Here is a 111,959-nt window from a genome sequence, read left to right as displayed (position 1 = left end):
TGGCACACACCTTTAATCTCAGTACTTTAATCTCAGGCAGAGGCAGGCGAATCTCCATGAGTTTGAAGCCAGCCTGGTCTACAAGAGCAAGTTTCCAGGACAGGCACCAAAGCTACAGAGAGAAACCCTGTATTGAAAACAAACAAGGGCTCTCTCTCTCTCTCTTCTTCTCTCTCTTCCTCCCTTTGTCCGCCCTCCCGCACTGTGGAACACCCCCTTCCCTTAATAAACAACCCTCCCACGCAAAAAAAAAAAAAAAAAGAAAACAAACAAGGAAGCAAAAAATCCTCACAAACAAACTAGGGCTAAGGATGTAGCTTGATGGGTAGAGCAATAATGCTGGCTTGATTTTGAGCTCCAGGACTGCATTCAAATCCAGGTGTGGTAGCACTCACCTGTAATCCTGGAACTGCGGGAATGGAAGCAGACAGCAAGAGTCCTTTGCTGTATATCAGTTTCAAGGCTAGACTCTATACAGAAAGATTCTGTCTTGAAAAGATAGAAGAAAAAAGACCCTTCGTAACTTAACCCTTTGTATTGTTTGGGATCGCTGCTGTTCTGCACAAAGTCTTCAAGGTGGAGGTGTAGTTCAGCAGTAGAGAGCGAGCTGCTGTCTAGAGGCTCCCGACTCAGGCTTCTGTTGTGCCCAAATCCATGCTCCCAACAGAGGACCAACTCAAGTTTGGTCTTGCAGTGTCCCAAGAATACCCAGCTATTAAGGTTCTCCGATGTCATATCCATGTAGAAAGAGGGTCCCGCCTCTCCTGCCAAGTGCGGTTCACAGCTCTGTCCCCAGATCCCATCCCAGCTGGTAGGACATGCTGCATTCTCCTGTGGTCCTCTCAGCCACCCTCGAGTCTCAGGGCAAAGAGATTGTGGTAGACTGACTGGGCCTCTGAGCTGAGTTAGAACATGATGACAGATCTCTCTAGACTGGAATTTTCTGCAGGATTTAGCCTGATGGCCCAAATTTGACAATATTCCTAGAGTACGGTTTTAGTACGTCTTCTGCTACCAACAAAATTAGATCACACATTAAGTTATTTATGTATTTATTTAAAAATATTTTAGGCAGGGTCTCACTATGTGTAGCTCTGGCTATCCCATAACTCACTGTGTAGACCAGGCTGCCTCAGACTCACAGTGGTCCCTCTGCCTCTGCTGCCCGAGTGCTCGATTACAGGCTGCACACACAGTCATTTGTAGCTTGTTTTCGGCTTTTTCTTACAATAATATCCATTAAATAGTCAGCTGCTGGGGCTGTGGAGATAAAGATAAGGCCAAGCCTAATGACCTGAGCTTGAGTCTTAGCAACTACATGGCTGAAGGGGAGAACTGACTCCTGCAAGTTGTTCCCTGGCTTTACTTGGATCCCATGGCATGATGTTCACATGTACACGTGCACACACACGTGTACGCATGCATGCACGTATATACACATACAATAAATGTAATTTTAAAACTCTGTGTGTGTGTGTGTGTATGCGCGTGTGTACATGAATACACATAATTTTTCTTTTTGGAAACCAGGCATGATGGCTCATACTTCTACCAAGCACACAGGAGGCAGAGGAAGGGGGAATCTCTGTGAGTTCAAGGCCAGTCTGGCTTACGTAATGAGTTCCACTTCAGTCAGGGCTACATAGTGAGATCCTTTCCCAAAAGAAAAAGAATTCCACTTAGTTAATTGATGAAGGCTATTGAGATGATTTCGTCTTTATTAACTGGTAGTTTTTGTTTTTTTCAAGAAATGTATTGATACTGGGTGTCATTGCACACACCTTTACATTCTGACACTCGGGAGGCAGAGAGAGGTGGATCTCTGAATTCTTGGCTAGCCTGGTCTTCATGGCTAGCTAGTTCTAAGCCAGCCAAGGCCAAATAGTGAGACTCTGGCTCAAAAAAATAAATTTGTCAGGCCAGTCAGATGGCTCAGCTGCAAAGGCATTTGCTGCCGAGTCCTATGACCTGCCTTCAATCCCCAGGACGCACATGGTGGAGGATGGACCCTGTAGCTGGAATGGCAGGCTGTGTCCTGCCACCCGGCTAGCTTTACCCAAAATAATTACACGGAAACTATTTTTTTAAAAACTGCCTGGCCCATTAGTTTCAGCTTCTTATTGGCTAATTCTCACATCTTGCTTTAACCCATATTTAGTAATCTGTGTAGTACCATTAGGGGTGGCTTACCAAAAAGATTCTTTTTTTTTTTTTTTTGGTTTTTTGAGACAGGGTTTCCCTGTAGTTTCTGGAGCCTGTCCTAGAACTAGCTCTTGTAGACCAGGCTGGCCTCGAACTCAGAGATCTGCCTGCCTCTGCCTCCCGAGTGCTGGGATTAAAGGCGTGCTCCACCACCGCCCGGCACCAGAAAGATTCTTAACCTGTGTCCATCAAACACTTCCTGGCCCATTAGTTTCAGCCTCTTATTGGCTAATTCTCACATCTTGCTTTAACCCTTATTTAGTAATCTGTGTAGCACCATAAGGGGTGGCTTACCAGGATGATTCTTAACCTGCGTCCATCTTGGAGAGGAGAGGCATGGCGACTGCCTGAAGCATCTGCCTCACTCTGCTTTCTTTCTCCCACAATTCTGTTCTGTCTACTCCGCCTACCTAATTTTCTGTTCTATTAAAGGGCCAAGGCAGTTTCTTTATTAACCAATGAAAGTAACACATAGACAGATGACCCTCCTCCATTAGGACCCCATTCCCACAAGGTGTCCTTCGATGTGCACTTACCCACACCCCCACAATACACAAAATAGACAATATTATAAAAAGGTAAAAAGAAATCTGGCTTCCTCAACTAGACTGGGACTTTCCAGCATAGACTTGTTTCTCTACCGCGTTTCAGCGTGTGTAGGGTCTGCAGTTTCTTTTTTTTTAATATTTATTTATTTATTATGTATACAACATTCTGTCTTGATGTATGCCCGCACGCCAGAGAAGGGCGTCAGATCTCAGTACAGATGGTTGTGAGCCACCATGTGGTTGCTGGGCATTGAACTCAGGACCTTTGGAAGAGCAAGCAATGCTCTTAACCTCTGAGCCATCTCTCCAGCCCCGGGTCTGCAGTTTCTTGTTACCTTCATTCCTGACAGTAGCTCTTGTAGACCAGGCTGTTTTCTCTCTTTTTCCTGTCATTGTTATTAGAGGTTTAGTGTTGCCGTGGTTAATTTTACGTGGCAGCTTGCTTGGCCTAAGGGATGTCCAGATGGCTGGTACAATACTCTTTCTGAGGGGGTTTCTAAAGAGTTAGCATTTGAATCGGGAGACTCTCCCGTGTGGGTGTGCATCACCCAGTCCTTGGGGACACTTCCTGATCTGGAGCATCTTCATCTCCTGACTCCTGGTCGGAGGCCTTTGACCTCAGGCTGCGAGACACACCACCTGTTCCCATGCCCTTGAACCTAGACTGAATCACACAGCTGGCCTTCCTGGTGTTTTAAGTCACAGGTAAGGTATTACGGAATTCTTGGCCTTTGTACTTGTCAACCAGTTCCTGTAAGTTTCCTCCTGCAGCTGGACAGTGTCTTTCATGCACTCTGATCAATGCAGTTGTTTACCAAAAAACGGCCTTGTTTTCACTGTGTCTCTCTATTGCTTTGTGTTTATTGACTTATTTATTTGTTTGTTTACAGTGTTCTGCCTACATGTGTGCCTGCAGGCCAGAAGAGGGCACCAGATTTCATTACAGATGGTTGTGAGAGCACCATGTGGTTGATGAGGATGGCCCTCAGGACCACTGAGCCATTTCTCCAGCCCTGTGTTTATTGACTTCTGATATCACACTTAATTTGAAAGTCTGTGTTACCTTAAGATTGGAAACAAGGCTGGGTGGTGGTGGCGCACGCCTTTTATCCCAGCACTTGAGAGGCAGAGGCAGGTGGATCTCTGAGTTCTAGGCCAGCCTGGTCTACAGAGAGAGTTCCAGGACAGACAGGGCTACACAGAGAAACCCTGTCTTGGAAAAAAAAAAGGCAATCAGGACTACTTAAATATATCCAAGTTTTGTACAAAAACAAAACCAAGTCCAAGATCCCAAACTCCATCACTTTCTGGAAATACAATAATAAAATGGCTATTTTGAGAAGCAACAATGACAAACAGTGTGTGTGTTGAAAGACTGAATGGTCACTGAAGACTCAAACTGGTGGCTTGGATGAACAAGTGGAAAAAATATTTCAAAGCACACAGCAAATACAGAAGGATGGAAATAATTAGAAAAATACCAGTAGCTCTGATACCGAATTGTTCTGGCTCCAGAAGAAGAAAAGGAACAGATAGGGAAAGACAATAATTACAGAGTAGAAAAATACCTTGCTGACCCAGAGAAGGACCCAAGCTCACAGACTAGAAGGACACAGGGTAAAAGAAAGCAGAAACATGTAGACAGGAAATGCCAGGATTTCGAGGTCATGGAAAAAAATCACTGTCCAGTTCTAGACAGAACCAGTTATTGACAAAGGGAGATGGATCAGCTTGACAGAAATCACTATAAGTGGGAAACTGAAAAGGAAGGACACCCAGGCTCTCACGGAGAAAAGGCGTTTACCTATCAGGGCAAAACCCACAAAAACAGAGACCAGGGCCAAGCTTGACAGCCTGAGCAACAGCTCAGTCCCTGGAATCCACATGGTAGGAAAGAACGGACTCAGGTCTACATACACACGCATGAGCACATGTACCTCCACATCTGTGTACACACACTTACCTAACTCCACATCTGTGTAAATGCACTTACCTAACTCCACCACGTCTGTGTACACGCACTTACCTAACTCCACATCTGTGTACACACACTTATGCACATCTGTGTGCACGCAAATCTGCTCCTCTGCACACATGCGCACCTCCACATCTGTGGATGCGCATGCTCACCTCTATCTGTGTGCACGCACACATGCACCTCCACATCTGTGTGAGCACAGATGCGCACAGCCCTAGTTGTCTGGAACTCACTCTGTAGATCAAGCTAGCCTCAAACGCACAGAAATCACCTGCTCTGCCTCCAGAGTGCTGGGATTAAAGGTGTGCGCCATCACTGCCCGGCCGGCCCTCTACTTTTTCATTGTAATTTATTTTTTAAAGATTTAAAAATGTTTTTTTATCATGTTTGCTTGTGTGTGTGTGTGTGTGTGTGTGTGTGTGTGTGAATGTAGGTGTGTGCAGGTGAGTGGAGGCCAGAGGTGTCAGATCCTCTCGAGCTGGAGTGACAGGCAGTTGTGAGCAGCCCTGCGGCAGCACTGGGAACCAGATCAGGTCCTCTTCGAGAGCAGTGCAGTCTTAGCTGCTGAGCCCCTCTCCAGCCCTCATTTTGTTTTATTTCTGTGTGCATGGGTGTTTACCTGCATGTGTGTGTGCACCATGCATGTGTGTGCATGGGTGTTTACCTGCACGTGTGTCTGCACCACGCATTGTAGTGAGGAGCTGCGGGTTGCATTCCCACCCGGCTCCCAGCCGCCTGTCTAGCTTATGCCCCGAAATAACAATACACAAATTGTATTCTTTTAAACACTGCCTGGCCCATTATTTCTAGCCTCTTATTGTCTAATTCTCACATCTTGCTTTAACCCATTTCTAATAATCTGTAGCACCACAAAGTGGTGTCTTACGGGGAAAGATTCAGGACGTCTGACCTGGTGGCTGGCTTCATGGCATCTCTCCCTGAGGAGAGGCATGGCAGTCTCACTTAGGAGAGGCATGGCATCTGACTGAGCCATCTACCTCACTTCCTTCTTCCTGTTCTGTCTACTCCACCCACCTAAGGGCTGGCCTATTAAATGGGCCAAGGCAGTTTCTTTATTGAAATCAGCACAAACAGAAGACTCTCCCACATCAATTCATGTGTGTTCATGTGTGTTTACCTGCATGTGTCTGTGCACCATGTATTTGTATGCATGGGTGTTTACATGCATGTGTGTGCATGTGTGTTTACCTGCATGTGTGTCTGTGCCCCATGCATGTGTGTACATGTGTGTTTACCTGCATGAGTGTCTATGCACCATGCATGTGCCTTGTTTTTATTTTTAATCAAGTATTCGTATGTGTATGGGCGTGGGTGTGTACACTGGAGTATATTGCCCACAGAGGCCATAAGAGGGTGTAAGATCTCTTAGCACCTTAACCATAAGCGATTGCAAGTCTCTGAATATGGGAGCTGGGACCTGAACTCAGATCCTCTGCAAGAACAACACAAACCTTTAGCTTGTGACATGTCTCTCTAGCCCCTCCCTCAACAATGCTTTAACTTGTTTTTCTAGCAAATGCCCTTTCAGATGTGTGTGGCAGCAGAGATATACACTTGATGTGTGTGTGTGTGTGCGTGTGTGTGTGTGCTTGTGTTTGTGCATGCATGATTAGAAAGTACCCTCTCGGAGCCAGGCAGTGGAGGCACACGCCTTTAATCCCAGCACTCGGGAGGCAGAGGAAGGCGGATCTTTGTGAGTTCGAGGCCAGCCTGGTCTACAAGAGCTAGTTTCAGGACAGGCACCAAAGCTACAGAGAAACCCTGTCTCGAAAAAAAAAAAAAAAAAAGTGCCCTCTTGGAAGTGTACAGCAGTAGAGATGTATACTTGATATGTGTACATGTGTGTGTGCATGACTAGAAAATGCCCTTCCGAAAGTGTGCAGCGGCAGAGATATATATACACTTGGTTTGTGTGTGTGTGCATGAAAGGTATATGAGGCTGTTTGCTGTTTGTAAAGTCATTTGTTCACAGCGTCCATTTTCCCCAGGTGTGATGGAACACACACACCTTTGATCCCTGCACTTGAGAAAGAGACAGGTGAATCTCTGTGAGTTTGCAGCCAACCTGGTTGACAAAGCGAGTTTCAGGCCAGTTCTAGATCTAAATAGTAAGACCCTGCTAAAACAAAGTGAAATAAAACAAACCCCCCACAAAACCAAAGTCACACTAACAAAAAACTCACGAAAAAATACTAAGATGCATTTCCGGTAAACGATGAGAATGCACGAAAAGAGATTTTATTGTTGCATGGGGAGGGAGGAATAGAAAGAACCAGACACTCTCAGACTTCGGTGGCCTTTGTCCTTCCGGTCTCTTCACATCTGGAGAGCCCTGGGCAAGAAGCTGACCTGTGCCCACTCCACAGAGGGTGCTCGCATCACCCCACACCGCGTCTGTGGTCAGCTGCCCGGAGAGGTGTGTACCTAGAGCCTCCATGGTCCCCTGGCAGGTCTTGTGTGCAAGTTCCTGACTCCAAATGGGGTAGGGGAGTGCAGCGAGGAGTCCTGGCCCTGGGCTTGACGGGTAGAGAAGCGCTGATGTCATCATCTAAGTGTGGTGCATTGACTTCTAGGGATGGCAGGACCAAGATCGTGGTGTCACCAGCCCCCAGAATGTTGTCTGTGACATAGAAAGGTAGATTGTGAGTGAGGTCACTTCTGGCAACACACATTATGAATCTAAAATGTGAGTTCCCCTCCCCTAGCCATGCCCTGTCTCTGACCACAGCTATAGAATCAGAGCCCCAAAGGGCTGGCTGCTGGTTGCTCTCTCAGCTGAGGAACAGGAGAGGCCGTTGCCTTACCTGGGGCAAGGGACAGTGTCGCCGAGCATACCACTCCTGGCAGTACAGGCTGACCTGGATGCCCTGGCCCAGGAAGAGCAAGGTCCACATCAGGACGTTCCAGGCTGGACCCGTGTGCCTGTCATTCATGGTGAAGTTCAGAAGCCCTAGGCCAGGAGACGGCTTGTCATTTCAGCTCTACACCCCTGTCTTGTCTCCTTTTGCCTCCCATGCTAGGGGCTAGGAAGTGATGTACCAGAAAGGAAATCCGTGCTCCCCAGACAAGATCTTGGACCCAGCTGCAGAAACTCTTGAAGATCTCAAGGGACTGGGGGAAGCTCAGTTTGCCCTCACTTCTTGAATCTTATGCTGTATTTCCCAGACATACCAAGGTTTCCCCATTCCCTCCACATCCTTTGACCAAATGCTTCTCTGTAGCCAGAAATCTTTCCCCTAGTCCCTCCGGATATGCGTATTGCCTCCCAAGGTCACTCAGACCCGGCAGACCCCAGAAGACCTGAGAGTCTCAGGAGCAGCCAGGCCTCCGCCCACCCCCAACCAGCGGCCTCCTGGCTCTGTATCAGAGGTTAAGCTCACCTCCGAACACAAGGAAAAGCATCAACATGACTGGGTAGAAGAACCCCAGAACAAAGCAGAAGATGTACTCGTGCACAATCGCAGACATCAGGAACACTCCCAGCATGGCCGCCCTACGAGGCTGCCTGCCCAGAAGCTGGTGGGCAAGAAAGAGAATGAGTACATTTCTTGCGGTACCGTCTCTCCCTCTCCACGAAGCCGGGAAGGAGTGGAGTTAATGGAGAGAAGGTGGGGTTTGGGGTCAGAGGGTCCACACTAGTCTTATTGAAGGGCATCGTTCTAATCTATTGATCCTAAATTGTGATTTTATTGGTTTGGGGGTTTTTGTTTGTTTTTTGTATTTTGACAGGGTTGGAGACATTTGCCTTATACGTGCTAGGAAGGCACTCTATTATTAATATATGTCCCCAGCCTTATTATTAGTATTAATATTATTATTATTTGTTTTTGTTTGTTTTTTGAGATAGGGTCTCTCTTTATAGTCCTAACTGTCCTGGAACTCCACATGTAGCCCACGCTGGCCTTGAGTCACAGAGATCCTTCTGCCTCTGCCTCTGCCTCCTGAGTGCTGGGATTAAAGGCGTGCACCACCATACCTGGCCCCCAACTTTAATTTTTTTGTGCGTGCATGTTCATGTTTTGTGTACAAGTGCACATTGCCTGAGTGTGCAGGTCAGAGGATAATGTTGTTACTTGGGGTCCTTTTGTGGTTTTGTTGTTGTTGTTTATTTTGTTTTGTTTTTTTGAGACAGGGTTTCATTCGTCTGAAACTTTGCGGGAAGGCCAGGGTGGCCAGCCAGCCCCAGATATCTCTCCTTTTATCTGAACAATATTACTAGGGCAGAATAAAAGGAGAGGGCACCCAAAGAAGCCCATTTGCCGGGACTGTGAGAACTGAGAAGTGTGGCTAGCTCATACCCACAGCCCCAGGACTGTGAGAACTGAGAGGTGTGAATAGCTCCTACCAACAGTCCGTCTTGATACACGTAGCTGTACAGCCAGTCATGGACCACCACGTTCCAGGTACGGTAGTAGTTGGAGAAGGAAGTAGAGTTCCACCAGTCCTAGGGAGGATGTGGATTTGGGGAAGAATGGAGGTGAGCTCTCAGGTCCCAGGTACTGCTGCGCCCCACACCCACTCCACCTCTATCCTCTCAGAAGGGCTGGCTATTGGCCAAACAGAGACAGCAACACTCTTCCCATTCCCTCTTCCAATCTGGGGCCCCCCCCCCCAGCCACTCAGAGACAAGATCTTGACACTCCGCCCACACAAGAGCAGTCAGGCCTGCTGCTGAGAGGAGAAGCATCATCCCCACACCCTGAGGCCCACAGTGCTTATTGCAGGAGACCAAAACCACTGGAAGGTGACACCCACCCCAGCTACCCTCTTCCCTGGGCCCTTGGTCAACCTCCCCAACCACTGCTCTCCGTGGGCCCCCGTCCAGGCCGCACCCGGTAGAACATCCTGTCTCCAAATCGCAGCATCTCGGCGAAGGCGTTGAGCCAGCAGTGCAGGAAGGCGAAGAAGATGAGGAGCAGCATGAAGATGCCTGGCGGGCAGGACAAGAGGTGCAGCCCCGCAGCCCCGCAGCCCCCGGCTCTCTAGAGCCTTTGCCCAGCCATCAAGGGCCCCAACACTTAGCAAGCATTCATTTATCCATCATTCATGCATTCCTTAATTTACACATTTGCTAATGTGATTGATATCTACCTATGGCTGAAAACCAGAAATATAGGCTCACAATGTCCCTGGCCTTTGGAAATTCCTAATATTGAGGCAGACACACAAAGGTTGAAAGTCATGTATGGATCAAGGTCAGGTATAATGGGAACTAATGGTCACGACAACCAGGAATGTTCAAGAGGATACAGAACAAGGAGTGGACTGGAAAAGGAGTTTGGCTGTGGGGCAGGCAGTGCACCTATAGTCCTAACTACTGTGGCTGAGACAGGAGGATCGCCTGAGCCAAGGCCTAAGGGGAGCCTAAGCACATAGCAAGGCCCTATCTCAAAATAATAAAAATAAGTATATGCAATAAAATAAAACTTAGAAAAAAAAGAGTAGGAAGAGAAGCTTCCCAGAGAGAACCATCTTAGCTGTGGGCCTCCAGGAAGGAATCCGATTCCATAGCTGCAAAGTAGAGAAGAGGCATTCCAAGCCGAGCCCTACCGCTATGGCAAGCCTGCAATCCTAGCTACTTGGGATAAAAAGGCGGAAGGATTGAGTTTAAGGTCAGCCTGGGTAGAGATGTCTCAAAAACAAACATAAACATTTTAAAAAGAAAGGAAAAGAGAAAATCAAAAGGCTGGAGAGATTGCTCAGCAGTTAAGAGTACTAGCTACTTTTCCAGAGTACCCAGGTTCGATTCCCAGCACCCACACAGAGGCTTACAACCATCTTTAACTCTAGTCCCAGGGGATCCAGCACCCTCTTCTGGCCTCTGTATGCACCAGGCACACATGTGGTGCACAAACATGCATTCAGATGCAATATCCATACACATTAAAAACCGTCCTACGTGAGCAACCTAGTGAGACTCAGTCTCAAAGTAAGACTTGTAAAGAGGGTAAGGTTGGAGATCAGTGGTAAAGCCGGCATGTGTGAGGCCTTAGGTTCATTCCCCAGTGTAGATGGAAGGGAGGGAGAAGGAACACAGGCAAGCAGGAAGGCAGGAAGGGCTTTTGAAGCACAGCCATGGTGATTAATTCACAGGAGGGATTTCATCTGGGCAGCAAATCTAGGCCCAAGGGGGAAAGGGAAAAGTAGGTGGGAGCTAAGCCACCAGGCCACGTGAAGGTGGTGGGGAGCTAGGCCACCAGGCCACGTGAAGATGGTGGGGAGCTAGGCCACCAGGCCACGTGAAGGTGGTGGGGAGCTAAGTTACCAGGCCACGTGAAGGTGGTGGGGAGCTAGGTCACCAGGCCACGTGAAGATGGTGGAGAGCTAAGTTACCAGGCCACGTGAAGATGGTGGGGAGCTAGGCCACCAGGCTATGTGAAGGTGGTAGTGATAAGCATGGAAGGGAGACAGAGTGAAACTTGTCCTGACAAGTCTTCCCAGGGCAGGGCAGGGCCTTTCTTCACTGTGATGAAGCTCTTACCTGGGCCCGTGGCGTGCAGGACCGAGAGCAGCAGAGCGCGGGTGCTAAAGGGTTCCCGGCTCATATTGGCAAAGACAGGGACACAGAGGCGGCACAGGATGAAACAGGCATAGAGCACGCAGCCCAGGGCCTGCACACAGGAGGACACACGGCTTTGTCAGGTTGCTGCTTCCTTCCCAGCCTCCCCTACTTCTAAGCCACCCTGAGTCAAGAGCTGGCCATTTTCTACCCCACCTTCTGACCTGAGCAAAGTTCTTGGCCACATAATTCCACCTGATGCTGGGTGTCCTGCAGCAGCGATAGGAAAACATACTTTTCACCCTTTTATGTCATCCACTGTTAGACCCTCAGCCCTCTCCAGGCTCCCTCCAATGCCCGGACCTGAGAGGGTTCCCTGAGGTTGCAGGGGGCGGGGCCTATGCTCAGACCTGGGTTGTGGAGGACAGAACCAGGTTGATGGCTAGGGACAGTGGACCACGGGAAGGTGCGGGGCAGCGGAAGGGGCAGCCTGTTTTCTCTTTACTTCCTTCCAAACAAGTGGCCAGTGCCTGTGGGAGAAGGGTACCACCCTCACTAGGCCCAGGTATGAGGGGAGGGGCGGCAAGGTCTAACCTGGGGTATGTCTCTCTGTAGATAAGTGTAGGGCAGAAGAGGAAGTAGAGATAGCTGGAGAAACTAGGGGCACCGATACCCTTACCTGGGCAGGAATGAAAAGGCTGTGTTAGCATGGGGAGGGTGGGCTGGGGAGGGACCCAAGGTATGCATCCGAAGGGGTTGAACTCGCTCACATTGCAGACTGTGGCCAGAGTTTCCTTAGGCAGCCACAGTCCATTCTCCTCCGCTTTTACCCTGATCTCCTCTAAGAAGATTCTCTCTCATCCCTGCCTTTTCAGATTGGGCCTGGGAACTGGAAAGCACCAGAGGTCTGAGTAAACCGAGTGATTCTCTCAGAAGAGGTCTGAGAATGCTCATGAATAGGGCCACTTGGTCCAGCTCAGGCCAGATCTGTGTCTGCTGGACAGCAGGCTTGGGGCTGGCGAAGGCGGAGCTTTGCTTCTTCTGACTCTGCCCAAGAGGATCCAGTTCACAGTGGGTCAGCGGGACACCTCACCTCTGAGACAAAGGATCCCAGGGACAGTCTCTCTCAGGAAGGAGTAGCTTTTCATCAGGAACCTGACCTGTAGTGGAAGGGATCAAAACTGCTCTGAGGTTCTGAGAAAAACCACTTAACCTCTCTGTACTCAGATGCGAGCCAAGTCAAACCAGCCTGGCAGGAGCCCAGTTTACTTGTTTCTTTGTTCTTTGTTTCTTCTTTTTCCCTTCCTTCCTTCCTTCCTTCCTTCCTTCCTTCCTTCCTTCCTTCCTCCCTCCCTCCCTCCCTCCCTCCCTCCCTCCCTCCCTTCCTTTCTTCCTTTCTTTCTCTCTTTTGGAGACACGGTTTCTTTGTGTAACCCTGACTGTTCTGGAACTCACCAAGCTGACCTTGAACTCACAGATCCACTGGCCTCTGCCCCCCCTCTCGCCAAGTGCTGGGGATTAAAGGTGTGTGCCAACTGGGCAGTGGTGGTGCACACCTTTAATTCCAGCACTTGGGAAGCAGAGGCAGGCAGATCTGTGAGTTTGAGGCCAACCTGGTCTACAAGAGCTAGTTCCAGGATAGGTTCCAAAGCTACAGAGAAATCTTGTCTCGAAAAACCAAAAGTAAATAAAATAAAATAAAATAAAATAAAATAAAGGTGTGTGCCACCATGGCCCTGCTAACATTTTTTAGTTTTTGTCTCATGACTTTATAGCTTAACTAGATCATGCTGTGACAAGGGCTAAGGTGGACAGGGTGGTCCTCATCCCACCAACTCTCTCCAGAGTTAGTGTTACCTAGCAACATCATCTGTTGACTTTCCTCAGAGTCACAGGTTTACCAGACCCAACGCTATGTCAGTGCCCATTCTCTATATGGACCTGGTCCAGGGATCCCCATGTTCTCACCTGCTCAAAGACTAGCACGCAGCTCGAGGCGGGCGGAAGTTGATGCTTCACCGCCACGTGGACTGGAAGGATGCAGAGCATTGCCACGTGGGCCGCCAGCAGAACACAGCCCAGGCCAGCCCCCAGCATCCAGGAGCTCCCAGCCAGAGGCCTAGCCCACAGCCGCAGGGTCTGGTAGGGCACTAGCAGAGTGGACAGGAACATGGGAACCCACGTCATCAGCGCCAAGGGCAGCTGTCCAAAGCTGAAGATGAGTAGGTCAAACTCCAGCATCAGCCTAGGAGACAGGAAGGAAGACTTGGGCAAACTGAGGGGTTTGTGTTGTGGAATATTATTTTAACTGGGCAAAGATATGTTGCAGGGGCTGGAGAGATGGCTCAGCGGTTAAGAGTATTGCTTGCTCTTCCAAAGGTCCTGAGTTCAATTCCCAGCAACCACATGGTGGCTCACAACCATCTGTAATGAGGTCTGGTGTCCTCTTCTGGCCTTCAGGCATACATAGACAGAATATTGTATATATAGTAAATAAATAATTTTTTAAAAAGATATGTTTCATTTGTTTCTGTTGCATTTAGTTATGTAAAGAAGTGTTGCTGTTTTACCTTGCCTGCCTAATAAAAGGCCGAAAGGCCAATAGTTAGGCAGGAGAAAGTATGGTGGGGCTGGCGGGCAGAGAGAATAAATAGGAAGAAAAATCTAGGCCAGAGAGAAGAAAGAGGAGAGAGAAGGAGTGGATGGGGCAAGAAGCCAGGTAGATGCCAAGCAGCAGACATTGAGCACAGAAAGTAAGACATACAGGAGTTAGGAAGGTAAAAAGAAAGACAAACAGGCTAATTTAAGTTAAAAGAGCTAGCTAGAAATGTGTCTAAGCTCATAGTAAGCTTCTATGTCATGAATGAGAGCCGATTGGTGGCTCAAAAGAACAAACCTAGTATAGGTTTGTTTATGCTTTTTTTTCTAGACTGGTATCCCAGGCTGACCATGAGCTCACTTAAGTAGCTGAGGATGACCTTGGATGTCTAATCTTCTTGCTGTAGGGGTCACCAATGTCCAATTCATGCAGGGTTGGGCTAGACCCTTGATAGGCTGTGTTCTGAAAGTGTTCAAGTTTGCCCTGGTGTTGTGGGGACTCCCAGTGCAGACTGTTGCCTCAGAGACATAGTCTCGGGATAGGCTTGATCTAAGTGATCTTTGGAGCCCTAGGTCAATGGCTCAGTATGGCAAACATGAGGCTATGAACGGTTGAGATGAGCTTTGGTTTTATTTTTTTTTATTATTATTAATTTGGTTCCTCCATGCTCAGGGTTTTGCCTGGGAGGAGTGTATTGGCACTTGCTTGACTTATCAGCTACTTCAGAGGCAGAAGCAAAAGGATGGAAACCTTGTCTCAAAAATAAAGCAAAACAAACAACAACCAAACAGCTTTTTTTTTTTTTTTTTTTTTGAGACAGGGTTTCTCTGTGGCTTTGGAGCCTGTCCTGTAACTAGCTCTTGTAGAGCAGGCTGGTCTCGAACTCACAGAGATCCGCCTGCCTCTGCCTCCCGAGTGCTGGGACAAACAGCTTTTTAAAAGAATGTACTGTTTAGGACTGGAGAGGGGGCTCAGTGGTTAAGAGCACCGGCAGCTCTTCCAGACTCAATTCCCAGCACCCACAGGGTGGTTCACAACCATCTGTAGCTCCAGTTCCAAGGGATCCAATGTACACTCTCTTCTGACCTATGACCTGCGGACATATGAATGCACAGGAAACACTTGACAGCAAACTTGAACTATTAAAAACAAAAACCCAGTGCTCGGGAGGCAGACGCAGGTGGATCTCTGTGAATCCGAGGCCAGCCTTGTCTACAGAGGGAGTTTTTGTTTGAGACATCTCTGTCTCAAAAACAAAAACAAAAAACAAGCAAACTACCTTCAGCCTGACTTGACATTTTACTGAGCTGTAATCCCTTTAATAATGCTCTTATTCTTTTTATTTTTATTTTGTTTGTTTGTTTGGGATAACCTCTTATTATATAGCTCTGGCTGGCCTGGAACTTTCTACGTATACCAAGCTAGCCTTGAACTCATAGAGATCCCCCTGCCTCATCCTCCTGATGCTTGGGGCTTCAGCTGAACCGAGGTCCTCCATTCTTCCCCCACTTACAAGCCTGTCCCTGGGACAGGTCGGCAGCACCAAAATGCAGGCTTCTCAGGGAGGGTCTTCCTCTAAGGTCTGCATTTGACAGTCCTCTCCAACAGATGGAGGTGCTGCAAAGGTGAGGATGGCTTCACGCTCACCTCTCTGGACCCAGGACTTGTACTTGATAGAAAGTCAATGAGGAGGAGGGAGAGAGAAAGAGGTGTGGGAGGTAGGGCAGGGCATCTGATCAGGTCACCGTGTGTGTGTGTGTGTGTGTGTGTGTGTGTGTGTGTGTGTGTGGGGAGGGGAGGACGCCCTACCTTCCTTCATCAATGAAGTCGATCGCCAGGGTACTGATGATCAAGACACACAAACCCGCGATGAACATGTGGTAGATGGTTCGGAAATGCTGCACCTCCATCAGCTCACTGGAAGGAAGGAGCCCGAGGGTCAGGATGGATGGCTCTTCAGCAGCCTGCAGAGGAGCTCAATCCAAAGCTCCAGCGGAGGGCAAGCCGTGACTGGGGCATCTCCTTTTGCTGATTGGTCCGCCTCGCTAACACCAGGGAAGAGCCCTCCCGGATCCTCCCAGCAGAGCACGGAAGCCCACGTAGGAGAACCGTGACATCTGTGGGACCCCCAGCCAACCCTTCTCTTCCTATCCTTTGTCCTCCACACAACTTACTCAAGCAGTGACTTTCGGGTGATAAAAACCTTCCGTCTCACATGGGGTAACTCCCGGGTCCTAGATTGAGACAGTGTTCAGAACTAGACCCCAAAGAGCGAGGGTGGAGGGTGGAGGGCAGTGCCATGTGGAAGGTAAGAAGGAGCAGCAGTGGCAGCAGGTCTGGATGGGGCACAGCCAGACCTGAAAGATGGAGGCCAGGGCTCTGAAGACTGGGTAATCAGAAGAGCAGAGGTCACACCAAGGCTGCCAAGGAAGAACACCTGTGTGGGACCCTCAGACTCACTTGCGTGTAGTGTCTGGGGCAGTGGGGGGAAGAGGTTTGTCTTCCTGCGGGTAGGCTTGCACAGCCTCCCACATGGCCTGATCCAGCAGCTCTGCCAGCTGTATCTGTGCCTGCTCCAGAAATTGGGTCTTCACAGCCTGCAGGACAAAGACGGGCTAGGGCTCATTGTCCCTCTCGGCAGCCATTCCTTCCTTACCGTGCGTTTACTGAGCTCTCTGGACCACGCAGTGTTCAGTGCTGGAAACAGGAAGGTGTAAGAATGGCCCTAGAGCTTCCCCAACATCTCTGTCTTCTCAGGGCAGCCGGGAAGACAAAGAAACTCCGCAGAGGCTGAATGTGGTGGCATACGCCTGAAACCCAGCTACTTGGAGGCCGAGGCAGGAGGATGATAAGTTTTAGTACAGTTTGAGTGAGGGATTCATCTCAAAGATGAAAAAGAATAACGGCAGGAGGGAAGCTGTGAGACCACCGCCTCCAACCTCACCCTAACCTCTGAACCGTAGCCATGCTAGCAGGAAGACCTCGCCAGCCCAACCCTGCTCCTCCATCTTAGCCCAACTACCTCTCTCTCTCTCTCTCTTCAAGCCAGAGGTTTCACTGTGTAGCCCTGGCTATCCTAAAACTCACACTGTAGACCAGGCTGGCTTTGAACTCAGAGTTCTGCCTGCCGTGCCTCCTGAGTGCTGGGGTTAAACACGGGCACCACCACCACCTTGCTAGCCTGATTCTTTTTAATTTACAAGATGTAAACAAACCTATTTTAAATTGGGGGAGGCAGGATCTAGGTTGGCATTGTCTGAACAGTGCTACCAATTTACCTGAGGCTTTACAATATACAAAAACTGGGCTGGTGAGATGGCCCGGAAGATTTTAAAGCATTTACTGTGGAAGCCTCGTGACTCCCAAACCCACAGTGGAGAGAACTGAGTTCTGAAGATCTCACACACACACACACACACACACACACACACACACACCACTACTACCACTACTACTACTAATTTTAAAAGTGAGGTCTTATCTCTGATTATTGCTAAAGACTAATGAAAAAAAAGCTAAGCAGTAACTGGTGATTTAGGCTTCAACACTGCCTTCCAGTTAATCTTAATTCTAACTGTGAGCTTGAAAACACTTTTTTTTTGAGACAAGGTTTCTCTGTGTAGCCCTGACTGCCCTCAAACTCTTGAACTTGATCCGTAGACCAGGGTGGCCTTGACCTCTAACTCACAGAGATCTGTCTGCCTCTGCCTCCCAAGCGCTGGCATTGCAGTGTATGCCGTCCACGGGTTCATGTGGTGCACTCCACCAGATGAGCTACAACCCTGGTCCAGACATGTCCTCTGTGATCCTCACCTCCGTATGTTGGGTCCATTGCACCAAGTCTGGGGCTCTGTGCGTCTTACCGTCTCCTAGGAGGAAGAAGCAAAGGGGGCACCCAAGAGGGCAGAGTTAGGGCTCTAGTCAGAGCTGACCTTGATCTGGAAAATGCTTTCTGTGTGCTTACTAGCCTCTCTGTTCCCAGGCAATATTTAGAGTATTGAGTGGAGTCACTAGAAGGGGGAGTGACGTGTGCAGTGAATGAGGCCATTGGCAAGAAAGAGCCTGGTGCAGCTGCTGGAAACAGGAACGAAGTGCTCCATTCACCCTTAAAGATGGAAAGGCCACGCTCTGAACATCTTTCCTTCATGCCAATCCCAGTGGGAATAGTGCAGAAACCCCTGGCTTCCCAGGTACCAAGGAAGGGAGTTTCCAGCGGCACAGCTCACTCTGTAAGCAGGACTTCTCACCTCAGGTTGGCGGGGGTGGGGCGGGAGCTCACCTTCTCCACAGACTCCCTTCTCCTGCGTCTCTCCCAGCCCTTCTCTTCTCCGCAGTTGGGACCTCGTGGACTCCATGGTGGCAGTCTGGAATGGGCAGCGGGCAGCGCTGTCTGTCTTTTTCCTTTCCTTCTCAACCTACCTCATAGGTTGAGCTCTTACCCACTCGGAGATCTGACAGTTCCAGAGACTAAAGTCCTTTCTGGAGGGCGGGGGTCAGAGAGGTTATCTATCCGTACTCAGGGCCTCTCAGGTCCTGGCCTCTCTACCCACAACCACAATGGCCAGCTTCATGCTTGCTATCTCACTTTTAGGAGTGAATCTGTGCCTAAGGCTGGGAGGGGGACTTTGCCTCCTTGTGCTTATCACATAGCAGGGCACCTCCTGCTCTTTAGGGAGGCTGAAGGTCAGGGAGGGGCCAGAAACATCTTCTTGTACCTGGTATTCAGCTCTCTGAGGGCACTTGATGAGGTCTGTAGTACATGTGTGTGTGTAATGATGTTTTGTTGAGGGCTGTGTTTGTGACGTGTGATGTTGAGGTCCTTCGAGTTATTCTAGGCAGCAAGGCCCCTGAATGTCAGTTCTTCTCTACACCTTGGGTGACCACACAAGCAGAAAGGTCAGACTCACACTTATTAAACAACTGAATAGTGCCAGGGGTTGCGATGCTTCCCTTTGCTGTTCCTTGCCCATGGAACTGCAGGAAAGTGGCCCAAGGCCCAAACTTTTTAAGCTTCTTGGGAAAAAAAAAAAAAAGGACAAAAAGTCTCTACCTCATCAGGTGACTGCCAGCACAAACAATCTGGGGAAACCACATGGAACCTGAACACCGGTAGAACGGAGGGCAGGTAAGCACTTTGAGACTTCCCTTTTGGCAAATTCCTACTGGGGATTAACCATTAATCTTCCTCCTCCATCAGTCCAAAGATCAGCAATAGAAACAAGGTTGCAGTCACTAAACTTCACCAGTAGCCAGATGCTACAGCAGGCCATGATCTCAGCCAGTCCCCAAGCGGGAACCCAGGTGGGTATGGGGTGAGGCTAGAGGGTGTGAGGCCCACACCAGTGATAGTCTGCTGCTTTGCTAGAAGGATGAAAGGACTGACAGGGTCTATGAGTAATGGTAGACAGAGAGCCTGGGTCTCCAGAGTTGGAAGGGATGGACACACAGACATAAACCAGAGACCCCCAACACAGCTTTATTAGTGCCCCAAGTCAGCATTTTTTTCTAGCTAGATGTGTTAAGGGCGAGGGCAAGGGGAACAATGGGACAGGGCCTGAAGGTTGATCTTGGGGCACAAAGCCCCGGTGACCATCACTCCACACTCAGACGACAGCCCTGTGTTCTTGCCAGTGTCCTGCTTTAGCCACTGCCCCTGGCAGAGCACTGAGAACCTCCATGGCCATCCGGAGACCCTGGCAAGGGCCGGCCCATTGGATCCACACACCAGCAGGGACCGCGGCGATTCCCCTGAGAGGAACGGCACTGGGGAGAGAAGCACAGACCAGGGTGAGGTCCAAAGTTTCGAGCAGGAGAAACATCTCAGAGTTAAGAACTTTACCAAGTAACTAGGGCCCCATCCTGCTAGGGCAGAACAATAGTTTTCAAAATGTAGCTCCCAAATCAACTGCACCTGCATCACTTTTGGGTTAGAAATGGGTGTTCTCAGCCTAGAGGGCTAAGTCAGAAAGTGCGGCCTGGACTTCAGCAGCTCATATGCCCCCTGAGGGCTCCCAGGGCTCTCGCTTGACAGCCTTGGCAAGGCCTCTGTCGAGAGGTCACTTCTACTGAAATAGTTGACCTTTGACTTTTTTTCTTTCAAATCAGGCTTCTTTTTATTTTACTACTTATTTTGAGACAGAGGCCAAATAAGTTTGTAGGCCAGGCAGGCCTTGAAGTTACAAGCTTCCTGACTCTTTTCATGTCTATGTGGGTCTTCAAGTTGGAAGATCCCAAAAGGCAGGGGAAATAGCTTATGTGGACGTCCTAGTTTGTTGTCTGTTTTTGAAACAGGAATTCGCTCCTAACCTTTTATCATGTACCAGCACACCAAAGCATCCTTTCTGTATCTTTGTTTGCCACTTGGTAAGTATCCCTTCTCATTTCCTGCCAGGGAACTCGCACAGAGGAGAGGAGGCCTCTTTTTACCTGCTGCTTTCTGTAGAAGCCTCTGAGGTCACAATTTGGCACATAGAGCCCGTGTGAGCCCCCTCGGAAGACCTCAGTCTGGAGGTTCTGCAGTATGGAATCCAAGTGTCTGCGGCAAGGACCCTGGAGAGGAACAGGGGTGGGTGGGGACGGTGGTCAGAATCTCAGGATCCTGCCTGGTCCAGACTTCCTTAAGTCCGAGGAGCAGTCTCCAATGGAAATCTCCAGCCTTCTGCCTCCCTGCCAACCCTACACGTACCATCTCAGTGTCTTGAACAGCCCCTGGATTGGGCCTTACAGGGGTGGTGGAGGTCCCTGGATTCTTCTGCCGGTCTCTGTGGCTTGTGTCACGTTGGTGGGAGGCACCTCCATGGGGTTTCCTTTCCTTTATAGTCTCCTCTGTGGCCACAGGAAGAAGGGGAGAATAAATCAGAAGTCGGTCAAGGCCAAAGACTAGCTCTGCAATAGCCTTGGTCCATCTCTGCTGGTTAAAGTGAGACCAGCTGTTGGCTTTATGAACTAAAAGTAGCCAGATTTTCTCCTAGTTTTACCTGGCTGCTATTTCTTCCTCTAACAAATAATTATACTGTGGGTATGGGGTTGGGGAAGTTATTTTAAGGAGTTACTTGTTTTAATGTTGCATTTGTTTAATTCTGTGAGCTGTGATACTTTGCCTGTCTAGAACACCTGATGGTCTAGTAAAGACCTGAACAGCCAATAGCGAGGCAGGAGAAAAGGTCTACAAGAGCTAGGTCCAGGACAGGCTCCAAAGCCACAGAGAAACCCTGTCTCGAAAAACCAAAAAAAAAAAAAAAAAGATTTAAAGAAGTAAGAGAAAGGGAAAAGCCCAAAGACAAAAAGTAGACAGGATAATGTAAGTTTAAGGAAGGCTGGCAAGAAACAAGCCAAGCTAAGGCCATAAGATTACAACTAAGAATAAGCCTCTGTGTGTGATTCATTTGGGAGTTGGGTGGCTGGCCCTCCAAAAGTCCAAAGAGCTCAATATCATACGACTATAGCATGGTGGTTTAATCCCAGCCCTTGGGAGGCTTAGGCAAGAGGATTGCCACAAGCTCAAGGCCAGTCTGGTCTGCTCAGCAGGGGCTGAAGAGACTGTTCAGCAGTTAAGAGCACTGGCTACTCTTCCAGAGGACCAGAGTTCGATTCTTAGCATCCTCATGGTGTCTCACAGCAGCTGCTGTGACTCCAGTTGCAGAAGAAGGAACCCCACTTTTGGGGCCCATGTGATGCAGGCAAAACACCCACACATGTGAAATAAAGATAAAATCCTACAGATAATATTTCCCAGAGCAACTGCTCCCCCCCTCCACCACTCCCCCGGCCCCACAGGGTTCCTCTGTGTAGGCTTGCTTGGCTGTCCTGGAACTAACTAGCTCTGTAGTCCAGGCTGGCCTTGAACTCACAGAGATCCACCAGTCTCTGCCTCCTGAGTGCTTGGATTAAAGGCATAGGCTACCACCGCCTGGCCCTCCAGAGCCATTTTAAGTCTTATAAGGGAGAGCATTTTGGAAAGCAAAAGCTCAGAGCTAACACAAAGCACTATTAGTTGTTTCCATTTAGGCCTTCTGTGAAAAGACTTACCTATTCCACTGGAGGACAGAAGAGGGCACACCAAGCCAGGGAGATGGAGAGAAGAACTGTGTGTGTGTGTGTGTGGGGGGGGGGGTGTCCAAAGGAACCCAATGGAATGTGTGTCCCTGTTGTGACCCCTCCGGTGACTCAGTCCACCCTCCCAGGCCTGAGATATAGTTACTTTGAGGGCCTTTTCACCTCTATGGTAAAGGAGCATCTGGATTCAACCCCTAACCAGGATGCATTGAGGATGGCAAAGGGGCAGGAAATAAGAGGCTTCCAGACTTCCAGACTTCAGGTTGCACCTGGTCTTGGAGAGTCTCTGGGTACTCTCGGGAGAGCTTAGGACTGGGAAGGGGCGACAGAAGTAAGTAGGGGCTAGGAAAAGGCTGGGGGAAAACGGCAGCATGCCAAAGATAAACTCTCATATTTTTTCTTTTCTCCTCTCCCTCTGCAGTCTTCTCAGCCCTCATTCCCTGGGCACCACGTCTTCCTCAGACCTTGTACCTCATTCCATGCATTTAGTGCCAAACTACTGTGGTGATGCTTCAAATCGCCTTTTTTTTTAAAACCGAAATGCATCTTCTGAGAGGAGCCCTAGGAGCCTGATCTCTGCCACTAAAGAATGGGACTCCAACACCCGCACATATGTGACTGTGTGTGTGTGTGTGTGTGTGTGTGTAAGAGAGAGAGAGAGAGAGAGAGAGAGAGAGAGAGAGAGAGAGAGAGAGAGAGAGAGAGAATGTGTCCACGATTGAGATAGGGTCCCATGTAGTTTAGGCTGCCTGATACCTTGTAGCCAAAGACTATGCTGATTGACCTTCCTGCCCGAATTACATGCATGCAAAACCAGTGATCCGAATTCATTTATTATCCCTTTCTGTGGAAAACCCAAGGACTCTTCCTATCTTCCAGCTTCCAGTTGCCTCCTCACCCCCCATCTTTTGAGAGCTGACTCACTCTGGTCCCACCCGCCCAATGACTCAGTCTCTCGGGCTCATCCCTGGGGTAGGGTGGGGCAGAGGGGGGGCATTCAGTTCTGACCAGGTTTAAATAATAAGGCTGATTTGGCAGATTTCTTCTTTCCCGCCTCTTTGGCTCTTCCCAGGCCCTCCAGGGTCTGTCCACTTTCCCCAGTCTAGCCTGATACTACTCAGTGTCTTTTCTTCTAGACTTCAGGGATCAGATACTTCCAACACTGGCATTGAGCGAGGAGCAGGAGACATTTGCCAGTGTGTGGAACTGGAGTCTGAGGTTCCCTTTCCTCCTCCTCCATTTGGAATCTAGGTCCTATCTCTAGCGTGGGTCACTAGAGTGGTGGAGATGAACCTGCCGGGAACAAAAGATAGCTAAAACTGAAACTCTCCAGCCTTCTCCTACATATGCCCCTTTCCCTCAGGAGAAGAGAAATAGGGGAAAGGGAGAGTGGGGAGTCCCGTCTCCCTCATTCTCAGGTGTCCCTTGCCACACGCAGCCTCATAGTTGGTCCTTGATCTTTCCGCTTCGTGGTCCACGCAAGGCCTGGGAGGAAATCAATGGGCTGGTCCCACAGGCTCGAAGTTGCCCACCTGCATCGATCAGGTTCCTGCCAGGAGAGACTAACGTCTGTCTCAGGTGGGCAGGTGGAAGGTGGAGTGGGACGTGAACTCACCTGACGGGCCCCTGGAGCGTTGACAGCGGCCCTGGCCCATCAGCAGGGCCCGCAAAGGTGTCTCTTCGTTTTCTCGCGGTTGGCACTGCAGTCCTGGAGCGCACTTAGGGATGTAGACCCCGCACGGTTGCCCTTCTCTCCGGAGGCAACCCCCAGCTTCTGCACAGCCTTCTGCATGCGACCCTGCGTCTTCCTCCTCCACGCAGCCCCCGCGACAGCTGGTCTGCGCCCCGGACCCTGAGCCCGCAGCGAGTAACAGGGTTAGCAACAACAGCAGCGGTAGAGGCGGCAGCCTGTCCCGGGTCATGGTCAGCGTTTTTGCCCAGTGCACTCCTTCCAGAGTGTAATGTGGCTGCTGCGGGCCGTTGCTCCTCTGCTTTAAGAAGCAGCCCTTAAAAACCCCGCCCTTGAAAGCCAGGTGAAGCGGGAGGGAAAGAGGGCAGGGTCTCATTCCCTAAACTGGGTGGACTGGAGGGCCACCCACCTGGGTCCATCCGGCTTTTCCCTCAGCTGCTGTTTACTTCCAAAATTGTTCTGATTTTTTTTTCTTGCTTTGTTCCTGGGAATCTCGCCCAGAATTTGGGAGCTGTTCATCTGGCTGAAGGGGCTGTGGGATAGGGAGGAGTGAAGGGAAGGACAGTGAACCCTGAAATCCAGTTAGCATGCCTGTTTGCACAGGAAGATGAAGGACCGAGAGAAACCCCTCCAGAATGGAAGGCCGAGGGCTAAGTGTGAAGCCAAAAGGAATCATGGTGGGGGATAAACGCTAGAAGAGACCTAATTGGCCCCTGGGCAGAAGCTCCTACTAATGTCAAGAAGCCGACCTAGGGAGAAAGGGACGAAGTCTCCTGGCCTGTGTCTGTGGAAAAAAAAAATCCAGAGACTCCACCCCTAGTCTTTTGGGAAGATAAAAAGGCTGAGGAGCAGCAGGGAAATGAGGAAAGGATTATGAGGAATGCAGCGGCAGGAAAGGGGATCCTGAACTCCTGGAGGGTGTCAGTAAAAGCAGGGGATCATATTCTAGATGTGTTTAGGGACAGACATCTGGCCACAGACCAGCCCTCACCCCCTCTCTGTCCTCAGGTTAGCTTGTCCCTCTGTTACTCTCCTTTCTCTGGTGGGTCCTTGCGTCTTCTGGATTCCTCAGATTGTCCTGTGCCCACAGGGTTGGGGTAGGGACTGACTGGAGAATTTCAGTCCCTCTATGCTAGTTTGCCTGGCCATCACCAACGGGCCCATCCAAAAGCAGTGCCAATCATCCCTAGGCATGGTTCCACCCTAGGCATGGGTGAGCCAGTCCCCAGTACTCCCAGAAAGTCTCAAGGGAGAAGAGGGATTGCTCCATTCACACACATAGACACACACACACACACACACACACACACACGCACGCATGCACACACACACCCCCACTCACACATACACACACACACACACACACACAATTCTGAGTTACGCAACAGCAATCTCATTCTTTCCTAAAACAAGGGCTCTGGACAGTGACTAAGTGTAAATGCTGGGCCCCCAAGCAAGAACATTAGCAAAGGCTTCCTGAGCTTTTTAAGCAAATACAAAATAAAAAGAACTGCCCCTGGCTACTCGGAGATTTTAAGACTAGCAGTGTTTTTTTTTTTTTTTTTTTTGGAAAGTGACGATTTCCCGTTGCCATGAGATACGGATACAGATTGAACGAACAGGAAAAAGTGACAGCTATCTTCCACCAAGGTCCTGGAGCCTGCTTTCTGTGTTCTGACCCCAGATTAGAGAGCGTGGTTCCTATCCAGACTTTTATCCCTATTATTTATTTACTTCTTCCACTGCAAATGCTTCTGGCTAGGGCCTCTCTTAATGGACTCATGTTTGCTGCTTCTGAATATGATGAAAAAGTCTATGGAAGGAGGACCACGACTCCTTGCTGGGGTCTCAGTGAGTCTTTTGAAGGACCCCCCAACCCCGTGTTCCACTAATGCCTAGCACTCACCACTGCGTCCTGTCTCTTCCCAATTTTCTTTCCTGTGGTTCTCTGCTCCCAGGGCTGTCTTGGTCCCTCTCTGCACCACTGCACAGTGCAGGAATTCACTTATCTCGGCAGGAATGGGAGGAACGTCCCCTTTCTTCATCCTTCCGGTGTGAGTGTCCAGAGATGCAGGCCCGTTCGTGCCTGGGTACACGTCTCCCTGAAGACAGAAGTCCTTGAACTCTGATAGTTCTCCTTTTGGGATGAACTGCCTGAACTATTTTCAGCTCTAAGTTTGACAAGAAGGGCTGCATACCTGGGCAGGGAGAGAACATAGGTCTGACTGGAGCAGGCCTGTTGGGATAGCCGTAGCTGGTGTCCAGCCTGTTTCCTGCCATCGCCTGTCCTGCTGACAAGCCTGTCCTGGTTAAGTAATGGGCTCTTCTCAAAAGCCTTGGGGGTGCTCCACATGCATCCCCTCACCACAGAGCTCAGCTCTCACTCAGCATCTTAACCCTGAGGGTGGAGCTCTGTGAACACCAGTTCAGCCAGCTAGCTGGGTCACCTTCCCTGCAGCTTCTCATCTTGTATTTGAATTGAGATAAAGGGAAGTTAAGGGAGGCATAATTGGTTTTTCTTTTTCTTTTTTTTTCTTTCTTTCTTTCTTTCTTTCTTTCTTTCTTTCTTTCTTTCTTTTTTTTTTTCCCGAGAATGGGTTTCTCTCTAGTTTTGGAGCCATTCCTAGAACTAGCTCTCGTAGACCAGGTTGGCCTCGAACTCACAGAGATCTGCCTGCCTCTGCCTCCCGAGTGATGGGATTAAAGGTGTGCGCCACCACCGCCCATAATTGATTTTTCAGAGATAATTTCTTTCCCAAGTCTCCAAGCTTTAGGCTCAAGAGAACTAAACCCATTCTGGATTTTGCCACCTCTTGACCATCTGTGTGGCCATTTTGTATATTTATACCTTTTGTTTGTTTTGTTTTTTGAGACAGGGTTTCTCTGTGTAGTCTTGACTATCCCAGAACTCACTCTGTAGACCAGGCTGGCCTTGAATTTACAGAGATCCGTCTGCCTCTGTCTCCTGAGTGCTGGGATTAAAGGCGTGCACTACCATGCAGGCAGAACAGGCCTTTTTTATATGTCACTGGCTCTTGAATAATGATGTGCAGAGTTTTTATTAATTATGAAAGCTTGACCTTAGCTTAGGCTTATTCCCAACTAACTCTTAAAACTTAACTTGTTTGGGCTGGGCGGTGGTGGCGCATGCCTTTAATCCCAGCACTCGGGAGGCAGAGGCAGGCGGATCTCTGAGTTCGAGGCCAGCCTGGTCTACAAGAGCTAGTTCCAGGACAGGCTCTAGAAACTACAGGGAAACCCTGTCTCGAAAAACCAAAAAAAAAAAAAAAAAAAAAAAAACCTTAACTTGTTTATATTAATCCGAGTTTTACCACATTGTCTTTCTCCTCACAACTGTATGACTTCCTCCACATCTGGCTGGTGAATCTCTTGTGCCTCAGATTCTTTTCCGGAGTTCCTATTTCTTCCTGGAAGTCCCACTTATCCTCCCCTGCCTAGCTATTGGCCATTTAGCTCTTTATTAAACCAATGAGAAGGAGCCTTAGGCAGGTGAGGAAGGACAGAGACACATCATCACACTGTATAAAAAGATCATCTCCAGAAGGGCTGGGAGGGATGGTAGGGAACACAGGCGGAGAGCCCAAGGGAGAGGGCAGAAAGGTGGAGGAGCAGGGAGGTGCACGTGTGTATATGTGTGTACTTATGTGTCCTAGATCCCCAGTTTCTTGAGAACACCAGAGAGAGGAGAGCTGAGAATGGAGCAGTCATGCTCTGGGAGTTAGGAATGATCAGGGAACAAAAAGTAGCATGTGGGGATCTGCAAATTGCTTTGTGTAGTTAAATGAATAAGAACAGAATGTAGTTATTTTTTTACATGAATTATTAAATATATCTACAGTACACCTGCTTACGTGACTGCAACTGGAAGATGTGGACACAATGGAGATTTGTGCTCCCAAGGAATTTAGTGTTGCCGTTTGTTGATCCAGTGCATACTTAAAAAACAAATTGATCTAATTGATTAATATGCTACACATGTTAATGGAGTACCATGTGAGTTTATTTTTACATTTTTTATTGACATTTATTGAGCTCTACATTTTTCTCTGCTCCCCTCCCTGCCTCTCCCCTCCCCCCTTCAACCCTCCCCCAAGGTCCCCATACTCCCAATTTACTTAGGAGATCTTGTCTTTTTCTACTTTCTACTTCCCATGTAGATTAGATCTATGTAAGTCTCTCTTAGTGTCCTCATTGTTGTCTAAGTTCTCTGGGATTGTGGTTTGTAGGCTGGTTTTCTTTGCTTTATGTTTAAAAACCACCTATGAGTGAGTACATGTGATAATTGTCTTTCTGTGTCTGGGTTACCTCACTCAAAATAATGTTTTCTAGCTTGATCCATTTTCTTGCAAAATTCAAGCTGTTGTTATCTTTTCTGCTGTGTAGTACTCCATTGTGTAACTGTACCACATTTTCCTTATCCATTCTTTGGTCAAGGGACTTTTATGTTGTTTCCAGTTCTGGCTATGACAAACAATGCTGCTATGAACACAGTTGAGCACAGTCCTTGTGGCACTATTGAGCATCCTTTGGATATATACCCAAAAGTAGTATTACTGGGTCTTGAGGAAGGTTGTTTCCTAAATTTTCTGAGAAATCACCACACTGACATCCAACAGAGGAATCTAAAATGGCTGAAAGACACTCAAGGAAATGTTCAACATCCTTAGTCATCAGAGAAATGCAGATCAAAACAACTCTGAGATTCCATCTTACACCTGTAAGAATGGCCAAGATCAAAAACACTGATGACAACTTATGCTGGAGAGGTTGTGGGGTAAAGGGAACACTTCTGCATTGCTGGTGGGAGTGCAAGTTGGTGCAGCCCCTTTGGATGCTTATCAGGCATTCTAGGCTGTAGGCTCAAAGTGCATGCCCCAGTGTTGCAGGGGAACTTTGGGTGACTGTTCAGGCAGTCAGCTGTTTTTGTCATTTCTCACAATTTTTGGAAGTTGCTTGCTCACATTTTCTGTTTATTCAGTTAAAATTATTTCCTTCTTGGGCCTCTGAGGGAGCTGAAGACTAGATAGTTATAGTTGTAGTTTTCTTTGTTTACTAGATGCAGAAAGCAAGTTACGATAGAAAACAAATTAGGCCCAAGATTTTGGACTCAGCAAGATAAGATAATGGAGTATTTTCTCTGAATTTGTCAAATGCAAATGGACTAGACATTGTTGATGCATTTATTGACTGTATATATTATATGTAGTTATTGAACTTATTGTATATAGTTTTTCTTATATTAGTTCTAACCTTTTTTATTTTAGACAAAAAGGGGAAACGTAGTAATATATTTCATTTGTATTTTAATAAATAAAGCTTGCCTGAAGGTCAGTGCAAAGCAGTCACACTAGTCAATCATACAAGTCAGGCAGTGGTGGCACATGTGTTGAATCCCAGCAGCCACACTAGTCAGCCATAGAGGCCGGGTGGTGGTGGTGGTGGTGGTGCACGTCTTTAATCCCAGCACTAGAGAGGAATACAAGGCAGGATGAGACAGTAACTCGCTTTTTTTAAGTCTGAAAATTTCAAAGAAGAGCTCTCTAGTAGCTGGCTGCTTTTGCTTTTCTGATCCTCAGGTTGAGTCCCAATATCTGCCTCTGAGTTTTTATTATCCATGCTCAGGGATTATTCTGAGCTCTGAGGGAGACAAAACACTATGACACACACACACACACACACACACACACACACACACACACACACTGAGCTGAATAAATGAGGTGCTAGGTCTGGTGAGATCACTCAGAGGGGAAAGGCATTTGTTGCCAAACCTGAGGACCTCAGTTTAACCCCTGGCCCCACCTGGTGGAAGGAAAGAATCAAGTCCTGCAAGTTGTCCTCTGAGCTATACACATAGGCCATGCCAGGCATGCACCCACACCCATGTCCAATAAACGAATAAGTAAATGTGCATTTCACCACAGCTGACATTTGAAAAATACATAAATAAACGAGGTGCTGCAGAAGAGGGTATTGGGATTAGGCTGTGCTTACCTTTAAATTATTCTCTATTGTGTAAAGCAGTGGCTTCAGGCTTTGTCTGCCTTGGCTCTAGTGTGAGTGTACAGGAAGATGGCTCTACACACACACACACACACACACACACACACACACACACACCATCAGCACCACTCATGAGACCTAGCTTGATAATCAATTCCTCAGTGAAAGGTTGCACTGGGGAGATGGCTCAGCGGTTAAGAGCACTGACTACTCTTCCAGAGAACCAAGGTTCAATTCCTAGAATCCACCGGCAGCTCACAACTGTCTGTGGCTCTCATGTATGGTGCACGGATATATATATGCAGTCAAGGAACATAAAATAAATGACTTTTTAAAAAGTGAAAAGTCCCACCATCTAATTGTATCCAAGTATAATAGATGGAGAACATATGCTCAGTAGGTGTATTAAAATCACTTACGTATCACCAGGCTGAACTTATCAAATATACTCAGACCTAGAAAGGGTGCAATACCCTCAGCTGGACCCCATAATGAGGAGGACATCTAACACTGTGATGACAAGGTTCCCACCCTCTGTGTGTGCCTGGCCCCAGGGCTTCAGTTCCCTCAGCTCAGGTCCCTTGCTTCTGAAACCTACTCAGATTACTGTTTGTCCATCAGTTCACCCAAATCCAGCCCTGCATTTTGCCTCTGAGGCTGGACTCGGCTCTGTGACCTGCTGCTTGGCTCTAAAGCAGCAGCTGTGGCTGCCTTCCAGGCTGCATCTCCGGCAGCCCTCTAGCTGGGTCTGTCCTCTGGCTGCTGGGTAACTTTTCAGTAACCTATTAGCTCTCTCTGTCCCTAGCAAGGCCTCTGAACTCTTGAATTATGCTGTGGCTTCTTTAACCCTTTTGTCGCCACAGCATAACCTACATATGTATACACATGATGTGAAACTGTGACCTAAGAGTTAGTGATTAATACTGAAGTTAAAAAACCTGTGCATGCTAAAAGCCCATTATTCATGTAAATTGTGGCCAATGAAACCGACATAACTTGTTAATTTATTGATATTCAGAAGTGTAAATACACGAATATGTTTGTTCATGTTTCTGACACAGAGTACTAAAGACAGAGGGTGAGTCTTGGGAGCAAAATATGAAAGTCATCCAAGATTCCAAATTCCTCCCAAGGGCAACTACAGCTTTTATAGGAGATGCGAGATAAAGGTTAAGTGTCCTTTCCAGTATCTTCTGACCTGACCTAACTTTCCCACCAAGCCCTCTGTTCCCGAACAGCACTGGGTTCCATCTCAGTGTGCTTTCTGCATCTTAAGTTCTCTCCTGTTCTGGAACGTCCTTCCTGGAATGAACGAATTTGATGCAAAGTGGCGCTCTGGAGAGAAGAATACAAATCAGCCGAGCGCGGCCGCTGTGGAGCTCGGCCTCTGGTTGCTCACGCGTAAAAATGAGGTCATTTTAAGAACCCTGTCCCCCACCCCGAAGGCTGCTACCTGGACCAAAAGGACACACCAGTAAAGCATCACTTCTTGCTCTAATACTGCGACGCTTGCGCGGGCACAGTGGCCTGCTCCGCCCCAAGGGAGCCGCCCCTTGACCGCCTCCCGGAGCTCCTCACTGAGCACCGTGGGACCGCCCACGGTGGCCTCTGGGCCGCCACGTCGTTTCCCCCACCCTACCGACACCAGGGTTCCTCAGACGCTGCTGAGTGTAGGTACCCGGCTTACCGGGCCGCGCCCCATACAGTTTAAGCCTGCGATTGGTTGGTGTGAGTGTCCGTCTATAAAAACCATTGCAGATTGGTCAGACGGCGTGTGGGGCGGGTCTCGAGGAGCATAGGAAGGGCGGGGACCCGGATGTGTGTGGTGGCGGCGGCCGAAGAGCTACAGCGCGGAGCTGAGAGGCCTATGGATGAGGAGGACGCGGCGGCCCCGGTAGGCGGGGATCGGGGGCGGGGTCCCGGAGGCCTCGGTCTCTGCAGATCTCGAGGCGGGGGTCCTGGAAGATGGCTCCGGGCTCAGGGGCGGGGCCGGGGCGCTGGTCACTAGTGTTCCTCCCGCCGCGCACCCTCCCTCGGTGCGGGGCCTGTGGAGACCGGGCGGAGCCGCACTGACAGGTTAAGCCCGGGGGGGCCCCTGGGTCTCCTCTGAGTGACCGGCGGTGCCGATGCAGCGCCAGGACCCTGCGCGGCTGCTGCTGGTCCGGGTCGAGGCTACCGCGTTCTCAAAGATCCGAGTCTTCAAGTCTGGGGCTCTAGCCTCTGCCTGGGTTTAAGTCCTGACCCAGGGCCCAGAAGGGGAGTCCTAGTGCCGTGCCACAGGTGTCGCCTCGGCTGGAGCATGTGGTGGTCTGCAGCTCCTTCAGAACAGTCCTGATGTGCACACTGGTTTCGAACTGAGCTTAGCCTAGGTTTGCTAAGCACCTACTGTGTTGGGGGCACCGTGCCAGGTGTTTGGGGATGGGGAAGAAAAGATTTCTCCCTTCTTTTCCCACTTTTGACACTCTGGAAAATTTTATTCATTCATTCATTTATTGGCCTTGAAGGTTGTCTAAATACCAAGAGACTCCCATTCCTTTTCTCCTTCACTGTTTCCATTTTGGTGGCTGTCACCCCCTGAACTGCTGTCACACTGCAGTAGGGAATGAGGGTTAATATCAGATAAGTTTCTGTTTGTTTGTTTGTTTGTTTGTTTGTTTGGTTGGTTGGTTGGTTTTTCGAGACAGGGTTTCTCTGTAGCTTTGGGGCCTGTCCTGGAACTCACACTGTAGATCACGCTGGCCTTGAACTCACAGAGATCCTCCTTCCTCTGCCTCCTGAGTGCTGGGATTTAGGACACCACTGCCGGCTGATAGGTTCTTTTTTCTTTTGTTTGAGACAAGGCCTCACTATGTAGCCTTGGCTGGCCTGGCATACACTATGTAGACCAGACTGTTCTAGTACTCAGGGATCCATTTGCCTCCGTCTGGGATTAAAAGTGCTAGAATGATTGCCAGGCTGTAGTGGCGCATGACCTCAATCCCAGCCCTCTGGAGGCAGAAGCAGGCCAAGTTCGAGGCCGGCCTGGTCTACAGAGTGAGTGAGTTCCAGGACAGCCAAGACTAAATGAAGAAACTCTGTCTCAAAATAACAAAAAACCAACCGGGTGGTGGTGGCGCACTCCTTTAATCCCAACACTCAGGAGGCAGAGGCAGGCGGATCTCTGAGTTCGAGGCCAGCCTGGTCTACAAGAGCTAGTTCCAGGACAGGCTCTAGAAACTACAGGGAAACCCTGTCTTGAAAAACAAAAAAAAAAAAAAAAAAACAAAACCCAAAACAAAAGGTGCTGGGATTATGGGCAGGTGAGATGGCTTGGTGGTTAAGAGCACTGGCACACACCTTTCTAGCACTCGGGAGGCAGAGGTAGGCAGACCTCTGCTAGTTCGAGGCCAGCCTGGTCTACAGTGTGAGTTCCAGGACAGGGAGGACTACACAGAGAAACCCTGTCTTGACCTCCCACCCACCAGGAAAGAAAAAGCACTGGCTTCTCTCCCAGAGGTCCCAGGATTCAATTCCCAGCACCCACATGGCAGCTCACAACTGTCTGCAATTCCAGTTCCAGGGGATCTGATTCCCTCTTCTGGTCTCCGAAGGCACCAGGCATATACAGTATGCACAGACATACATGCAGGAAAACACCCATACACATAAAGATAATAAAAAAATTTTAAAAACTGCTCGGATTAAAGACAAGTACCATCATACCCAGCAAGATTTGATATGTTTTAAAATCATACTGTTTCTCGCTTAAAATGCCATAGAGGTTTCTCACTGTCCTTTTTTTTTTTTTTTTTTTTTTTTTTTTTGGTTTTTCGAGACAGGGTTTCCCTGTAGTTTCTAGCGCCTGTCCTGGAACTAGCTCTTGTAGACCAGGCTGGCCTCGAACTCACAGAGATCCGCCTGCCTCTGCCTCCCGAGTGCTGGGATTAAAGGCGTGCGCCACCACCGCCCGGCCTCACTGTCCTTGAAATAAAATTTAACTCCTGACTGGATAGTCCTTAGCCTTATTCACCTTAGTCTTATTTGCCTTCTGTCTTTCTCTACCACACACTTTTTTCTACTGCTTCTTCTTGTACTCTCATATTGCCTCCTTCCCTTCCAGCTTACATGCAGTACTTCTGAGACTGTCCCCATCCACTGTCTGTTACATCTCTGTGACTGCCACTGGCTAAAATGGCCATTTGTGCTTATTACCTGCTATGCTTCCTCATGCCCACGACATTGGAAACTCTGTGAAAACATGAATCCCATCTATTTTGCACATAGCTTTGTTCCTAGCTTCGATGACAGTGCACATGGTAAAGGTCCAATAAGTACCTGTTGACTGAGTGGCAAAGACTGGAGTTACTGAGCTGGGCGGTGGTGGCGCACGCCTTTAATCCCAGCACTCGGGAGGCAGAGGCAGGCGGATCTCTGAGTTTGAGGCCAGCCTGGTCTACAAGAGCTAGTTTCAGGACAGGCTTCAAAGCTACAGAGTAAATCCTGTCTCAAAAACAAAATAAAACAAATCAAAGACTGGAGTTACTGAGATTCAGTTAGATATCTCGTCTCAAGTTTGGGACACTGTACACATTCAAGATTGAACAGGCTGAGCTAGTCTATGCTGAGCCTACTTCCTTCTCGGTCTTTTCTGTTCTCTTAGGTTTGTTCTCATGAACAAGATGGATGACCTCAACTTGCACTACCGGTTTCTGAATTGGCGAAGGAGGATTCGGGAGATTCGAGAGGTCCGGGCCTTCCGATATCAGGAGAGGTTCAAGCATATCCTTGTGGATGGTGACACTCTGAGGTGAGTGTAGGGAAATGGTTCCACGTTGTCCTTGTCAGTCTTTTTCCAGATCTTAGCTGGGCACAGGTGTTTTAGAGAGAGCACCATGTGCTGCACTGAGGGGCATCCCAGTGGCCTCTGTGCCACTTTCTGCCTCTTGTCACTGGGTCCCTCAGGTTGTCTGGCTGTTTATTTAGTGTGTCTGTGGGATTGCTGTTGAAGGACAATGTGAGGAGGTGCTCTTGGATCAGGTGGGACCCACTGAGCCGTCTCACCAGTGGGTCTATGTTTTGTTTTGTTTTTGTGACAGGCAGGGTACCCTAAGACTAGGATCACAGGCACGTGCCACCTCAGCTATCTTGGCTCACTGTCTTCTGCTCTGTCAGGGACATGTTCTGATTGGGGAGTTCCCACGGCAGGTGTAGAAGGCTGTCAAGATCTGCCAAGACGGTGGATCTGTGTGGTCTGAGTCCCCTTCTGCCTACATTTCAAAGACTGGGGAGCGCCAGTTCTATAGGGACATAATCCCCCACTCTGTGACTCTCTAGCACTTTGGTTTGTATTTTTCTCTCTTTTGTCTTAAACATCCCCTGACTCCTTCCTGCCTGTTGGATAGTTGTCATCTAAAGGGAGAAGGAAGTAACATTATTTAGCCTGAGGGAAATAAAGCTGAAATATAAGGATGGAGAGACCCTTCCAGTCTGAAGTCCTTTGACAGAGGCAGGAAATAGTTGTTCTCTGGTTCCTCTGGGGACAGGGCTGAAGGCAAGGCTGAAGCTGCAACAAGAGAAAGGGATTGAGATTAGACAAGACTGTGGGACCCCCTAAAGTACAATTAAGGAAGGCTGTACATTTTTTTACCTCCTGAAAAGGAAGAAACTAGACTATATTGATCTACTGTGGGTTGAACCCTGGCTAGAAGTGGTGGGAAGGGTTAGGGACCTTAAGTACCTTGTGTATGTGCACACACAGAGTCCTTCCTCCCTCCCTCCCTCCTTCCCTCCCTCCCTCCGTCCTTCCTTCATTCCTACCCCCCTTCTTTCTTTTCCAAAACATGGTTTCTCTGTATAGTCCTGCTTCCCTAGACTTTACTCTATAGACCAGACTGGCCCCAAACTCAGAATTTCTCCTCCTGCAGCCTCCCAAGTGATGGGATTAAAGGTGTATACCACCATGCCTGGCTATGTGCCGATTTTCTAAAGTCTGCTGTGAGTTCTCTGTGTTTCACAAGGTTGGGCTTGCCTGCTCATAGAGTTTTTCTGTATTCCTTTAGTTACCATGGGAATTCTGGTGAAGTTGGCTGCTATGTGGCATCTCGACCCCTGACCAAGGACAGCAATTATTTTGAGGTGATGAAGCAGTGGATGGGCAAAGCTGGGGAGCTGGGGTGTGGTGATGGGGCTGCGGATGTGGGGTGAACACGTCTTGTTCCAAGGAGCTCTTCTCCTGGACTATGACCTGGCCTTTTAGATTTCCCATCAGTGTTCTTTTGGGAGAAGGGTGACGGACAGCCTGACTCGTGGTCTGAGAGACAGGTACCTTGGGTGTCACCTCCCTTGCCCTTGTGTTCTGCTGTCCCCTGGCCTACGTAGACTTTGACCCGTGTCTCACTTTCCTAGTACAGTGGTTCTCAATCATCCCAACGCTGCGACCCTTTATTACATTTCCTCATGACGTGGTGACCCCCAACCATAAAATTTCTTCATTGCTACTTTATAATTGTAATTTTGCTACTGTTATGAATTGTAATATGAATATCTGTGTTTTCCAATGCTCTTTGGTGACCCCTGTGAAAGAGTCACTTGACCTCTAAGAGGTCAGGACCCACAGGTTAAGAACTGCTGCCCTAATAGAAGCCCAGAATTGATCCTGTGCCTAACTTTATTGTTGTTGTTGTTGTTATAATTATTATAAATGCCCATGTGTGGGTGCGTGCATGTGAATGTAGTTGGTGCCCACAGAGGCTAGAAGTTAGAAGTGTCAGATTGGCAAAGAGCTGGGGTTACTGATGATTGTGAACTCCCTGATGTGGATCATGGGGGCCAAGCTCTGATCAGTATGGACTTTAAAACTTCTGAGCCAGCTCTCCAGCTCCACCCCTACTTTTTTTCCTTTTTTTTTTTGAGACAGGATCTCCCTATGTTGGCCTGAAACTCTCTGTCTCTCCATGTACACCAGACTGGTCTGGAACTATCACCTGTCTCTGCCTCTGGAGTGCTGGGATTAAGGGTGTAAGCCATCATGCCCAGCCAAGGCTCAAGAATAGTTGCCTAAATAATCACAGGAAGGAGGCCCTGCCCTTCCCTGCTCTCTCATGCAGGTCCTGTCCTCTCAGCCCCGGGTCTCTGAGCATAAACCTTTGATCCCCAGAAGTTCGCTCAGTTGTCTGTCACTGGGAACTGTGCCTGCTCTCTCCCCTTCAGGTATCCATTGTGGACAGCGGTGTTCGGGGCACCATTGCTGTGGGGCTGGTCCCTCAGTACTACAGCTTGGATCACCAGCCTGGCTGGTTGCCCGACTCCGTAGCCTACCATGCTGATGATGGCAAGTGAGTGGTTCTTTGCTGTGAAGTTGAAGTCTAGATGTGGAGGATAAGCTGCCCTGCCTCTGAGTGGTTTCTTCACTACTTCCTATCTTGGGTTTTTTTCATAATCTTAAGTACGTAAGGCACACTTGTGGGTGTGTGGGTGAGAGAGGGTGACGTGAATACCAGGACACAGGTGGATGCCACCAAGAGTGGAGAAGGTGTTGTGGAGTAGAAGCAGGTACCACAGTTCTGTCTTGTGCCTCTCTCTCCATAGGCTATACAATGGCCGAGCCAAGGGGCGCCAGTTTGGCTCAAAGTGCAATTCTGGGGACCGGATTGGCTGTGGCATTGAGCCTGTGTCCTTTGATGTGCAGACTGCCCAGATCTTCTTCACCAAAAATGGGAAACGGGTGAGTGGGAGACCCTGTCTGAGGGTTCGGTGGCTTGTTTCTGCCCGAGGATCTGTGAGAGCGACCATAGAGAGTCTGTGGCTTTGTTCCCTGTCGCCTCTTCCCTGCCCTGGGCAGCTGGAACATGATCCAGGTCCTTGGCTTAGAGGGGCAAGTAGCTACAACCAGCACGGGGAGAGATACAGGATTTGGAGGGAGGAAGAGTTTGTGAATGCAGCTAACATGGTAGTGTGTTTGCCTAGCATGCCTGAGGCTCTGAGTTCAGTTCCCAGCATTGCAGAAACAGGGTGCCTGGGGCACTCAGGAAATGGAGGCAGGAGAATCAGGAGTTCCAAGTAATTCTTGCCACGTAGTGAGTTCAAGGACAGTTTGGGTTACTTGAGGCACTATCTTTAAAAATGTTTTCTTTAGGGATGTGGCCCTGGAAAGCTACTCATATATTCCAGTAGACGACTCTACATCCTTGCACATATAGGCAACACTAAGTTGACTCAGTGGGATTAAAAAAAATAGTACAGGAAGTTAGGAGGGATACATGGTTGTGGGGGAGGTAGGGAAGAAATTGGAGGGGAGAGAATGGGGGGATGGATTTGATCAAACCTCATAATATGCATGTATGAAATTCTCAATAAAACTGTAAAAAGTGGGGTTGAAGAGCTGGCTGAGTGGTTAAGAGCACTGATTACTCTTCTAGAGGACCCAGGTTCAATTTTAAGTCCCCACATGGCAGCTCGCAGCTGTCTGTAACTCCAGTTCCAGGAAACCTATGCTGTGTCAGCTGTAGGGCCTGGTTTGAATATTTGGGGCAATATGTACTTTGGTTTTATTTTCTTTCGCTCCCTGAACCCTTTTCTCTTCAGAGGTGGTGGCTTTGGTAAGAGAGAGAAAGAAACACAACTCTTTCCCTCTCCTTCCCTACTCCCACACCGCTGGGGAAGATTGCTTCTCAAGCCAGACAAGAGGTTGCTTCCTTTGCAGCACTAGCAGGTGGGCATTGGTGCTGCTGTGGCACTCACACAGGTGTTTGCAGAGTTGCCAGTAAGTCCAGATACTGAGGCTTGACTTCTAGCTCCATGGAACTTGCTTGGCAAGGAGCACTTACCAAATGTTAAACTCTCCTAGGCCACTGTCCTTCAATCTGTGAGTGTGTGTGTGTGATAATTCTTAGTTGTATCATCTTGGAAGTGCCCTTTTGAGAACTGGATGAGCTGTGGGAAAGTGAACCACATGGCAACTTCCTCCCCTCTCCTTGTGCTGCAGGTGGGCTCCACCATCATGCCCATGTCCCCAGATGGGCTCTTCCCAGCAGTTGGTATGCATTCCCTGGGTGAGGAGGTGAGGCTGCACCTCAATGCTGAGCTGGGCCGTGAAGATGACAGCGTCATGATGGTGGACAGTTATGAAGATGAATGGGGCCGGCTGCATGACGTCAGAGTCTGTGGGACCGTAAGTAAAAGGCAGTGAGGGTAAATGGTCTGGGAAGAACACATGTGGGCATGGATACCATGCTTAGACATTGCTTAGAATGAGGAGGAAGAACAGTGTCATCTCCCAACCATTCTTTCTTTGAGACAAGGTCTCATTGTGTAGACCAGGCTGGCCTGGAAACTCACAGAGATCCACTTGCCTCTGCCTCCTGAGTGCTGGGATTAAAGGCAGGTCACTTTGCCTTGCTCTTTCTTTTCTTCTCCTTGAGGTATCTCAGGAATGTTACTTGGCCTTGAATTTGCTTTCCACTGGCTGTGGCCTCTTGAGCCTCAGTCCTGTGCTGCTGCACCTAGTAGAGAGTGCAACTTTGGAAAGTGGAAGTTTGGGTAAAATAACCTAAGGCCTTGGCAAGGCTCTTGGAGTCCAAACCTGTGTTCTGAGTGTCATTCCCTTCCTTATTTTCCCTTCATTTGGGAGCTCACATTGGTTGTTGATTCCCAGAATAAGTAGAAGCCCTGGTTTGCAGGTTTCTCTTTCTTCAGGGTTTGAGAACTGATTTGGAAGCCCACTTCTTATGCTTCCCTTTTGGCTTGATTCAACTCAGCCGGACTCTCTAGTCACAGAACTGATGAACAAATATGGAAGAAGAGTCTAGGAATTGGGTTTAGTCAGACTATCTCTCCTGAATAATGACACAGAAACTTATTAATATAGCTTAGGCTTGTTCCCAATGAGCTCTTAAAACTTAAATTTATATTAATCTATGTTCTGCCATGTGGCTCGTTACCTCTCCTTCCGTACTGTATGACTGCATCTTATTGGAGAATTTTTACTTCTCTTGATTCCTTCCTAGAGTTCTTATCTCTGCCTGGAAGTGCCCTGCCTGTCCTCCCCTGCCTAGCTGTTGACCGTTCAGCTCTTTACTAAACCAGTCAGAAGGTGCCTTGACAGAGACACATTTTCACAGTGTACAAAAAGATTGTCCCACAACAGTTGGGTTTTTGTTGTTGGTTGTGGTGGTGGTGCTGGGTATTGAACATAGAACACTGCATATGCTAAATAAGTTCTTTCCCAGTGAACTGTGTGTATCTCTAGGTCTTTATTTGTTTATTTATTTGTTATGTATACAATATTCTATCTGTGTGTATGCCTGCTGGCCAGAAGAGGGCACTAGACCTTATTACAGATGGTTGTGAGCCACCATGTGGTTGCTGGGAATTGAACTCAGGACCTTTGGAAGAGCGGGCAGTGCTCTTAACCACTGAGCCATCTCTCCAGCCCCTATCTCTAGGTCTTTTTTTTTTTTTTTTTTTTTTTTTTTGGTTTTTCGAGATAGGGTTTCCCTGTAGTTTCTAGAGCCTGTCCTGGAACTAGCTCTTGTAGACCAGGCTGGCCTCGAACTCAGAGATCCGCCTGCCTCTGCCTCCCGAGTGTTGGGATTAAAGGCGTGCGCCACCACCGCCCGGCTCTCTCTAGGTCTTTTATTATTTTGGGGGGTTAAGATCTTAACTAAGCTGCCCTGGCTGATATCTGAACTCAATCTTTAACCCAGGCAGATCTTGAACTTCGAATTTACATACCTCCACCTTCCAAGAAGTGGGGATTACAGGCTTGCATACAGGCCCAGTTTTGGGGATCTTGAATAAACTTAAGTGTTAATCTCTTCTTTGTTTTTTGTAGAAGATGACAAGACAGATGGAAGATGTCAGGGAGGACCCGAAGCCTCCCTGCTTTCAGCCCCTATCTTCAGACCTGCAGTTGCCTCTCTTTGGGGCTTGAGCTTTCCTGGGCCGTCTTGCGGCCTGCCCTCTGTGCCTCTTGCTGTGTTGGGAGTGAATGGATGCGAGTCAGGAGTCTAACTGACCTCTTGTGAGATGCTCAGTCCTTCCACTTAAAATTCCTCTCCCGCTGCCTTCCCGCCCCAGCCTGGCCTTTGGCCTTCTCACCTCAATGCAGGCTTTTTTCAAATTGTCCTGTGAGAGGAAAACAGAAGTAGTGGGGATGGAAGTGGGTTATGAGCAAGGCCTTTCCTGTGGAGCTCAAGGTAAACTGAGCTCAGAGAACATGGGAGACTGTGCACTCTCTTGCTGTTCTGATGCCCTGCTTCCCTCTGGCCCCGGGGTGTGAGGGCTGAGGTGGTTGTGAGCCAAGGCCTCAGATGCTCACCCTTGACTCATCGCTTCTTTGTTTCCCCTTTTGCTATCATTTTAACAACATCCACAGAGTTGAACTTGGGCCTGAGCCAGGGCCATGTTCCAGCTCTCATCTGTGACCTCTCCTCAGATGTTCCCTGGCATCCTTCCTCTGCCTGGACCTGTCTCCACTCCACTCCCAGCCCCTCCCAGGCATCTTTTCTAATTGAGGAGGAATCCTGTAGACATTATAAATAGTCTTTCTTCCGTCCTCCCCTCAGCGTTCTCAGTCCACTCAGGAACTTTTTTCTCTTAAGTGTAGCTTTAGAGTTTGTCTGTCTTTAAGCCCTCACACCACAGCTTAGGACTGCTGGCAGGGTAAGTTCACTGCACCATGAGTATAGGCTCCCCCACAGTGGACTCAGGCAGCTGTCTGTCTGTCTGTCTGTTTTTAGACAGTCTCATACTGTCAGTCTGCCCTGGAACTCAGGCTGGCCTTAAAATTTTGGTAATCTTCCTACCTCAGCCTCCTGAGTACTGAGGTTACTGACGCGAGCTGCCAGGTCTGGCTATGAGTCAGTCTCTTTCTCTCTCTAGTTCTTTGGTGTATCTTTTACTCATTTATTATTTAATTTATTGTGTGTGTGTGTATGTGTGCGCATGTGGAGGTCAGAAGACAAACGTGGATGGGTCTCTCCCTCTGTCATGTGGGTTCTAGGAGTTGAAGTTTGTTGGTCAGGCTTGGCAGTAAGTGCCTTTACCCCCTTAGCCGTCTCTTCAGCCCTAGGGATGAGTGAAGGACATGTCCTTTTAGGTTTGCCAACTGTCCCATCTTTCAAATGAGGATAACCTGCCCAGTTTCTTTCATCTTCTGTTCTTTTGTACCATCTACTGTATTTCTAATCAGAGCTGTGTTGTCCTGGAAGGAGAGTTCACTCCTTTAAAGATGACTAGACGACGTTTTCATTCTTTGCCCTTGTTTTTCACACTCCTTGCTGTTGGGGACCTGCCCTTGGCCCAGGCCTTCTTCAGGTATGGATGGTGGTCTCAGTAGGGTGCCCCAGAACCATGGAGGTTTGGGAAGGCCTCAAATCTGACCTAACCTAAAGTTTCTCTCAGAAGGACATAAGTGGTACTTCAGTTGGGACAGTTATTTTTTTTTTAACATTCAATTCATTCATTTGTGTGTGTGTGCACGTGTGCACATAACATGGCATGCATGTGGAGATCAAAGCTGAGTTTATAGGAATCATCTCCTTCTACCACCATGTGGGTCCTGGGGCCCAACTTGGTCATCAGGCTTGCCGGTTAGTGTCTTTCCCTGCTGAGCCGTCTTACCAGCCCAGTACACTTTCCTCATGTGCAGGACAGTTAGTGTCTACCATCCAGACACAAATTATTGGTAGGGTTATGGTAGCACAGCATGTTTCCCACAGTTTCAAACATCCTCTTGTTCTGTGAAGAGTGGTCCTAGTAAAAGTGAAGGGACTCTCTCAAATTGTCAACTAGCCAGTGAATAGGGAAAGTAGGCTCAGATAGTCATTCCTTGACCTATTCCTGTGTCCTTTTTGACAGTTTAATACTGATAGCTCCCGACTTAAGATTCTTCAATTGTGATGATGTGAGAACTGTGTACATTCAGTAGAAGCCATAGTTCAGATTATTATTATTATTATTATTATTTTTTTTTTTTGGTTTTTCGAGACAGGGTTTCTCTGTAGCTTTGGAGCCTGTCCTGGAACTAGCTCTTGTAGACCAGGCTGGCCTCGAACTCAAAGAGATCCGCCTGCCTCTGCCTCCCGAGTGCTGGGATTAAAGGTGTGCGCCACCACCACCCGGCTTATTATTATTATTTAGACAGGGCCTTACTTTGTAACCTTGTCTGGCCTGGAACTCTCTACGTATACCAGGATGGCTTTGAGTTCACAAGGATCTTCCAGCTTCAGTCTCCTGAATGCTGGGTTTAAAGGCATGTGTCACTGTACCAGGCTGTACTTCAGATTTTGAAGTTTTGAGGTAGGTCAGTGGTCAAACACTTTGTCTTGCGTGCATGAAGCCCTGAATTCATTTAATCCCTAGTACTACAAGGGAGAAAAAGATTTTGAATTTTGATCTTCTCCCAATTTATTGGGCATTGACAGCAAGCTATGGCTTCCAGTCAGTGTTCACAAGGGGACTCGCCGGCACTCTGCAGCACGCTGCATCTGTGCTCTGTTGGTCAGGTGATGGCAGTGCTCTTTCTTGTTTCTTCTTTTCCAGAGGCAGCATCTCATTAACCCAGTGTGGCCTTGAACTATATAGCTGAAGCTGACCTTGACCTAATCCTCCTGTCTCTACCTCCTGAGTGCTGGGGTTATCAGCACACCTGCTCTATATGATGGCTGGGGATTGACCCCAGGACTCCATGAATGCTAGGCAAATACTGCCACCTGAGCTACAGTTCCAGTCAACCTGCCTGCCTGCCTGCCTGCCTGCCTTTCTTGGTGTTTTGCCTGCATGTATATCTTTGTACCGTGTGTATGCCTGCTGCCTTTGGAGGTCACAAGAGGGCATGGATCCCCTGGAACTGTAGTTACAGATGGTTATGAATCAGCATGTAGTTGCTGGGAACCTAACTTTCGTCTTTTGGAGGAGCAGCAAGTGCTTTTAACCACTGAGCCCTCTCTTGAGCTCCTGTTGTAGCTCTTTTTGAGTGAGTTCTGCCAGGCAGTGGTGAGTTCTTTCCCTACTGTTTGTAGCCTCAGTTTTTCCTCCTTTTAAAGAAGTCCTAGGTTCCCTTGCCTAAGAGGGCTGAGATGTTGAAGGACTGCTGCTGCCCGGGGCCAGCAGAGTGAGGTCATGTTAGAGATGGCTGCAGGAGCCGGCTGTCTGTACATGAGACTAACCTTGTCTTCGTTCACTGTTCACGGTTCTTACATACTCCTTACAGTGGCAGTTTTGGTACAGAAAAGAAGAGGATCCTCCCTAGATCCAACTCCAGAGGAGGCTGTGTGGAGGCCTAGCTGGGAGCTTGTTCTTGATTCCCGTTTCAGCTACTTCTGGGCCCTTCATGCCTGCTCCTGTTCGGAAGAATTAGTCTCTTCTGGACAGAAGTGAGAGAGTGGGAATCAACAAGAGAAGAGAGTGTAGACAGAATTCTGATCTGCAGCTTCAGCTAAGCTCTCGGTGGGCTGCAGCCTCTGTAATGGGCATGAGTGGGGGTGGTGTGCTTGAGGCTCTCATGGAGAGGGTTCCCTCTCCCCCAGCTAAGGTGCACAGCAGGATAACTGAGGCTGGAGCTGTCTCAGGGTAGAACTCTTGACTATGGTACACAGTCCTGGGTTTGATACCCAGGACTACTAATATCCTCGTTGGCCTAAGGGTTGTTTTTTGCTCTAGTGGGAGGTATAGGCTAAAAGGTCATGTCCATTATGATTGGTAGTTAGACCATATCAGTCTCCGTTTCCTGACAGGATGTGTGTTTTCATTACCTGGCCGTGGCAGGCTCCATTGATGCCCTGATCACTTCATCTTATCTCTACTATTTTTGAAGCTACAAGTAATATTGTCCCCATTTTACTGATGAAGACATTAAGGCTTTTTTTCTTTTTTCTTTTTCTTCTTTTTGGTTTTGTTTCGCTTTTTTTTTTTTTTTTTTTTCAAGACAGGGTTTCTCTGTGTTGTAGCCCTGGCTGTCCTGGAACTCACTTTGTAGACCAGGCTGGCCTTGAACTCACTGAGATCTGCCTCCTGAGTGCTGGGATTAAAGGCATGCGCCACCACTGCCCGGCAAGGCTTTTTTTTTATTTGAGTGTACAATGAATATACGTTGTTCAAGCTTAGTAGCAACTAAGTAATACTAGGTAGGGTTTCAAACTAAGAGGCAATCAAGGCATAGACTGAAGGACCAAACCTACAGATCCTGACAACTGAGGCTCTAGAAGCCAAATCTCGAGTCCCAACATGGTACCCAGAAAAGATCTGCCAGGGAGATGACTCCCTGCTCTAAGCTGTCTATGCTGAAGGCTCAGGAGGACTTGCTGGGAGCAGGAGAAAACCTCTGATTTGGGGTGACCACCCTGAGATAGGATGGACGGTTCCACTCTTGCTCAGGGCTGGAATGTCAGTGACTGCCCCAGTGTTCTTCAGGAACCGTGGGTGTGGGTGAAGCTCCATGTCAGGGCAAGTCATCCTTATGGCCTCTTGCCCTTAGGAAGTATCCCCACCCTGTCAGTAGAACTGCAGCCACAGCCTCCTGTGGGCTTAGGCAGAGGGAATGGTTGGGCGGGTTTTTCCCAAGGATCAGGATCTGGATCAGTTGCCTTTTGGCCATGGAACTAGAGAACACCCTGTTTCCAACATAGAGGCCAATTGGATAGGATGGGTCAAAGGCAGCTGTGGGGTCCCTGATCCAGCTCTGCAGCGTTGGGTGGAGAGAGTGGATCCTAGGCTGCTTGATAGATGAGGCTAATAAACACCAAACGACCCTTCTGGCTAGGGAGAGATACTGAGCAGAGCCAGGCCAGGGAACACTCTAATGGCTACAGACAGAATACATGGTGGGTCTGGGTGTGGACCTGTGGCTCCCACGCACCTCTGGCTTTTCCCCATCTGTCCTCACTTGTCTTTAGAGTATAGGAGGGTAGACTTGGAGGATCTGGAGGTGTCCAATCTGAAGGGGGATGAGTAGACCTGGCTTCTGCAGGAGACACCCCTAGGCCTTCAAGGTGGTGTAGGATGTTAGTGTGGTGAGGCCATTTTCGTCAGGTTTGTTAGGGATTAGCGGATGAGGCCCAGGGAGTGTGCTTTCTAGAGAGTAGAAGAAAAGTCTTGAGGGGCAGTTAGGTTAGTTAAAAGGTAATTAAGGAATCCTAGGTGATGCTAGGTAGGTAAAAGAGGAGATGGGGTTGAGTCATAGCCCCATTGTTACCATGACATCTGGTAGGTAAAGCTTCCCAGATTGGGGTTGTTACCCTGTTTTATGCAGGCAAGACCATGTAGGACTGAAGGACCCCAGAACCTGTCTCTGCCTTTATACCAACTCCAGCCTGAGCACCTCTCTGACCCAGAAAGGAGTGTTCATTTCAGGGCCAAGTGGGACAGGTCTTGAGAAACCGCATCAGTCCCATCTGTGCAGAATTGGCTTCTGAGCCTGTCCCCTCCCCTCGTGTATCTGCGGTTGGCTCCTAACTCCTACATATCCCTTGCTCTCTTCCCTCTTCCAGGAAGGAAGACAGGCTTGGGTTGTCCGAGGAATGGATGTTCCAGCCTAAAGACCCCAGTGAGCTTCCCACATCCCAGTCTAACCACCTGTTTCTGCCATCCTTGGCCTCCACCTGTCTAGAATTCGGAGTCCACTTTGCCTTTAGAATCCCTTTTCATTTAGCCAGGGGCTTCTGTCAGACTCAGAAAACTGGTCCAGTATCCAGGAAAGTATCCACCTGACCTCTGCCCTCTGGCTCTTACTCCACAGCTGCTGGAATATTTGGGGAAGGGAAAGAGTATCGTGGATGTGGGACTGGCTCAGGCACGGCACCCACTCAGCACCCGTAGCCATTACTTCGAGGTGGAGATTGTGGACCCTGGAGAGAAATGCTACATCGCCCTGGGGCTGGCCAGGAAGGTGGGCTCAAATGCTGTCTTTCTCCCTGTGGGGTCAGTTTGGGGCTGTTGGGGTAGGGCCAGGAAGTGCTGGGAAACCTGGACAAGGGGTCTGTAGAGGAAAGTTGTGAGCTGAGGCAGAGCGTAGTTCTAAGGGTCTGTTTAGAGGACAGGCCTTGTGACAGAAGACAGTGTCCTAAGTGTGTCACCTTGTCTGGCCCTGAAACTGAGCCCCTTTCTATTCTCCTTGGACTGCCAGGCCATTTGAGTTGTTGCTGAGTCAGATGCCCTTTCTTCTGTTTCTGTCCCCGATCATCATGGGTGATGTCACAGACTTCCTTTTGTCTTCCTGCTGTAGGATTATCCCAAGAACAGGCACCCTGGCTGGAGCAGAGGGTCTGTGGCATACCATGCAGGTGAGCGGAAGCTACTGGTGTAGAGCTGGGGAGATGGGACACAGGGTCCCACATTCTGCAGACTCACATGTAGCTTCTCTTTTCTTTTTTCTAGGCTGCTCAGACTTTCCTTTCATCTTATTTTTTCTCTTAGTCCTGAAAGTCAAAGGCAGAGGACAGGGCAGGAGGACTGGGCCAGAGTGAACACTGCAGGCCTCTGACTTGGCTCCCTGTGCCCTTCCTGAAGATCGCTCAGATTTCCTGTAGTGTTTCCTGAGAATACTGAGCCTTGGCGCCTGGACTCCCCTCCCTCCCTTCCCAGCTTGCTCATCCACCCTAGGGACCCTGTCCTTTCTTCTGACCAGTTCAATCAAATGGACATTGTTTTCTTTTTTAAAACCTAGCGTCCTTCCTGCACCTGTCTCTGACCTTTCTGTCACCCTGAGGATTGTAGAGTCAACCCTTCAATGTGTCCTTTCCCCTCCCTCCAACAGATGATGGGAAGATCTTCCATGGCAGTGGTGTGGGGGACCCCTTTGGGCCACGCTGTTACAAAGGGGACATTATGGGCTGTGGAATCATGTTCCCCCGGGACTACATTCTGGACAGTGAGGGTGAGTGAGATTGGGCAGCAGCCAGACTGCTCAGGGCAGTGGGCGGTAGGTACCTCAGGAGCTCATGTTTCCTGTCTCCTAGGGGACAGTGATGACAGTTGTGACACAGTGATCTTGTCCCCGACTGCCCGGGCTGTCCGGAATGTCCGAAATGTCATGTACCTGCACCAGGAAGGTGAAGAGGAAGAGGAGGAAGAGGAGGAGGAAGAGGAGGAAGAGATAGAGCAGGAGCATGAGGGCAAGAAGGTGGTGGTGAGTAGGGGTTTGGGCTCACTCTGGGTCCTGGGGAGACCACTAGTGAAAACAGGACCGCCAGAGCGGGTGGGAGGGGGAGTCAAGGTCTGGAGCTGCCAGGGCTCACAGTAGCTCGAGTCCAGGCTCTATAGTTCCAGCCTATTTTCCAGGCTCAATCCGCCCTCTTGTGGTTGCTTCCCATATCAGCCCAAATGACTCCCAAAGTTGGGCTTCATGCCTGAGTATCCCCAGGGGAGATACCAGCATCCACCTTCTCCTCTCTGCCTTCACCACCAGGTTTTCTTCACCCGGAATGGCAAGATCATAGGGAAGAAGGATGCTGTTGTGCCTTCTGGAGGCTTCTTTCCAACCATTGGAATGCTCAGTTGTGGGGAGAAGGTGAAAGTTGACCTGCACCCCTTAAGTGGCTAGAGGCTTCACTGCACATCTGCCCCTTCTCCTTCTGCAGCCTCCCTCCAGTCTTCCCCAGGGTTTGCTCACCAGCAGGCCCTGAGAGGACATTACCCTGCCCCTACCAGCTCAGGGCCCAGTCAGGCTGGACCTTCTGTCCCTGGGCCTGAGCCTGAGCCTTTGGTGATAGGAATGGGCAGAGAACAGTGTTGATGTCCCCTTGCTTTAGTCAGTGGGCACCCAGATCTCCTTTTACTCACTGGACCCTGTGGAAACGGAGGTGTAAGCCTACCTGCTGTTTGGGCTGAGGGTGAAGTAGAGGCAGCCTGCCTGTCCCTATTTACCCATAGTTCCCCTGAAACCTCTTTTCATTCCGTGCCCTCATGTGAGCCAGTTGCTGCTGTCTCCCCCTGGCTGGGCTAGGGGGTCTGTCTTGGCCATCTCTCCTTTCACCGGCTGCTGTCCTAAGTCACATCTAGGGTCTCCATTGAGAGACAGCCCCGCCCCCACACTCAAGCACCACAGAAAGCCTGAGCCTGGCTCCCTACCTGCCCACACACAGACTACCCTTACTACATGTGTGAATGCGGGGCTGTGTGGTGGCATGGGACTGTAGCCCTTGCTTCTGTCTCCTTGTCTGAACTCTTCCTCAAGGCACCGCTAGCCCTGGCTCCCCAAGATGGGGCTAAGGCACTAGGCATGTATTATGTTGTGGCTGTTGCTCAGGGCCGCAGCTTGTCCCCTCCCCTCCCTTTCCTTGCCCACTTCCCGACCCTGTGCCCAGCTTGCTGCTTGTGCCAGTTGACTGTTTTTGCTTCAGTGTTTGATTCTAGAGTCTACATAGACCCCCCGCCCTGCAACCAACTCCCCCATCTTCTCCCCCCATTTCAGGGGCTCTTGGTCTCAGTTTGCACAGTGGGTAGAACTGGGGGGGGGTGCTGTTGTGCTGCTGGGGCTCCTTTGCCCCTCCTTCCAGGCCCTGCACTATGATGTATGAAATGTATGTACAGACCAGAAATGTTTATACACCCAATAAAGACGGAGTTTCCATATTTATCAGGACAGACAGAAAGGGACTCCTTTCTGGAAAGTCAGAGGGCCAGGGCGAGTCGGTAGAGACAGCTGAGGGTGGGTGGCCCCAGGGCAACTCTGGCACACAGGCCAGCAAGGGGATGTCTCTTGAAAATGTGCATTTTTTTTCTTCCTATGAAGAAGTAATCAATTCCTCAATAGTTTATAGAAATTCTTTATTATTACACAAAAATAGACTCTCTTTTTTCCTCTATTTATTTGATCCCACTCTGGTCTCTGTTCAGAGGGGGCGCAGAAAGTTCCCACGCTTCTCTCCCTCTCTCCATGATGGGACCTGCAGCTGGGTGGAGCTGGCAGGGTCATTCCCCACCAGGCCTCCACTACTGATACTTCTTCACCCCTCACACCTGCCTCTGCCATCTGCTCACGTGCCAGGTCATCTCATGGGCCCACTCAGTTAGCTCAGCAGGCAAGGGCAGAAAAGGAGAGTGGCCCAGGCTGGTGCCGCTTACACTTTCATAGGGTGGGCACCGGCTCCTAAGGCCTGAGTCCAGGCCAAGGCAGTGAGAGCTGTGGGTGCTGGGCGAGCGCAGTGTGGATGTGAGCTCCGAGCTTTCGGCTTTCCTTCATTTTCTCTGGCCCAGTAGAACTTTGGTGATGAAGGTGACTATGGCACTTGCTGGTTGGTCTGGGTCAAGCTCCGCAAAGAGGTGACACACATTTTCCCAGGGACTTCCTGGCTTCTTGGCCACAAAACCAAAGATCCTACAGGGACAAAGCCACGCATGGGCCCTTGCCTCCCTTTCACAAGAGAGTAATGCTGGCCGTGTGGGGGGCTTGTTACCAGGGCAGGGATGGGCTTGCAGGGAGACTCACTTGGAGGTGGTTCCATCGGGGTTGGTCCATCTGTAAAGAGAGAGCCCTGAAGGAGGACAGCCAGGGCACAGCTCCTAAAGGGCGAGCTGGGCCTGAGGCCGACAGGACCACAGTCTGGGGAGGGGCTCAGAGGAAGCCTCACCTGCGGTCCTGGGGGTCAGTGCTAGAGAAGGTGATGCTGTTCACGGGGTAATGGCGGCGAAAGAAGAGCCTGTGAGGAGTTGGGGAAGGGAAGTCACACTTAGAAATCCAGGGTTTGCCACTGGTGGTGGCGCACACCTTTAATCCCAGCACTCAGGAGGCAGAGGCAGGTGGAACTCTGAGTTTAAGGCCAGCCTGGCCTACATACACTAAGGGCTACACAGAGAAACTCTGTCTTGAAAAACCAAGGAGGAAAAAAAGAAAAAGAAATCTAGGTTTCAAAGATGTAGAGACAGCTCAGAGGTTAAGAGCACTGGCTGCTCTTCCAGGGGATCCAGGTTCAATTCCCAGTACCCACATGCAGCTCACAACTGTCTGTAACTCCAGTTCAGGGGATCTGACACCCTCACACAGACCATGCATGCAGGCAAAACACCAGTGCACATAAAATAAAAGTAAATAAATTAGTTTTTAGAAAGAAATAAATCCAGGTTTCTGGGCTGGGGTTAAAATCATGGAGTAGCCATACAAGCTAAAAGTTGAGTTTGGGTCCCCAGGACCCGCACGCAGTTCAGCCTCAGAAAGTGGAGGTGAAGTCCCAGCAGAGAGCTAGCTAGCAAGACTAGCTGTGTCTCTGATTTTTGGGTTTGAGAGACCTTGTTTCAATAAGGTAGACTAGACTGGCCTCGAATTCAGATCCACCTACCTCTGCCTCCTGAGTACAGGGATTAAAGTCATATGCGACCAAAACCAGGGACCAGAAAGATTCTTAATTATCAAAGTGGCTTCTTCATACATAATGCAGACATGTATGTACACATACACCACACACATACATGAAAAGAAGAAAAAAATCCAGTCCCCTCCTTGGGACTCTAGGCTCACTTTCTCTGGTTGTCTGTCAGTGTGATGCCTTGAGCTGAAACCTTGAAGTGGACAATGGCTGGTACTGGGTTGGGGCTGCAGCTCAGAGCTGCGGAGCTGGCCTTGGCCACAGCTTGCGGACCAGTCAGTGACTCTGTCTCCACGGAGGTCAGGTAGAGCACACTGCAGGCTAAAGAGACAGGAAGTAGGTTGATGAGCTAGCATGGCTTTGCCAGAACCAGGTTCTGTCACGCTTCAGCTTCTCATCCCATCGTCCTGTGCATTTCTCTGCCAAGTGCTGTTTGGATGCACAGAACCACACACTGACAAGTTAGAAAGGTGCCTCCCAGACACCAAGGGATCTGCAGCAGCTGTGACTCCTGTATTGTGAACCCCAAAAACTTAGCTTGTGAACCCCAAAAACTTAGCTTGTGACCCCTTTCCTGCTTCCTGACAACATGGGGCTTCTCCGCCTTTGTGGGTCTACCTCCCACCGTCCTATCAATGGAGCCTACAGTGTCCTCTTGAGCACCAGGGGGAGGGAGGGGAAGGAGGCCTCCTACCTGCTCCCTGCCGCAGGAGGTCTGCTGCTGTGCTCATGTTCGTAGGCACTGGGGCCTCTGGGGCTTTTTCCAGAGGATCTGAGGATATGAGGGCCACCAAGGAAGGTCAAGAGGGAGAGGTTTCCCTAGGTGCTGGAGGACTACTCCCTTAGCTACCCTAATGGAAGGGGTGGGAGGAGGCCTTTTGGATTTGGCTGTAGGGGTGATGAGAGCTGAGGAGACATTACACACCTTTACTGGGGATTCGCAGACAGCAGGGCAGGGAGATAGGGGAGATGGAGTGTTGAGAGACCAGGGCAGAGAGGCTGCCTGCAAGGGGAGGGAAACACATCCTGAAGGACACATGGATAGCCAGGCTTTCTCTACTGCCCTCTTGAGGCCTCTCCCTTCACTGACCCCTTAGAGCCCTCTCAGACTCACCAAAATAGGGCTCAGTAGGACAACCCTTGATCTTCACGCCTTTGGGCCCAGTCTCAATGAGGAAATGGCGAACCAGCTGCTCTGAGGGGTCCCCTGAGTGGAGGGAGGGGTGTAAAAGTGAAGCTTTACTGGATTCCAGGATCTCAGTTGCTCCCTGGTGGGCTTTCCTTGCCCCTTCCCTTCATGGAGCTGTCCTGTGCATCGCTCTACATTTGATTCTACTGCTTCTCCCCTCGCCACACCTGCTCCCTCAGCTAGAGCATCCTCTACCTTTCCAGGGCTGGGCGCTGGGTGGGGGTGTAGCCACCTTGAGGGCTAGTCCGTAGGCTCCTTGGAATGAATGGCTGTCCCTGATCAGGAAGGCCCCAGGGTCTTTGTCTTTGAGCAGGGCGATGGCTGCAGGGCAAAAGTTAAGAGTTGGTTGGCAGCCTCCACAGCCCCACTAGCAGGTTCCCAAATCTCCCACTCCGACAGCTGTGTGGATGGCGGAACTCTGGGACCTGGAGTCATAGGGCTTTGGACAGCTAGTCTGAGGCCAAAGCTGAGTCGCCGCTGCTGAGCAACTCCACTAAGAGCTTAGACAGAGGGAACCGTCAGGATGAGACTCACAGCCAAGACAGGCCTTGGAAGTGGGGTGGGATGGGCACACTACCTTTTCTGACTTCATACCTTGGTCACGGGACAAGTGCGGCTTGTACCAGAACTTGGACGTGTCCTGGACGAACTTGACATTGGTTTGGTTCTCCTGTAAATGGTGCTCTAGGAGAGGGAGGGGTTGAGTCCAAGCCCCAGGGGTCCCCACGGTCTCTCTGGGAGGTGAGGTTCTTTAAAGGACATCCAATTGTCCTACAACCCCCTTATACCTGGGGGTTGGGTGACATCTGGGAGAGGAGCTGCAAAGGTGACGTGCTGATTGGTGCCTCTGGCTGGTGGTGATGGCTGCTGCCCAGACCCAGGCAGGTGTCGTTTTTCAGGAAGTGGTGGCTGAGTGGGACCACTGGCATCATAGGAGGCAGCCAATGGGAAGGCAGGGGTGGGCGAGCTCTGGAGTGGCTCTGGGCTGGCCACAAGCCAGGGCATTTGGGTAGGCACGGGAGTAAGGGGGGAACCATCTGGGCTGTCTGGGGGGCCCCGCCAGGGAGCATGGTGGAGTCCAGGCAGGGTGGTTGGCACAGGGCCCCGAGGACTGGCACTGTTGGGCTGACTCCCTGGGCTCCTTTCCTGAGGCCAGCCATTGGGTGAGCTGGGTGGGGAGGTGTGGGAGAAAGGGCTAAGGTCTGGTGGCTCAGGCCTGCTGCTGGCCAGCCGCTCAGGAGCCTTTTCAGTGCCTCCCTGGACAACAGAGGGCGAGGCCTCGCCAGGACCCAGTCTCTGAGTTGGTGCCACGGAGGAAGACCTGGTGTCTTGCTGTCGGGTGCTGCAGGGGAAATGCAGATGGTCAGACAGTCCCTGCCTTGGGCTGCCGATACCAGACAAAGTGCCCAAGTAGCCTTGGCCCCCTGTGTACCTTTCTTTGCCCTGGACTGGGCTGCTGGTGTGCAGGGGCGTGGAGGGACCAGACAGCTCTGAAGAGGCAGTGCACTGGGGAGACCGAGGCAGCGTGCTGTGCCCAGTGGAGCCATCCCTCCAGGACAGCTCAGGTGACTCTGAGATAGGGAGAGGGGCTCTGTGAACAGGAGCTTGCTTTTCTGTCTGGCTCAGTTCCCTCCCACCCATGCACCCATAGCAGCATTTAGAACCCTCCTCTGCCCTGGACACTCCCACTCTACTGTCCTCACCTGTAGATGCCAAGGGTCCTCCTGTTGAGGCCGGGTGCCCAGGCAGTGGGTACTTGTCCCTTCCGTCCTCTGCAGGAATCTCATAACCCAGCTTCCTGGACTGCAAGAAGGGTGGACTCCCCGGGGACACAGAACCAGCCCGTGGCGAGTGAGCACCAGGGCTAGGGTACCCTCTGCTCTCACCTGGGGATCCACAACTGTGAGGTACCCGGCCATATGCTGGGCAGTAACTGGGAACTGCTCCTCCATAGCCATAGGTTACCAGGGCAGGGTACCCCGGATGCCCATACCTGCCTTCAGGGCATATGGCATAAGAGCAGCTCTCATGCCCTTCCTCGCCCACCTTGGGTGGCTTCAGGCAGCTGTAGTCAGGCATTGGGGCATGGTGATGCCCACAGGCAGGCACCAGCAGAGGCAATGGGTGTCCGGGCCTCACTGGATGCAGGAGAGGCTTGCCTGCTTCGCTGGCCCACCCCTCTCCAGCCTCCCTCTCTAGTCGCAGTCCATACAGGGCTGCTGTGGGCAGGGCCAGCTTCTCCTCACAGGCTGGGCATGAGCATAAGGCAGGTACTGCAGGGTCCTCCAGGATCACCACCTCCCGGTAACCTGCTGAGCGGTAGCCAAAGTCTCCATTGGCTGGTTTCCCGAGCTCAGATGCGTAGGGGTATGGCCCTTCTGACAGTGACCTGCAGAGGCGCCTCTTCTCCATAGAGCTTTCAGTGTAGCCCTGGGGGTGTCCCTCATAGCCTCCATAGGGCCGTCGTCTCTCCAGGGTTCCCTCTGGCCGGTAGTAACCCCCATTGGGGACTGCACAAGGCTCCCGGTAGCCCTGCCGGCAGGAGCAGTGGCGGCTGAGGCCAGGCCTGTGACCTGGATACATCCCAAGGTGCAGGCCCCCACCCACAGAGGGCTGCTCTTCATCATCTAGGATAGCTGTCTCACGCCCAGCTCCACGGCCCCCACTGGCCACTCCACAGCCTCCCAGCAGACGATCCAGCTCCTGACGTTCAGCAGCGGTTGGGGGTGGTCGGCCAGGGGATTCTGCTGTGGGTTCTGTGGTGAGTGTGGATGAGTGGCCAGAGTCGCTGCTGACAGAGAGCATGGGGGGCGGGGGAAGCTCTGGAGAAGGTGCTGGTGGAGTCTGACGGGGGACCCTCTGCACCTGGGCATAAGGACTGCCATCCAGGGGGCCCCTTGTGTGGGCCAAGGAGCCTGAGTGGAGAAGAATTTGAGTGGGGACATCACTAACACCTTAGTGTGCCTCTTCACACAAACCACAAAGCTATATCTCCGCCAGCCCACCATCCCACACCCCATCCCCACTGTCCTCCACCCCACACCATCCCCACTGTCCTCCACCCCACACCATCCCCACTGTCCTCCACCCACACCATCCCCACTGTCCTCCACCCACACCATCCCCACTGTCCTCCACCCCACACCATCCCCACTGTCCTCCACCCACACCATCCCCACTGTCCTCCACCCCACACACCATCCACACTGTCCTCATGGTGCTGGTTGAAGTTCTCGTAGGAGTCCCAGCGTACAGCAGGCTCCGTTGTGTTATAATCCACAGAGACAGAGGGATCATTCCGTGGGGTGTTGCCTGTAGAAAGCCGCCTGAGTACTGAAGATCAGGGGTCCCCCAATACCCTCAGCACTTTACCCTTCCTGCTCCCACTTACCTTTGATCTTCTCAGGACTGGAAGAGAAGACAAACTCTACTGAGGCTTGGAAGGGGAACCGCTCATCTGTGGAGGAGGTGGTGGTGAGGAGCCAGGCCCTGCTGGCACCCCGTCTCTGCCCACCTGCCACTTTATAAGCCTGACTCACCGGCCCAGGCCTCATCCAGCTGGTCCTTGGGGAAGGCGAGCCGTGACCCATGGATGGTACATGTGTGGAACTGAACTCGGAACACAAGGGTTCGGTCTGTCCCCTGGCCACCCTTGTGATAGCAGGTTACCTGAAGGAGGGCAGGAGTCTGGGGTCAGGCCTTCATATCCATCTTGCCTTATTTGTGCCTTTACCCCAAGGGCTGCCAGTTGACAGCTTCTGCCATGCCCTTGTTTCAAGGTGAACTCTCCTTCGGGATACCAGGTGGAGGGTTTCCTTTGGGCCCTCCAGTCCTGCTTGAACTGATACCTGGTCAGTTGACTATATGGCTAGAAGCCCCCACTCCATTACAGTCCCCAGCCTCAGGATCCCCCTCACCATGACATCGCCTTTGAGGAGGAGAGCTGGCTCTAGGCTGATGCAAAGCTGCTGGGGTCCGGGGCCTGCAATGTGACTTTGGGTAGAGAGAAGGCAGAACAGTCAGAAGCATCCAGGGAGGGCACAGAGGTGGCCATGTAGAGTCAGGCCCTAGAGAGTACTTCCTTGGCTGGAGCCAGAAGGCGGAGCCTGGGGAGGCTGGGGACAGACAGAGGGACGCAGGCACGGGCAGGTGTCAGGGCCAGGGAACAGAGCACTCACTAAACTCCAGATGTGTAGACTAGCTGCATAGACTGGTAGATCTTGAGGAAGGGCTGGAAGCCTGGAGGGGTAGAGGAAGACATGTGGGGTGAAGTGGGGGTGGGAAACGGCTGTTCCTGTGGAATACATCCCAGGTGGACTCACCTGTGTTGGGCTCAAAGGCTGGCAGCATGGGTACAAACACATAGTGCAAGAAGAGCGGACTGCTGTTCATCCTGATGGAGCCAGACAGCAGCCCGCTGAAGTAGCTGACATAGCTGGTGGAGAGTGTGCCAAGGAAAGAAAGCATCAGTGTCTTCCTCTAGAGGGCGCCTCATACTAACTACCAAACCTTGGGAGACCTAGAATGTTCTTTTAAACTTCAAGGAGGCAAGCTCGGCTCCTCCCGTAAAGCCTTTCTCACAAGCCTCTGATGTACTTTCTTCACGAACCACACCTTCAGCTAGAATGACCTAATCTGTTTGTGCGTGGCTTCTTGTCTTCCACTCTAGTGGAATGAATGCCACGAGAGCCTAACCTTGTTTGTTCTGAGTCCCCAGAACTTGGGACAGTGCCTGGATCCTTTGCATTGTAGGATTCAGGTGTGCTGCCTGAGCAAGAGGATCAGCCCTTCCCCACTGGGCTGCTCACCGGCGCTGGGAGGGCTGCAGTTCCGTGGCCACCTTGTCCTCGCAGAATTTTCTCATGGTGAGAGTTGCCAGCGCCTGATCTGCCCTGGGGAGAACAGGGCAGGCGGGGTTGCTTATGGATTAGTCTCATTTTGGCCTTCCATGCCTAAGCCCCAGGGAAGGAGGAACCATGAGATCTCCTCAGTGTAGAGCAGACCCCCAGTGGTAAAGAAAGCTAGAAGCCCTGTAGTACAGTTTCCCAGTTTTTGGGGGCCTCAGGCAATTGTCCCCTGAATTAGACTTTCCTCACCTGTAAAAGAGGGCAGTTAGCCCATCTGATGAGTTGAGATGTGTCCCTCCCCCAGAGAAATGCACCTCAAAAGTACCTCTGCAAATGTTAGATAGGCTAAGATGGGGTCATGCGGGAGCAAGGTGGGGTTGGCCCTTAGAAGAGGAAGAACAGAAACAGACGCACAAAGAGAACATTTGATGATGAAGGCAGAGGCTGGAGTGATGCCGCTGCAAGCCAAGGACTGCCAAGGACTGCCAGCCACCACCAGAAGCTGGAAAGAGGCAAGGAAGGAGTCTGCCTAGAGTCACAGAGAGAGCAAGGCCCCACTGATACCTTGACTTTGAATTTTTAGCATCTTAGAACTGTGAGACAATTGTGTTATCTTACGCCAGCTAATGGCATTTTGTTGACAGCCCTAGGAAACTAGCCCAGCCCATCTGTTGGAGAGTGCTAGGCACCACGTGGAGATAGGCGGTACCACACCAAGTTTACAGTATAGAACTCTGCTTACAGACTAAGATGAGGAAGGGCCCCTGGGCAGGGCAACTCACCCTGCCGAGATCTTGCTGTAATGCATATAGGCAGAGACGATGACCCCTAGCTTGCCCTTGCTCCCCTGGGAGGTAAAGAGATGGTTGTGGGGCCTGCGTGGTCGAGGCTGAGGTTGCCTCAGCTCTATAACCCCGAGGCCCCAGCCCACCTTGCAGTACAACACCACCACGTGCTGGGGGTCAGCACTGAGCCACGTCTCCATGGCCTTGCAGATGGAACACAGTTTGTCCAGAGGCGGAGCATGCAGTTCAGGCCAGCCAAAGTCCTGCACCTGGAAAAGTACAGGGGGTACAACTGTGTGTGAGGGGGAGCAGGAACAAGGAGGTGAGAGGGCACGATGGGAAAACAGCAGCCCTGGGGCGAGGTGGGGCTTGCTAGCACTCCACAGTAGCTGGGCACAGTTTTCAGCCAATCTGTACCACGTTTTCAGGCATCTTAAATGGTATGTAATATGGGAGAGTGTTTAAGAGTGGAGAAGAGGGAGAGGGGACTGAGGTCGGTATGTAAAATCTTTTTTAATTAAAAAAAAAGAAGAGTATGAAGTTATAACTTCAGGAAAAAAAAGAAGAGTAAAGTGGATGTCAACTGCTACTAATATCAAGGAGGCAGAGTTTTCTCCCAGGGTTGGCTCAGCTAAGGTCAGACAGACCATTATCCTCCTACCTTAGGGTTCAGGCGGGTCAGGTCATGTCGCTTCTCTGAAAGGTTGAAGAGCTGAAATAAAGAGAAGAGTTAGATGAAGGCACCCTCGGACAGAGGGGCTGGAGGTGGACCCTCAATGAGAATCTTCCTCTTAAGAAAGATTGCAATCCTCTGGACCTGGATTCTCTGCGAGCTGCTTCTCGCCCAACCGAGCTCAGGCCCCGCCCCGGCCTTGCACACCAACACCGCCCCCTGTCAGCCCCATCTCAGGGATTGATGGCAAACAGTAGCCTTGCCCATTTGGACTTCCCAGCTCTCTCATTGGTTGAATCAGGTCGACCCGCTCCTCACCAGGTACTTGTCCCGGTGCTTAGACTGCAGCACGTGGGCTAGCTCGCGCAGGTGGCCCCGGTGTCGCTGCTCATCCGGCCGGGCCGGGAAAGCCGCAGCCAATATCCGCTCGGTCACATAGGTGAGGTCCAAGTCCCAGCGACGCTCCATGAGCGGATCCAGGCTGAAGCTCCTGGCAGAGGTCGCAAAGCTGACTTAGGGAACAGAGGCCAGGTGCCCCACCCGGCTAGGATGATGAAAAGGGTAATGGGGAGCGCTGGGAGGTCTGCTAGATCCTGAGGGGGCGTGGTCCGGAGGAGGAGCACTGTCCTGGGGTGTTTTATTGGGGGTCACTGTCATGAGCTGAGTGGGGATCCGGTGGAAAGTGCCCACGTGGGCTCGCCGGGCGCCCTCACTCACCTGGGTAGGGTGCTGCGTTGCTTTGAGTGGTTCAGGGACTTGGTGGACCCCTAGTGGACGAGAAACCTTATGCAGACATCTCTTTGGATGCATCTCTTCTAAGCATCCTAGTCCAAACTTCCACAAGCTGTGGTCTCCCAAAAGCAACCCACGCGCCCCTTCCTGCCCAGGCCCCTAGCATCCCTTACCAGGTGTTCTATGCGCCGGACTGGGGCAGTGTTTCTCCGCTAGAGGGAGGAGGTGGGGGAGGAAATGGGAGTGGTTAGGGCAGGGGCAGTGACTAGTCTGGACCTGGAGTGGGGGGTGGGAGGACATGTCTGTGTCTATTCCCTGGGAGTTGGGGGGGTCTCCAGCCCCCCAGGAGGCCCTAGAAGACAATAACAGTGAAGAGCTAGAACAGTCAATACCCACAGCGCTCAGTTTTAGTAACTTCCTGGAGACCCTCTGAGACCACCAGACCTCTGAACACTAGTCAAGTTCCTGTCTTCCCTGCCCCATCCTAGAGCACACTCACCAGCTCCGCAGGGGGCAAGGCCTGACAGGATGAAGTCACCTGGAAGGAGATGGGAGTAAGGGCCTCAGCAGCAAGGTGGAGGGGCTGTCAACTGTTGAATACAGGCTCCAGTTGAGGTTCTTCTATTTAAGGGAGCCTTGCTTCTAGCCTCCTGGTCCCCCACCTCTCAGGCCCCCTGCTTGTTGCTCTTGGCTCTCAGCCCCCTGCCCAAACAGACCCCCATTCATCCAGCTGCAGGACAGCAGTTATATATAGAGGCAGGCAGGCAGGCAATGGCCAGGGGTGGACACTAGTCTCTTTCACCGTCGAGACCCCACCCATGGGGACATAGCTCCCCCAAGCTAGCTTGAGGCCCTGGGACTACCCCCCTGTACTGGAGGAGAACCAGGAATGTTCCTCAGAGATGGGACTGCCTTAGGTTCTCAGTGGACAGTGGGTACCACCTACAGTATGGGCTGAAGAGGCCCAGTCCTTCCAGCACCCAGGGTAAGATCAACTCAGGCACCCTGAGGACCCTTCCCAAAGGGAAAGCTCAGCCTATTCTGTTGCCTGGTCTCTGAAATCCTGCTCCCTCTCTATCCCACCCCCCCCCCTCCTCCCCCTCCTCCTTCCCCTACCCCCCCTCCACCCCCCCCCCCAGCCAGCTGCAGCCTGGGCACAGCACCAAGACAAATGCTGTCTCACTGACCACCCTCCTGGGCCAACCCTCCAGGGGTGGAGCAGGGTAGTTCTTAAAGGGCCCAGCACAACACCCCTGCCACCCAGGAGGGGTCTCTAGGAATGACCGGGACTGGGTGGAAGAACCATGCCAGCGTGGCTGAAGAAGCCTTGTCTGGGCAGTGGGAAGGCTCCATCCCCGTCAGCTAGGACCAGACACCCACCTTTGCTTCGCATTTTCTGTGTGTGGCCACCTTGCAGACTAGAGAGGAAAGGGAGGAAAAGGTTAGCAGGGACTTATGGGAGCACTGAAGTGGCCATCCTCCACTTCCCCAGGGCCTGAAAGCCAACCCTGGGACTGAACACTAGATTGCTGGAGTGGTGAGCAGGACAGGGTAACAGCAGGTTCTGCTCCTGAGTCAGGGGAAAGGGCCAGAGGTTCTATCTAGGATGAATGGAGGTGAGGAGGAAGGGAAGCCCCTATCACAGGTGGGGATGGGAAGGAAGCAGAGTCAGGTCTCCTGGCTGTGGCAAGGTGGATGTGAACGAGGGCATTTGTTTCTGTTCTGTGAGTCTGCCTGCTCCTGGAGTCGGCAGCACAGTGGCGCATGGAGCGGAGGGCTCAGAGTAGGAGGGAACAGCACCTCACCTCGGCAGGAGACACCTGTCCCGTCGATGGTGACTTTACACACTGCACACACTGGCACTTTCTTCCGGAAAACCTTCTCCCTGAAGCTGTGTGGTTCTGCTTTCCTAGGCTGCGGGCGTGATGGCAGACAAATAGAGGTGTGAGTTCCTAGTGGGCCCATCTCCAGGCTGGGCAGGAGCCGTGCCGTAGGACAGCGCCGCTCTCTCTGAACTCCAAGCACACTTGGCCACAGCTGTTTCAAGGGCAGTCATGGGGCCTGTCCTCTACAGGGCTTGGAATGTGACCCCTTGCGTCACCTTGGCTAGGTCAACTCCTCCCTAAGAGATCACTTAGGCCCCTCACGTGGCCCTGCTATGTGATGTCCTTGTCGTTGCCACTGCCCGAATCATGGCAGAGCAGGGGTCTGACTCTTGCTATCTTGCCCTCCGCTGATGAGGCTTGGATACTGTGAGCTGACGGCCCAGACACACATGCACGCTGTCACACAACACCCAGACTGGCTTCGGCCAGTCCTGAGCCCCTGGCTCTCAATGTCCCCACACTGCAGGCAGCTGACATGCTCCTCCCCCACGGTCAGAACAACAAGTTTAATATTCTTTGTGTACTGGGGCGGCAGGCAGCAGCTGGACGGAGGATGACGCAGTGGGCGGCACAGCAGCTGCCTGCTGCCTCTGTATGTGCCCTCCCCGTGCTGAGTTGTGAGGCCAGTAGCTGAGCTCCCTCTACTTGCCCAGGTCTACTCAGTCCCTCTCATCCCAGTCCACCCCTCCCAGCCGCGTCTGTGGACCATCCGCCAGACGCATTCTCTGTATCCAAACTCCCGTTCCCTCCTCTCCCACCACAGTGGTGACACCTTCAAAAGGCAAGGGGGAGGACAACGACAGCACCAATTCTGGTCTCCTGACTGTTCCAGAACTCCTCTGGACTGGAGGTGGACCCACTACGACACTTGGACATACTTGTTGATAACATCATGTGCGGATGACGTCAGTAGAAGGCAACCTCCCAGTTAGAGTGCCTGGAGACCTGGCTTCCTCCCTACCTTTCATTCCCTTCTTCCCATCCCTTTTCTCTCAAGCTTCCCTGGGAGGTCAGGGCTTAAGCTCATAACTGAACCCCCAGGGCTAATTCAAGCTCAAACCAGGAAATACACAGAGACGTCAAAACCGAGGCCAGAAGAATGAGGGGAATACTAAGGCAGCGTAAGGAGCAGAAGAGGCTGAAACTAGCAAGAGGGTCTGGCCTGAATCCTGACCGCCCCCCAACCTCCCCCCCCACCTCCACCCTGCCCCACCTTTGCCCTGCTGGTGGGGCACTCCTACCCTGCTGGTGGCCCGGCTGCTGTCCCTCCTCCCCAGGACTCTGAGCAACCTTTCCACAGGGCCGCTGGACTTCATGGTGTCTGGCTGGCTGGGCTCTTGGCTGCAAGGCCTGAACAATGCTGGGCCTGGCCTGGGGCTTCCTGGAAGCAGACTGGCCCAGGCAGCCTCTTCCCTTGGGTGGAGGGGAGGCTGTCTAGCTGGTGTGTGGAGAAGCCTGGCCCTGGAAGTGGAGGGAAGTGCAGGCGGGAAGGGGGCAGGTCGCTGCTCCAGGAAGTGGGGTGGGGGAGGATGTGGGGGAGGCCAGGAGATCAGATTCCCAGGATCTACCCTGCTGGGAGTGTCAGCCCAAGATCTTTGGCTCTCCCCATCTCCTCTGGAGCTGCCTCTCACCCAGAGGGCCACCTGTATAGGGGTCTGTGGTCCTGAGATTCATCCCCAGAATCAGTCAGTGAGGCGGGGTGGGAATTCAGGTCTCAGGGCAGGCCTGGAAGGCCAGAGAACACTGTGTCCCCAGCCAGTCTATGCTCCCTTGGGACTTCCTGTGGGAAGGGAGTGGAGCTGGGAACTAGTACCCATGGCAGCCAGGACTCAGAATCCTCAGGGTGAAACAAAGTAGGAACGAGGGCCAACTTTCTTGAAGTTAAATGGGAAAGGATCCTGCAGGGCCCTCCTCAAGGCCAAGTTCCAGCCCGAAAGCCCAGCTGCCCACAGTAGTGGTCCATCCTGCTGCAACCGAAGCCCTGGGAAGGCTCCACCTGAAGACCCCAGCTACTGCGGTCCAGATAAAATCACAGTTCTGGCTATGTGCCCTGCACCCAGCACCCCACGCAACCCCCCAAACCTGAGCACTACCTTCATGGCTCTTCTGGGCCTGGCTCTCCTTCCTCTGTGGCTGTCACTGGGCCTGAAGATTGGACAGGAGGCCCCCTCCCAACACATACTCCACCCCCTCTAGGGCCTCCTGCTTCCCTCCTGGGAATTGGGCCAACTTCCTGTCCCTGGAGTCAAGGGAAGGAGGTGGTTGGGGCCTTGGAAAGGATGGAACAATCTTCCTTAAACAAGGGTCAATGGCCTGGGGGTTCTCAGCCCAAGCCCTTGGAATGCTGTAGCTGTCACTTGAAAGAATGCACAACCTTGTCATCCTCATTTGCATGGTATTTACTGACCATCTCAGAGCAACTCCACCTCTAGCTACTCCTCCTCACCTCCCTGGGACACCTCAGCCTGAGCTCTCTCTCTGTATGCCCCAGGTCTTTATGAAACCTGTGGCCTGTGTACCCTGGCTAGAAGGTGGCACCTGAGTGGCAAGGTGTGGGCCCCCATACTGTAACTGGAGAGGCCCACCGGCTCTGTGATCCCTACCCGAGTCCTGGCTGTGTCCCAGGACATTCCAGGCTGAAGGCCAGGTGGGCAGCACCGGTCCTGCGGGGTAGATGGGTCACTGTAGTGCCTGGTGAGTGTGCCATCTCCTATCCAGTATCTTCCCTCTGTGCCAGTAAGGCCTAGTCCCACCTCTGCTGCCTCCGGTGGGGCTTGAAAGTCCCCTCCTCTGGGAAAGGCCTTGTTGATTTCACTACCCACTCTGACTAGAAAAGTGTCCACTAGGTGACTGCAATGGGGACTGTGGCCTAAGCAATGCGTTGGCTGGCCAAGAGCCCCACAGCTCTACGAGTGTCTCCCAGGGAGTGGAGTACTTCTGGAAGGAGACAGGACAACTTATGCCAGAGGGATGGCTGAGTTGGCATCACCAGATCCCGCGGATCCTCACTTCCCACCTCCTGCTTGGAATATTCCAGATCTGTTTTTGCTTCTCTTCAGCCAGGCCCCCCTCTTACTCTGAAGCCTTGGGTTTGTTTGGAGAAACCCCTCCACCCACCCCCACACCCCTCCTTCCTGGAAATAGCTGTGGTTGGATGAGAAGCTGGGAGCCGGGCCACAGAGGAGTGAGGCCCAGGAAAGAAGGGAGGGGAATGGAGGTAGGATTCAAGGGTGTATCCAAAGGGACCTAGGGGGTGTTTAGGCAGGACAGAAGTGGAAGACGGCTTATAGGAAGGATCGGCTTCATCTGTGCCTGCATTGTGCCTCAGCGTCACAGATAGGGTACAGGAGAAGAACACGCTTGGATGCCCTCTGCCAGGCCACGGCCGAAACACAGCTGCCAGCTGCCGCGGGCATCTTGTGTTCAAAGTGCGCTTGTCGTTGGAACTAGGGATGCATTCAGAGACTGGCCTGACCCTGCAGCAGTGCGCAGTGAGGCACTGGAAGGCGTGGCGTCCTGAACTAGGACCACAGCCGTGCCCCGCCCCCTGGTCACCTCTAGGATCTCTAACTGTCCCCTAGCTCCCTGCGACCACGGCGGTGCTGGCCGCAGTCCCAGCCTCGGGCTCCCGCCGCGAGGGCTCCCGCCGTGTTCCAGGACCCCTGGCGCCAGCCCCTGGCTCGGACCGCGCGCTGTGACGCAGAGGGCCGCCGCCCGCGTTCCCGCTCGGCGTGGCGCGGCCACTCACCTGTGGGGGGCGCCCGGAGGGCCGGGGGCGCGGCGGACCGGGGCAGCAGCAGGGGGCGCCCCCGGGCCAGCCCATCCCGGCCAGCCGCGCCGCGACACGCGGAGGCGGCGGCAAAGGTGGCGGGACGGGCTCTCAGCTGGCTCCCTCCCTCCGCGCCCTGCGCCCGCCGCCTCCTCCCGCCCTCCGGCTCCCTCCTTCTTCCCGGGCTCCAATCGCCACCTTCCACCCGCTCCCCGCCCGCGCCGCCTCCTTTCTCCCTCCTCTCCTCCTACTGCCCTTCCCGCGAACGGCTCAGCGAGACTTGCAGACGGAGCTGGCAGCCAGAGCCGGGGAGGGATTCATGTGGGAAGACAATCCTGGGAAGTCTCAGACCGAGAGACTGCAGAGGGACAAGGGCGGAGAGAAACGCGTAATCTGTACGGACTCCCAAAAGAAGGTGGACACAGATCCAGATGATACAGAGGACAGCTGTGAGGCCTTGGCTTCTCGGACGCCTCTTGGATACTGCAGGAGCCGAAGGCGGGATCTAGTCTGAACCAGGCCTGACCTGGAGTGGTCGCCGGACTTAGACACCTGTTACTGGTGTCCCAGGTTTTAGGACACCGCTTCCTAATGCTGTGCCCCACTGGAGCTCTCTGTGTCGTCTCTTCTCCCAAAGGACTCAGAGCTGAGGACCCAGAGAAGGGAGCGCAAAACTCCCGCCAATCAACGGCTTTAGCCATCGCCCAGGTGTTCTTGGGTCTTGCCAATGGAAGTTCTTCTGATGGTGTCATTTCATTCCCCCTTTTAAAATCTGATATTGGATAGGAACGTCTGGAATTAAACTAGTGGGCCATGGTGCTAGTTCGAGTTGTGACACTCCGGAGGGAGGTGGAGGGGAGGGATGTGGTCTTTGAACCTATTGCCTTTCCAGATCCTAAACAGTTTTGCTGCTACCCTCCCCGCTGAAATTTACATACTGGAAGTTGGTGGAGCCGGAGTATCTCCACAGTGAGAAGTGGGAAATGCCCAGAGTTCAAGGCTAGCATAGGTGCCCAAAGCAACCCAGCACTGGCCGCTCAAGCTTTCTGGGTCTGCCTGCCTGTCTGCCCCATCTCAGCAGAGTTCTGTGCTCATCCTGTCTCTAGCAAAGGCTGGGTTGCCGGTCTGGATCTGACTACTGGGGAATGGACACCTGATTCTAACCTGGCAGCTGGGAAGAAGCTGGATCTGACTGCCCAGTGGACACTTGACAGCAGGAGACTAGGGGAAGAGATGAAGAGGCTGCACTGGCTGTGAGGTGAGAGCAGAAGTTAGAAGACAGAGCAGGGATTGGAGGCTCATGGGAAAGGGCAAGGCTGAAGGTCATCTGTGGCAAGATTAATTATGTAATTAACCTGGAATATGAAAACATATTTAAGTCATGCCTGCAGCCAGTTCTTTTTAACATCCAGACCTTTCCAGAATGTCCAAGGCTTTGAATGGAACTTGCTCTGTACACCAAGCTGACCTTGAACTCTCAAAAGAGATTCACCTGACTGCTCTCCAGTGCTGGGATCAAGGGCATGGACTGAGGGCTGGACAAAGGTTTTAATCTCTAAACTAATGAGTGAGCACGACTGATTGGATCCTAAAGGTGGGTGGGACTAGATCTTCACACCAGGTTGGTATACTACCTACCCTGCCTAAACAGCCACTAAGAGGAACTTAAAGGCATTGAACTGGGAAGTCACAAGATGGGTAGCTGGACTCTCAGCTCAAGCTTGACCACTACTCTCCAGGTATCAACTGAGGGAAAGGAATCTAAAGCAGGATACTTGGTGGGGATAGGATAAAAGTGAGTGGCTTGGGGAGACAGCCATTGTGATTGCCATCTGAGAGCAGCAGGGGAGGAGAGCCAGGACAAAGGTGTTCACTCACTCACCTCCCTCCATGTAGCTATTCTTACCCTGACTATACAGAAAGAGGTCCATCTTGGTACTGAAGGAAGAACCCCAGTCTGCAGCTTGAGATCTCATGCCCATCAATTTCTTGTAGTCAGTCTTGAGGAGTGTGGGGCTGTCCTGGGCTCTAGGAGCCAGGAAGAACAGTGTGGTGCAAGGGGCAGAGCCAACTCCAGAGGCTGTCTACGGGGCAGACAGCACTGTCCAACCAGGAGGTCGCTGCAGGTGGGCGGAACAGCATTCTCTTCCAAACTTCTTTTTGTGGAGGTGGGAAAGCAAGTCCCCCTTCACTTGTAGCCCTGGGGTTGCTGAGAAACAAAGCTTACTTATCAGATGTTGCTTCCCAGAAGCAGATGTGAAGCAAGTACTCTCAGGAACTGTTGGGACTGGCGAAGCACTTGACAGCCTTGGATTCCAGAGCACAGTGCCCAGTTCCGATAGAAAACAAGCCTGTGTCTGGAGCGGTACCCTGCCGGCTGACACGGGATGACAGGCAGGAAGAACTGACTCTCAGGCCTTGGCTGCCCCCAGTTGGATGGTTATGAGGTCTGCTGTGACTAGCTTTTGGGGCGAATCCTGGGAAACCCTCTATCTAGCCACACTGAAACGCTCTCACAGCACAGCTACTCATGGATCCCTACCGATCTCAGTTTAGAAACGGGTTAGGTGGTGGTGGTGCACGCCTTTAACCCCAGCTCAGGAGGCCGAGACAGGCACATCTCTGTGAGTTCTGGTCTACAGTGTGTTCCAGGACAGGCTCCAAAGCTACAGAGAAACCGGTTTCAAAAAACCAAAAAGGAAAAACAAAACAAAACAGGTGGCGGCGGCACATACCTTTAGTCCTAGCACTTGAAAGGCAGAGGCAGGAGCTACAGGAGTTTGAGGCCAGCCTGATCTGCAAAGCAAGCTCCAGGACAGCCAAGGCTGCCACAAAATGGCCTCAGAAACAAAGACAACAAAACCACTAGAGGCAACTGGAACTAGAAAAGCAGCTAGCTGCCTTTAATGGCCACCAGCCAGTGCTACATCATCTTGAAGTCTCTCAAATGTGCTTCTTGTGACTCCAGAGGCTGTCTCTGTCCTAGCCCTTAATGCTGGGGCTTAAGTAATCAAGTCACCAAATCTACAGAGGCCTACACCTCCACTGCTATGTAAAACTCCAGAACCGGAGATGCGGAAAAGAGGCAAGAGCAATTAAAAAACACAGGGGGACCCAAAAACTGCAGCATTAACTTCAACTTTAAAGACTGGATTTATTGGAGAAAAACAAAAAACCCTCAACCCAAAGGATGGGATTTTACATCTCAAGACATCTCCCAAGTAATAATGTCTACAGATTACAAATCATTTTCATAGAAGATATTTTTGTACAAATTTTACATGTATTCAGGAGCGGGACATAAATCAACCCCTGTTTTTATTTTAACAGGAGCAGAGAGTGGGACCTGGAAGGGAAACAGACGTGAAGAGGGCAAACAACCTTCTCATTGTCCACAACCAACTGTTGAAAACCCACTCAGCGGTGGGTCTCTCTAAAGCCCACTTCCTTGCTACTAGCCAATCAAGTGAGCTGCTATGCCACTGCTGCAGCACACTGAACCAAAGCTCCCGCACAGCAGGCCTAGGGCTTGCACAGCAGGACCAGGTTCTCATTGTCTACAGGCATCCTGACATCCTACAACAGGGAAGCTTGGCCTCTTTGGAGCTGATCCTTACATAAAGGTGCAGAACAAAGCAGACATCAAGCCACTATGTTGCAAGAGAAGCAAGAACCTATTCAACAGTTCTTTGCATCATCCTTTATTCTTGAGGGAAGCCAAGAAACCAACCCCCATAAACAGAAAGCCACAGTCTAGGTCACATTAGAAACCCAAGCACCAGTATGGGGTTCCAGTGAAGGAAATGTACAGAAACCTCACACCCCATCAAGGCTAAAGACCTTTAACTCAACTCTCCCCATGCCACCACATCCATCAACTGAAACACTGACAGCAGCAGGAGCAGGCAGACGGGCACGGAACTGGTTTGCTTCAGAAAAGCAGTGAGTCCTCAGGCCACAGCTTCCGGTGGCCAACAAAATGCCTGTAGGAACAGGTGTGCGACTTACACAGATTGCTTTTGGAAGGCTAAGTGTCATCAAGAACACAAGATGACCAGAGTGATAAGGTTTTAAAAGAATGTGGATATATTTGAACCTCTAGAAAGGACAGATCTTAGAAGACTGGAATTTCCCACAACCGCTAAGTGCTTCCTCATCCAGGAAATGATCCGTTCTATTCATGCGTCTATTGGAGGTCACACCATTTCCCGCACTACCTGGTATAAAATAACTGATCACTCCCCCAACCAAAGCTTTTCAAACCACGATTGAGCTTCCCATTTATTTTGGTCCCCAAGCAATACTACTTGTTAGTGGCCTGTAGACTCATTCCCAACTACCCCCTTGGGGGGTAAACAAACAAACAAACAAAAAACAATTCCCTCTAGGCTGGCCCCAGTTAAGTCAGAATTAAAGTAGAAGGGCTGGCAGCCTCCTGGAGACTAAAATAACTTGAGAGACTAAATCTACCTTTCCAAGGATGGAAAATTTATTCAGATGATGTTTGGGGAATTCATAGGTGCCATCACAGGGTACGAATTAAAAGGTAGAAATCTTAAAAGGTAGAAATCGCACGCTTCCTTGTGCCTTTCTCTACTGCCTAACTTATGAGACTGAGTCTGTCACTACATTCCTGCTGAACGGAGCCCCAGGCACTAGCCACACAGGTAGTATCCTCACACACTTGGTATCCTCAGAACACATTACAACTTCCCCATTCAAAAGCAGTAGCCATATCTCTCAGGCTACGATGGTGATTGGTTCTCCAGTTACTTCAATACTTTAAAAGGCTGCAGCAGCATGCAAAACAATTTCATTTCATTAAAAAAAGTTAAGAAAGGTCTCCAGGAGATGGTGAGTTTTATTTTTTCTTGTCTGGATAGAGGTTTGATTTGCCCTTGAGTGTTCCGGGGTGGAGACTAGAAGAAAGCACAGCGTGTGGAGGTCTACTCAGTGTGGTCGTCTCCCTCAGTCTCATCGTCACCATCCACAGAGAGAGCAGCATACTTGCTTGCAGAGCTGAACTTCTGTAACAGACGAGGGGGACAAGGTGACGGGAGCCTGAGAGTCTCCTACCTAATACTGGAAGCAGAATGTCAATGCTTTGGCATGGCTGAGTCCCTCTAGCCACTGCAGCAGCCAGGGAGGGCCAGGGTCCCAAGGGAACTCCCAGCCACACACACACGGAGAGGATGAGAACTCAGGAATGCTGACTCATCAACAGCTTTTTTCCACTAATTTGAAAAAACACCACTGCCTCACTTCCAACTCCTCCAGCTCAAGAGAAAGGAGCCTGGTGCAGACCTGAGCTGGGAAGTGGGCACAAGCACACGACACTTACAGAGGCTGGGCTCTCCTCGGGTTTCTTTGGCTCAGGTGCAGATCTCGAGTCTTTATCGTTTTTGCCTTCTTTCCTGCAGACACGAGCACAGACCAACAGTGTCACTGGGACAAGTGCAGAAATTTTAGATGCCCCAACTGTAACAGTAATTTTAGTTTGTTCAGTGGTCGACATGGTAACACTTGGAAAAGCCAAGAATTTCTTCACAAAGCCCCCTGCATCTAACATCATAAGACTCCAAATGAGAAGAGAAAATACACATACCTATCCAACTCCTTCCAGTGGTCTCTGCTCCCTCCGTCTCCAGGACCGCGACTGCAGCTCCCAGTCTGGCCTCGTAAGACACTCACCCCATCTACTTTATTTTCATCTATTCAAGCAGAAACACAAAACCAAGTTCAAATGACATAAAGTGACCTATCTTCCTGTTGTAGCTTCCCTCTAAGAAAACATGTACTAAAGGAAATTAACCCCACTCCAATCCAGGCTGCCAAGACCTTTCTTCCCAAGTCCTTGCATACAAACCAAACAAGACCTATTAAAAAGTCCCAGTGTAGTGAATGCCAACTAGAAAAGCAAGAACTGAAGCCACGTGGTGATGGTGGTGCAGGCCTTTAATCCTAGGAGTGAGTTCAAGGACAGGCTCCAAAGCTACACAGAAAAACTGAAAAACTACTGTTGCATTTACCTAAAAAACAAAGCAAAACACTTGGCAGTGGTGGCTCACGCTTTTAGTACCAGCACTTGGAAGGCAGAGGCAGGTGGAGCTCTGCAAGTTCAAGGCCAGCCTGGGCTACAAAAGGAGTTCCAGGACAACCAAGGCTACATAGAGAAACCCTGTCTTGAAAAACAAGGTGCTTAACTCTGGAAATTTCTTTTAAGCTATTTTAATTTTATAACTATTGCCTGTATGTATGTGCACCACCAACATCTGGTGCTTGTGGAGGACAGAAGAGGACATTAAATTCCCCAGGAGAAACCGGAGATGCAAATGGTTGAGTACGGGTGCTGGAAACTGAACTTATAACTCCTGGAAGTGTTTGTATTCAGGCTTTAACCAGGTCAAAACCTACTTCCTTGCTGTGAGCTTACCTTTTCTTGATGGTCCGTCCTCAGAGGAATGAGCTGGAGCTACTTTCCCTCCACCACTAGAAGGAAACAGGAAAGCAACCATCAGTTTTTAAGGAAGACAACACAAGCCTATAACGTTTTCTGAACGTAGAGGGTTGCCTTTCCAGAAGTACACAAGAGCCTACATGTTTATTAACACTGCAATATTTCAGTATAGGAAAGACAACGAAAACAGTCATTGCCACACTCAAGTTCCATATGCTTTGGAATTTACATCCCAGCAACATTAGCAGTAGTCTTTGCAAAAACTGAGAAAATTTAAGAGTCACTTAAGAGACAAGACCCTCCAAGGTTGCATTAATAGCATGTCTCAGGGCAAAGCCCAACATATTGATCTATTTTGAGGAATAAATACTCCCATTATAGCTGATTTCAACCCATCAAAATGATGCCAACTGGCTAACCAAAATCAAGAAAACAGACACTGTTATGAGACATCGAGTATAAATTATACAGGAGGCAACCTCATCTGTAAAACTACAAAGGCCAGCCCCCCTGAGGGCACCTCCAGCTAAACAACTGCTGTCGCAGGCCTACTCACCTTGTAGGGGACTGCTGCTCTGTGTCTGAGCTCTGAGATCGAGCAGGAGGGTTAGAGCTTCGCTTCACCCACGCATTCTCCTTTGGTGGAGGGGCTGGCATTACCTTTAGAGGCTGATCAGGTTTAGGAGGTTTGGAGGTTGGAGAGTGACAGTCTTCTTCTTTATTGAGGGTTTCATTTTCTAGAGACTTCTCACTCTCTCTCCTTCGTGTGTCTGGGGGGAGGAGGGGAGAGACTCACTGTCTACACACTGTATAGCACTCACAGACTGCAACAGCATGAAATGGTCACCCAGTAATTCCTTCCCATCAGCAGAGACTGATTTGGCTAATAGTTTTAATTACACAAAAACCAGGTTTCCAAGTCATCTGGAGAAAAATGCTTTATGGATACAGAAAAGGGAAAAATCTGTGTAAAGGAGATAATTGCCTTTACACAGGGTAAAAACTAGATACACTTGTATTTGCATAAAAAGTTTTCTGGAACCGTGGAGGCAAATTTGCCAGGGCCTCCTACATTTGAAGTACAAATGCTACCAAAGTGGCTACACAAACCAACACCACACTTAACCTAGCCACGAGGGTCACTACATTATGTTACTGGGCTACTCCAAACATGAAACATTTCCAGAAAACTGTTACAACACTTGGCTCAATGCACAAACCACTTTGGCTTGAGCTCTTTTAAAATACTCAAGTTCAAGTAAACTTGGGCACAGGAGAGCTCAGGCAAGAGCGGGTCACAGCAGTGAAGGGAGCTGCGCGATCGACTAGTCTGGGAAGAATCAATGCTTCACCCTCCGTCACTGCTGTGAGGTTGCCTACAACATTCAATGTCACCCTAAAAAGAGCTTATGAAGCCAGTGCTACCGTGGCTTTGAAGAACACTCATGGTAGAGAATCAGCCTTCTGTAGGTTTTCCTCTGGCCTCAAGGCATGACATGAATCTCTACCCCCCAACAAAATAAACTTTAAGAACCAGACAAATATAACAGTCAAGTATTCTACTTAGTGACAGGTAACAGATTATTTAAGTCTATTTGGTGCCTGTTCCCTCAGGCTTTTTGAGGTGAGATGTGAAAACCCATCAGATCAGCCCTTGCTGACCACCATAGGGTTCAAGGCCAGTCTGGTCTACCCAACAAGTTTCAGGATATCCAAGGCTACAAAGAGAGAAGACCTAACCTACAAACACTGCAAAGTCCCTCCATACTCTGGTTATGGAAACAGCAATACTGATACCCACCCTGGCCTGACTTACTTCTGCCAGATGTGGCTGAGGCCCCAGTCTGCGATGACTCACTTCCTGTCCTTGACCGTTCCCTTTCCTGAGTTTCTTCACTTCGCCAACTTGGGTGTCTGCACACAAGAGATTAAATGGTGTTCGGTTCACTTAAGGCCACATGAACCCAACACAAACTGTTAATAGAAATTAACAGCTATAAGCTGGGTGGTATTGGTGTGCACCTTTAATTCAGCACTGGGGATACAGAGACAGGCAGATCTCTGTGAGGCCAGCCTGGTCTACAAAGCAAGTTCTAAGATAGTAGAGGTACACAGACCTTGTCTCAAACAAAGAAACACACACACACACACGAAACATTTTTGAACAATTCTTATTATGCTGAAACAAACAGGTAACACAATAAGCACAAAAAAAGAAAGGCAAAGTAACAAATAAATGTAGCTGGCTGAGGAGGATCATGCTGGCAACTGCCAACACCTGAGCAGCAGGGGCAGAAGCCCATGACCTGTCTGGACTCAAAAATGATCTCTGGAGTCGCCTGTGAGACTGTTCCAAAAACCAAGTGTGTAACTGGGTGGTGTACATCTTTAATCCCAGCACTTGGGAGGGAGAGGCAGGCGGATCTCGGGTGAGTTCCAGGACAGTCAGGGCTGATACAGGGAGAAACAACCACCCAAAAAGAAACCAAAACCAAATAAAAACATCAAAATAAACAACCTAACCCAACCAAATCTGAAACAAAAAAAAACCCAATGGCTTTGTGTTGCTGTTTTTTGTAGACAAGGAAGCTCATGGCAATTCACTTGCCCTAGCTTGAGTCTTGAGTGCTAAAATTATAGGCTTGAGTTAACATGATCTTCCATTTTCTGGTTTCTACTTATTACATTCTAGTGGGGGTTTTGACGTTGACACCTTTCCTAAAAGAAATTTTTGTCTTTTTTTTTTTTTTTTAAATCACATAGACCAGGTTGGTCTTGAGAGAATCAGCTTGCCTGTCTTTCAAAGGAGCACACCACCACTTAGCTGGTAATCTTTGTAAAGAATTATGAAGGGCTGATGAGGACTTGGTGGGTCAGGGCAAGCCTGCCAAGTTTGAGGATCTGATTTTGTGTCCCAGGATCCAAGTAAGTGCCCCCTGATCTCTCTATTTGCACCCCCACAAATAATTAAAAAAAAAACCGAGTAACTATTTGGATAAATGTTTTTACAAAAAACAGGCATGATTTATTTACTTCTGCACCAAAGTGGCACCAATTTCTGTTTATGGCACGTGGCACAGGTCTTTCTGAAAACGTCAAGGCAGAGCAAGTCTTTAGTGTGCACCGCAGTCTCAGTCTGCAGACTGCTTCACCTTGCCCAGTAAACTCTTCTCAGTGACACTAGCCATTCCTCCCATCCCTCCAATGCTCCCACTCATCAGCAGGGAGGAAGCTCCCAAATCGGAGACAACCTTACCTCTCCCGCGGCCGGCGATCTAGTTTTGGCTCATCCAGCTGCCGCTGCAACTTCTCCTGCTCCTTCTGCAGCCGCTCTTCTACTTCCCTTTCTCTAGCAGCTGTGTCAACAGGTTTTGCCCCTCCAAATATAGAAGCCGCTCGGCTGGACTGGGAGGTGCTAGCAGAGGAATCATCTTCCTTAGGAGTACTCCGAGGCTTTAGATTCAGTTTGGGTCTTTGGGGGGGACCTAAGTTAAATGAAACTCTAAGTAACAGTTTCCAAATAATCAGAAGGTGAATGCTCAAAGTCAGACACCAGACAACACAGCCCTAATGATCTTTTCAAGGATCTTGTCTGGAAGATGAGCATCTTCAACGGGTTAAAAACCTACTTGTAGAAGTATGACAGGGAAGATTTCAGAGGGAAATCTCATGCTCATGCACATGCGTGTGTGAGTGAGAACATCAATGTGAAGGCCAGAGAGCCCCAGGATCTACCTGTACCACCCCATCATAGATGCAGGTGAACATACACTGTTCACCATTTCGAAATGGCATGTGCTGGAGATCTAACTCAGGCATTTTACAGATAAGCTATTTCTAAGCCAAGGAGACTATTTAGTTTTTACAATTTTGTATGAAATTCTAGCTGGGCGGTGGTGGCACACGCCTTTAATCCCAACACTCGGGAGGCAGAGGCAGGCGGATCTCTGAGTTCGAGGCCAGCCTGGTCTACAAGAGCTAGTTCCAGGACAGGCTCTAGAAACTACAGGGAAACCCTGTCTCGAAAAAACAAACAAAACAAAAAAAGAAATTCTAAATAGTCCAATTTCTTAATCTTTCCATTTTATCAAAAAACACCTTTCAGGATAAACCTAAAACTGGTTACATCCTCAGTTCAGAAAACTAAGAAAGGTATAGTGGCTAGAGGGAGCCTATGAGTGCAACCACCGGGTTAACAAACACTACACGCCCACCTTCTCACAACAAAGCCTACATTTGGTCTTTATCATTACATTAAACCTCATTACATGTGTAGAAACAGTGTATACTTAGCTTTTGTGTGTGCGTTTGTTCATGTTCCTTTCCCGTGTGCAGAGAAGCCAGAGGTCAACCTTAGGACACTCATTTCTTAAGTATTGTCCACTTTCTTTTCTGAACATGGTCTCTGACCCAGAGCTCGCTGATTAGGGTAGAATGGCCATCCAATGAGCTCTAAGGAATTTGCCTGGCTTTTCTTTTTAAAATGTAATCTATGTGTAGTGTTTTGCCTGCATGTATGTGTAGCACATTTGTTCCTAGTGCCTTCAGAGGTCACAAAAATGCAACAGATCCCCCAGAACTGGAGTTTGGTGGTTGTGGGTGCTGAGAACTTTACACTGAATGTTCTTAACTGCTCAGCCAGCTCTTCTAGCCCTTGCCCTGCTTCCTATGTGGTGTTGGGATAGAACTCAGTTCCTCTTGCTTTTATAGCAACACTGTCCCAAACTTGTCAAGAACAATTATCTTTACATTCAAGATAAAACAGGCCTAGAAAATATACAGCCAATATTTGGCAGAATAGACATGGGACAAATATGATTTACCAACCTCTACTGCTCCTCTCATTATAGCACTTCCTTTTAAAATTTCCATATAGTCACAAACTCAAACAGCTCACTGAACACATATGTTTAGATATCATGCAAAAAAGCTACACAGAGGGCTGGAGAGATGGCTCAGCGGTTAAGAGCATTGCCTGCTCTTCCAAAGGTCCTGAGTTCCATTCCCAGCAACCACATGGTGGCTCTCAACCATCTGTAAATGAGGTCTGGTGCCCTCTTCTGGCCTGCAGACATACACACAGACAGAATACTGTATGCATAATAAATAAATAATTTTTTAAAAAAAAAAAGCTACATGGATAATCGGCTGTCTGCATAAATAAATCCAAATTGGTAGGACAACCAATTTGAAAAGCTGCATGGTTTCACAAAAATAAGTTCTTAGTAAAGATATGGCAGGTTGCTGAGGAAGCTGAGTAGTTAAAGATGCTTACTGCTAAGCTTGACAAGCTGAGTTTGATTTCCTGGAAACTCATGGTAGAGACTGGACTCCCACAAGCTGTCTTCAACCTCCATGCATGCAAGCACACACAAGTGAGTATGTGTGTGTGCGTGTATGACATAAACATAGAAAGCTAAGAGCCAGCCATTGCTGGCTTGAAATGCATACAGTGCTGGGACTGAATGTATGCAATACCAGTAGTATCCATTTTTAAAAGATACCATACTACTTTGTTCAGTAATAGTTAAGAGATGACTGAGCACGCACGTATCCAAGAGGACAGATATGGAGGTAACAAGGCAATGAAGAGACCAAGTTAAAGAAAATATCAGGAGTCAGACTACACACTTTATTCACTTACAAATTAGATTTACTTTTCTTTCTCAAATATGCCTTAAAGACCAAAACATTCAGAACCATTACAAGATGTTAAAAAATTATAGAACAATTTACTTTCAGGCCAGAAAAAACAGCCTTCAGACGGCATCACCACACTTAAGAACATAAGTGGTTGTTATTTATTAATAACATTTGTGACAGTGCTTTGTTTCAGCAATCAGGGGCATAATTTTTAGAATAAGCATACAAAAATCTCACCATTGATAAAAATCAGTGATATTTGTTTCCAACATTATCACTGACTGGGACTTTCATTTTCTTCACTTGAAAGATAGAATGTTTCCTTTTCTACATTTTCTATAAAGATTTTTCCTTTTTTTAAAGAAGATGGGTTTCTCTGTGTAGCCCTGGCTGGCCTTGAACTCACGGAGATCCACCTGCCTCTGCCTCCCCAGTGCTGGGTGTGGCACCACCATCCAGCTGAATCTATGTGAAGGCATTGAAGATGAAAAAATTCTGTTCATCTTCACTATCTGTCTACTGTGCTCCGCTACCCCCTTTACATCAAACTGTGTTTCAAAGCTCAGACAAAGGCAAACATATTTTACAGCTGCAATTTCCCAGCTCTCTGCTTCACAATGAAAGGGTAAGAAAGTGAGTACCTCTGTCATCACGCCTATAATCGTCCCGAGAGTAATCATCCCTGGAGCTCCATGACCGATCATCCCTTCTGTCGTATCGGTCTTCATAGCGATCTCCACCTCCTCTGTAGTCATCATCCCTGCGGTACCCACTGCCAAATGCTCTTCTGCCACTGCCTATCCTGGAGTCATAGCCTCGGTCATAGTCTCTGCTGCCTCGGTCGTCATAGCGATCCCGGCCCCCATAGCGATCCATATCTCGACGTGGGCCGTCCCTATACCCATCCCGGTATCCATCCCGATACCGGTCTGAATCATAACGATCTCGATACTCTAGAAAGAAAAGAATATAGGTAACACCACTCCCCCAGTTTATGGAATGTGGAACTCATTTGATCAACTTGGTTTAACTAGTTCTATTCACTATGACTCACTTTTTATAGAGTTCAATCACACCTCCAAATCAGAACCATTTGTACTGAATTAAAAATTCCTTAGTAGTTAACTATTACTAAAACAAACCAAAAAACACCCTTTGGGTGCTAATAAGGGAGCTCATGGAAGAATGTTTGCCCCAGGAAAGCCGCTTGAGGTCTAATCAGGAGGACTGAGTTCAAAGTTATCTGTCAAAAATAACCCCCCACAAACAAAACAAAAACCACACCCACAAAATGACAGCTCTAGGTAATGATTCCCTGATGAAATTTTGCTCAGTTAAAACGCTTTTTTTTCATGGATGGGTGGGGTGATTTAGATGACCCGAGGGAAAACCAAACAAATCCAGCAAACAAACCAAACGTGCTCTGGTGGCTGGAGATGACTCTGCTGTCCAAGTCCTCACTGCTCTTCCAGAGAACCCAAGTTTGGCCCCCACGACTCACACCAGGTAGGCGACAACTGCTTTCTAGCTCCAGCTCGACAGTGTCCAGTGCTCCACTAATGCTGCAAACACTGGAATCAGTGCTAACCCCATCGAAAAGTGTGCATAGCTCCCTCAATAAAAAAATATTTTTTAAGACAGTTTTTTTTCCTGTGTAGAGTGTAGACCAGACTACCCTTGAACTCAGAGATCCACCTGCCTTTGTCTCTCAAGTGCTGGGATTAAAGGTGTATGCCACCATATCTGACAAAAACCTTTTAAAAAAGATTTATTTATTTATGTATTATGAGTGTTCTATTTGCATGTACACCTTTATGCCAGAAGAGGGCAGCAGATCTCATTACAGATGGTTGTGAGCCACCATGTGATTGCCGGGAATTGAACTCAGCCAGCTCTTAACCTCTGAGCCATCTCTCCAGCCCCCAATAAAATCTTAAGCTGCCATAGTCTAAGCACACAGGAGGGCATGTAGTCCCAGGTCAGCTTCAAAAACAAAACTCAACACAATATAGGGCTACTTTCAAATGTTTTTTCCCTGAGTTCTAAATTTTATTCTTGTTATTATATTCATGTTATGATATACTATGATGAAGTCCATTTTCAAATCTTTATGAAGTACTGACCCTTTTTCATATATTTTAAGAAAGGTGAATCACTTTACCCATAAAGCAGTTCCCCCACTGGACTTAGGCTGCAAATATGGGGTCCTAGTTCATCTGCCCTCTCACACCACACTACCAAATCTCTTCTCCACTGTTAATGTCTGGTGAAGACAAGAGTCTTTGTACACTGCCTTCAACACAAACTACAGTCACCATAAAGTTCTCTGAAAGTCATCCTTAGAAATTAACCATGAGGGCTGGAGAGCAGGCTCAGGGGTTAAGAGCACTGCCCACTCTTCCAAAAGGTCCAATTCCCAGTAACAGCATGTAATGAGATCTGGTGCCCTCTTCTGGCTGCAGGAATACATGCAGACAGAACACTGCATACAAAAATTAATGATTGGTTACTAAGCAATCTTTGCTGTTTTTCACAGAGAAATTTGCCGATGAAGTTTAAATAAGCATCTAGCTTATTTTGTAGATTTCATGTTTATGAGTATGTAAGTCAGTGGTCAACCTTGGGCTTGTGCCTCAGACACCGCTCGTTTTGGTTTTGGAGATAGGGTCCCTCGCTAACCTGTAACACCTATTAAGAGGCTAGAAAGCAGCTTCTGCCTATTGTCACCTCCGACTTTAACAGGGACACTAAGCATCCAGTTTGGGCTCTCTGTGTGGTGATTTCTTTGGCACTGAACCACCAAGTTGCTGCTCTTGCCACAGTTATGCTTCTTTACAAACAGTCATGTCCAAATCTTAAATTTCTGCTAAGGTTTATTTAATAGGAGCTTAACAGATTCATTTTTCAAATTTGTCAACACTCTATATTATCAAAAACCAAACCAAACAAAACAAAAAAACCCTTACAAATAACCAGAAACTAAAGAAACTGTCTCTAAGTCATACCCCAACTTGTAACTGTTCATGTTCTATTACCAATAGAACCAAGAACACGAAAGGAATGAATCTGCAAACTGAACTTACTGTCTCCAAAGCTGTCATCACCTCTTCTAGGTGGGTAGTCATCAAAGTTGTCTGCAGCAGGACGGGCCCTCCAGTCTGTGTCTGTTTTGTCAGAATCCCGATTTCTGTCTCGACCAAAAGAACGATCATCCCGGTCTGCAGAGAAAAACAAGTTAGCTAACTTCTCGCATAGCCTCACACCACATCTCACCGACTTCTACTCTCTATTGCATTGGCCCAAGTCTTGCAGTTGCCCTAAGTAACTGATTGATTCTTCTTCAAATGTTTTCAATAGCCGGGCGGTGGTGGCACACACCTTTAATCCCAGCACTCGGGAGGCAGAGGCAGGCAGATCTCTGTGAGTTCGAGGCCAGCCTGGTCTACAAGAGATAGTTCCAGGACAGGCTCCAAAGCCACAGCGAAACCCTGTCTCGAAAAACAAAACCAAAAAACAAACAAAACAAAAAAACCCAAAAAATCCCCCAAAAAGTAAATGTTTTCAATAATGTAATATTTATCTATTTTACATATAGCTTAAGCTGTTATATAGCAAATCTAATTATTTAAGGCCCAATTAGGCTAGTTAGTGCTTTGAGATCTTTTAAAAATATATAATTTATATTTTTTTACATTCATTGGTATTTTGCCTGCGTGTATGTCTGTGTAAGGGGGAGAAGCCCTGGAACTGGACTTACAGGCAGGTGTGAGCTGCCATGGGGGTGCTGGAAATCAAACCTGGTCATCTGGAAGAACAACCAGAGCTCTTAACCACTAAGCCATCTCTCCACTCTCAGAGCTTTGAAATCTAAACCTAGTAACAGTTTGAGTTGGGAATTCTTTGAAGTAGAGACAGATGAATTAGATTATCAGTAATAATAGTTCCTTCATCGTAGCAAATCTCCTTTAACACTGCCTAAAGTCCCCATGGAGCTGGGTAAGAACCGTTACTACTTCCCTGGGCTACTTTGTAAACTCAGAATATTCTACCAGTTTCCTTACCTTTATCCTGCGCTTGATCAGCAACGTCCACTCGAATTCTCCGGTTACCTAGAGACTGAGAGCATAGGACCCTGTTCAATGACCTTGTTGACTTTTAAAAAAATCCTTATAAAAATTTGAAAACTGAAATAAATTAAAAAGAACTAACAGAGTTGGCTTTAAATGACTACAAAGCCCATCTCTCTGCTCCTCAAGCCTGATCTCATACAATGGAGTTCACTTTAGCAGCTTGTTGGGCACTGAAAGCAGCTATCAGCTAACTGCTTATAATCACAGCCTGCAGGAGGCAGAGGCAGGAGGGCAGGAGTCACTCTAGGTCCCAGCCTATAGTGTATAGAAAGAGACACCCAGTTTTTTTCTTGGGGGGGGGGGGTGGTGGCACGGGCGGACGGGAGTGGTGAGAGAAAGAAACTATAAAATGCAACCAATTGGAAGGTGGTGGTGACACACTTAATCCCAGTACTCGGAAGGTAGAGGCAGGTGGATCTCTGAGTTTGAGGCCAGACTGGTCTACAAGAGCTAGTTCCAGAACAGTTCCCAAAGCTACAGAGAAACCCTGTCTCAAAACAAAAACAAAACAAAGGAATCTGGTACATAATGTTTTCTTCCCTAAAATTCCACCAAAGTGTTCTCCCTAATTAATGGAAATTACTATTGTTCAATTAACATGAAGTCACTTAATTTGGTTGATAAGCAAAGAACACACCCTGCACCCCTGCCCTGACTGTTTGTTTACCTCTTCATTGAGACTCAGAGCACTGAGCAAAGAATCCAGGTCCTCAAATTCTGCATAGCCAAAGCCTTTTAACCTGTCTGGATTGCTGGGTTCACGTGGTAAGCGTACAGCGCTGATCTGAGAGGATAAAGGAACAAATAAGGGGAAAACAACAGCCAACCACAATGATCAGTTCATCTGTAACTAATTTCTTTGAGGGACAAACAAAAAGAACCTGAAAGTTGCGGGGAAAACTGGCATAAAAGGATAGAAGACAAACCACTCTATAGCCTATTATATCTTTCAAATCACATTAACTTAATCCTTAAAACAATTAATGCATTCTTTACATCTTGGACTCTGCTGCCTTCCACTGTTGGTTTACATTAGCTTACTGTCCTCGCCATCACGGAGTCTAACATTGTTAAGACACTCACATTTAGTCCTCTAAAGAACTCCTTAATGGAGTCTTCTGTCACATCATAGGGCAGGTTCCCTAGGAAAGCAGTGTAGGGTGGTGATTTGGGAAGACGGCTCCGGTCGATATTGGGTTCCCGAGCAGCCCGTGGAGCAGTGGGAAGGATGGAACGGTCAATTGGAGGTGCCCTATACACATCGTCATCGTTACTATGCCAGGTTGTTGACACTAGGATAGAAGAACAGACAAAAGGAATTAAGAAGCTGGGCATTGGAGAGCACTTGGGAGCTGGGACAGTAGGACTGACAAGAGTTCAAGGCCAGCCTGGGTTCCTGAATGAGACTGTCTCCAACAACCCTGACCTCAGCAGGCAGAGGGGCAGAGACTAGCTCCGACCAGCCTGGCATTCCAGTCGGCTATATGAAGAGATCATGTCTCAACAAACACCACCCATACAAGATTAAAACAAAAATTAAGAGTACTCCTTTAACAACTAGTGTCACAGAACCTAAAATTCATCCTAACACCAGCCCAAGCCATTGATGCAAAAGATAAAAATAGGTATGCTTCAGTAACATAAAAAAGTCAAAGAAAATGCTTCTAAGGTGTTATATCAAGAGTGAACAGAGTGGGGCTGGAGAGATAGCTCAGCAGTTAAGAGCACTTGTTCTTGCACGACCCAGGTTTAATTCCCAACACCCACATATGGTGGTCTACAACCATCTGTAAGCCCAGTTCTGGGGGATCCAACAAGTACACAGTCAAAGTAATGAGCACTTTTTTTGGGTTTTGAGACAGGGTTTCTCTGTAGCTTTGGAGCCTGTCCTGGAACTAGCTCTTGTAGACCAGACTGGCCTCGAATTCACAGAGATCTGCCTGCCTTTGCCTCCTGAGTGCTGGTATTAAAGGCATGCGCAGCCACCACCGCCTGGCCCTTTATGTCTGTTTTTATGTACACCAACATGACTGGCTGATAGTTCTTCCACTCCTACTACTGGGCTGGACCTTGTATTTTCTGCCCCCCTCCACCTTTGTTTTTTGGAGACACAGTGTTGTGTAGCCTAGGCTTGAGGTCCCCCTGTAGGGATTACAGGTGTGTACCACCTCACCAGGCTTTCTTTAGAGTTTATCATCCTCTCAAACCCAAACAAACAAAACCAACTATCCTAGTCCTGGTCCCTGAATTTGTATTTAGTTTCAACATTTAGAGAAGGTATAAACTGTATGAAATTTCCTATATTTATTATAAACATGGGTCACACAAACTAATCAGTTTGTAATAGTTTTAAGAGAAAAGGAAGAAACAAAGAAATGAAGTTAAACTGATGATGTCCTATTATAAAAACGCCCTGAGGTGGTGGTGCATACCCATAATTCTAGTACGGGGAGAAGGGGCTGGAGAGATGGCTCACTGGTTAAGAGCACTGACTGCTCTTCCAGGGGACCTGGGTTCAATTCCCAGCACCCACATGGCAGCTCATAACTGTTTGTAACTCCAGGATCCAACATCCTCACATAGACATACATACCAATAAAATAAAAATAAATAAAAAAAACTTTTCAGTACCGGGGGGAAGAGAGTCGTAAAGATGTAAGCAGATCTCTGAAAGCTTGAGGTCAGTCTCGTCAATATAGCAAGTTCCAGGTCAGACAGGGCTACATAGAGACCTAAACATATGTAACAGAAATACACATACCCCAACAAAACAAAGCCATGCATGGCAGTGCAAGCCTTTAATCCCAACACCCCAGAGGCAGATGGATCTCTATGGATTTCAGGTCAGTCAAGGCTGAATAGTGAGATGACAAGAACTCCCCACACCAATCAATCAAAACACCAAACACCGAACTAGCTTCAGGTTCCCTTTAGATTTAAGATTTTCTCCACTTAAATTACGCTGTGATGTAATCTGTTAAATTATGTGTACTTAGGAGTTACTGGCACCAAATTGAGGTGGAAACAGACTGAGGGGAAGAAATAACTAAGCCTGTGCAGAAACACAGAACAGCTTGCACATTAGTCAAAGAGTAGCCAGCAACAGACAAGACCTGGGACTAAAGGTGTGCACCACCACACCTAGCTACTTTTTTTTTTTTTGGGCTACAGGTTTTCTCTGTGTAGCCCTGGCTGTCCTCTCTGTCTCCTAAGTGCTGGGATTAAAGACATACACTACAACCACCCAGGCAGCTACAGAGTTTTAATGCAGCAGCCAGTAGCTGTTCTGGAAGTTCACTTCAGTTTGAGAGCCACCAGAGAGTAAACACAATACCCCCAAACAAACAATTTCAGGCTCTACAAAGAAAGAACCTTTCTAATCGTAAGTGCGGCAAATTATGAAATATGATTGTGAAACTGAAATTTAAGCACGATAGTTCTAAGGACAACTGACAAAGGACATTACCATCTCCTTCCAGGTCGTCTGTTTCATCAGCCCAGCTGACTGGTTTGGGGACAAAGGTGCTTCCTCCACCAGTACCCCCATCCTCAGCTAGAAAGTCTGTTAGGGAGATGGTCTTCCCCTTCTTATTCTTCTTTTTTGCTGAAAAGAAAGAAAGACAGATTATATATAGTCAATGACGTTCAAGTATTTAGATCTCCCCCCCCCCCCGCCAAAGACAGAATTTTTCTGTGTGGCTGTCCTGGAACTTGCTCCAACTTAGCCTCTGCTTCCCAAGTGTACCACCACAGTATTTAGACTTTTATCCTGAACCATTAAAGACTTCCTAAAGAAATCAACAAAGACGGTTAGAAGACTGAATTATAATATTCACATCAAAGAATATTATGCAGATATTAATGTAGACCAAGTACAACATAATAGTGATGGTTTGAAAGAAATGAACCCTAAAGGGAGTAGCACTATTAGGAAGTATGGCCTTGTTGGAAGAAGTGTGTCACTGTGGAGGGCAGGCTCCTTTCTCAAGCTTCACTCAAGTGTGATTGGTAGACATGCCACCAAGATGGAGCAGTCTCAGTTCTAGCACATCTGCCTGCCATGATCCTAACTGAGCCTCTGAAACTTTTCAGTAAGCAAGCCACCCTCAATTAAATGCTTTACAAGAGCTTGCCAAGGTCATGCTGTCTCTTCACAGCTATCCTATAATAAACCATAACTAAAACAGTAATAGTCAAGGAAGTTAAGTGTAATAGCTCTGTGGGAGGCTGAAGAGGAGGACAGTGTGCAAGACAGCAAAGGTGAAGGGAAAGGTAAATGGAACATGAAGTCCTGGCTTCAGTCCTTAGCACTATATAAACCGGATGTGGCAGGATACACTTGAAATGCTAGACTGAGCAGGTAGAGGCAGGAAGATCAGAAGTTAAAAGCTATCTTCAGATACATGGTGAGTCTGAAGCTAGCCTGAAATATATGACTCTGTCCCACAAAACTGATATAACACAGAGAGAAAATGCTTATGTATATACATATATTTAGGTACAGAAAGAGAAAAAGTATAGAAAATAACAACCCCCAGGAAATAAGGTTGTCTTCTACTGTATCATTCTCTTGCCCAGGGCCTAACATACAAGAAAGGTAAAGGCTTACTTACTATTGAGCCCCATTTGAAAGTTTTAGCTGGGCAGTGGTGGTGGAACCAACAAAAGGATCTGAGTTTGAGGCCAGATTGACAGAGAAACTTTGCTTAAAAAACCAAACAAAACTACCCATCCCGCAAAAAAAGGGGGGGGTTTAGTAATTTTTGTTTAGAAACTACTTAAACAAACTTGCTATGCAGACCATGAGTTCAGAGATCCACCACCTGCTCCTGCCTCACCATGCCTGCAATAAAGTACTTTCTAAAAAAACAAAACAGACTGGAGAGATGGTTCAGTCATTAAAAGTATTTGCTGCCCTTCCAGAAGACCTCAATTTAGTTCCTTGCACCCATATAGGTACCATAACCACCCATAACTCCAGGGAGTCTGGCACCTTCTGCATTCCTCAGAAACACAAACATGCAAGCAAAATAGTTATATAGACAAAACAAACCTAAACATTGAAAAGCCATGCTAGTACATGCATGGCTCCTTAAATAGATAAAAGGCAAAGCTCCCACCCCATATATAACATACTACATATGGCACTTTGTGTGTATTATTTACCTGCTAAATAACTATAAAGGAAGACACATAAAATCTATCTAGAGAGAAGGGCAGTAAATCTCAGGTGTTTTCCTAGCACACGCAGGGCTCTTTCCACACCACCAAATAGGGGATCCCATCTTCTATGGCAGCTTAGTATAGCCATGATAAATTTCCTGCTTCCTCAGTGGTATTTGAAAGCATTTGATTAGTTAAGAGACTTACAATACCCCAACTCTCTGTACCCTTAAGAACTAAGAAGCAGCTGGGCACTTAGGAGGCAGAGGCAGGCGAATCTCCATGAGTTCGAAGGCAGCCTGGTCTACAAGAGCAAGTTCCAGAACAGGCTCCAAAGCCAAACAGAGACCCTGTCCTGGAAATCCAAAACAAAACAAAACAAACACCCCAAAACAAAAACTTAAACCGTGACAACAGTTAACTCAGAAAAGGACCAAGAAACTGGCAAAGTCACCACCATGCCATTAAGGCGGGGAATCACCAAGCCAAACCAAACCAACGACAAAACACCACATGGCTGGGTTGGCACTGGCCTGTAATCTCAGCATGGAGGCTGATGCAGGATGATTACAAGTTTGAGGGCCTTGGTAAAAAGTGACTGTTCCCTCTCTCCAAAAGTTAAGCAGCTTTGCTGCATCAACATTGAGACAGGTTCTCACTATGCAGCCTCTAGAGCTCCCATATAGAGCTCTCCCTACCTTCTCCCAAGTGTGGGAACAAAGGGATGTGCCACCATGCCTAGTAGCTTCATGGTTTTTAGCAACCATGAATTCTTCTTCCACCTTCCAATTTTCAACTCAAGAGGAATAATTTAATTTGATACACCAATGCTTAATAGAAAGCTGCTTCCTCAAATTCAACAGTCAAAAAATTAAGGTGCCAGCCGGGCGGTGGTGGCGCACGCCTTTAATCCCAACACTCGGGAGGCAGAGGTAGGCGGATCTCTGAGTTCGAGGCCAGCCTGGTCTACAAGAGCTAGTTCCAGGACAGGCTCTAGAAACTACAGGGAAACCCTGTCTCGAAAAACCAAACAAACAAACAAACAAACAAAAAACACCAAAAAAGGGTGCCCTGCTTGCTATGAAAGCCAGACAGCATTATGGACATAATTAACAACAACCTCAAGTATTATGGGTTGAATGCTCAAACCAAATGAACATGCCACAAAAACAGAGAGGATGGCTATAAATCAATAGTTTAAAGTACTAATGTGACCCTAAAACTAACAGTTTATCAGCCAGACCACATGATTCTTTCAGTTCCTTCTGTTCCTGAATTAGCTATTGACTGTACCAAAACTCAAATTCTAAGGCCAGATTGTCAAGCTACAGTGGGAACTTTTCTGTTTGAAAAAGAGTTAAGCAGAAGGTTCTAAAGCACTCACCGCTCCCTCCAATTTACATGAAGACACCTTTAAGTTTGCCACCCCTTTCAATAAGACAAGAAGATTCATGCAGTCCTGGTTGGTCACTAACTGCACCAGGTAGCCAAGGATGAACCTAAACCTCTAGTTTTCTTGCCCCAACCTCCTCTTCCCTTAGTGTTGTGATCAAAGGCATGCAACACAACACCAGGCTGATATGGGGACCGAACACAGGGGCTTTGTGCATGCCAGACCTAACAATAAGATCACCTGAACGCACTACAAACACTTTAATTTACTTCATGTATTACAGATATTTACTTTGTATAAATTTGTATTTACTATATGTGCTCCATAAGGATACCCGAAGCTAGTAGAGCCTTGGGTTCCCTGCAAGGTATTAAGTACTCTTAAACTGTCATCTTGTTAGCTACATTATTTTAGTCTTGTTTTTATACTTTTTAATTAAAAAAGGAAGATACCTGAAGTTAGAATGATGCTTGACAGAGAGCCTAATTTGGCTACTAATATTATTAGCTATCTGTTCATTATCCTATTTCAGCAACTCAGAGAAAACAGTGGTGGTGGTCAAGGCTATCAAGTTCAACAGAATAGTAAGAATTTAAGTTATCTCCCTCCTTTCCCAGTTTTGTATACATTATCTTTTTTTAAAAAAAATTTATTTATTATGTATATAATATTCTGTATGTGTGTATGCCTGCAGGCCAGAAGAGGGCACCATACCCCATTACAGATGGTTGTGATCTACCATATGGTTGCTGGGAATTGAACTCAGGACCTTTGGAAGAGCAGGCAATGCTCTTAACCTCTGAGCCATCTCTCCAGCCCCTTGTATACATTATCTTATACCAAAATACAGCATAATTTGGAATTAATCTATCCTCTGAAATGATCTGGCTTAAATCAACTTTTTATGGATAGGGTTTTTCAACTCTTGATTTCAAGTTTAGACAAATAGTAGTCTCATTCTTCATTAATATTACTTGATATTTCAAAATAAGTTAGAGTATTAATAAAACATATTAAACTAGTTGTTTCTAAAATATTTTTGAATCATTTACTTCTTCCTTTATGATCCTTACTGCCCCCCCCCCCATCTGGTTGAGAAAATCACTGTTAGATGTGGTAAAGGTCTTCAAAGGACAGGCTAAAATTTTCTTAAAAGATCTCTTAAGTGAAGCTGCATCAATAACTCAGTCATAAAGCAGCAGTCTTTAAGAAAGTGGCCCCTGAAAGGGAAATAAATTGGGATAACAATGCGTGTCCCACTCCATTTTATCCCCCTGACAAGTTGTCAAAATCCTCCCATGCCCTTTGCTTCTCCAAAAATTGAGGGCCCTGTGTGCTTAAAATATTTCAACTTGTGAGGGGCTTGAGAGATGGGTCAGTGGTTAAAATTGTGGACTGCTCTTGCAGGGGACCCAAGTTTAGTCCCTAGCACCCAGATCAGGCAGCTCACAACAGCATGTAACTCCAGCTCCGGGGGAAAGTCTGATGCCTGGCTACCTCTACTCACGTGCATATACCCACATTTAGACACAGACACACAAACATAAAAAGTTTTTAAGGCTGGGTATGGTCGCACATCTTTATTTCCAGCACTCAGGAGGTAGAGGCAGGAAGATCTGAGTTTGAGGCCGGTTTTATCTATGTAGCTCCAGGACAGACAGAACTACAGAGAGAGAGACTCTTTCAAAAAACAAAGGCAGGTATTATTTCTGTGAGTTTGAGGCCAGTCTAGTCTATAGAGTGAGCTCCAGGTCAGTCAAGGTTACAGAGAAGCCCTGTCTTGAAAAACTAAAGCCTTTGACACGATGATTTAACTGGTCCAATTCTTTCATCTCCCTTCTATTCCTTTTTTCCCAATTCCCAAATCTTGCATGAATTAGTTAACAAATCAATCAACTCACAAAGCGAACTTATTTCAATTACTAAAGCTAAGCCCGATCCAACCAGATTATACATCTGAAGCTCTTTTTACCTACCTGTTAAACTTAAATCATCTCCCAAATTAGTTTTAAAGCATATAAGACTTATTAGAGACCGTATATTGGGGGAGGGGGCTAGTGGTTCACGCTAACCTGGAATTAAGATTCTCCTGGCTTTCCAGGTATAAAATAGGTGTGCACCACACCTTGCTGCATCTTGCTTTATTGGGCAGTACTGTGAATTGAATCTAGGGCTCTAAGCATACTAGGTAAGCACTCCTCTGCTGAGGTTCAATAAGAGTGTTACAAAAAGATACAACAGAAGAATAAACTTAAGGAGCTAAATAAATAGCTCAGAGGCTAAGAGTGCTTGGCTGCCCTTCCAGAGAATCCTGGTTTTATTCCCAGCACCCAGAAAGAAGCTAACACCCTCTAACTCAGTTCCAAGGCAATTGATGCCTCCTGGCCTCTCTAGGAACTGCAGGTACATGGCAGATCAACACAGAAAAACACCCATAAACACAAAATAAATCTTGACTTAATCCCAGCACTCGGGAGGCAGAGGCAATCAGATCTCAAGTTCGAGGTCAGCTTGGAGCGTTTCAGGACTGCCAAAGTTTTACACAGAGAATTCCTGTCTTAAATGAACAAACACCAAACCAACCCAAAATAAAAAAAATCACTCAATCTTGAAATGGGGTGGGGGGGAAATCAGCTTAATTTTTAAATCAGGATCTTTCTCAACCTTTTCTCTCCCCTGAGCACCCTCCCTAACCTTTTGAAGCAGTATCTCATTGTGTAGCTCTGGTTGTCCTGGATTTCACAGCAATCTTGCCTCTGACCCCCGGAGCACTGAGATAACAGGCATTTGCTATTGAGTAGTTCGAACTTTCTATTGGTTTTCTGGATTGTGCTACGAAGTCAAGCACATGGCTTCATGCATCCTAGATAAGCACACACCACTGAGCTCCATCTGTAGTCTGAGAAACACCGCTCAAGTGACATTTTCACCTCAATAAATACAAGGCCCAGGAAAGGAGCAGCAGGGAAGGGCTGCTGAAGGCCAGCCTGGGCCACAGAGAGACTCCACCTGGCTGTGTGCATAAAAAAAGTAAATTAAAACTTAGGAGGCTCAGGCAATATGATCAACAGTTGAATCTCATAGCTGAACCCCCCGTCCCCTCCCCCAAGTGTAAGCAAGTAGCTTATTTGTATATGGCAATCTTACTTCTGCACCTCTTGTTCCTGGGGTGAGGTAGGAGACAGAGACTCACTACGTAGTCCTTGGCTGGCCTGAAACTCATGAAAATCTGCCTGCCAAGTGCTAGATTTAAAGGCAAGCCTTAAAACACAGAAACAGTTCCCCTGTGATCTACATCCCAAGATAATATATATACACACACTTTTTTCAACCGAAACACTTTTCCTTCAACTGACAATACTTTGTAGAATTTGACTCCATACAGTTTTTAGTCTTCTTGGTCATCTAAATCTAAGTATCCTTGTACAGAATGGGATACACAAAAAGGTAATTTGTATACATGTAACTACAGTCTTTGATCAGCACTTTGTAAAAGCAACCATTAACAGGATCCTCTCACTACAAACCCAAAGAAATACCTCACACACACTAGCTACAACTTTAGTGTAACCAATTATCAAATCATAATATCAAAACATTCTGATTCCTATTGCCAAATGGTCTGCAAATAAACTGCATTTATAAATGAAAAAACTAGGTAAAGAGGTAGATCACTTTATTAACTCAAATAGCCACAACAAAAACTTTTTTTAAAAAAGCCTTTTTGTCTGAGGCAGGATATTACTGCACTCATTCTAGCCTGGAACTCATGGCAATCCACCAGTCTCAACTTCCTAAGTGCTGGAATGACAGAGGTAAGCCACCATGTTCAGCTAAAACCTTGTAGATGTAAGTATTCTTTAAAGACATATCTATCTACCTTGGATCCTCATTTGTCAGCTCAGACACTAAGATGCTGAGGGGGGTCACATGGGAACTGGTATTGCCTCAGAAAATTTTGGTCTTACTAAATAGTGACTAAGTTGTATCTGGTATTTTCACAGAGAACCCAGACCCATTTCCAACTTTGGGTACACTAGCTACTCAAAGCCAGTGTAACCAGAGAAATGTGGTCAACTCCAAAGGCCAACCAAGAGGTAAACTAGTGCTGAGAGAAGAGATCGCGCTATCGCCTGAGCTGAATCTAAAGAGGGAGCTTTCCTGGGAGGGTAACATGAGGGAGAAGGGGCGGAGACATTACTAAGCAAACTTTTTAAAAGTGTGAATTGCACAAGAGTAAAACCAAAGACAGAGCTCACTGTAAATGTCTTTTTCTTTCTTTCTCTTATTTTTAATTGTTGTTTGATAGCACACAAGTCAGAGGACAACTTGGAGGATTTGCTCTCACCATCACCATGTGGATTCTGGGAACTAAACTCAGTTCAGCTATGATGCCGCCCACCACTAAGGACTTCATAAAAGGGAAACCCATCCAGCCTCTCAGTTAAGACCCTAAAGTGACAAGAGCGCAAATCTAGGCCACTGAGATTTTTCACCAACTAAAACAGTTTTCTAAGTTTTAGATGTTTCTCAACAGCAACTCGCACTTAGCGTGACAATTTACTACTTCCCATCTTAATGGGCCCAAGAACCTGGAGTCTCCAGGATTTTGCCCTGTTACCTGTAAGCAATGAGACCTTAAAGAATTCTTGGAGCAAATTTTTCTTCAGCTGTGAGAAACTACCAGTTTTCTTTACATCTCACAGGCTTCTTCTATTAAGTGCTGTACTAACAAAAGCTGTTATATTCAGGGTTGGGGCTACAGCCTAAATGGGTGGTGGCGCATGCCTTTAATCTCAGCACTCAGGCAGATCTGAGTTTAAGCTCACCCTGCTGTACGACAACCAGGGCTACACAGTTAAACATTTATCTCCAAAAACCAAAATTTAACAACAACAAAAAAAAAAGGAGGGCAGGGGTAGTGCTTGCTTATCACGTCCAAAAATTCATTGTTCCACAATATAAGTGGGGGAAATAAAATTTTTATGCCCAAATGCATCTAAATTTGGCGACCCCCTCCCAAAGACAACCATAACTATAGTTCCCTTGTAAAAATAGAAAAGATGGGTTTTCTAATAAAGAAACCGAGTGTTTCCGGGCATGGGGTCGAACAGGTTTAATTCCAGCATTTGGAAGGCAGAGGTAGGAGCATCCGAGTTGGAGGCTAGCCTAGTCTATGAGAGTGGGTAGGATAGTCAAGGATACATAGAGAAACCCCAGTCCAGAAAAAAAAAAAAGGTCTTGGAGTTTTGAGTGTTGCCTTTAATCCCAGCACCCTGGAAGCAGTGGATCTCTGTGAGTTCAAGACCAGCTTGTTTTACACAGTTTCAGGACAGTCAAAGCTAAATCTACGACCCCATCTCAAAATAAATAGAAGCAGCAATCCAAAAAATATTCTTTTTACAGACTAGAGGATCATGTTAGAGAAAATAAGCAATTCCCCAAACTCAAAACTAAAGCTAGGTGTTTAAAGTCACACTGGCATTCCTACAGGGCCATCGCAAATGCAAAACACCATAACCCCCCCCAAAACACCTGCAATTCAGTGATATACATCACCCATTCTAAAAACAAACAAGCAAACAAACAAACAACTACAGAACCTCTAGCTATTATTTTAATAGCACCTTCTGGAAGTTTCCCAATTATCCGGGTAAATGACAAAGTTGAATCTTGACACTGAAACTACCAAAAAAGTCAACCAAAATGGAAGTTGTGTAACATAACGACCTGACCTTGTTCCCCACTCGTCTGACATATAGTCGGCATTCAGTAAAAACTGTTGAGTTACAGCTGGGAAGAAAATCGCATAGGAGCTAGGTGTCCATCCCTACAGCTCCTCCCTAACACGTGGGCGCACACTGGGTTCCCTACCCTCAAGCACAGCAGCACCATCTGCAAACCTAATGTGCATTCTCTTGCAGTACAGAGGCCGGGTCACACTCCAAACCCGACTGAAGCACAAAGTACAAGGTCATAAACGAGCAAACCTAGATGCAAAGCTTCCCATCTGGACTCGAACGCACGCTTCCGAGGCGCGCCTTCTTCACCTCGCCTCGGCTCCCATGCCGCGCACGCGCAGCGTGGCCTCCCTCCGCCCCTCCACGGACTCGCGCTGGCGTTCTAACTGCTCCCCCCCGCCCCCACTAGGGTCCGCAACGGCCTCGCGCCTTGGAGACCCAGTCTCATGTGCTCCGATCCGCGCGCCAACCGCCTCCTTCCTTCCTCCGCGCCTTGGCGCGGGCGCAGCGCTCCACGACTGAGGGCCTCGCGCCGACCACACATCTCTCTGCGCTTCCTCCTCCAATGGAAGCCAAAGCCCACCATTACTGCCTACTCCAACCTCGCGCAAAGGGGCGAAAAGGGTGAGGGGGTAGGGAAAGCCTTCCCCTCCCCCTAGACATCCCGAGGCAGTAACCTACGGCGGCTATGCCGCCAGCCTGCTACAGCGCGCGGGCCCGAAAGGAGCCGGTGCCTCCTGCCCCCCAACTCCAGCAAGCAGTGGATCAAGCCCGGAGGCGGTTTTGGAGCCTGGTCCTTGGCCACGCTCGGCCGCTCACTCACCTGAGGCCGCCATGTTGGGAGAGGGAGAGAGAACGCAAAGGACCCGGATGAGGCAATCACGTGATTATAGCGGGCGCGACGGGCTTGGAGACGCGAAACCAGGAGGGGGCGGGGAACTGAGGACGGAGACAGAAGGCGGGGCGCCGCCGCGCTAGGTTCGTAAAGCAGCGCGAGGAGGTGGCGCGGCGTCCGACCGGAAGACCTGCGCGACATGTGGCCGGAGGGGTGGAGTCTGAACTGTCGCGAAATCCCACGCTTTACGTTGGGCCCGGCGCGGCTGTCGGGTCGGGTCTGCTCCCCGGGGCGGGGTCTCCTGACGCACAGACTTCTGGGTGATGGGTCGGCGCGAAGGGCGGGGCCGCACTGCTGATTCCATAGAACCGAGTGGGATTGGAATCTAGAATAGGTGTGCCACAATTGATTTTTTTTTCAAAGGGAAGATTCTGAGTTTCTTTTGAAGTCACTTTTTGTAAAGGCAAAGAAAATCCAACATTCTGTAAAGTAGTTCAATTAAACATGCTTAGACGGGAAAAGAAGGAAACATTTGAACATGGACTTTCGCCTCATTTAATCTTTCAATTTACTGACAAGGTCCAGCGCCTAGTACTAGCCACATTTCTTCCAGCCAATTCTCCACTTTTATTATATTTCGCTAAGTAAAACTGTTCAACACCAACCATGTGTCAGACACTGTTTAACAGATTTGTGGATATAACAGAACAAAACTACTCTGAATAAAATATTACAAATGATAAGCCCTATAGGTAAGTAAAATATTTCAGATGATAAACACTACAGGTAAGTAAGATAAGAGTAAAAGGTGGTTGGGTGCAACTCTAGATTTTCTGCTAAGGGAAGTGACGTTTGGAGTGAGCTCGGTGGTGCATGCCTCTTGAGGCTAAGGCAGGAAGGTTGAAAACTTCAGGTCTTTCTGAACTACTTAACGGGTTCCAGGCCAGTTTGGTATACAGAGTGAGTCCTTCCATGCTATTAATAAACATGGATGGGGTGCTGGCTTAGGGAGTAAGGAGGGCTTGCTGCTCAAGCATAAATAAGGGCCTTAGGCTTCGACCTTTTTACATACATCTTTTCTTTGTTTTCTTTTAAGAAAAGGTGGCTGGGTGGTGTTGGCGCACACCTTTAATCCCAGCACTCGGGAGGCAGAGGCAGGCGGATCTTTGTGAGTGAGTTCGAGGCCAGCCTGGTCTACAAGAGCTAATTCCAGGACAGCCAGGGCTCCACAGAGAAAATCACTCAAGCACACAAGCAGCAAGCAGCAGAGTTGCCTCTTTGTTGTGTCTGTTCTTCCTAAAGAAAACTAGGGCTGGAGAGATGGCGTAGAGGTGAAGTGCCCTGGTGCTCTTGATGAAGATGGCATGGAGGTGAAGAGCCCTGGTACTCTTGATGAAGAGTCAGATTTGATTCCCAGCACCCACATGGGAGTTTCCAACAATCAGAAACTCCAGATCCAGAAGATCCTATGCCATCTTCTGACCTGTGAGGGCACATGGCACACATACATACACATCATACATATTATACATGTAAACCTAAAATTTTAAAAATATTTAAGCACTTGGGGCTGGAGAGATGGCTCAGAGGTTAAGAGCACTGACTGCTCTTCCAAAGGTTCTGAGTTCAATTCCCAACAGCCATCTGTAATGAGCTCTGGTGCCCTCTTCTGGCCAGCAAGCATACAGACAACACTGTATACATAATAAATAAATCTTTCAAAAAATATTTAAGTGTGTGTGTGTGTGTGTGTGTGTGCATGTGTGTGCGTGCCTGAGTGCATTGTGTATTTGCTCCACATTAGTGCAGGAGCCTGCAGAGGTTAGAAGAGGAATTGGGTCTCCTAGAACTGCAGGTGGCTGTGAGCCACATGGGTTCTAAGAATCAAACTCAGGTCCTCTAAAGTAGCAGGAACCACTTCTAATAAGCCACAAATCCAGCTCCTAGATTTTAAATCCTATTTATGTTTGAGTGTTCTGCATGTATACTTGCATGCCAAAAGAGGGCACCCGTAGGTGCTGGGACTTGAACTCAGGACCTGTGAAGGAGCAGCCAGTGCTCTTAGCCATCTCCTAAACTTTTGTAATCACCCTGAAACATTGCCATAAAACAAGCATGTATTGTATGATAGTCTCTGTAGATTAGAAATTTATTATTAAAAGTCATTTGCAGCCAGGAGTTAGTGGAGTATGCCTTTAATCCCAGCACTCAGGAGGCAGAGACAAGGGGATCTCTTAGTTGAGGCCAGCCTGAAACCTTGTCTTAAACAAAACAGAACAAAAGAAATCATTTTCAGAGCCAGGCATCGTGGCATATACCTTTATATTTATTTATTTCGATGTTTTGAGAGATGGTCTCTCAACATAGCCCTTACTGTCCTGGAACTCACTCTGTAGACCAGGCTGGCCTGGAATTCACAAAGATCCCCCTGCCTCTGCCTTCTGAATGCTGGGATTAAAGGTGTGCGCCACCATGCCCGACAGGCACATACCTTTAATTCCTGTACTTGGAATTCAGAGGCAGATAGATTTCTGTGTATAGAGAATTTGAAGCCAATCTGGCCTATGTATCGAGTTCCAAGTCCACCAAGGCTACATATTTAGACTTTATATCAAAATAAATAAATAAATAAACCAAACCAAAAACAAACACACACACACACACACACACACAAAACCAAGAAAATCATTTGGTAAATTGAGTGTGAGCCACCACGTCCATACCTGTAAGCCCAGTGCTTGGTGGTTTATGGCAGAAAGATCAGTTGAAGGGTAGCTTTGTTTATAAAACAAGTCAAAGTCAGCTTAGGCTACAAAAGAACAAAACCACTTGTCAAGATTTCATATTCACAGTGCCCAATCTCTCTCCTTTAATTTTCTATTGCTTTCTCTTAGTGTTTCTCATTCTGACCACTATATTAGCTTCCTAACCAGGTTTCTTGCCTGCAGGTTTTATCTACTTCAATATGTATAGTACATGACACCACACATGTCTTCCTAAGGGAGAGACCTGACAGTTGCTGAGAAATGTGTCAAAATTTGACAGGGCCTAAGGCGACTTTAGTTTTTGAGAGACAGAGTCTCTCTTTATCTCTGACTGTCCGGGAATTCTCTGTGTGGACCTAGGTGACCTTGAACTCCTAGAGATCGACCTACTTTGCCTTGAAGTGCTGGGACTAAAGCTAAACTGGGTAGTGGTGGTGCACCCTTTAATCCCAGCATTGAGAGGCAGAGGCAGGAGGATCTCTGTGAGTTCAAGGCCAGCCTGGTCTACAGAACGAGTTCCAAGACAGGCTCCAAAGCTACAGAGAAACCCTGTCTCAAAAAACCAGAAAAAAAGCTAAATAGACTCTGAAGGCCAAGTACACCTCAGTCTCCAATCACGAGTCTAAATTGACTTCCTTCATTCCTCCCTTGACTCCTTCCTTCCTTCCTTCCTTCCTTTTTTCCTTCTTTGCTTCCTTTCCCTCCCTCACTCTTTCTTTTTTCCTATTTTGTCATATTTGAGAAAAGATCTCACTATGTTGCCCTAGCTAGCATAGGACTTGCTTTGTACACCAGGCTGACCTGGAACTCATAGAGATTCTTCTGCCTCTGCCTTCTAAGTATTGGGATTAAGGTGTATGAAATGCTACATCTAGCTCTCTATTTAAAAAGGGTTTATTGCCGGGCGGCGGTGGCGCACGCCTTTAATCCCAGCACTCGGGAGGCAGAGGCAGGCGGATCTCTGAGTTCGAGGCCAGCCTGGTCTACAAGAGCTAGTTCCAGGACAGGCTCTAGAAACTACAGGGAAACCCTGTCCAAACCAAAACCAAACAAACAAACAAAAAAGGTTTATTTTATTTTATATATATCTGAGTGTTTTACTTGTGTATATGTAAGTGTGCTAAGTGCATGCCTGGTGCCAATGGATGTCAGAAGAGGCCACCAGATCCCCTACTGGTCTTACAGACTGTCGTAAACTGTCACCTGAAAGTTGGAAACTGAACCTAAATCTTCTGCAAGAGCAGTAAGTACTCATATACCCCTGTCTTGACTTTGTTTTTCTTAAAAAAAAAAAAAAGAATCTTTTCTTTAAAAAATGTTATGCAGTGTCTACCACCTTGGAAACATTTTTAAAAATTTAAACAGGAAGTTGGAGATGAGTCAGTGGTTACAAGTCTCTCTTCTCTTGTTGAGGACCCAGGTTCAGTTGCCAGCACCCACATGGTAGTGCACACCTATCTATAACTCCAGTTCCAGGGGATCCCACACCCTCTTCTGGCCTCTGATGGCTTCTGCTTGCTAGTAGTGCACAAAAGCTCACTCAGGCTCACACACATATGTGTAAATTAAATTTTGAAGTGTCACAAGTAAACAAGCAAATGAATGTAAGTTATTTGGCTTAATTTAGCATTTGAGGTTCTTATAATAAATTTGATGTAATTGTTCACGTTTTTTCTTCCTTCTCCTCTTGGGCCTCTTCCTTCTCTTTACTCCCTACCCTCTTTCCCTTCTTCTCCTCCATGTTTTTTTATTTATTTTTTATTGATATTTATTGAGCTCTACATTTTTCTCTGCTCCCCTCCCTGCCTCTCCCCTCCCTCCTTCAACCCTCCCCCAAGGTCCCATGCTCCCAATTTACTTAGGAGATCTTGTCTTTTTCTACTTTCTACTTCCCATGTAGATTATATCTATGTAAGTCTCTCTTAGTGTCCGCATTGTTGTCTAAGTTCTCTGGGATTGTGGTTTGTAGGCTGGCTTTCTTTGCTTTATGTTTAAAAACCACCTATGAGTGGCTACATGTGATAATTGCCTTTCTGTGTCTCACTCAAAATAATGTTTTCTAGCTCCATCTATTTTCCTGCAAAATTCAAGCTGTTGTTATTTTTTTCTGCTGTGTAGTACTCCATTGTGTAAATGTACCACATTTTTCTTATCCATTCTTTGGTCGAGGGACATTTAGGTTGTTTCCAGGTTCTGGCTATGACAAACAAAGCTGCTATGAACATAGTTGAGCACATGACCTGTGTCACAGTTGAGCATCCTTTGGATATATACCCAAAAGAGGTATTACTGGGTTTTGAGGAAGGTTGTTTCCTAATTTTCTGAGAAATCGCCACACTGACATCCAAAGGGTTGTACCAGCTTGTATTCCCACCAGCAATGCAGAAGTGTTCCCCTTTCCCTACAACCTCTCCAGCATAAGTTGTCATCAGTGTTTTTGATCTTGGCCATTCTTTCAGGTGTAAGATGGAACCTCAGAGTTGTTTTGATTTGCATTTCTCTGATGACTAAGGATGTTGAACATTTTCTTAAGTGTCTTTCAGCCATTTTAAATTCCTCTGTTGAGAGTTCTTTGTTTAGGTCTGTAATCCATTTTTTTTATTGGATTATGTGATCTTTTGGTGCCCAATTTCTTGAGTTCTTTATATATTTTGGAGATCAGACCTCTGTCTGATGTGGGGTTAGTAAAGATCTTTTCCTATTCTGTAGGCTGTCAGTTTTGTCTTATTGACCATGTCCTTTGCTTTTTACAGAAGCTTTTCAGTTTCAGGAGGTCCCATTTATTAATTATTTCTCTCAGTGTCTGTGCTGCGGGGGTTATATTTAGGAAGTGGCTCCCGGTGCCAATGCGTTTAAGTGTACTTCTCATTTTCTCTTCTATAAAGTTCAATGTGGTTGGCTTTATGTTGAGGTCTTTGATCCATTTGGACTTGAGTTTTGTGCATGGTGATACATATGGGTCTATTTTCATTTTTCTACGTGTTGATATCCAGTTATGCCAGCACCATTTGTTAAATATGCTTTCTATTTTTCTTTTGATATTTCTGCTTCTTTATCAAAGATTAGGTGTTCGAAGATGTGTGGATTGATATCCAGGTCTTCTATTCGGTTCCATTGGTCCTCCTGTGTGTTCTTATGCCAATACTAGGCTGTTTTCAGTACTGTAGCTCTGTAGTAGAGTTTGAAGTCAGGAATTGTGATGCCTCCAGAAGTTCTTTTATTGTACAGGATTGTTTTGGCTATCCTGAGTTTTTTGCTTTTCCAAATGAAGTTGAGTACCATTCTTTTGAGATCTTTGAAGAATTTTGCTGGGATTTTGATGGGCATTGTGTTGAATCTGTAGATTGCTTTTGGTAAGGTTGCCATTTTTACTATGTTAATTCTGCCTACCCAAGAGCATGGGAGGTCTTTCCACTTTCTGGTGTCTTCTTCAGTTTCTTTCTTCAAAGATTTAAAGTTCTTGCCATTCAAGTCTTCCACTGATTTGATGAGAGTTACTCCAAGATATTTTATGCTATTTGTGGCTATTGTGAAGGGTGTTGATTCTCTAATTTATTTCTCAGTCAATTTATCATCTGTATATAGGAGGGCTACTGATTTTTCTGAGTTAATCTTGTATCCTGCTACATTGCTGAAAGTGTTTATGAATTGTAGAAGTTCCTTGGTAGAATTTTTGGGGATGCTTATGTAAACCATCATATCATCAGCGAACAGTGAGAATTTGACTTTTTTTCCAATTGGAATCTCCCTTTGGTGTCTTATTGCTCTAGCTAGGACTTCAAGAACTATATTGAATAGATATGGAGACAGTGGACAACCTTGTCTTGTTCCTGATATCAGTGGAATCGCTGGGAGTTTCTCTCTATTTAGTTTGATGTTGGCTGTTGGCTTGCTGTATATTGCCTTAATTATGTTTAGGTATGTTTCTTGTATCCTGCTCTCTCCAAAACCTTTATCATGAAGAAATGTTGTATTTTGTCAAATGCTTTTTTGGCATCTAATGAGATGATCATGTGGTTTTTATTTTTCAGCTTGTTTATATGGTGGATTACGTTGACAGGTTTTCCTATGTTGAACCATCCCTGCATCTGTGGGATGAAGCCAACTTGGTCATAGTGGATGATGGTTCTGATGTGTTCTTGGATTCAATTTGCTAGTATTTTATTTAGTATTTTTGCATCAATGTTCATGAGTGAGATTGGTCTGTAATTCTCTTTCTTAGTATTGCCATCCTGTGGTTTGGGTTTCAGGGTAATTGTAGCCTCATAAAAGGAGTTTGGCAATGTTTCTTCTGTATCTATTGTGTGGAATAATTTGAGGAATATTGGTATTAGTTCTTCTTTGAAAGTCTTGTAGAATTCTGACCTGAAACCATCTGGCCCTGGGATTTTTTTTGGTTGGGAGACTTTTGATGACTGTTTCTATTTCTTCAGCAGTTATAGATCTGTTTAGTTTGCTTATCTGGTCTTGACTTAATTTTGGTAAGTGATATTTATCCAGAAAGTTGTCCATTTTCTTTAACTTTTCCAATTTTGTGGAATACAGGTTTTCAAAATATGACCTGATGCTCCTCTGTATTTCCTCCGTGTCTGTTGTTATGTCCCCCTTTTTATGTCTGATATTGTTAATTTGGATATTCTCTCTCTGCCTTTTGGTTAGTTTGGATAATAAAGGTTTGTCTATTTTATTGATTTTTCCCGAAGAATCAACTCTTTGTCTCATTGATTCTTTGTTTTGTTTTCTTTGTTTCTATTTTGTTGATTTGAGCTCTCAATTTGATTATTTCCTGCCTTCTAGTTCTCTTAGGTGAGTTTGCTTCTTTCTATTCTAAAGTTTTCAAATGTTCTGTTAATTCACTAGTGTGTGATTTTTCCACCTTCTTTATGTCATGAACTTGCCTCTTAACACTGCTTTCATTGTGTCCCATATATTTGGGTATGCTGTGTAGTCACTGAATTTTAGGAAGTCTTTAATTTCTCCCTTTATTTCTTTCTTGACCCATTGATGATTCAGGTGAGCATTGTTTAATTTCTATGTGTTTGTGGATTTTCTGGAATTAGTATTGCTGTTGACTTCTAGTTTTATACAATGGTGATCTGATAATGTACATTGGGTTATTCCAATTTTTTTTGTATTTGCTGAGGTTTGTTTTGTTACCGAGTATGTGGTCAATTTTTGAGAAGGTTTCATGAGGTGCTGAGAAGAAGGTATATTCTTTTTTGTTTGGATGAATATTCTATAGATGTCTGTTAAGTCCATTTGAGTCATAACATCTGTTAGTTCTCTTATTTCTCTGTTCATTTTTTGTCTGATTGACCTGTCCAATGGTGAGAGGGGAGAGTTGAAGTCTCCCACTATTAGTGTGTGGGGTTTAATATATGATTTAAGCTTTAGAAGTATTTCTTTTACATATGAGAGTGCCCTTGTATTTGGGACATAGATGTTCAGTATTGAAATTTCCTCTTGATAGATTTTTCCTGTGACTAATATGAAATGACCTTCTTTGTCTCTTTTGACTGATTTTAGCTTGAAGTCTATTTTGTTAGATATTAGGATAGCTACACCCGCTTGTTTCTTAGGTCCATTTGATTGGTATATTTTTTCCCAACCCTTTACTCTGAGATGAAGTCTGTCTTTGAGGATGAGATGCATTTCTTGTATGCAGAAGAAGGATGGATTCTGTTTTCATATCTAATCTGTTAGCCTGTGCCTTTTTATAGGTGAGTTGAGTCCATTTACATTAAGTGATTGCTATCTCCTGTTAATTTAGTTTTCATTGTTGGTGATGTTAATTTGTGCATTTTTTTCTGCTTCGGGATTTGCTGTTATGAGATCATCAGTTGTCTGTGTTTTTGTTGGTGTGGCCATCTTCCTTGGATTGGAGTTTCCTTCTAGTATTTTGTGTAGGGCTGGGTTTATGGCTAGGTATTGGTGAAATCTAGATTTGTCATAGAATATCTTGTTTTGTCCTTCTATGGTGATTGATAGTTTTGCTGGGTATAGTAGTGTGGGCTGGCATCTGTGGTCTCCTAATATCTGCATCATATTTGACCATGACCTTCTGGCTTTCATTGTCTCCAATGAGAAGTAATTCTGATAGGTCTACCTTTATAAGTTTCATGGACTTTTTCCTTTGCAGCTCTTAATACTCTTTCTTTACTCTGTATGTTTAGTGTTTTGATTATTATGTGGCGAAAGGACTTTTTTTTTTTTTGATCCAGTCTATTGAACTTCTTCTACTTCTTCTATACCTATTATTCTGAGATTTGGCCTTTTCATGGTATCCCATATTTCATGAATATTTTGGGTTAAGCTTTTGTTAGATTTAATGTTTTCTTTAACTGATGAATGTTAACTATTGTATCTTCAGCTTCTCTCTTCCATCTCTTGTATTCTGCTGTTTATGCTTGCGTTTGTGGTTTCTGATCTTTTTCTCATGATTTCTGTTTCTATAATTCCTTCGGTTTGTGTTTTCTTTATTGTTTCTATTTCAATTTTCAAGTCCTGGGTAGTTTCTTTTATATGTTTGATTTCTTTTTCTTGGTTTTCTTTAAGTGATTTGTTGATATCTTCCAATTTTTTGTTTGTCTTTTGCTCCATTTCTTTAAGGGAATTTCTCATTTCATCTTTAAGTATTTCAAACATTCTCTTGAAGCTATTTTTTAGGTCATTATCTTCTGGTTCATCCATATTTCGTTGTTCAGGTCTTGCTGTTATAGGGTCTTTAAGTTTTACTGCTATTGTGTTGCTCTTTGTGGTGTAGTATGTGATCTATTCATCTTTTCCTCTAAAATGTGTGGGTGGGGCTGTCTGAGATTCTGTTGAATAATCTTCTAGGTGCCAGTGAATCCAAAGCTCAGTTGGTTGTTCCTCATGGTACAGTCAGTGTCACAGTTCTAGTTACCCTGTTGGTTACTCCTGTTCCTGGAGATAGCTCAGTGCTCCTGTGCCTGCTCTGCTCCCTTAGAGTTTGCTGTCTCAGGCCTACTTTGGCCTACATTGCTGGCTTTGATCTGATTCTGTAAATCCTGGTCTGGATCCCCTCTTACAAAAGTCCCTGGCTTGGAGTTGGACTTGTTCTGGTGGAGATCACTGACTCTGGATCTGGTTGCTGGCTCAGTCCTGATCCGCCAGTGTTCTGGAACTGGGTTGGCAGGGCTCTCAGGACTGGATTTGCTCCTGGCTTCTGCTCCTGGTGGAGCTTGTTTCCTCTCTGTCCTAGGTCAGATCTTACTTATTGATACAAATTTAAGGTCAATCTTGTTATATGTATATTTCTGATCTTGATTAAGGTATTGTGTTTGTGTGGCTCATTTAAAAATGTAATGTATAATTAAGAAATATAGGTGAATAGATAGTCATCTATAATAGTCAAGATTGTAGTCTTGTTAATTAGGTTTTCTAGATATATACAGATATATTTCAGTTAGTTAGGTATTCTTCAAGTCTTTCAGAGACCTTCAGAATATGGCATTTATATGTTTTAAAAATTTAGGACTTTTCATGACAGTTAGACACATCTGCTCCTGGCAGCACAAGTTACTTCAACAGGAAGATGGGTATCGAAGAGGCTCCTTAGCCATTTGGGCAAGAAACTGCTCTTTCCTAGACTGATTCACTGGACATGCAGTACCCACAGAGAGATGACTGTTGATCTTGCCTAAAGGTGAGTTCCTTTAGGGTTCTTCAGGGTTCCTGCTTCATGAAAGAGTTTGTGAGACATTCTGCAGGACACAGAAGAAAGTGACTGAACTGTCTGAAATTTCCTGCTTCATAGAAAAGTCTGCTGGATACTATGGGCCTGTAGGCCGAAGATGGACACCCCAAAGGTACAGAAGAACTTTGGGTGACTTTCCAGGTAGTGAGATGTCTCTGTTAGTTCTAGAGTTTTGGAAGTTGCTTACAATGTACTTCCTGTTTTCTTAGGTAATATTATATCCTTCTGGAGTCTTTTGGTGGAGTTGAAGAATTTATAGTTACAGTTTTCCTTAGTTATGATAAAAGATAAAGTAGATATAAATATTGTAACTGTAGTTCTTGTTTGATACCTGTTTTGTTTTATGTAATTTTACTGTTAAAGCCTTCCTTTTCATTTAAACAGAAAAGGGGAGGTGATGTGGGAGTCCCCTCTGTGTGCTGTCATTATCATTAATGAATAAAGAAACTGCCTTGGCCTGTTGGTAGGTCAGAACTTAGGTAGGCAGGGAAGACAAAACTGAATGCTGGGAGAAAGAAGGGCAGAGCCAGAGAGACGCAATGGAGCTGCCAGAGTCAGACATGCTTAATTTTTGCCAGTAAGCCATTGCCACATGGTGATACACAGATTACTAGAAATGGGTTAAATTAAGATTTAAGAGTTAGTCAATAAGATGCTAGAGCTAATGGGCCAAGCAGTGATTTAATGAATACAGTTTCTGTAGAGCGAAGCGGCGGGGCTGCGTCCTGCCACCCGGCCGCCAGCTAGCTTTGCACCCGAAATAATTATACGGAAACTGTATTCTTTTAAACACTGCCTGGCCCATTAGATTCAGCCTCTTATTGGCTAATTCTCACATCTTCCTTTAACCCATATTTAGTAATCTGGGTAGCACCACGAGGTGTGGCTTACCAGGAGAGATCTTAACCTGCGTCCATCTCGGAGAGGAGAAGCATGGAGACTCACTATGGCAACTGCCTGAAGCATCTCCCCAACTCTGCCTACTACCCAGCATTCTGTTCTGTCTACTCTCCGCCTACCTAATTTTCTGTTCTCTTAAAGGGCCATGGCAGTTTTCTTTATTAATTAACCAATGAAAGTATCATAGACAGATAACTCTCCTCCATCATTTCCCCTTTTTCTGTTTAAACAAAAAAGAAAGGCTTCAACTTTAACATAGCAAAATTACATATAACAAAACAGTTATCAAGCAAGTATTACAGTTACAATATTTAAATCTATTTTATCTTTTATCATAACTAAGGAAAGCTATAACTATCTATTTATTCTTCAACTCCATCAAAGACTCCAGAAGGATATAATATTACCTAAGTAAACAAGTCATATGCAACTTTCAAACTCTAGAAATGACAGAGACAACTCGCTGCCTGAACAGTCACCCAAAGTTCCTCTGTACTGTTGGGGCATCCATCTTCAGCCTACAGGCCCATAGTGTCCAGCAGACTTTTCCATGAAGCAGGAAATTCCAAAGACAGTTCAGTCACTTTCTGCTGTGTCCTGCAGAACGTCTCACAGACTCTTTAATGAATCAGGAACCCCAAAAGGCCATCTCACCTTTAGGCAAGTTCAGCAGTCCTCTTTCTGTGGGTTCCTTGTGTCCAGTTTATGCAACAGTCCAGGCAAGAGCAGTTTCTTGCCCAAATGGCTAACAAACTCCATAAGTAGCCTCTTCGATGCCCATCTTCCTCTAGAAGTAGATTGGTGCTGCCAGGAGTAGACGTGTCTCATTGTCATGAAAAACCCTAAGTTATTAAAACATTAAATGCCATATTCTGCAGTCTTTGAAAGATATGAAGAATGCCTATCTGAAATATATCTATGCACATCTAGAAAATCTAACTAACATGACTACAAGTTTGACTATTGAAAGATATGAAAAATGCCTATTTAACTAAAGTATATCTCTATATATCTAGAAAATCTAACTAACATGACTACAAGCTTGACTATTATCGATGATTATCCATTAACAACCTATATTTCCTAATTATACATTACAGTTTTTAAAATGAACTACACAATCAAAATAGCTTAATCAAGATCAGAAATACATATACATATAACAAATTGACCTTAAAATCCATATCATTGCAAATTATTCATCTCTATATCATATCCCCCTTTAAATGTAAAAGAACATTTATAAACAATATTTGGGAAAATGGGCGTAGTTATTTCTCTCCAAACTGCTTCCTGCTGAATGGGGGCACTGTTAATTAGGTCTTTCATGGTATAACCTGTCTGCCAGGTTCATCTCAGTCGGCAGTTGAGCGAAGTAATTTTTTGAGGGTGTTCACAGCAACCTTTCAGGAGGGCGTGGTCTATCATACCATATTGGAATAGAAGCAATCCACAGGGTGTCATCCTCTGTGAAAACAAAAGAAGACCCTCTTTTCCAAAGCATCATGTTCTTAGATCCAAATTCTGAAATCATACCATTAAGATGCCCATTCTGGTCTAGCCTGGCAGCCCATATAATGAAATGTCTCTCTGTACTTAGCTCCTTTACAGTCAAAAATTTCAAAGAAAGCACAATAAAATACATCATCCAGACTCTGTGAATTTTCCATTTTTACGTGGCTTATTTTTACTCTATCACTTACTTTATTCTGTCTCTTTAAAGACTTTATCCTTTTTTAAGACATTAACTTTATTCTCTATATATTTATTTTTTCTCTCTCAAGCCTACGTATATTCATCCAACATTGTGAGCCATTTAAAGGCCTTCTATGTCTGAATCTTTCCTATTGTGAATCTGTAATTTTTTACTATCCAGGAGCACTTCTTAAAAGGTTAAGCACTTAAAAACTTAAGTTGCGCCGCCTTGTAGAGGTAATACGGTACCGCCTGTTTCCAGCCAAGTCTAAACCTTACTGCGCTGTTATCATGGTAATTACAATAGATCCTGCCTGAGATCAGCACAGTTCAGCATGGCGGAGCAGAGCCAGAGCCGCTCCTGCCTCAGTCATTTGGTGCCCCTGAGCTGCACACAGTTCCAGGCACACAGCAGTCCATATTGGAGCCGCACTCAGCAGTTTAATTCTGAGACTGAGCGTGCAGCACAGAAACTCTTTTCATCCAAGTTACAGCCAAATCTGACGCGCAGAGCACTGCGCAGTCTGAAAACATCTCTCTCTATGGCGGCAGAAATCCACCATGTTCTCCCGCTCGCCTAAGCCTGATTCCGCCATCTGCTCAGGTGCAGGCAGGGAGCAGGGAGCCATTGGCCCAGTCTCAGAGCACTCTCCTTCTGATCCCAAGCGGGAACACAAATATCCAGGCCCATAAAAGCCACTGAAATGCTTTATAGCCAGAGTTTGCACTGGCAGCACAGCACCAGGAAGCCAGGTTTTTAAAATGACTCAGCTTTTTCTCTGCCGCTATTGCCGAAACAGGAAATCTCTCTACAGCACGTCCAGGCAAACAGCAAAAAGCTGTGTTAAACTCTCTCTCTCCTTTATTTAAAGCTTTTTCAGGTTTTTAAGTGGATTTAGTCCTTCACGTTGGAGCGCCAATCTGTAGAATGGAGCGGCGGGGCTGCGTCCCGCCACCCGGCCGCCTGCTAGCTTTACACCCGAAATAATTATACGGAAACTGTGTTCTTTTAAACACTGCCTGGCCCATTAGATTCAGCCTCTTATTGGCTAATTCTCACATCTTCCTTTAACCCATATTTAGTAATCTGTGTAGCACCACGAGGTGTGGCTTACCAGGAGAGATCTTAACCTGCGTCCATCTCGGAGAGGAGAAGCATGGAGACTCACTATGGCAACTGTCTGAAGCGTCTCCCCAACTCTGCCTACTACCCAGCATTCTGTTCTGTCTACTCCGCCTACCTAATTTTCTGTTCTCTTAAAGGGCCAAGGCAGTTTTCTTTATTAATTAACCAATGAAAGTATCATAGACAGATAACTCTCCTCCATCAAGTTTCTGTGTGGTTATTTCAGGGCTAAACTAGAAGGGAAGCTGGGAACTGGGCAGCAGGAATAAGTGGCCCTTCCTCCTACAAGAGCTAATTAATAATAAGCCTGAGCTAAGAGGCCAAACAGTTTATAATTAATGTAAGCCTTGTGTGTTTCTTTGGGACAAAATGGCGGCAGGACTGGATAGGACAGAAAATTCCATCTATATTCCCTCCCTGTGTGTGCACATGTGTGTGTTGATGATGGTACTGGAAATTCAATCTATGGCCCCTCACAGTAGGTAAATTCTTTTCTCTGTGTCCTGGAACTCACTCTGTAGACCAGACTGGCGTCAAACTCACAGAGATCTGCCTTCCTTCACCTCCCAAGTGCTGGGATTAAAGGTGTGCACCACCACACCCAGCTCTGTCAGTTTTTTTTAATCACAGTAACAGAAATGAAACTAGGATGGAAATTCATTGTAAACTAGAGAAGAATTAAAGATATAATGCCTCATGTGCTGGTGTACATTTTTAATTTCAGCACTTGAGAGGCAGAGGTATGTGGATCTCTGTGAATTAAGGCCAACCAGTTCTACATGGCAAGAGCCTGTACATCTTGCCACCTGGTTGAATGTATCACTCAGTCTAGGGATGGTGATATAGCCCTATGATCCCAGTGGTTGGGAGGTTAAGGAAGGAAGAGCATGAGTTTGAGGCCAACCTGGGCTACACAGTGAGACCCTGTCTCAGTGAACAAAAAGGGATGGTGACACATGAGTTTGATACTTGGGCCCACTTGATGTCAGGAGAACCAACTCCTGCAAGTTATCCTATGGTCTATATGTGTATGCCTTGGTGAACATGCACAGACATGTGCACACACAAATAATCTAATAAAAAATTAGTTGGGTGTCTTTAATTCTATCAAGCACTTGGGAGGCAGAGGCAGGCAGATCTCTGAATTCAAGACCAGCTTGATCTACAGAGCCAGTTACAGGACAGCATGGCTATACAGAACAACCTTGTCTTTATACACACACACACACACACACACACACACACACACACACACACACACACACACACATATATATCCAAATGGTGGTGGCACACTCCTTTAATTCCAGCACTTGGGAGGCAGAGGATCTCTGTGAGTTCGAGGCCAGCCTAGTCTATAGAGTGAGTTCCAGGACAGGCTCCAAAGCTCCACAGAGGACCCTGTCTCAAAAAAACTAAATATACATATATGTATATATATGATATATATAAATATAATATATAACCATATATATATAATTTAAAATTTTAAAATAATTTAAAAGACAAAAAGTCATTCAATATGATACAAAGAGGTATATGGCTAAGAATATAATAAATTAATGAAACAGCCTAAAAGATTACCTAAATGGAGACAGAAAAGGAAGAACAAATAGAGTAAATAGTGGGATGAGTAAGACTGTATTATGCAAAGTCTTTTAAGGAGAATTTTCTTGGATAACATTTAAATGGGGCAGCAATGTTCAAACCTATGTTTTAGTAATTGAATTGGAGCTTTTCAAAATAAGAAGAAAAGGAATACAGCACAATGGGTTGTTAGGTGGTGTGATGTAGTCAAGGAGATATACACAGCAAACTGTGAGGTTCAGGACTATAATCTCAGCACTGGAGAGGCTGAAGCAGGATTGCATGAATTAGAAGCCAGCCTGAGCTATATAGGCCATTCTAGGACACCCAGGCCGGCCTGAGTTATTGTGTGAGACTTTGGCCCAAAAGGAAGAAAAGGGGGAGGTTGGCAGTAAGGAAATGGGCACAAGGTTTCATTGTGTGGCTTTGGCTAGTCTTGAACTTGGATTTTGTTGTTGTTGTTTTATTTTGGTTTTTGCTTTGTTTTTGATTCAGCCTCCTGAGTGCTGGATTACAGTTTGCTCCACTATTGGGATAATCTTTTTATATACTGTGTGAAGATGTGTCTGTCCTCCTCACCTGCTCAAGGCACCTTCTAATTGCTTTAATAAAGGGCTGGACAGCTAATAGCTAGACAGGAGAGGCTAGGTGTGAGTTCCAGGGAGAAATAGGAACTCTGGGAAGGAATCTGAGGTGTGGGAGTCTCACCAGTCAGACACAGAGGAGGTCAGACCTACACTACTGAGGAGAGGTAATGAGCCATGCGGCCAATCTTAGATGAATATAAATGGGCTAATTTAAGTTTTAAGAGCTAGTTGGGAATAAGCCTACCCTAAAGCCAAGTTTTCATATCATTAAAAAGCTCCATGTAGTTATTTGGGAGCTGGCCTTCCAAAGAGATACCGACTACATTTGATGCCTAATATGGGGCATTTTTATCCAAGCATAGAACCTGAGAAAGCTGAGATAAGTTCCAGACATGGAGTCGAATGTGGCTTCCTAGCAAGTGCAGCGTCTCAGGCAGTCCTGCTGCTCCAGGTGTAGGGAGACAGGGCTCTTTTAAGAAGCCCTGCTGTGAAGTTGAGCACTTGAGTGTGGGGAAACTTGGTAGAAATGCCTGCCACCTCACAGGCCCAGCAACTTTCCAGAGCTGGTGTGGGTGGTCCCAAAGGGGGCAGAGCCAACCTCTAAAGCCAAGTGCTAAGTGAGCTCCTACAAATGCACAGAAGGGCTTTGCAACATTTTTACATTTTCCCAGAGCCATAACATACAAAGCCAGGTTCAGACAAAGACCTCTGAACAGGTAGGGTATGATTAAAATGTGCTTAGGTGCTCAAAAAGAAAAGAAAATGGGTATAGACAGTCATAGAAAAAATAACTGGTTTGAAAATAGTAAGTGGAGTATTTAAAGAGATAGAGAGTAAGGTAATAGAAAAAAGAATAAGCCATGTAAGGATGGGAAATACCACAACACAAGGCTTTGGACCTTATATAGTGCTTTATCAACTTTGAGCTTTTAAAATGCTAATGAATAAAACAACAGCTGCTGAGAGACATTGGATTGTAGAACAAACTTCTGAATTAAGTCAGCCTGTGTATTTTAGAAATGTCTTAACTTCAGAATGGAAGTCAGGAAATGTGTTGCATTGGGGGAGAGGTTATATTTTTATTTCCACAGGAAATGAAAAGCTACAGATTCCTTCAAAATTAATAAAGATCGGGGCTGGAGAGATGGCTCAGCGGTTAAGAGCATTGCCTGCTCTTCCAAAGGTCCTGAGTTCAAGTCCCAGCAACCACATGGTGGCTCATAACCATCTGTAATGAGATCTGGTACCCTCTTCTGGCCTGCAGGCATATACACAAACAGAATATTGTATACATAATAAATAAATAAATAAAATATTTTAAAAAATTAATAAAGATCAGATTTTACTAGGGAGACCTCCTAAAAATCTTGACTACAAACATGAAGAAAGAAACCAAGAAAAACTACAAGACAAGCAACATATATGCTGATCCCCCTACAATAGGA

At 47.6% G+C, this 111,959-nt stretch overlaps 5 protein-coding genes and 2 long non-coding RNA genes across 14 annotated transcripts; 3 read left to right on the top strand and 4 right to left on the bottom strand.

Annotated features, from left to right (window-relative positions):
- Positions 1-6,951: 6,951 nt before the first annotated feature.
- Soat2 (sterol O-acyltransferase 2) lies at positions 6,952-18,334 on the bottom strand. Of its 3 annotated transcripts, none has more exons than XM_038341722.1 (15): positions 18,127-18,334; positions 17,661-17,716; positions 16,308-16,444; positions 16,022-16,081; positions 15,657-15,764; positions 13,217-13,493; positions 12,342-12,408; positions 11,843-11,927; positions 11,473-11,518; positions 11,231-11,360; positions 9,582-9,679; positions 9,095-9,193; positions 8,130-8,265; positions 7,554-7,699; positions 6,952-7,369 (listed from the first exon to the last, which is right to left on the bottom strand). In XM_038341722.1, exons 1-15 carry the CDS (start codon positions 18,200-18,202, stop codon positions 7,319-7,321), a joined length of 1,572 nt encoding a protein of 523 aa, XP_038197650.1. In that variant the 5' UTR covers positions 18,203-18,334; the 3' UTR covers positions 6,952-7,318. The 3 variants fall into 3 exon arrangements, with proteins under 3 accessions (XP_038197650.1, XP_038197651.1, XP_038197652.1); XM_038341723.1 differs by having other exon boundaries at positions 17,661-17,713; XM_038341724.2 differs by lacking the exon at positions 18,127-18,334 and adding an exon at positions 18,095-18,113.
- A 720-nt stretch (positions 18,335-19,054) lies between these two features.
- LOC119822424 lies at positions 19,055-20,817 on the top strand. Its single transcript, XR_005286787.1, has 2 exons — positions 19,055-19,148; positions 20,239-20,817. It is a non-coding gene; the product is annotated as an uncharacterized LOC119822424 (long non-coding RNA).
- Positions 19,299-25,597, bottom strand: Igfbp6 (insulin like growth factor binding protein 6). 2 transcript variants are annotated; one of them, XM_038341727.1, is made up of 6 exons: positions 25,499-25,597; positions 24,002-24,124; positions 23,518-23,754; positions 20,533-20,672; positions 20,274-20,396; positions 19,299-19,610 (listed from the first exon to the last, which is right to left on the bottom strand). In XM_038341727.1, exons 2-6 carry the CDS (start codon positions 24,009-24,011, stop codon positions 19,488-19,490), a joined length of 633 nt encoding a protein of 210 aa, XP_038197655.1. In that variant the 5' UTR covers positions 24,012-24,124; positions 25,499-25,597; the 3' UTR covers positions 19,299-19,487. The 2 variants fall into 2 exon arrangements, with proteins under 2 accessions (XP_038197655.1, XP_038197654.1); XM_038341726.1 differs by lacking the exons at positions 24,002-24,124; positions 25,499-25,597 and having other exon boundaries at positions 23,518-23,995.
- A 5,806-nt stretch (positions 25,598-31,403) lies between these two features.
- Spryd3 (SPRY domain containing 3) lies at positions 31,404-49,174 on the top strand. Its single transcript, XM_038341968.2, has 11 exons — positions 31,404-31,510; positions 34,256-34,402; positions 35,655-35,730; positions 36,805-36,929; positions 37,183-37,318; positions 38,579-38,764; positions 46,331-46,480; positions 46,817-46,874; positions 47,348-47,467; positions 47,550-47,719; positions 47,999-49,174. Exons 1-11 carry the CDS (start codon positions 31,488-31,490, stop codon positions 48,131-48,133), a joined length of 1,326 nt encoding a protein of 441 aa, XP_038197896.1. The 5' UTR covers positions 31,404-31,487; the 3' UTR covers positions 48,134-49,174.
- Positions 49,175-49,340: 166 nt separating this feature from the next.
- Positions 49,341-64,879, bottom strand: Tns2 (tensin 2). Of its 3 annotated transcripts, none has more exons than XM_038341964.1 (29): positions 64,755-64,879; positions 60,926-61,034; positions 60,501-60,538; positions 59,620-59,658; positions 59,294-59,332; positions 59,106-59,155; positions 58,707-58,878; positions 58,377-58,427; positions 57,862-57,984; positions 57,713-57,777; positions 56,892-56,975; positions 56,406-56,518; positions 56,262-56,322; positions 56,001-56,076; positions 55,623-55,752; positions 55,475-55,540; positions 55,282-55,395; positions 53,787-54,998; positions 53,516-53,654; positions 52,872-53,425; positions 52,678-52,767; positions 52,279-52,404; positions 52,009-52,101; positions 51,820-51,897; positions 51,589-51,666; positions 51,047-51,215; positions 50,163-50,231; positions 50,021-50,050; positions 49,341-49,909 (listed from the first exon to the last, which is right to left on the bottom strand). In XM_038341964.1, the coding sequence occupies exons 1-29, from the start codon at positions 64,827-64,829 to the stop codon at positions 49,771-49,773; spliced, it is 4,182 nt and encodes a 1,393-aa protein (XP_038197892.1). In that variant the 5' UTR covers positions 64,830-64,879; the 3' UTR covers positions 49,341-49,770. The 3 variants fall into 3 exon arrangements, with proteins under 3 accessions (XP_038197892.1, XP_038197890.1, XP_038197891.1); XM_038341962.2 differs by lacking the exon at positions 64,755-64,879 and adding an exon at positions 63,100-63,533; XM_038341963.2 differs by lacking the exon at positions 64,755-64,879 and adding an exon at positions 62,248-63,011.
- LOC121677303 lies at positions 64,853-69,618 on the top strand. Its single transcript, XR_006020873.1, has 2 exons — positions 64,853-66,033; positions 68,106-69,618. It is a non-coding gene; the product is annotated as an uncharacterized LOC121677303 (long non-coding RNA).
- Positions 67,910-94,267, bottom strand: Eif4b (eukaryotic translation initiation factor 4B). Of its 3 annotated transcripts, none has more exons than XM_038341965.1 (14): positions 94,126-94,267; positions 84,472-84,609; positions 82,089-82,297; positions 81,673-81,789; positions 80,937-80,991; positions 79,959-80,093; positions 77,517-77,828; positions 74,489-74,717; positions 73,034-73,146; positions 71,789-72,002; positions 71,209-71,264; positions 70,381-70,486; positions 70,117-70,189; positions 67,910-69,802 (listed from the first exon to the last, which is right to left on the bottom strand). In XM_038341965.1, the coding sequence occupies exons 1-14, from the start codon at positions 94,136-94,138 to the stop codon at positions 69,722-69,724; spliced, it is 1,851 nt and encodes a 616-aa protein (XP_038197893.1). In that variant the 5' UTR covers positions 94,139-94,267; the 3' UTR covers positions 67,910-69,721. The 3 variants fall into 3 exon arrangements, with proteins under 3 accessions (XP_038197893.1, XP_038197894.1, XP_038197895.1); XM_038341966.1 differs by having other exon boundaries at positions 70,381-70,474; XM_038341967.1 differs by having other exon boundaries at positions 73,049-73,146.
- Between the last annotated feature and the right edge of the window lie 17,692 nt (positions 94,268-111,959).

The sequence above is a fragment of the Arvicola amphibius genome, chromosome 9 (genome assembly GCF_903992535.2).
Source record: "Arvicola amphibius chromosome 9, mArvAmp1.2, whole genome shotgun sequence".
Taxonomy (NCBI): domain Eukaryota; kingdom Metazoa; phylum Chordata; class Mammalia; order Rodentia; family Cricetidae; genus Arvicola; species Arvicola amphibius.
This window is presented reverse-complemented; position numbering and strand designations above follow the sequence as displayed.

Excerpts from the sequence above, each read along its gene's own strand:
- Soat2 (XM_038341722.1), bottom strand. The coding sequence starts at position 18,202 with ATGGAGTCCACGAGGTCCCAACTGCGGAGAAGAGAAGGGCTGGGAGAG. Across the intron at positions 17,717-18,126 it reads GAAGGGAGTCTGTGGAGAAG|GAGACGGTAAGACGCACAGA; the intron begins GTGAGCTCCCGC and ends TCTTCCTCCTAG. Across the intron at positions 15,765-16,021 it reads ACCCGAAAGTCACTGCTTGA|TGAGCTGATGGAGGTGCAGC; the intron begins GTAAGTTGTGTG and ends CCTTCCTTCCAG.
- Igfbp6 (XM_038341726.1), bottom strand. The coding sequence starts at position 23,968 with ATGAGACCCTGCCCTCTTTCCCTCCCGCTTCACCTGGCTTTCAAGGGC. Across the intron at positions 20,397-20,532 it reads CTGTTCAAGACACTGAGATG|GGTCCTTGCCGCAGACACTT; the intron begins GTACGTGTAGGG and ends GTTCCTCTCCAG. Across the intron at positions 19,611-20,273 it reads GCTTCTACAGAAAGCAGCAG|TGCCGTTCCTCTCAGGGGAA; the intron begins GTAAAAAGAGGC and ends TTCTCTCCCCAG.
- Spryd3 (XM_038341968.2), top strand. The coding sequence starts at position 31,488 with ATGAGGAGGACGCGGCGGCCCCG. Across the intron at positions 36,930-37,182 it reads TACCATGCTGATGATGGCAA|GCTATACAATGGCCGAGCCA; the intron begins GTGAGTGGTTCT and ends CTCTCTCCATAG. Across the intron at positions 46,481-46,816 it reads CCCTGGGGCTGGCCAGGAAG|GATTATCCCAAGAACAGGCA; the intron begins GTGGGCTCAAAT and ends TTCCTGCTGTAG.
- Tns2 (XM_038341962.2), bottom strand. The coding sequence starts at position 63,186 with ATGTGTTGGGAGGGGGCCTCCTGTCCAATCTTCAGGCCCAGTGACAGC. Across the intron at positions 55,396-55,474 it reads CAGTCCTGAGAAGATCAAAG|GCAACACCCCACGGAATGAT; the intron begins GTAAGTGGGAGC and ends GGCTTTCTACAG. Across the intron at positions 50,051-50,162 it reads ACTGACCCCCAGGACCGCAG|ATGGACCAACCCCGATGGAA; the intron begins GTGAGGCTTCCT and ends CTCTCTTTACAG.
- Eif4b (XM_038341965.1), bottom strand. Across the intron at positions 71,265-71,788 it reads GAGCAGCAGTCCCCTACAAG|TGGTGGAGGGAAAGTAGCTC; the intron begins GTGAGTAGGCCT and ends GTTTCCTTCTAG. Across the intron at positions 70,190-70,380 it reads CACTGGAAGGAGTTGGATAG|GAAAGAAGGCAAAAACGATA; the intron begins GTATGTGTATTT and ends TCGTGTCTGCAG.